Here is a 124,643-nt window from a genome sequence, read left to right as displayed (position 1 = left end):
GTTCTGTTAAGTCTATGGATATGTTCTTACCTAAAGCCAAACCTTCCCTTTGTGTTCCAAATCCCATCTCTTTTCTCCTTCCTGAGAATATTGATCCAGTAATTCTCCCCTCTTATATCATCAGTTTCCCTCTCTCTACTGGATCATTCCTATCAGCATATGAACATATTTTTCCCATCCTAAATGCTCATGACCCCATTTTCCCCTCAAATACTATCTCATTTCTCTCTTTTCCTTTACTGCCTGTCTCCTTGAAAGAGTCATCTCTTCTGGCTGTCTCCAATTTCTCTCCCCCGTTGTCTCTTGACCTCACTTCAGGAACATTGTATCCTCACCATAGCACCCAAATGGCTCCTCTCAAGGTTATCAGTGTCTTCCCTGTTGCAAAATCTAATGGATTATTCAGTGTTCATCTTACTTGATCTGTCAGCAGCATTTTTCACAATTGATTACTTAATCTTTTCTTTTTATTGTGGTAACATACGCACAACATTAAGTTTGCCATTTTAACAGTTTTCGAGTGTGTAATCCGGTGGCATCAGTCACACTCACAATCTTGTGCAACCACCACCACTGTTGGTTTCCAATGCTTTTCTATCACCCCAAATAGAAACTTTGTACCCATTATGCAATAACTCCATACTTTCTCCTTCTCCCAGTCCATGGTAACCACTAATCTAGTACTTTTTGTCTCTATGCATTTGTCTATTCTAGGTATGTCATCTAAATGGATCATACGATATTTGTCCTTTTGGGTCTGGTTTATTTCACTTAGCATAATGTTTTCAAAGTTCGTTCATGCTGTAGCATGTATTATAACTTCATTCCTTTTAATGGTGAAATAATACTGCATTGTATGAATCTACCACATTTTGTTTATCCGTTCATCTGTTGGTGGACACTTGGGTAGTTTCCATCTTTTGGCTGTTGTGTAATGCTGTCAGTCTTCTTTTGAAACACTTTTTTCACTTGACTTCCAAGAACTCAGACCCATCTAAATTTCCTCCTACATTTCTGATCATAGCAGCCAGAGCCATCTTTTCAGAAATTAGATTATGTCATCTCTCTGCTCAAGACACTCCAATGGCTTCCCGTCTCCTCTGAGTACAAACCAGGGTTTTTACCATGACCTAGGGGCCTTCCTTTGGTGTCTCTGACCTCTTCTCTTTCTTCTTTCCCGTTTGTTCTCTCTGCTTTAGTCTTATGGGCCTCCCCTTGAACTTTCAGGCTCCCTGCCTCAGTGCCTTTGACCTTGCTTTTCTCTCTGGTTGGAATGCTTTTCCCTAAGATATTTATTGGCTCCCTGCTTTATTTAATTCCTTCAGGTCTATACTCAAAAATTTCTCTCAGTAAGCCTACCCTATCCCTGTGCACCTTTCCCCCTACATACTCCCTTTGCCCTTTTCCTGCCTTACTTTTTTTCCCCTTAGTCCTTATTACAGATAATGTACTATATATTTTACTTATTTATGTATTGTCTCTCTCTCCCCACTAGACTACACTTCATGAGGGTAAGACTTTTTTTTTCTGTTTTGCTCATTGCTATATCCTCAGAACCTGGAACAGAGCCTAGCACATAGTAGGTATGCAATACATAGGTATTGAATAAATTGATAGATGAAAGGATAAATGGATAGATGGCTGGAAAAGAGGGATACAACTCCCTTTAATTTCTCTTGGTGTGTTCCTGCAAGTTCACAGATGTATCATAGAATTAAAAGCATTGAGAAACAATTTTGTTGACAGAGTTATGGGGAAGAGACGTCCTATGCTATTTTTTTTCTCTTAGCTTTGAGAGAGTTATGTGATATTTTATTCACCCAACAGACTAAGACCTGCCAAGTTTTTGATAATCAGGTCAGTAAATTATGAAACAGTTCTTCCTTTTAAGGTTTATTTAAATCATGTTATAGGGTCACTATGAGTTGGAATCGACTATATGGCAACAGATTTTGGTTTACTCTGCTTAATTAAGTACTTTGCTGACTTAAGAACTCTTGGTGAGTAGCTCAGTAGGGAAGGAATTCCTTTTTTCCTTTTTTTTTTTCTTTTTCTCTTTCTCCTTCACTCTTTCCCTTTCTTTATTCCCACAATTCTTCCATCATTCCTTCATTTTATATAAATAGAATTGGCTAGGTACTGTGAGAAATAATTCAAAGCAAGATAACAGTTCCAGGTCTTTACAAATTTAGGCTATACTCGAGATAAGAGAGGTACATGTGAATAATTAAAAATCCAAGGCAAATGACTAGTGCCAGTTGAATAGTGAAGATGGTAAATCTACTGCCAAGTGGTTAGAGGTATAAATTGAACTGGTTAGAGAAGATCTAGAAGAAGTGACATAGAGTGGGTTGCTGGAGAAACCTGTATAGACTTCTCATATCTTCTGAGATGGGTATTCTTTTTTTTTTTTTTTTAATAATTTTTATTGTGCTTTAAGTGAAAGTTTACAAATCAAGTCAGTCTTTCACATATAAATTTATATACACCTTACTACATACTCCCACTTACTCTCCCCCTAATGAGTAAGCCTGTTCCCTTCTTCCAGTCTCTCCTTTCGTGACCGTTTTGTCAGTTTCTAACCCCCTCTACCCTCCCATCTCCCCTCTAGACAGGAGATGCCAACATAGTCTCAAGTGTCCACCTGATACAAGTAGCTCAGTCCTCATCAGCATCTCTCTCCAACTCATTGTCCAGTCCAATCCATGTCTGATGAGTTGTCTTTGGGAATGGTTCCTGTCCTGGGCCAACAGAAGGTTTGGGGACCGTGGCCACTGGGATTCTTCTAGTCTTAGACCATTAAGTCTGGTCTTTCTATGAGAATTTGGGGCCTGCATCCCACTGTTCTACTGCTCCCTCAGGGGCTCTCTGTTATGCTCCCTGTCAGGGCAGGCATCGGTTGTAGCCGGGCACCATCTAGTTCATCTGGTCTCAGGATGATGTAAGTCTCTAGTTCACGTGGCCCTTTCTCTTGGGCTCGTAATTACCTTGTGACCTTGGTGTTCTTCATTCTCCTTTGATCCAGGTGGGTTGAGACTCGTTGATGCATCTTAGATGGCCGCTTGTTAGCATTTAAGACCCCAGACGCCACACTTCAAAATGGGTTGCAGAATGTTTTCTTAATAGAATTTATTTTGCCAATTGACTTAGATGTCCCCTGAAGCCAAGATGGGTATTCTTAATGTGGCTTCATTTTAATATATTTTGAATTCTGGGAACATTGGTCATATAACATTCAACAGTGATTACTACAACATACTTCAGAAATAAATACATGTGTTTAAAGCATCGTTCTTCCATTAGAAAGACTGTTAAGAAAGACTGTTAATACTTGCAGTTAAAGCTCACACTATGAGAAGGACACTGATAATTGCAGCTAGCAATGTATAGCCAGCAACATAATAAACAACTCATAAAATGTAGCTCAGATGTAACGGGTAAGAAATTTTTGGAAAGTTTGGGTAATTTCTAAAAGTGTTGGTTATCACATTTGCATAATATAAAATTTCTCTGGATTAAAACCAGGTTGAAATATCTTTTTATTTTTTTTAATGTAATAAAGTTTATTCAGTCATACTGTTGTTGTTGTTGTTAGGTGCCATCAAGTTGATTCTGATTCATACCAACCCAGTATAACAGAACGAAACACTGCCTGGTCCTGTGCAATCCTCACAATTGTTATGCTTGAGCCGATTGTTGCAGCCTCTGTGTTAATCCATCTTGTTGAGAGTCTTTGCCTTTTTCACTGACCCTCTACCAAGCATGATGTCCTTCTCCGGGGATTGGTCCCCCCTGATAACATGTCCAAAGTATGTAAGATGAAGCGTTGCCATCCTTGCTTCTAAGGAGCATTCTGGCTATCCCCCATGTGTCTATCAGTTTGTCGCACTGTGGGGGCTTGTTTGTTGCTGTGATGCTAGAACCTATGCCATCGGTATTCAAATACCAGCAGGGTCACCAGTGGTGGACAGGTTTCAGCTGAGCTTCCAGGGTAAGAAAGACTAGGAAGAAGGACCCAGCAATCTACTTCTGAAAAGAGTTAGCCAGGGAAAACTTTATGAATAGCAGCAGAACACTAATATAGTGCCGGAACATGAGCCCCTTAGGTTGGAAGACACTCAAAAGACAACTGGGGAATAGGTCCCTCCTCAAAGTAGAGTCGACCTTAATGAAGTGGATAGAGTCAATCTTTGGGGACCTTCATTTGCTGATGTAGCATGACTCAACATGAGAAGAAATAGCTGCAAACATCCATTAATGATTAGAACATGGAATGTATGAAGTATGAGTCTAAGAAAATTGGAAATCATCAAAAATGAAATGGAACACATATTGATATCCTAGGCGTTAGTGAACTGAAATGGACTGGTATTGGTCATTTTGAATCAGTCATCTGATCTGCTATGCCAGGAATGACAAGTAAGAGGAATGGCGTTGCATTCATCGTCAAAGAGAACATTTCAAGATCTATCCTGAAGCACAACACTGTCAGTGATCGGATAATATCCATATGCCTGCAATGAATACCAGTTAATATGACTATTATTCAAATTTACCCACCAACCACTAAGGCCAAAGATGAAGATTTTCACCAGCTTCTGCAGTCTGGAATTGATCCAACATGCAATCAAGATGCACTGATAGTAACTGGTGATTGGAATACAAAAGTTGGAAACAAAGAAGAAGGATCGGTAGGTGGAATATATGGCCTTGGTGATAGAAATGATGCCAGAAATTGCATGATTGAATTTTGCAAGACCGACGACTTCTTCATTGCAAATACCTTTTTTTCAGAAACATAAATGATGACTATACACATCACCCTTGCTAGATGGAATACACAGGAATCAAATTGACTACATTTGGTGGGAAGAAATGATGGAAAAGCTCAATATCATCAGTCAGAATAAGGCTAGGGGCCGACTACGGATCAGACCATCAATTACTTATATGGAAGTTTAAGTTGAAACTGAAGAAAATTAGAATAAGTAAATGAGAGCCAAAGCATGACCTTGGTTATATTCCACCTGAATTTAGAGACCATCTCAAGAATAGATTTGGTGCTTTGAACACTAATGAGCAAAGACCAGATGAGTTGTGGAATGACATCAAGGGCATCATACATGAAGAAAGCAAGAGGTCATGACAAAGACAGGAGAGAAAGCAAAGACCTAACTTTACGTTAGAAGAGGCTCTGAAACTTCCTCTTGAACATCAAGTAGCTAAAGCAAAAGGAAAAATGATGAAACAAAAGAGCTGAACAGAAGATTTCAGGGTGCCTTGAGAAGACAAAGTATTATGATGACGTGCAAAGAGCTGGAAATAGAAAACCAAAAGGGAAGAACATGCTCAGCGTTTCTCAAGCTGAAAGAATTGAAGAAAAAATTCAAGCCTCGAGTTGCAATAGTGAAGGATTCTGTGGGGAAGATATTAAATGATGCAGGAAGCATCAAAAGAAGATGGAAGGAATGTACAAGAGTCACCATACAAAAAAAATTGGTCAGGGTTCAACCATTTCAGGAGGTGACATATGATCGGGAACCGATGGTGCTGAAGGAAGAAGTCCAAGCTGCACTGAAGGCATTGGCAAAAAACAAGGCTCCGGGAACTGACGGAAGCCAGTTGAGATGTTTCAACAAAGGATGCAGCATGGGAAGTGCTCACTCATCTATGCCAAGAAATTTGAAGACAGCTACCTGGCCAACCGACTGAAGGAGATCCATATTTATGCCTATTCCCAAGAAAGGTGATCCAACTGAATGGGGAAATTATTGAACAATATCATTAATATAACATGCAAGCAAAATTTTGCTAAAGATTGCTCAAAATTGGCTGAAGCAATATATTACCAGGGAACTGCCAGAAATTCAAGTCAGATTTAGAAAAGGACATGGAACAAGGGATATCATTGCTGATGTCAGATGGATCCTGGCTAAAAGCAGAGAATACCAGAAAGATGGTTACCTGTGTTTTACTGACTATGTTAAGGCATTCAGCTGTGTGGATCATAACAAATTATGGATGACATTGCAAAGAATGGGAATTCCAGAACACTTAATTGTGCTCATGAGGAATCTGTACATGGATCAAGAGGCAGTCGTTCGAACAGAACAAGGGCATACTGCATGGTTGAAAATCAGGAAAGGTGTGCTTCCGGGTGGTATCCTTTCACCATACCTATTCAGTCTGTATGCTGAGCAAGTTATCGGAGAAGCTGGACTATATGAAGAAGAACGGGGTGTCAGGGTTGGAGGAAGAGTCATTAACAATCTGTGTTATGCAGGTGACATGACCTTGCTTGCTGAAAGTGAAGAGGACTTGAAGCACTTAGTGATGAAGATCAAAGACCACAGCCTTCGGTATGGATTACACCTCAACATAAAGAAAACAAAAATCCTCACAACTGGACCAGTAAGCAACATCGTGATAAATGGATGTCGGAAGAGACTCTTGAGGTTGTCAAGGATTTCATTTTACTTGGATCCATAGTCAATACCCATGGAAGCAGCAGTCAAGAAATCAAAGGATGCATTGCTTTGGGCAAATCGGCTGCAAGAGGTCTCTTTAAAGTGTTGAAAAGCAAAGACATCCCCTTGAGGACTAAGGTGTGCCGGACCCAAGCTATGTGTTTTCAATTGCCTCATATGCATTCGAAAGCTGGACAATGAATAAGGAAGACTGAAGAAGAGTTGACGCCTTTGAGTTGTGGTGTTGATGAAGAATATTGAATACACCATGGACTGCCAAAAGAAGGAACAAATATGTCTTGAAAGAAGTACATCCAGAATGCTCCTTAAAAGCAAGGATGGCGAGACTGTGCCTCATATATTTTGGACATGTTGTCAGGTGGGATCAGACCCTAGAGAAGGACATCATGCTTGGTACAGTAGAGGGTCAGCAAAAAAGAGGAAGACCCTCAATGAGATGGATTGACACAGTGGCTGCAACAATAGGTCCTAGCATAGGAACAATCGTGAGGATGGCGCAGGACCGGGCAGTGTTTTGTTCTGTTGTGCATAGCATAGCTATGAGTCAGAACCGACTCAGTGGCACCTAACAACAACAACAAGGTTCTGGCTGTACTTCTTCCGAGACAGATTTGTTTGTTCTTCTGGCAGTTCGATTCAATATTCTTCTCTAACACCATTATTCAAAAGTATCAATTCTTTGGTCTTCCTTGTTCGTTGTCCACCTTTCACATGCATATGAGGTGATTAGATTATTTTTTGTTGTTGAGAATGTGCACAGCAAAACATACACCAATTCAGCAGTTTCTACATGTATCATTCTGTGACATTAATTACATTCTTTAAGTTGTGCAACCATTCTCACTCTCTTTTTCTGAGGTGTTCCTCCCCTATTAGCATAAGTTCACTGCCCCATAAGGTTCCTATCTAATCTGTAAAGTTGCTGTTGTCAGTTTCATCCCGTATAGATAGTTTTAAAAGAGCTTAAAGCTCAAGGCAGACATTTTTTACTAGTTAAGCAAAACTATTGTTTTGCTAAAACATCTTTTGTTTGCAGTCATATCGTTATTTTGAGAAGCAATATTGTATAATGTTGAAGACTATGGGCTCTGCAGTTAGACTGCCTGAATTAAAATTCTGACTCCACCACTTGCTGGCTCTGTGATCATGGGCAAGTCGATCTCTTCAAGTCTTTAATTTCCTCATCTAAAATGGAGGGAATGATAATTTCTTACAGGATATTTGTAAGGAATAAGTGAAATAACGCACAACCAAATGTTTATCATAGTATCTAGCATTTAATAACATTGGCTATTACTACTGTTTTAGTAGTTCTACCTCCCAGGGTTTTTTAGAATAAATAAATGTAATTGGATTTCTCTGCCATCTGAAGTTGTATTTCTTGACTTCTTCCTATACCATGAAAGTTAGAACACTAGATGAGGTCCTGTGATTTACGATCTACTAACTACTTTTTCTAGCTTTTGCCTACATATCTGTGTTGGCGAATATCTATCAGCTATGTCACAAGTGAGTGTTACATTGAAGAGATAACTTCAAGTAGGTAACTGAAATTACTTAAGTCTCCTATAACAGGCATATAATTTTTTTTTTTCTTTTTCTTAGCAGGAAATTCTTTTGTACTACTGCTCAGTCACACTTGTTCATCAAGGTCTTTGAGTCCTCAAGGGAAGAATTTGCATAAAGATGGAAACTAAAGTACAATTGTTCTGTCAGGTATTCTTTCAAAACAGTTACTAAAAAATTCCTTCTTCTTGGTTTGTATTACATCTGTAATCAGTGAGCAAATTCGTAGAGTAATAAAGTTATAAGGAGATTGCCTAAAAACTGAGATGGTTTTGAACTTTTTTAGTGGACATGTACTGAACTTTTATTCTAGCAACCCACACTGTACCAAGAGATCTGTGGTATATGATGAGAGTATTTCTTGGGGCAGGGGGCTGGGTAATTTTTCAAGAGAACCAAGGATTTAAACTTACACTTGAGGTTGTAGTAATGCAGTTAATGATGTGGGAGTCTAACCAAAAGATAATGTAATAGATGTCAAGTTTTTCTAGCCTTCTTCTCTGTGATTGAGGGGATGTTCTTGTCCACTGGCTAGCGTTGAGTCCTAATCTTTTGAGTGTATTCTTTTAATGATATATAATTTTGTAAAAACATATTTGCTTAAAGTCTTGAATCTGGTGCCATCATATAAGACATGTACTTATTACTATAGTCAAAAAAGTGATTTCTGAACAACCTACTACGTACCAAGAGTGATATATCTACATACGTATATATTCCACTTTTTCATACATAGTACTTTGTTCATTTTGGCCTTATAAATTGATTTGAAGATAAATTCATTTAAAAATTACAATATGAAAATGCCATACTAGTTTGTTTTCTTTAGGCTATGTAGTTTATACTTCACAAATGGCTCACCTTTAACCCCAGGGTTTCAGAGATTTTTTTCTTCCTTTTTTCTTTTGTGTCAAAGTTTCTACTCACAAGCTATTTGACTGTTTCCATTCACCAGGCCTTTGATACAGGTTTTTATGCTTCTCTTGTTAGACCTTGTCTTTTTTTTCTGGTCTCTATTTTGGAGGTTTTTGTTTTTTTAGGACTCCTTTTATCATTCACAATAAATGTGTCAAGGCAGGAAATCAGATTGCTGTGTAGAAATAAGTTGTTAAAGGCTTGCTTCTGTAATAAGACAAATGCATGTAGATCCTAAAAGTCACTGAAATAATAACTCTTAATTTTCATCTCACAGGTAACATTTGATCAACTGATGCAGTGCAATTCTCTTAAGCAAACTGCCAAAGAGACATTTGATCAGAATGTTTCGAACTTTCATTCTCTTTTTCCAAATGGGTTCATTGCTACTAGGTTCTAGTTACTTTTTGTTATGATAAAAATTTTTGCTTTGCAGAGTACAAGTAAACTTGCAGCTTGATGCTTTAAGAGCTGGATTTGGTAACAGATGCATTCATGAGTGCTGTACATTTGCTAGTTGGTTAATACAGCGATGAAATGTTGGAGGTATTTAGTATATATACTTAATCTGGAATAATAATACACTCATGAATAAAATGCTTTTAACAAAATTTCCTTTGATAGCACTATTTTGGAGGAAATATTGATCTAAAATGAATTATTAGCCTGACCCAGAATGTCTTATTTAATGTATATGTGGAAACAGAGCATGGCTGATTGTGACTCTTGATTGTTTCCCAGGCAGAAGAAAATATTGACTTAGTGGATGCTGGCTCTGATTCTTTTGCAACTGACTTGCCATCAAGAAATATTTACAGCAAGAAGTACGTCAAGTTTTCTAAAACAACAGAGAAGAAAATCTCACCATTAATTTCACCTGAAATTAGGGGTTTGAGCCCAGAACACAAAAAAACGTAAGTTAAAAACTCTGAACTTTTTTTTTTGAATTATGTGTTCTCATAATATAGCAAGTATATAGAATCATGTGTATTTGTGACCATTCTCTCAAGAGCGTAGTTTTAACTCCTAAATAGGTATTCTTAACACTTTTTCTCACATTTCTCATAGCCATGTGGAAGCCTATAGTCATTTATAGGCTTCCAGTTACAGGCAAGCAAGTATCCATGTGTCTATAAGTTTGACTTAAAGAGAATTTAGGAAGGAAATAGAAGCATTCATCCTTCTGGGCTTGGGTACGTGCTGTCCATGAACTTGAACCACTTGAATCCTTTAGCAGTTTTTCTTTGTTTGCTACATTGCCTGGTTGACTTTTATTAGTTACAAAAGGAGCTCTAGCATTTCATATACTCCTAGGAGAAATGCCCAATCTGTATTTTTAATATTTAAAAAATGACTGGAAAAGAAAAAATATTCATCAGGAAGAGGAAAGCCTTTGGAAAAACGTTCAGGGCTTATGTCACTTTATCTTTCTCCTACTAAATCCTGGTCTTACCTGTTGGTAAAATTGGAAATTACCTGCACATTGTGATTGGAGGGACATCTAAACCAATATCTCTCCTCTACCTACCACAAGTCTGTTTTTCCCTCTTGTTTAGCCTAACATTTTCACCACTAAACCTTTATGTTAGATGACAGAAGGCAAGGTAATTATTTCTAGAGGACCACATCAAAACTTACCTAGGAAGGGATGGTAGGTGGTGGGAGTGTCTCTTTGTCTTCTTTCATTAGCATGGTTTGAAATAGGTCAATTAACACCTGAGGAGACACAGTGCCCCAGTGTTTTTACTTATTGTTTGTATCAAGCCATTCCTACTTCCATAAAATATTTGAGACAGCTCATAATTAAAAAACATACTTACACTTTGTTTTAAAAATAGGTGAAAGATAAACAATCATGTAATGGAGTGGAAGCTATAATTATATCAAAATAGGAAGATTGAATTTTAATGGGGCTGTATGGGGAAGGGATGGGGGATATATAGCAGCAACAGACTCTAATTTGTACCCATTGGTGAGTCATTAAATCAACTTAGCAGGTCATTATTAGTATTTTTTTTTTTTTTAAGAAATAGATTAGAATTGAAGACATTAGAGTCCTTTGCACTTCATAAGGGTATTGTTTTGTGAAATTGTTTCAGTTATCTATATGTATATATGTGTGTACTGCATCTCAAAAATGTATTTTGTACTGTGAATCATATTAAAAATACTTGAAAATGATTGTCTTTGTGACTGGAGGACTGCAGAGGAGACTGATCAGAGGGCAGCTTCAGAGGGACTAAAAGAAAGATAATGGTGATGTCAGGATAGGGATTCAGGGTATTAGATTTAAAGAGATAGAGTGTCAAAAGGACAAAGTACTTGGTAAGGAAGAGTAGTAGGGTACCTGATAAAATCTCCCTTATTTTACAGCTCTGCTTAGGGCTAAATTTACCCAAAGATTTAATCTAGTCATTGCACATGTATCCCCTAAGCAGCCCTTACATAGAAGGTTACTCTAAAAAGGAGCTATTTTTGCTAAAGGGCTTTTTTGTTTTTCGTACAAGGAAGTCTAAGTGTCTTGGTTCTAAAACACTAATTTATGACACAATTGTTATGAGTGCTGGGTCAGAATAAGCCTATGGTGGTTTGCATGTTTTCCTACAGTGATTTCTAAATTTATCTGAGTATTTAAATCCCTGGGGTATCTTTTAAAAATTCCAACCCCCAGGCATCAGCCTAAAACAAATCAAAATTTCTGGGGCTGGAACATGGACATCTATTTTTTTTTTGAAGTTCTGTATGTGATTCTACTGTGCACAGTAGTTGGGGATCTAGTCTCTCACAGAATCTTTCCTAGTCCATAGGGTCCCAGGGGCAAAAAAGTAATTTTAGGGTTGTCTTTAAAATTTGGGCCTATTCTGGATTACCTCAAGCAGTGGATACCATTTCCAAGAGTATGGGTCTTCTCTTTTCAAAATTAATTCAGGCTTTTTGATTCATCTCGTTGTATAGTCTGTGGGATTTTTGTGCTGTGAGACTTTCTGACAGTCCAATGATAAGAGAAGGGAAAGAAAGCAGAACAAGAGAAAACGAAACAATTAGAAAGGATAATGATAAAAAAGCAGTTCAGCTTTTAGTACTCAGATTATAGACTTGATATACTATATTTTTTTCTATTGTTGTAAAAATATAGATAATGTTTGCTAATTCAACATTTTTCATGCATCAACTCAGTGAGACCAATAACATCAATCATGTTATGCAACCATCACCGATACCCATCGCCAAATATTTCATAACTGTAAAACAGAAACTCAATGCTTCCTAAACAATGATTCCCTCTCCTCCCTTCTCCATAACTACTATTTAACTCTGTTCTCTATGCATCTATCTGCCTATTCTAGATATTTCATACTAGATCATATAATATTTATCCTTTTATAATTGACTTACTTCACTCAGCATAATGTTTTCAGAGTTAATCCATGTTGTGGATCCATGTATCTGGACTTCATTTCTCTTTAAAGCAGAGTAGTATTCCATTGTATGGGTATACCACATTTTGTGGTTCCATTCATTGACTAATGGACATTTGGGTTGTTTCCACCTTTGGCTATTGTGAATAGTGCTGTAATGAATATTGGTGTAACAGTGTTTGTTTGTATCACTGCTTTCAAGTCTCCTGGGTATATACCTAAGAGTGAAATTGCTGGGTTATATGGTAGTTGTATGGTAGTTTTATGTTTAACTTTTTGAGGAACGGTTTTCTCAGCTGTACCATTTTGCATCCCCACCAGCAATGGGTGAGGGTTTGGATTTCTTCACATACTTGACAACATTTGTTGTTGTTGTTTTTTTTTTTAATCTTATCTGTTCTAGTGGTGGTGAAGTGGTGTGTCATTGGGTTTTTGATTTGCAGGATCCCAGGTGGCACAGTGATTAAGTGCTCTCCTGTGGACCAGAAGGTCAACAGTTTGAACCCACTAGCTGCTCTGCAGGAGAAAGATGTGATAGTCTATTTCCATAAAGATTACAGCCTTGGAAACCTTACAGGACAGTTTGACTCTGTCCTGTAGGGTCACTATGAGCTGGAATTCGACTCAATGGCAATGGGTTTGGTTTTGTTTAGTAGTTAATGACATTGAACATCTTTTTATGTGTTTGTTGGCCATTCATATATCCTTTTAGGTGGAATGTCTCTTCATGTTCTTTACTCATTTTTTGACTGGGTTGTTCATTTTTTTTGTTAAGATGTCTGAATTCTTTATATATCCTGGATATTAAACCCTTATCTGATATATGGATCCCCCACATTTTCTTCCAGCCTATAGGTTGTCTCTTCATTTTATTTATAAAGTACTTTGATGTTCAGAAGTTTTTAAATTTTTATGAGATCCCATTTATCCATTTTGTCTTTTGTTGCTTATACTTTTGGTGTCATGTCTAAGAATCCATTGCAGAAGACTAGGCCCTGAAGCATTACCCTTTTTTTCTCTAAGAGTTTTAAGACATACATTTAGGCCTTTGATCCATTTTGAGTTAGTTTTTGTATATGGTATGAGATATCTTCATTTTTTTTCATGTGGAAATCCAGTTGTCCTAGCACCATTTATTAAAGAGGCTATTCTTCCCCCATTTGATGGTTTTAGCATCCTTGTTGAAGATGTTTGTGCCTAATTCTGGACTCTTAATTATATTCCATCAGCCAGTATATCTATAATTATACCAGTACCAGACTGTTTTTATTACTATGGTTTTATAATTATGTTTTGAGGTAAGGAAGTGTGAGTCCTCCTACTGTGTCCTTTTTCAAGATTGCTTTGGCTATTTGGGGCCAACTTTGCAATTGAGGATTGGCTTTTCCATTTCTGTGAAGAAGGCTGTTAGAATTTTAATGGACATTGCATTGAATTTATATATAGAATACTGTAAATAACTACCCCCCAAACTATTTGAGCTAAAAATTAAAATAATCAAAATTTCAGTATACAAAATCAGTACACAAAAAGCAATTGCATTTCTATGCACTAGTAATGAACAATTGAAAAAGACAAAACAATTACACTTATAACATCACCTAAAGGGATAAAGGACTTAGGAATAAATTTATTTAAGACATATACACTGAAAACTACAAAACATTGCTGAAAGAAATTTATGAAGACTTAAATAAGTGGAAAGGCATCCTATGTTCATGAATTGCAAGATTTAATATTGTTATGATGACAATACTATCCAAAGACATATACAGATTCAATGCAATCAGTATTAAAATCCCAATGATGTTATTTGCAGAAATGGAAAAGCCCATCCAAAATTCATATGGGATTGCAAGGGATGCCAGATAGCTAAAACAAGCTTGGAAAAGAACAAAGTCGAAGGAACACATTTCCCAATGTCAAAACTTACTACAAAGCTAAAGTAATCAAACAGTGGGTATTGGCATAGAATAGATACATAGTCTAAAGGAATAGAATTGAGAGCCCAGAAAAAAATCCTCACATATATACCAGTTTATTTTGGACAAGGAATAGTCTCTTCACCAAATGATGCTGGGGAAACTAAACATTGACATGCAGAAGAATGAAGTTGGACCCCTATCTCACACATATATACAAATTATTTCAAAATGGATCAACAATGTAAAAATAAGAGTTGAAACTATAAAATTTGTGGAAGAAACATAGGGGAAAAACTATATGACTTTGGATTTAGGAATTCTTTCCTAAGTATGGCACCAAAAATACAAGCAACAAAAGAAAAAAAATAATAAATTGGACTTCATCAAAATTAAAAAATTTCTACATCAAAGGACCTTATTGAGAGTGAAAGCACAACCCAGAATGAGAGAAAATATTTGCAAATTATATATCTGGTAAGGATTTACTCTCCAGAATAAAGAACTTTACAACTCAACAACAAAAAGACAAACAACCCAATTAAAAATTGGGCAAAGGATTTCAATAGATATTTCTTCGGTGAAAATATACAAATGACCAATAGCACATGAAAAGATGCTGAGCTTCAGTTGTTATTTGGGGAATGCAAATCAAAACCACAATGAGATACCACTTCATACCCACTCCAAACCAATTGCCATCCAGTTGACCCTGACTCATGGTGGTCCCGTGTGTGTCAGCATAGAGCTGTGCTCCACAGGGTTTTTAATGGCTGATTTTTTGAAAGTAGATTACTAGGCCTTCCTTCCAAGGCACCTTTGAGTGGACTCCAACCACCTTTCAGTTAGCTGCTGAGTGCATTAACCAGTTGCACCATCCAGGGACTCTTTACACCCACTAGGGTGGCTATAATAAAAAAAAGAAAAAGAAAAATAACAAGTGTTGTTAAGAATGTGGAGAAATTGGAACACTTGTACGTTGATGGTAGAAATGTAAAATGGTACAGCCACTGTGGAAAATAGTTTTATGGCTCTTCAGAATGTTGATCATAGAATTAGCACACGATGCAGCAGTTCCACTTCTTGGTATTTTTACAAAAGACTTGAAAACAGAGACTCAAATAGATACTTGTATGTGAATGTTCATAGCAGCATTATTAACAGTAGTCAAAAAGTAGAAAGAACCCAAGTGTCTATCAGTAGATTAATAAACAAAATGTAATGTATCCATACAAGGGATTATTATTTTTATTATTTTTAATGTATCCATACAAGGGATTATTATTCAGCTATGAAAAGGAATGAAGTTTTGGTACATGTTACAACAAGGATAAACCTTGAAAACGTTATGCTAAGTGAAATAAACCAGATGCAAAAGGATAAATATTGTATGATTCTACTTATATGAAATATCTGGAATAGGCAAACGCATAGAGACAGAAAAAAGATTAGAGCTACCAGGGGCTAAGGTGGGGAATGGGAAATTTTTGCTCAGTAGATAGTGGCGATGGTTGTACAATAACATGAATGCAGTTAATGTCGCTGAATTGTCCACTTAAAACAGTTACAAAGGCAAACTTTTTATTATATATATTTTACCACAATAAGATTAAAAACTATTAAAAAAATCATTGGGACAATTGGTGATATTTGAATTTGGTTTGTAGATTACAGATTAATATTGAGTAATTTTACTTTCCTAATTTTGATACACTGTAGTTGTATACTGTGGGTCACACAAAAGGAAAATTTAGGTGTACAGGGGCATAATAGATACAACTAGGTTTCAGAAAAATAATATAGAAAGAGATAAAATGATAAATGTGGCGTGATGTTGACATTTAGGGAATCTGGATGAAGGGCACATGGGAATGCTTTGTATAATTCTTGTAACTTTTTGTAGGTGTGAAATAAAATAAAAATGAAAAACAAAGGTGTCTTAACCAACCATAATGTGGGGACCTTATTGGATCCTGATGCAAAGTGTCAAAAAAAAAAAAATTCATGACATTTATGAGACATTTGGAAATTTGAAAATTAACTGGATATTTGATGATGTTAAGGAATTATTGTTAATTTTTTTGGTGTCATAATGGTACTGTATGTATGCTTTTTAAAAGAAAAAACATTTTGTAGAGATGCATACTAAAGTATTAGGTGAAATGATATGACACTGGGATTTGCTTTAAAATAATAAGGGATGGGAGCAAGGATACAGGTATGGATGAAACAGGATTGCGCATGAGTTGATAATTATTGAAGCTAGGTGATGGGTACATGGCAGAATCATCATATTCTCTGTATTTTTGCATATGTTTGAAAATTTCCACAATCAAAAGCTAAAAAGAAGAAAAAGCAAGGAAAAAAGCAATTCAGGAGTTATTCCAATTTTCTGTGCAATTTAGGTATGAAACATCAGTATTCCTATGTGAAGAAAAATACTCTGACAAAACCAGGAGAAAGAAAAGTTTACAACTGCATAGTAAAAGGACTGAGGTAAAGAATTGGAAATATTTCTTTAAAAATTTTTTATTTTATTTTTATTGTTGTAAACATATAGATATTTGGCAATTCCACATTTTCACTTGTATAATTCAGTGAGATCAATTACGTCAGTCTTCTTGTGCAAACACGGAAATATTTCATTCACCTTCAAGTGGTGTCCTTAGCCCTCAAACATTACATTTTAGTCCAGTTATTAAAATGTACAATCTTAAATATTTCATCTCTGTTTCATTCTCCTTTTCTTCTGGCACAGAACAGGGAATCCTTTTAGAAGAATATGAATTTTTTTCCTCTTATCTCCACTAAACCAATTATTTTATTATTGTGTTTTCTGTTAGGGTTTCTTCTGCTTTAACAATAACTCTAAGAAACTTTCAACTCATGAAGATATTTCAGAATTATCAAAGATTAAATTATGTTCTGTAGTTTTAGTGTTAATGTCTTTTCTGTTTTCTAATTGTTTAATATATTCTCTTTGACATTGGTGTTCTGTAATTTCCCTGTATTAGTTTCCTATGGTTACGATAACAAATTACCATAAACTCAATGGCTGAAACAACACAAATTAATTCTCTCACAGTTTTGGAGGCCAGAAGTCCGAAATCAAGGCGTTGGTAGAGCCACACACTCTCTGAAAGCTTTACGGGAGAATGCGTTCTTGTTTCTTCCAGCTTCTGTTGGCACCCAGCGTTCCTTGGTTTGTGGCAGCATAACTACAATTTCTGCCTTTGTATTCACACGGGTCTTCATATGAGTCTGTGTCTCACATCTCCCTCTAAGTTTTTCTTATGAAGACACCTGTCATTGGATTTAGGATCTGCCCTAACTCCAGGATGATGTCCTCTCAATGTATTTAACTTGATTACGTGGGTAAGGACTCTTTTTCCAAATAAGGTCACTTTCACAGGTTCCAGGGATTAAGACATGGGTATATCTTTTTTTTTTTTTTAATATCTTTTTGGGTGACCACCTATCTTAGGGCTGGGTTTTCTAGAAAGAATGATGTATATATGTATATATATATGTGTGTGTAAATATATATATATTTAGAGAAAGAGAGAATTATCTCAAAGGAAATAGCTCACACGGTTGTAGAGGTTGGCAAGTGCCAAGTCCCTTCGTCAGGTGTCATTCTGGAGGCTTCTCCTGATTCACATAGCTGCAGGGGCTGATGAACCCAAGATCAGCAGGTCAAATGGCAGGCCACTGGCTGACAGGCTGTGGAGGCTGATGAATCCCAATATTGGCAGGCAATATGGCAGGTTGCTGGCTCAAGTCCCAAGAACTGGAGGTCAGATGATGACAAGCTGTATGCATGATCCAGAGCAAAAGCCAGTGAGCTTTGCGAGAATGTCCATATATATTGGATGTAGGCCACACTCCTGAGGAAACTCTTCTTGCAACTCATTGGCTGATCACATCAGATCACATCATGGAGATGATTACATCAGATCACAAAGTGGAGGATGACTACATCCTTACATAACTGCCAAACTGCATCATAACTGCCAAACCACTGAGAATCATGGCCCAGCCAAGTTGACACACAACTTTAACCATCATACCACCATTCTTCCTGCTATTCTCACTATGATATAAATAAAAAAAAATTATTTATACATAGGTATATATTTGTTTTCCTCTGTCTTTGTATTTGTTGTGCTTCCTGAATTGAGAATGCATGCTTTCCATCAATTCTGAAAAATTTTTATGCAATATCTTTTAGAATGTTTCCTTTAATTTCTTTATTCTGTCCTTCTGAATCTTCTATTAGACATATATTTGACCTTATCATAGATGAACTCTATTGTTCTTTACATTGCTTTATATTTTTCTGTATTTTGTTCTGAGTGTTTCTCTCCATCTTTTCTCCAGTTCACTTATTCTTTTGTCAGCTGAATCTAATATTCTGTTAGTCTGTCCTTTGAGGTTTTAATTTCAGAAATTATATTTTTTACATCTAGTTTAAAAATTTTTTTTTATTGTACTTTAGATGAAGGTTTACAGAAGAAACTAGTTTCTCACTAAACAGTTAGTACACATATTGTTTTATGACGTTGGTTAACCACCCTATGACATGTCAACACTCTCCCTTCTCAACCTTAGGTTCCATATAACCAGCTTTCCTGTTCCCTCCTGCCTTCTACATCTAGAAGTTTTATTGGGTTCTTCTTTAAATGTGCCTATGTCATGTTCTGGAAGTCCTGGTGGCGTAGTGGTTAAGTGCTATGGCTGCTAACCAAAGGGTTGGCAGTTCGAATTCGCCAGGCGCTCCTTGGAAACTCTATGGGGCAGTTCTTCTCTGTCCTATAGGGTCGCTATGAGTCAGAATCGACTCGACGGCGCTGGTTTTTTTTTTAATGTCATGTTCTTAGCTCATGTTTCAAGATTTATATCTATAAGTCAAATAGATGAAGTTCTTGGTGGATCTAAATCTTCCATTAGTTGTTTTTCTGATTCTCACTTATAGTAACTTGTGTTCTTGGGTGTTTTGTTCCTTGCTTTTTTCCTATCTTGAGCTGAGACAGAGACAGTTGTTATTCTCCATACTCTTTCTGTTAGAAGATAAGTTTTTTTCCTTGCCTACTCTTGCTGGAAACAGTGCCTTTTGAAGATTTTGGCTTTATGTGGAATCTCAGTACCAATTCCCCACCTTGTGCGATCCTAGAGTCTTGTCTCCATACTCTGCATGTTCTTTAAAACTCAGGGCTCTAGGTTCCATGTAAAATTGAGGACACCTACAACTAGAGTTCTCGTTTTTTAAAGTGATATTTTTTTTATCTGCATAACTGTCTCTTTGAATGGCATTTATACATGTAATATTAAATGGGTTACTTAATCATAAGGATAATTTAAGAAAAATTGCTTGTATCATTTGAGTAACTGTACTGTTTCTCCACATTAATTTGCATAGATAGTCAAGGCCTGTGTATATACCCTAGAGGCTGGTGGTTGAGTTATCTCGTTCACACTATACCATAGGTTTTCTCTGCTTCGTAAGATTCGTGACTATAGTCAACTAAATATTAATTAGGAGATGATTAGTGGCATACTTAAGAAAAACATTGCTTTGCAGAAGAATATTGTATAATTTATTTAAAATTTTAGTGTATGTAAAATATAATTTCAAAAAGCAATTTTGCGTCAGAAGAATAGTTAGAGCCCAATATAACTAATTATTTTTTAAGAGGTTTCTAGATTACCAGTGTGATCTCAGGCACTGAATAAATACATTGTTGCATTTGCTCTAGATTATCTCTTCCTCTGTGAAGCTATCAAAGGAGAAGATAACTAAGAAAGAAAACTCTTTATGTAAGTTGCCGAATCAGTACAGAGGTCACGGGACTTCATCACCCATAAGAAAATCTTCAACTACTGGGTATTTAAATCATTGTATTTTGTTCCTTGAATGTTGGCTTCAGACTTAGGGTTTTTCTTTCTAGAATCATTTATCTCTTCCATATAAAGAATGCCAAATAGTTTGTGCAAACGAAGCGACTGTCCTCTTAATAAGGGTGGTGTAGAGATAAGAGCGCTGATTGGAGTCCTGCTTGACCTCACATACTAGCTGTAGGCTCATGTATAATTCACTGTATATCTCTAAGCTTTAGTTTCCACATCTGTACTACCAGAAGCTTTTACTAGATGGACTCCTAAGATTTCTTCCAACATTAACATTTTATAATTTCAGTTATTTACATGTAGGATATCAGATAATCATCTCTTTGAGACCTTTTTACTGAGAGGCAATAGAATCTGGAATTCTTTCGCTGTTTACAGATATTCTTGTTTGCTTTATTACAATAACTTTCTTTAAAAATTGAGTTGAAAGTAGGAAAAATTGTATAACAACCAAAGGATAGAGTGGGCCGTGGACACTACTTACTGACTAGGGTAAATTCTGGTCCATGGAGAAATACAGTCTAAAGGAAACAAGATGGGAACGTTGGAGTGTAATTTAATTTCAAAAAGCAAATTCATATCAGAAAAATGGTTAGGTTAGAGCTTGGTATAATGATTCTTTAAGAGGTTTCTAGATTTTTTTCAAGAAAGACCCTCTGGAGTAAGAGACTTGAAGAATATGAGACTATCGAGAGCTTGATTTGCTAATACTTTGAAATGGAATTTTGTATATTTTCTTTGCTGCTTTCTATTGTGGTTGTTTTTTGACAGGAAAAAGGAAACACTTTCTAACCTCTACCAGACACTATATGATGAAGTACCCTGCGGACGCTTATACTCACAAGAGCTAAATGGTAATAAGAAGTTCTAGAATTTCTTGAATAGATTTTCTGATTAAGACTCTTGTCAGTGGTCAGTGTCTCTTGCTGTACTCTTAATGGCTTATGGTATCAGCTAATACTACATGATATGGCAAATGCTGTAGGCTGTGAGGAAGCATAAGGTAATAGTTTAATCTGTAAATACCTTGTACTGTATTGGTAAAATAGGCAAAAAATATTTTAGATATACTTATTCCAGTCCAAATATATATATTTTTTGTGGGGGGGGGGGATGTCAGGATATTTACATACTATGAATAAATTAGTAAGTCACTGATTTCATTGAAGTTTAGTCTCTGGTACCTAAATATTAAAGCTGACACCACCTTTCACTCCTTTTTGACACCGACCTCTGTCATATCTTGGGCCTCTCCTTCAAATTAAGGCTGTTGGGCGGAAACTTTCTGATGATCTTTCCCTCTTCTCAATGGAAGAGGTTCCCTTTCACCAGACTAATCCTGCCACTTGTCATTTGGGTCATAGTTTCTTCTACTTCCTCAGGGACTATGTTTTATCAATTTTGTACTCTATGTTTCCCAGGGAAGCTTCTTAAAAGAGTTGTTTTCATTATTTACTTCCCATTTCACTGAAATTTGGCTTTCATCTCCATCACTCTGCTAAAGCTCCTATTATTGAAGTCACTATTACCTATTTTTAAGTCTTTCTTTGTATTTAACACTGTCATCTATTGCCTTTTTTTAGAGTAAAAATTGAACTCAATTCCACAAACATTTTGGGAATCTATTTTGAATTAGGTACTGAAAATAGAAGAATGAAAAATCTTGCCACCTAAAAGCTGACAGTTTAGTGAAGGATACTGACTGTTGACGTGCAAACAATCACAATACCAAGCACTTTGACTGAGATACATAGTAACTGCTACAGGAACACAGAGGGAGGATTTAATATTCCCAGGGAGAGCTGTAGAAGCCGTTGCCTATGTGAGCCCTGTATGACTTTTCTGACAGTTTCTGAGAGTTCCTTAGAAAATTGTGGTAGACTGAGAGTTTACTGGCTGCAGACATACCTAAATAAGTCATGAGGATCAGTTTTAAAATGCCAAATATAGAAAGCAAAGATTTAGTCCCATTTCTTCTTTTAGTTATTATTGTTTATTTTTTTTTCCACCCCGGGAGGTGGTAAAAGTATAATCATTCCTCTGAATTAATTAACTGTATGTTTTGTTATACATATTTAGCACTTCAGAAAGCCTGTAAACTTTTTAGTAAAATTCAAAATGGTAAGATTTATGTGAATGATCTGCCAATGATCCTGTGCACCTTGAAGATTTCAATAAATGATTCAGAAATGCGACAGGCACTGAAGACTATTTATATTGATGGTAAGTTCTTGTTTTCATTATTAGTCTAAGGGTCTGTGAGCATGGATATAAGTTGTATGTTTGTCAAATTACAAATATATAAATGCTAAGTTTTAAAAATCTATTATAAAAACGTATTTTGGGGGGCTACATTTACAATAAGGACATTAAAAATTGGGCCTCAGGTGCACAGAATTGGATCGATTGACTATTGAATTGGGTTATGACATACTCTCATCATTGGTCGATGCATGGCCTAATTTTATTTAGTTATCTAATGTTAGTTTAATAATGTAGAAAATATCTTGAATCCACCACCCAAAGTAAAAACTAGGATCTTGACAGTAACATATCTAACTGTAAAGTCCCCCAAACAGACTATTTTACTGCCTCCCCCAATCTGAGGTAAGCAGTATTCTGAATCTTGTGCTCATCATTATCTTTTTAAAAAGTTTTATTGTAGTAAAAAATATATAACAGAAAGTTTGCCATTTTAATGATTTTGAAGTATACAGTTCAGTGACACTAATTAAATTCACAGGGTTGTGCTACCGTCACCACTGTCTATTCCTGAAAGGTTTTCATCACTCCAAACAGCAACTTGGTACACCTTCAGCAGTAACACCTCATTCTCCCCTCTCCCTGGTCCCTGGGCACCACTAATAAACTTTCATCTCTATGCATTTGCCTATTCTAAATATTTCATATAACTGGGATGATACACTATTTGTCCTTTTGTATCTGACTTATCTTACTCAGCATAATGTTTTCAGGGTTCATGCTTACCTTTTTATATAGATTTTTGTGTAGATTTATATTTTTGTAAAGTATACAAAGACTACAGACTTCAGACTGGATTACACCTCAACATAAAGAAAACAAAAATCCTCATAACTGGACCAATAAACAGCATCATGATAAATAAAGAAAATATTGAAGTTTTTAAAATTTTCTTCTTACTTGGATCCACAATCAACACCCATGGAAGCAGCAGTCAGGAAATCAAATGATGCATTACATTGGGCAAATCTGCTGCAAAAGACTTCTTTAAAGTGTTAAAAAGCAGAGATGTCACTTTAAGAACTGAGGTGTGCCTGACCCAAGCCATGGTGTTTTCAGTCGCCTCACATGCGTGTGAAAACTGGACAATGAATAAGGAAGATGGAAGAATTGATGCCTTTGAATTGTGGTGTTGGCGAAGACTGTTGAATATACCATGGACTGCCAGAAGAAAGAACAAATCTATCTTAGAAGAAGTACAGCCAGAATGCTGCTTAGAAGCAAGGGTGGTGAGACTTCGTCTCATATACTTTGGGCATGTTTTCAGGATGGACCAGTCCCTGGAGAAGGACATCATGCTTGGTAAAGTAGAGGATCAGTGAAAAAGAAGAAGAGCCCCAAAGACATAGATTGACACAGAGGTTGCAACAATACACTCAAGCATAGCATCGATTGTGAGGATGGCGCAAGGCGGGGTAGCGTTTCATTCTGTTGTACATAGGGTCGCCATGAGTCAAAATCAACTTGACGGCTCCCAACAACACAAAGTATTTAAAAAATTTTAATTGTCTCTAGCTTTATTAAAAAGCTCGTCATGATGTATTTAATAATTTTGGGACTTTTTCACTTAATATTATATGGCTAAAACTTATTCATATTGTTGCATGCTGCTTTAGTTTCCTGATCCAAGCCATGGTATTTTCAGTTGCGTCATATGCGTGTGAAAGCTGGACAGTGAATAAGGAAGACCGAAGAAGAAGTGATGCCTTTGAATTGTGGCGTTGGTGAAGAATATTGAATATACCGTGGACTGCCAAACAAATGAACAAATCTGTCTTGGAAGAAGTACAACCAGTATGCTCCATAGAAGCAAGGATGGCGAGACTGCATCTTACATATTTTGGCCATGTTGTAAGGAGGGATCAGTCCCTGGAGAAGGACATCATGCCTGGTAAAGTACAGGGTCAGTGAAAAAGAGGAAGACCCTCAATGAGATGGATTGAAACAGTGGCTGCAACAGTGGGCTCAAGCATAACAGTGATTGTGGGCATGGTGCAGGACCGGGCAGTGTTGCATTCTGTTGTACATAGGGTTGCTATGAGTCGGAACTGACGTGAGGGCAGGTAACAAAAACAAGAGCTTTAGTTTACTTAATTGTTTGTATAATATGATCATGTGTGAATGTCACAGTTTACCCATCTACACCCTCACTGATGAGCACCTGGGTTTTCCAGGTTTTAGCTACAGTGAATGTTTACCATGTTTATCTTGATATACATGTACAGAGTTTCTCTTGGGTATGTACCCACCGTAGAACTAGAGGTATGTGAATTAATGTCATACTGTTTTCTAGAGAAGTTACATGACTTTACACAGTCACCAGGAAGACACCTAAATAAGGTATCCTGTGGATCAACTTTCCATTTGGTATTTTCAGTATTTTAGTTTTTGCTAATTACATGAATGTGAAATGATATTATGGAGTAGAGAAGATTTCGTAAGCAAAGCAAAAAAATGTTTGATGTATTAAAATTAAGAAATTTTGTTCATCAGAAGACACCTTAAAGTGAAAAGACAAGTTACAAACTTGGAGGAGATATTTCCATTTCACACAGCTGACAAAGGACTAGTTTCAAAAATGTCAAATGTAAAAATACAAATCAATAACAAACAATGGAATAGAAAAATGGGCAAGAGACTGAACAAATATTTCACAGAAAAGAAAACACATGTAGCCAATCATATAAAAATATGGTTGTTGTTGTTAGGTGCCCTCAAGTCGGTTCCGATTCATAGTGACCCTATGTACCACAGAACGAAACTCTGCCCAGTCCTTCGCCATGCTCAATCGTTGTTATGCTTGAGCCCATTGTTGCGGCCACTATGTCAATTCATCTCCTTGAGGGCCTTCCTCTTTTCTGCTGACCCTGTACTTTACTAAGCATCGTGTCCTTCTCCAGGGACTGATCCCTCCTGACAATGTGTCCAAAGTATGTAAGATGCAATCTTGCCATCCTTGCTTCTAAGGAGCATTCTGGTTGTACTTCTTCCAAGACAGATTTGTTCATTCTTTTGGCAGTCTAATATTCTTCACCAATACCAAAATTCAAAGGCGTCAATTCTTCTTCAGTGTTCCTTATTCATTGTCCAGCTTTCACATGCATATAATGTGATTGAAAATACCATGGCTTGGGTCAGGCTCACCTTAGTTTTCAAGGTGACATCTTTGCATTCAAAACTTTAAAGAGATCCTTTGCAGCAGATTTGCGCAATGAAACGTGTCTTTTGATTTCTTGACTGCTGCTTCCATGGGTGTTGATTGTGGATCCCAGTAAAATGAAATTGTTGACAACTTCAATATTTTCTCTATTTATCATAATGCTGCTTTTTGGTCCAGTTGTGAGGATTTTAGTTTTCTTTATGTTGAGGTGTAATCCATACTGAAGGCTGTGGTCTTTGATCTTCATCAGTAAGTGCTTCAAGTCCTCTTCACTTTCAGCAAGCAAGGTTGTGTCATTTGTATAACACAGGTTGTTAATGAGTAATCCTCCACTCTTGATGCCCTTTTTTCTTCATATAGTCCAGCTTCTCGGATTATTTGCTCAGCATACAGACTGAATAGGTATGGTGAAAGAATACAACCCTGACACACACCTTCCTGACTTTAAACCACTCAGTATCCCCTTATTCTGTCCAAACAACTGCCTCTTGATCTATGTACAGGTTCCTCATGAGCACAATTAAGTGTTCTGGAATTCCCATTCTTCACAATGTTATCCATAATTTGTTATGATTCACACAGTTGAATGCCTTTGCATAGTCAATAAAACACAGGTAAACATCGTTTTGGTATTCTCTGCTTTCAGCCAGGATCCATCTGACATCAACAGTGATATCCCTGGTTCCACGTCCTCTTCTGAAACCTGCCTGAATTTCTGGCAGTTCCCTGTTGATATTTTACTACAGCTGTTTATGAATGATCTTCAGAATTTTGCATGCATGTAATATTAATGATATTGTTCGATAATTTCTACATTCAGTTGGATCACCTTTCTCAGGAATAGGCATACATATGGATCTCTTCCAATCAGTTGGCCCGGAAGCTGTTTTCTGTATTTCTTGGCATAGACTGGTGAGCACTTCCAGTGTTGCATCCATTGGTTGAAAGATCTCCATTGATATTCCGTCAGTTCCTGGAGACTTGTTCTTCGCCAATGCCTTCAGAGCAGCTTGGACTTCTTCCTTCAGTATCATCTGTTCCAGATCATATGCTACCTCTTGAAATGGTTGAAGGCTGACCAATTCTTTTTGGTATAATGACTCTGTGTATTCCTTCCATCTTTTGATGCTTCCTGCCTCATTTGATATTTTCCCCATAGAATCCTTCACCATTGCAACTTGAGGCTTGAATTTTTTCTTCAGTTCGTTCAGTTTGAGAAATGCCGAGTGTGCTCTTCCCTTTTGGTTTTCTATCTCCAACTCTTTGCACATGTCATTATAATACTTTGTCTTCTTGAGCTGCCCTTTGAAATCTTCTGTTCAGCTCTTTTACTTCATCATTTCTTCCTTTTGCTTTAGCTGCTCAACATACAAGAGCAAGTTTCAGAGTCTTTTCTGACATCCATTTTTGTCTTTTCTTTCTTCCTGTGCTTTTAATGACCTCTTGCTTTCTTCATGTATGATGTCCTTCCACAACTCGTCTAATCTTTGGTCATTAGTGTTCAGCGTGTCAAATCTATTCTTGAGATGGTGTCTAAATTCAGGTGGGATATACTCAAGGTCATACTTTGGCCCTGGTGGACTTGTTCTAATTTTCTTCAATTTCAGCTTGAACTTACATATAAGCAATTGATAGCCTGTTCCACAGTCAGCTCCTGACCTTGTTCTGACTGATGATATTGAGCTTCTCCATCAGCTCTTTCCACAGATACAGTCCATTTGATTCTTGTCTATTCTATCTGGTGAGGTCCACGTGTATAGTTGCCGTTTATGTTGGTGAAAAGTATTTGCATTGAAGAAGACGTTAGTCTTGCAAAATTCTATCATTCCATCTCTGGCATCGTTTCCATCACCAAGGCTATATTTTCCAACTGCTGATCCTTCTCCTTTGTTTCCAACTTTTGCATTCCAATCACCAGTAATTATCAATGCGTCCTGATGGCACGTTGAATCAATTTCAGACTGTAGAAGTTGGTAAAAATCTTCAATTTCTTCATCTTTCGAGCATAAATTTGAATAATAGTCATATTAACTTGTCTTCCTTGTAGGCATATGGATATTATCCTACCACAGACAGCGTTGTATTTCAGGATAGATCTTGAAATGTTCTTTTTGACGATGAATGCAATGCCTTTCCTCTTCTCAATTTCTCATTGCTGGCATAGTAGACCATATGATTGTCTCCACGTGTCTGTTAGTTTGTTGTACCGTGGGGGCTTGCATGTTGCTGTAATGCTGGAAGCTATGCCACTGGTATTCAGATACCAGCAGGGTCACCCATGGCGGACAGGTTTCAGTTGAGCTTCCAGACTAAGACAGACTAGGAAGAAGGACCTGGCTTGTTAAGGAGAGCCAAGTTTAGAATAGAAATGACATATGTAAGTGGAAGGAATAGTCAGAAATTAAAATAAATTTAGTACACCTAAACGCAAAGTAGTACTCTGAGGTTGAAGACATCAAACTGCTAAAAACTAAGATGTGGATTTATAATCATAAAAAAAATCATAGAAGAGAAAATTCTAGAAGTCAAGATGGACCACAAACAGAATGTTGCTAAACAATCTGATAGTAACTGGCAAATTGCAGGAATATGCAGGCATTCATTCATCTACTCACCAGGTCACCCCAACATTTTTTGAGCATCTAGTATGTGATAGCTTTCTGATGATATAAAGATAAATAAATATGGACCTAACTTTTAAGAAGCTCAAAGCACAACCCTATTTTTTTTTACGTGTTTAGTTACCTATTATGTTAATTTGTTTTTGACATGCAACTTTTTGGAAATTTATATTAAATATTTTTTCTAAAGTAGAAATAAATTCATTTCTTAAAGGCACAGAAGAATCTAAAGGAGAGTCAAAATCACCTGTAATCTCTCTACCCAGAGCCAACTGTTGGTATTTTGGTATATGTCTTTCTAGGCTTTTTCTAAGAATATATGTTTGCGTGTGTGTAACTGTGGTGTATACACACATATGAATACATGATTTTTACAGACATGCATGCAGTTTTATTGCCTTTTTCTATTACCTTGTACTATAGACAACTTGGAAACCCTGGTGGCATAGTGGTTAAGTGCTATGGCTACTAACCAAAGGGTCGGCAGTTCAAATCCACCAGGCGCTCCTTGGAAACTCTATGGGGCAGTTCTACTCTGTCCTATAGTGTTGCTGTGAGTCAGAATGGACTCGACGGCACTGGGTATAGACAAATTTTCATGTAAATAAATATGTATCTATGCTGCCATTTTCAATTGCTGTGAGTTATTCTCTGAAACAGATTTGTTTTTAAAATAAATTTTCTGTTGATGGACATATAGGTTATTTCTAATATTTTTGCTTTTATGAACAATGCTGTTCTCTCATCAGACAAGTTAATATAGATAACTAAAATTGAAATTGATAGGTGAAAGAATATGAACTTTTTAAGGCTTTTAAAGAATAATATTGTTATTAGAAATTCAGATTTAGAACTTTAGAAATTCAGTTCTAATCATCTGAATTTGCTGTGGGAGTAACTGAGGGATAGAAAGGTGAAGAAAGCACCAATTTTAGATGACACATATTTACCCTTTTGTTCCTTAATTTTTGCAATGGAAATAATGTAACACTGCATCGAACATCTGGGCAATAAATGTAAGTACAAGGAAAAGTTAAATAACTTACGTAGTTGTGTCCTGCCATTTATTTGTATAGAGGTTTTTTCTTTTTATTTATTTAGTGTTTTTAGCTCACAGAAGGTTATATGTTAAAAAATAAAAATTGTCCTCCCCAGCCTTTTCCTATAATCCCTTGTGGTAAACACTGTTAATAATTTGGTTATCCTTCGTGACCTGTGTGTGTGTGTGTGTGTGTGTGTGTAATGATTTTTAACCAGTCTCGAATTTATTAATGGTGAAGCTGCCTCTAAAATTTTTGTTACTACAAATAGTGCTACAAAGAACCTCCTTGTACCTCAGTTCTTGGATATATGTTCAAGTATTTCTACAGAATAAATTTTGAGAAATAAAAATGCTGTTATAGGATATGGACATATCAAACTTTCTCTCCCTCCCCCACAACAACAAAAAAAACCCCCCAAAAAGCAAGCAAGCAAGCAAACAAAAAAACACCATTTTTTGCACTTATAGTCCCAAAGCAATGACTATGAGTGCCTTTTAAAAATAGAGGTTCTAAACTTGTATTGATTACAGATTATTGCCTTTAGTTAATCCATGGATGGTTTTTAGGTATTTTTTTCCTCAGTGTATTTTTTTCTTTGATTTCTTTCTTATAACTCTGAAAATTGCAGATGGGAAAGTGATATATGTTAAATTCTGTATTAAAGTATTGTTTACCCTCCCCCCCCCAAAAAAAAAAAGAGTATAGGAGGGAGTGGATTACTAAGTTTTTTATAGAGTCAGGCTAGGTGCACATCATTTTGTCAGTATTTTATGCCTAATTACATAGTTTGCTATTGACAGGAATTAAGACCACCATGCAATTATGACTACAGACATCTGTTATTGTCTAAATTATCCTAGCTTAAGTTGAAAATGTCAGAGAAAAAGTACATCAAAGCTTGTGAATTCTTTGGCTTTGCTTTAATCTCTGAATATAAAACCAAAAACCAAACCCAGTGCTGTCAAGTTGATTCTGACTCATAGTCGACCCTACGGGACAGAGTAGAACTGCCCATTAGAGTTTCCAAGGAGCACCTGGCAGATTTGAACTGCCGACCCTTTGGTTAGCAGCCGTAGCACTTAATCACTATGCCACCAGGGTTTCCTCTCTGAGTAATAGTGGATTGCAAAAGCTAAAGTGCTTTTTAAGGCGCTTCTTGCTAACATAGGCATAACAATGAAGTTCCTTCTTAACTATCTTGAGAAGACGTCACAAAGCGTGGATCTTTTCTGTAAAAAAAATCCCTGATTTTTAAAGGCAGAAGTTTTTCCAGACTTGGATTTTCTTGAACACGTGGCCAGTCTTGAAGCATTTTACAAGATTGTTTACCAAGCATGCAGGCCACACACATGATTAGAGAATCCTTGTTTATGTGCCCTGAAAATGAATGACCTAATTTGTGGCTTGGATTAGAGTAAGAAAATTGAGGTTGAGTTTCTAGAAAATGTTTTATCCACTCCAGATACCTTTTTTTTAAAAATGTTTTTAAAGGATGTATTAGAAAAAGTAGTAGGTCTGCTATTTCTCTTCATGCAACTAGATGAAACTATTAGTATCTACTAGTCAAGTCAGTTCCTGCTTTTTGATGATCATGCTGTTACTAGTAAAATGACACCATCAAATAATTTCTATTTTTAAGCTATGCCATTTCTCTTCAGCATAAAAGTGGATGAAATTACTGGTATCTCCCAGTGCAGCCTAACTTTTGCACACTGATGAATCAAAGAAGAGTTGTATTTTGTAAGCTCCATTTAGAAATTTCATAGGTCTGTGACATCTTCAGAATGGTGGCAAGTTTTTTTTTTTTTTTTAAGAGCAAAGCTTTCATTTGAAGAAAAATCTTGTTATTATGTGCAACCACAGTGTACCTCTGACAGCTGGTTTTCTACTTTGATGAAGAAATAATCTTCCTATTTCATGACTCATCACTTCATATTGACATTAATTAATTAATTTTGCAAAAATTTTGAAAGACATTTATGGCTGTTAAAATTGCCATCCTCATCAGAATCAGAACCTTGAATTACTGCCTTTTCAAGAGTTTTTGTCAAAAAAAATGGGAGCAAAATATTTAGTTTTCTAATGTCCTGGTTTTTAAAAACTTTTTGTATGTTTTTACAGTTTTATTGGCATAATTGACATATAATAAACTGCACCTATTTAAAGTGTACAATTTGATAAATTTTGATATATATTTAAACCTGTCATCATGGATTTTATTGTGTCCCCCCCAAAATATGTGTCAACCTGGTTAGGTCATGATTCCCAGTATTGAATAATTGTTCACCATTTTGTCATCTGATGTGATTTTCCTATGTGTTGTAAATCCTACTCTGTGATGTTAATGAGTCAGGATTAGTGGTGGTTATGTTAATGAGGCAGGATTCAATCTGCAAGATTAGGTTGGGTCTTCAGCAGACAGACATGGGGATCTCATACCACCAAGAAAGTAGAGCCAGGATTCTGTGTCCTTTGGACCTGGGGTCTCTGCGCTGAGAAGCTCCTAGAGCAGGGGAAGATTGATGACAAGGACCTTCCCCTAGAGCTGACAGAAAGAGAAAGCCTTCCCCTGGAGCTGAATTTGGAATTCTAGCCTCCTGGACAGTGAGAGAATAACTTTCTGTTTGTTAAAGCCATTCACTTGTGGTGTGTCTGTTATAGCAGCACAGATGACTGAAACAGAATTTGGTACCAGGAGTGGGTTGCTGCTCTAACAGATACCTAAAATGTGGAAGCAGTTTTGAAACTGTGAATAGATACAGGCTGGAAGAGTTTTAAAGTGCCTAATAGTAAAAGCCTATATTGCCTTGAAGAGGCTCTTGGTGCAATTATGGATGTCAAAGACAATTCTGATGAAGGGTCAGAAGGAAGTGAAGGGAGCTGTTACACTGGAGATGGTGCAGATTTCAAGAAGCAGCATCAAACAGCAGCATCAGAGAAATTGCAACAGCAGAACCAGGAGACCAGAACAGGAAAGCCCTGGAGCCGACCCACGGGGCAAGACAGCTGAGTGCCTATACACAGGAGGCTTTCTGGTGGAGTAGGGAGCTTCCGAGCACTTACTGGTGGAGCGAGGCTTGCCATCAGTGCGTCAGATCTATTCTTGAGATGATCTCTAAATTCAGGTGGGATATACTTAAGGTCATACTTTGGCTCTTGTGGACTTGTTCTAATTTTCTTCAGTTTCAACTTGAACTTGCATATGAACAATCGATGGTCTGTTCCTCAGTCAGCCCCTGGTCTTTTTCTGACTGATGATATTGAGCTTTTCCATCATCTCTTTCCACAGATATAGTTGATTTGATTCCCGTATATTCCATCTGTTGAGGTCCATGTGTATAGTCGCCGTTTATGTTGGTGAAAAGGTACTTGCAATGAAGAAGTCCTTGGTCTTGCAAAATTCTTTCATGCAATCTCCAGCATCATTTCTATCATCAAGGCCATATTTTCCAACTACTGATCCTTCTACTTTGTTTCCAACTTTTGCATTTCAATCACAAGTAATTATCAGTGCATCCTGATTGCATATTGGATCAATTTCAGACTGCAGAAGTTGGTAAAAATCTTGAATTTCTTAATGTTTGGCCTAGTGGTTGGTGCGTAAATTTGAATAATAGTCATATTAACTGGTCTTCCTTGTAGGTGTAAGGATATTATCCTATCACTGACAGCATCGTGCTTCAGGGTAGCTCTTGAAATGTTCTTTTTGGTAATGAATGCAGTGTCATTCCTCTTCAAGTTGTCATTCCTGGTATAGAAGACCATATGATTATCTGACTCAAAATGGCCAATGCCAGTCCATTTCAGCTCACTAATGCCTAGGATATTGATGTTTATGCATTTCATTTTTGACAACTTCAATTTTCTTAGATTCATACTTCATACATTTCAGGTTCTGATTATTGATGGATGTTTTCAACTGTTTCTTCTCATTTTGCATTGTTCCACGTCAGCAAATGAAGGTCCCAAAAGCTTGACTCTATCCACATCATTAAGGTTTACTCTACTTTGAGGAGACAGCTCTTCCCCAGTCATCTTCTGAGTGCCTTCCAACCTGAGGGGCTCATCTTCCAGCATTATCTCAGACAATGTTCTGCTGCTATCATATGGTTTTCACTGGCTAATTCTTTTCAGAAATAGACTGCCGGGTCCTTCTTCCTAGTCTGTCTTGGTCTGGAAGCTCAGCTGAAACCTGTCCACCATGGGTGACCCTGCTGGTATTTGAATACCAGTGGCATAGCTTCCAGCATCACAGCAACACGCAGGCCCCCACAGTACAACAAACTGACAGATGAATTGAACTGTAATGACCGAATACCGGACAAGCTGAGGAATGACATCAAGGACATCATACATGATTCTGTGAGAGAATAAATTTCTGTTTGTTAAAGCCAGTCACTCGTGGTATTCCTGCTATAACAGTACTAGATGACTAAGACAACTATGAAACCATTATCACAATCAAGATAGTGACCGTGTTCATCACTCCAAGTTTCTTCATGCCCTCTCTCCCTTTCCATACCTGCTCCATCTCTATCCCCAGGCAAACATCGGTCTGCTTTCTGTCACTTTAGATTAATTTGCATTTCTAGAATTTTACAGAAACGAAATCATGTGGTATGTACTAGTTTTTTGTCTGCTTTTTTTTTTTACAGCTTAATTATGGTGAGATTCATCAATTTTTTGTATTTATCAATAGGTCATCTCTTTTTATTGTTGAATATTATTTCGTTATATGATATACTACAATTTGTTTATCCATTCATTAATTGGTGGACATTTGGGTTGTTTCAGGTTTTTGACTATTATAAGTAAAGCTGGTGTAAACATTCATGTGGCTGTCTTTGTGTGGTCATATGCTTTCATTTCTCTTGGGTAAATACCTAGTAGTAGAATGGTTGGGTCATTCCCACCAACAATATATGAGAGTTTGGGTTGCTACACATCCTTGCAAACCCTTGATGTGGTCAGCCTTTTTAAACTGTAGTCATTCTAATAGATGTGTCATGGTTTCTCATCATGGTTTTAATTTACATTTTCTTTTTATATTTCATATTTAATGTTTATGTTGACTGCTCTTGTGTATAGACTATGGGATTGTAATGCCATCAGTTAATTCTATTTGTATTTTTAGTTTGGATTTTTATCTTACGTTCTTAGTGAGTTTCTGATGATAAGTATGCTGATGTAGTTTTTTTTTTTTTTTTTTTCCTTCTGTTTCTCAACTGTTCTTACAGGTAACGGACTGGTGGATTTTTCAAATTTCCTTAAGGCTTTGAATGATGTTTCTTATTTGGTCTCTCAGGATCCAGGTAAAAAGACTATTCTTCAAAAGTATACAAGAGAATAATTGTGATAGTAACTGATTTTTGGATGGAGTGGGTATATGAATTTGTGTTTCTTAACTCTGTTTTTCCCCAGTAGTTAGGTTGAGAAAAATTAGACAGGAGTTGTCTCATAAAAGGCTTTTAAAAACCTGAATCACTGCCATACCATCCTAGTTTTCTATCTTGAATTCCCACTTTTCTCTGCATACAACTGCTAGACTAATTTTCTTAAAACGCTATTTTTGTCATGTTGCTCTCCTGCCCAAGAATTTAGATGCTTTTCTTACTAACAGATGAACCTAATCCAAACTCTTACACTTGTCTTTCTCACCTCTTCATAGTTTTGCTCACTGCTCCTCTCTTCTTCATAGGATCTTTCCCAAGCAAGAACCCCATGCTCCAGTTAGTCATAAATCTTTATACATGCCAATTTCATTCTTATTTCCATGCCCTTGTTCATGTTTTTTTTTTTCTTCCTGTTGATGTCTCACATCTCTTTTGTTCTCTACCCTTAACGGTAGTTTCTTCACTGTGTCTGAAATCTGTATTTCTCTCTAAAAATTGCTGATGCTTGTGGGTCTCCTAGTAATTTTGAGTTAGCATTACATATAAATTGTAAAGAAAGTGCTTGGAAAAAATATTCATGTTAATGACGGAAATAGTGGTTCCAAACCTTTGAGAAGACCTCTAGTGTCCATGACCAGAGTTTAGAATTTCCTCGTTTCTCCATTAAGCAAGGTAAAGTACCTATGCTCAGCCCTTGGGATTATATACTTTTAGACTGTGTTTTCTTAGAATTAAGGATATATGAATATAATAGTCTTCATATCCCTCATTAAACAAGAGGCAAGAAAAGCCATTCAATATTTATTAATTTATGTTGTAAATATTATTAAATACCTACCATATGCAGCAATGAACAATACAGATATGATGCTTGGCTTGCTTTTTCTCTTTTGATTCCTTACTTCCTACTTGGTATTTTGTTTTACTCCTGTGATATCTGGTTTCTCCTGGTTCTTCTTTGCCTCCTTGGCATTCCTAACCAAAGATTTACATGATGATTGAATGAGATAACCCATACTATGTGCCTGGCACGTAGTCAGTGCTCAATAAACATCAGCTATTTTTGTTAGTGGAACCGTGGTGTTACAGTGGCTAAGAACTATCACTGCTAACCAAAAGATCAGCAGTTTGAATCCACCAGCTGCTCCTTGGAAACCCTATGGGGCAGTTCTGTTCTGTTCTATAGAGTTACTATGAGTCAGAACTGACTTGATGGCGTGTAATAACATTTTTATTAGTAAAATAATATTAGTGGTAATAATAACAAAAATCAGTTTTTCTACTAGAAATATAGCCAGAATTTGGGCAAATGCCTAACTGGAAGTAAATTTTTAGAATATGCTATGCCTATGTTAGTTTTTTCTCCCCTAGTATGTTATTGACACAAAATCAGCTCGTTCTCCAAGATAAGCTGTTGATTCTCATGTTAGAATTATTTCTTTGTTAAATGGTTTTGCAGCATTCCAGGATGCCTTGAAGATATTCTGTAGAATAAAACATGGTCAAGTTGCAGCTGATGAATTAGCTCCAGTTTTAAGTAGTATGAATATCTTTGTAGACCCTGAGACTGTTCAAGAGATGATAAACTATACCTTTGTTGACAGTGAGTAATTTGAATTGATATGTGTGTGTATGTATATCTTTTTTGGATATCAATTTTGTGATTGTTTGTTTCTTCTCCTTGTCCCTCTTGATTCCCACCTTTTGCCATCAGCACTGCTTACTGGTAAGAGAGAGTATAGAAAAATGAAACGAGAAATGTCTAAAATTGTTATTTTTTGGTAATTTTGGTTAAAGTGTAAGAAAAAATATATATTTCTTTTTTGCCTTATCTCTCTTTTCTAGAAGCTACTGCTTGTCTTAGTGGTGATGTAGAACACTGGCTGCACAAATTAGGAGACCTAAACTTTCTTGAATTCTCAATTTTATTATGTAGCTCTGATTAGAAAATTTTCTTATGCTATTGAGTTACTCTCTGCAAATTGTTGATTTCTTTATATGTTGTAAATATATTCAGTGTTTTGTGAGTAATAGATGCTTAAATGAGACCAAGGAATGTCCTATCATAATGGAGTGATTAATTGATTGATTGATTGATTCATTCATTTAATGAGTCAGATAGTCAATCACTTAATATCCACTGTGTTTGGAATTAGGTGACAAAAATGAATAAAACACACTCCTTTTTCTGAAGGATCTGACATTCTAAGGTGGGAAAGAGTTGAGTAAACTTAAAATTATGATGTGTGGTAAGTAACTATATTATAATAATACACTGCTAGTGCATATTAGAGTCACTAGGGAAGGATTATCAGAGGAGGTAATGTTGAACTAAATCTTCAAGGATCAAACTAAAATAACCTAATGCATTGCCATAGAGTCAATTCTCACTCATAGCAACCCTATAGGACAGGGTAGACCTGCCCCGTAAGATTTCCAAGGAGCAGCTGGTGGATTTGAACTACTGACCTTTTGGTTAGCAGCTGTAGCTCTGAACTACTGTGCCAGCAGGGCTCCCTTCAAGGACTAGTAGGGGGGATTAAGTTTTTGAAGGTGGTAGTGAAGAATGAGAAAGACATTGTAGACCGAGGGGACAGTTTGTGTAAATGTGACGGAAAAATAACCAGACATGGCATCTTTTCCAGTGGGCTCCCACTGTTTTTTGTCATTTGTTAGTGCTGGCTTCATAGTAATGGGCCTTTTCTTGTTGAAATGTAGCCTGGAGATAGAACCAGGCTACATGTCATTCTACTAGATGATGATTTATGGTAGACTCTGGGGTAGTAAACATGAGCAGAGGAATGTACTGGGGAATGAAGATAGATGTCTGTAAAACAGAGATTTTAAAGACTAATCTCAAACCATACTATTAAATAGTCCTTAGGGCACTCTACCAGGAGCAACAGAAATCTTACGTAAAACCACTGTAATATCTTGCTTTTTGCCTCATGGAATTCTGGTCTGAGCCTCCAGGTATCCTACTTTATTTGGAGAGGTAGACTGGAGAAATGATACTGATTTCATAGGATTGTTGTAGGAGTTAAACACAAGCATCTATCACAGTGCATGGCACATAGAACAGACTCAAGAAGTAGGAGGCAGAAACCTGAGCCATCCTTGAAAACTCTTTTTCTCTTCTCCTCATGCAATCATTATGAAGTCCTATTATTTTAATGTTGAACATACCATGGACTGCCTGAAGAATGAACAAATCCGTCTTGGAAGAAGTACAGCCAGAATGCTCCTTAGAAGCAAGAATGGCGAGACTTCATCTCATGTGCTTTGGGCATGTTATCAGGAGGGACTAGTCCCTGGAGAAGAACATCATGCTTGGTGAAGTAGAGGGTCAATGAAAAAAAGGAAGATCCTCAACAAGATAGATTGACACGGTGGCTGCAACCGTGGGCTCAAGCATAGCAAAGATTGTGAGGATGGCGCAGGCCTGGGCAGTGTTTGGTTCTGTTGTGCATAGGATCACTATGAATTGGGACCAACTTGACGGCACCTAACAACAACAACAACATTAGTTTAAACTCCTAGGTATCTCTTAAACCTTTGTATTTCTTTCTGTAGCTTCCATTACTACCTTAGTCCAAGTTATTCTAAGTATTTCTTTAGGACTACCGCAGTCATCCTAACTGATCTGCCCAAATCCGTTCTTAAACCTCTTTATGCTGCAGCCAGAATGATCTTTTCATATCATAAATCTGATTTTGTTACCCTCCTTGCATAAAACCTAATAGCTCTTGGGATAGAGAACTACTTTATGTGGCTTATTCACATCTTCAGCTTCATATCAGACCACATTTTCTTTTGCTCTCTGTTCCTTCTTAGAGTTTCAGCTATATACCATGTTTGCTTCTGTCTCACGGTCATTTCATATGTTCTTTTCTCTTCCTGGAACATTCCTTTCCTCCTAGTTAACTCCTCCTTATACTTTAGATCTAAACTCAGCTGTCTATTCTTCAGGGATGCTTTCCTGACCTCTCTAAGTTAACTTTCCCTGTTATATATTCTTGTAGCTCTAATCACACTTGCAATTTCTATTTTTGATTAAGATCTGTATCTTAAATAAGACTAAACACCAGGAGAGCAGATAGCTTGTCTTTTTTTTTTTTTTTATTGTGCTTTAGGTACAAGTTTACAGATAAAGATGATCTCTTAGTTAAAAATTTGTACACGTATTGTTTTGTGACATTGGTTACAATCCCCACAATGTGAGAGCACACTCCCCTTGTACATCTCTAGTTCCCTGTGTCCATTCAACCAGTTCCTGTCCCTTCCTGCCTTCTCATCCTGTTTTTGGACAGGAGCTGCCCATTTGGTCTTAAATATCTGATTGAACTAAGAAGCACGTTCCTCATGTGCGTTATTATTATTTAGCTGCTATCCCTATAATGTGACTGCGTATTCTTCCTTTCCATCCCGGATTTCCCGTGTCCATTCGACCAGCTTCTATCCCTTTCTGCCTCCTCATCTCGCCTCTGGATGGGAGCTGCCTGTTTAGTCTCATATATCTACTTGAACTAAGAAGCACATTCTTCACAAGTATTTTATGTCTTATAGTACTTTGAACATGTTGTCAGGAGAGATCAGTCCCTGGAGAAGGATATCATGCTTGGCAGAGTACAGGGTCAGCGGAAAAGAGGAAGACCCTCAATGAGGTGGATTGACACAGTGGCTGCAACAGTGAGCTTAAGCATAACAACAGTTTTAAGGATGGCGCAGGACCGGGCAGTGTTTCGTTCTGTTGTGCATAGGGTCGCTATGAGTCGGAACCAAGTCCTATCAGCAACACAGCAATAATCCAGTCTATTCTTTGTCTGAAGAGTTGGCTTTGGGAATGGTTTTAGTTCTGGGTTAACAGAGGGTCTGGGGACCATGTTTTCTGGTGTTTCTCCAGTCTCAGTCAGACCATTAAGTCTGGTCTTTTTTACTAGAATTTGACATGTATTATTTTTTGTTTTATAGTCCTCTCTAATCTTTGCCTGAAGAGTGGGTTTCAGTTCTGGGGAAACAGAGCATTTGGGGGCCATAGTTTCGGGGATTCCTCCTGTTTCTTTCAGACCATTGCATCTGATCTTTTTATGTGAATTTAAATCCTATTCTACATTTTTCTCCTGCTCTGTCTGGGACTGCCTGTTGTATTGTTCCCTGTCAGGGCGGTGATGGGTGGTAGTTGGGTACCGTCTAGTTCTTCTGGTCTCAGGCTGGTGGAGTTTCTGGTTCGTTTGGTCCTTTAGCCATTTGGGCTAGTATTTTCCTTGTGTCTTTGGTTTTCTTCATTCTCCTTTGCTTAGAGTGGGATGGGACCGATAGATGTATCTTAGATGGCTGCTTGCAAGCTTTTAAGACCCCAGATGCTATTCACCAAAGTGGAATGTAGAACATTTTCTTTATAAACTATGCTATGCCAATTGACCTAGATGTACCCCAAAACTATGGTCCCCAGCCCCCAGCCCCAGCTGCTTTGTCCCTCAAAGTGTTTGGATGTGTCTAGGAAACTTCTTAGCTTTTGCTTTGGTCCAGTTGTGCTGACTTCCCTTGTATTGTGTGTTGCCCTTCCCTTTACTGAAGTTGACCCTTGTCTACTATCTAGTTAGTGATTTCCCATCCTCCTCCCTCCCCACCCTCATAACCATCAAAGAATGCTTTTTTCTGTGTTTAGACCGTTTCTTGAGTTCTTATAATAGTGATCTCATATAATATTTGTCCTTTTGTGACTGACTAATTTCTATCAGCGTAATGCCCTCCAGATTCAGCCATTTTGTGAGATGTTTTGAGGATTCATCATTGTTCTTTATTGTTGCATAGCATTCCAGTGTGTGTATGTACCATAATTTGTTTATTCATTCATTTGTTGATGGGAATTCAGGTTGTTTCCATGTTTTTGCTGTTGTGAATAGTGCTGCAGTGAACATGGGTGTGCCTATGTCTGTTTGTGTGGTAGCCCTTATTTCTCTCAAGTATATTCCTAGAAGTGGGATTGCTGGATTGTGTGGTATTCCTATTTCTAGCTTTTTAAGCAAGTGCCAAAACATTTTCCAAAGTGGTTGTAGCATTTTACATTCCCACCAGCAGCGCTTAAGAGTTCCGATCTTCCTACAACCTCTCCAACATTTGTTATTTTGTGATTTTTTGGATTAGTGCCAGCCTTGTTGGGGTGAGATGGTATCTCACTGTAGTTTTGATTTGCATTTTTTTAGTGACTAATAATCGTGAGCATTTCCTCATACGCCTGTTAGCCTCCTGAATCTCTTCTTTGGTGAAGTGTCTGTTTCTATCCTTTGCCCATTTTTCAATTAGATTATTTGTCTTTTTGTTGTTAAGGTGTTTCAGTATTTTGTAGATTTTAGAGATTATGGGATATGTTGTAGCCAGAAATTTTTTCCCAGTCTGTAGCTTCTCTTCTTCTGGTGAAGTCTTTTGATGAGTGTAAGTGTTTGATTTTTAGGAGCTCCGAGTTACCTAATTTCTCTTCTGGTGTTTGTACGTTGTTTGTTATGGTTTGTATACTATTTATGCCATGTATTAGAGCTCCTAGCATTGACACTGTTTTTTCTTCCATGATCTTTATCGTTTCAGATTTTATACTTAGGACTTTGGTCCAGTTTGAGTTAGTTTTTGTGTATGGTGTGAGGTATGGGTCCTGTTTCATTTTTTTTTTTTTAACAGATGAAACAGACTTTGGGCCTTTGTCAAATATCAGCTGCTCATAGGTGGATGGATTTACGTCTGGGTTCTCAATTATGTTCCCTTGGTCTATGTGTCTGTTGTTGTACCATTACCAGGCTTGTTCTGACTACCATGGCAGTTCAATAGGTTCTAAAATCAGGTAGCGTGAGGCCTCTCACTTTGTTCTTCCTCTTCAGTAATACTTTACTTATCTGTCGCCTCTTCCCTTTCCATATGAAGTTGGTGATTTTTTTCCCCATTTCATTAGAAAATGCCATTGTATTTATGTTGTATCTGTAGATCGCTTCAGGTAGAACTGGCATTTTCACAATGTCGAGTCTTCCTATCCATCAGCATGGTATGTTTTTCCACTTCTGTAGGTCTTTTTTGGTTTCTTGCAGTAGTGTTTTGTAGTTTTCCTTGTATAGGTCTTTTATGTCTCTGGTTAGATTTATTCCTAAGTATCTTATCTTCTTGGGGACTATTGTAAATGGTACTGATTTGGTGATTTCTTTTTCAAAGTTCTCTTTTGTTGGTGTAGAGGAATCCAACAATTTTTGTATGCTTATCTTGTGTCCTGATACTTTGCTGCAATTTTTTATTAGTTCCAGTAGTTTTCTTGTGGATTCTTTGAGGTTTTCTGTGTATAAGATCATATCATCTATGAATGGGGATACTTTTACTTCTTCCTTACCAATTTGAGTGCTCTTTATTTCCTTTGGTTGCCTTATTGCTGTGGGTAGAACTGCCAGAACAATGTAGAATAAGAGTGGTGATAAAGGGCATTGTTTTTTTTATTTCTTTTGGTTGCCTTATTGCTGTGGGTAGGACTGCCAGAACAATGTAGAATAAGAGTGGTGATAAAGGGCATCTTTGTCTGGTTCCCATTCTCAAAGGGAATGTTGTTAGTGTCTCTCCATTTAGGATGATGTTGGCCATTGGCTTTGTATAAATATCCTTTATTATGTGGAGGAATTTCCCTTCTATTCCTCTTTTGCTGAGAGTTTTTACCAGGAACGGTGTTGGACTTTGTCAAATGCCTTTTCTGCATCAATTGATAAGATCATGTGGTCCTTTTGTTTTATTTATGTGGTGGATTACGTTGATTGATCTTCTAATGTTGAACCATCCCTGCATACCTGGTATGAATCCCCCTTGGTCATGATGAATTATTTTTTTGATATGTTGTTGAATTCTATTGGCTAGAATTTTGTTAAGAATTTTTGCGTCTATGTTCATGAGGAATATTGGTCTGTAGTTTTCTTTTTTTGTGGTATCTTTGCCTGGCTTTGGTATCAGGGTTATGCTGGCTTCATGGAATGAGTTCGGGAGCATTCCTTCTTTTTCTATGCTCTGAAATACGTTTAGTAGTACTGGTATTAACTCTTCTCTGCAAGTTTGGTAGAATTCTCCAGTGAAGTCATCTGGGAAAGGACTTTTTTTTAATTACCTCTTGAATCTCTTCTTTTATTATGGGTTTATTTAGTTTTTCTACCTCAGTTTTTGTTAGTTAAGATAGGTAGTGTGTTTCTAGAAATTTGTCCATTTCCTCTACATTTTCAAATTTGTTGGAGGGCAATTCTTTAGTATTCTGTTATGATCCTTTTTATTTAAGTTGGGTCTGTTGTGATACCGTCCATCCCATTTCTTATTCGGGTTATTTGCTTCCTCTCTGTTTTTCTTTTGTCAGCTTGGCCAGTGGTTTGTCAACTTTGTTGATCTTTTCAAAGAACCAGCTTTTGGTCTCGTTGACTCTTTCAATTGTTTTTGTATTCTCTATTTCATTTATTTCTGCTCTCATCTTTATTATCTCCTTTTTTTATTTTTTGGTGCCTGAGGGCTTCTTTTGCTGCTCTTTTGCTGTTTGAGTTGTAGGGTTAATGTTTTGGTTGTGGCCCTTTCTTCTTTTTGGATGTGGGCATTTATTGCTATAAATTGACCCTTAAGCAGTGCTTTTGCTGTGTCCCAAAGGTTATGGTAAAATGTGTTTTCATTCTCATTTGATTCTATTAATTTCTTTATTCCATCCTTGATTTCTTCTACAACACAGTAGTTTTGAAGCTAGGTGTTGTTCAGTTTTCATATATTTGATTTTTTTTTCCTTGTTGTTTGTGTTACCGATTTCTACTTTTTTGGCATTATGATCAGAAAAGATGCTTTGTATTATTTCAGTGTTTTGGATTCTGTTAAGGCTTGCTTTGTGGTCTATTCTGAAGAATGTTCCATGTGCGTTGGAAAAGAATGTGTACTTTGCTGCTGTTGGATGGAGTGTTCTGTGTATGTTTATGAGGTTAAGTTGATTGATTGTGGCATTTAGATCTCCCATATCTTTATTGAGTTTCTTTCTAAATGTTCTGTTCTTCACCAAAAGTGGTATGTTGAAGTCTTCTACTATTATCGTGGAGCTGTCTATTTCTCTTTTCAGTGCTGTTAGAGTTTGTTTCATGTACTTTGGAGCCTTGTCATTGGGCACATATATATTTATTATGGTTATGTCCTCCTGGTGTATTGACCCTTTAATCATTATATAGTGTCCTTCCTTATCCTTTGTGGTGCATTTTGCTTTAAAGTCTTCTTTATCGGAGATTAATATTGCTGCTCCTGCTCTTATTTGGTTGTTTTTTGCTTTATATATTTTTTTCCCATCCTTTGAGTTTTAGTTTATGTCTTCATGTCTAATGTGTGTATCTTGTAGACAGCATATAAATGGATTGTATTTTTTTAATCCATTCTGCCACTCTTTGTCTCTTTATGAGCACATTTAGGCCATTTATATTCAGTACAATTATTGATAGGTATGCGTTTACTCCTGTCATTTTGACGTAATTTTTTTTTGTGTGTGATGTTGACAGTTTCTTTATTCTGCTTAATTTTTTTGTGCTGAGTTCTTTTTCTTTATATATTTTCTTTTCATCTTTTTCATTATTGTTGATTTTGTGTTTGCTGAGTCTTTATGTTTTTCTTCTTTTTTATTTTGATGGATAGGTTTGTTAGCTTCCTTTGTGGTTTCCTTGAAATTTACCTCCATTTTTCTAAGTTTAAGCCACTCTTTTATTTCTTGATATTGCCTTAACTTCTTGTCTGTATGTATGTTTTATGACTAAACTGTTTATTCCCTCTTTTTTGTTTTGACATTGTCATTGTTTACATATTGACATCTCTGGTTCCCTATTTTCAGTGTTTTAGCTTTGATTTATTTTTGTGAATTCCCTATCTGGGTTGATAACTGGTTGATCTGTACTAGTTTGGATTGTTGTCTGATGTTTTTAGTTCTCTAATTGGAGGACTCCATTTAATATTTCTTGTAATTTTTGTTTGTTTTTGCAAATTCTCTTAACTTCTGTTTATCTGAAAATGACCTAATTTCACCATCATATTTGAGAGACAGTTAGGCTGGACATATAATTCTTGGCTGGCCATTTTTTTCTTCAATGCTTTATATATGTCATCCCATTGCTTACTTGCCTGCATGGTTCTGCCGAGTAGTCAGAGCTTAGTCTTATTGATTCTCCTTTGTAGGCGACTTTTTGCTTATCACTAGCTGCTCTCAAGATTCTATCTTTATCTTTGGTTTTGGCAACTTTCATTATGATATGTCTTGTTGACTTTCTTTTGGGGTCTACCCTGTATGAGGTTCACTGAGCTTCTTGGGTAGATATCTTCTTGTTTATCATATTGGAGAAGTTTTCTGCCAGCAAATCTTCAATAATTCTCTCTGTGTTTTCTGTTATCCTCCCCTGTTCTGGTACTCTGATCATGTGTAGGTTTTTCCTCTTGATAGTGTCCCACATAAATTCTTAGGCTTTCAGAATTTTTTTTCTGATTTTTCCTCAAAAAAATTGGTGTCAAGGGATTTATCTTCAATCTCACTAATTCTGACTTCCATTGTCTCAATTCTGTTCCTATGACCTTCTATTGAGTTGTCTAATTCTGAAATTTTATTGTTAGTCTTTTAGATTTCTAGTTGCTATCTCTGTATGGCTTCTAGCAGCCTGTTAATTTTGTTTTGTTCTTGTATTGTTTTCCTGAATTGCTCTATTAATTTGCCTATGTGTTTTTTGGCTTGGTCAGAGTTTTGCCTGATCTCCTTCCTGATCTCTTGTAGAGCTCTGTGTGTTAGTCCTTTAAGTTCTTTCTCAGGTAGTTCCTTTGCCTTATCTTCCTCTGGAAGGTTTCCTTATTCTGTATCTTGGTTGCTCGGTGGAGCCATCGACCTGCTTATTTGTGTGACTTATTTATATGACTGTTATCTTTGAGACATCAAAAAATTATTAGACTTATTTATTTATTTACTGTATGTTTGTTTACTGTGTCCTGACTTTTTGTTTTGTTTTGATATGCCCAAGTAGGCTGGGTGTGTGAGGTATTTTGATTGTTGGCATTTTTGAAGTTCTTATGTCCTGTTTCCAGGTGGTCAGAGCAGCTACTAAGTGTATGAGCCCAGAAGTCTGTTGACTTTTCTTGTGGGGGTGTGGCACAGGTGTCCAAGTCATTGGTCACTGAGGGTGTGATGCAGGCTCTACCTATAGTCCCTAGGTGGGCAGGGCTGCATAGGGGTGTTCAGAGCAGGGACAGATATCTGGCTGCAGTGGGGGGCTATGTATGGAGCAAGGTTGATGGCTATCCCCACATGTGTGGGTGGAAGACGTGTACCTATCCCCTAGAGCATGTAGTGGAAGTGTATTTCAACTGGTTCTTGGGCACTCAGTGCTGTTTGCTGGAGGGACTGGGAGACACTACTAATTCTCAGACCCCTGTCATGGGTGACTAGATGAAGTGGGTGGTACCACCAGCCCTCAGGCCCTGGGGTGGGTGGGTGAGCCCCCTGCTTAGGGGGCAGGGCGATGTCAAATGTCATGTATCTGCAACTCTCCCTTCCCCGCTGCACTTGAAAATGGGCTTCAGGTGCTGTTTTATGCTAATGAGAGCATGTGGTGTTGAATTGGCCCACAAAGGTCTGGGCAGGGGTGAAGGGCACTGCAAGTCTGTGGACCCCTTCTACCAGTGGGTGGGCGAAGGGGCAGAGCCTTCTGACCAGCCCTGAGTTCCTGGCTTAGGGGGCATGGAATTTTTTAATACTGTGGGGCTGGAGTTGGAGCAGAGTAGGGGTAGGGGGTGGGTAAGGGGAAGGAAGTGCTTCTCTGCTGTGAAACTGTGGGAGGGGCAGAGGTTATTTGCTTCTGTGCAGTAGATTAGAATCTTGCACTTAACTTTTGCAGGTCTGGTGTCACTCCTATTTGGTTCTTGAGGTGTGTGCACATTTGCTGCTGCTTGGCTGCCCCTGATGTGGTGAGGCTCGTCTTTGAACTATACTGCTTGCCTCAGCCCATGTGTGTTGTACATACTCAGCTAGTAGGGCACTGGCGACCTTGTGAGCTGTACTTCTCTACTGCTTTTAAATTGTCTCCCTTCCATCTGCTGCTCAGTCTGATTCTTCAGCTTTGTCTAGGCTTCCTAGATTGTCATATATAACTGATTCACTTGTTATTTTGGGTCTTTGTTGTGAGAGGGATGAAAGGAAGCATCTGAAGTCTGTTTTTGCTCAATATTGTATCCTGTGCCTATTAACTGCTCTGTAAATATTTGTTGACTGAATTAATAATTTCACCCCTTACCCCTCAACAAGATGGATTGACACAGTGGCTGCAACAATGGGCTGAAGCATTACAATTATGAGGATGGTGCAGGACTGGGCAGTGTTTTGTTCTGTTGTACATAGGGTTGCTATGAGTTGGAAATGACTCTATGGCACCTAACAACAACAACAACCCCATCCCCACTACCTCTAGTCAGGGAAAACAGGATGATATGGCACATATTAACTGCTCAATAAATATTTGTTGAATGAATTAATAATTCCCACTCCCTACCCTACCCCACCTCTTCTAGTCAGGGAAAACAGGATGTTCTTCATTTTGTCATATCAATAAGCTTGCTGCAATTTGAGGCAAAATTCCTCATAAAGAAGGCCCTTGTCTGTTGACTAGGAAAATCGTCTTGATAGATACATTTAATTATCAGAGTCAAAGTCTACTGGGAAAAACCTAGACTAAACAAAAAATGAAGTGCAATACATAAGAAAATAACAGGAATTTGGATTACAGTTGAGCTCACTGGCAGCTGGAGGAGGAGGATTGAGGAAACCAAAGAGTGGGTGGAGGGCTAGCAATTAGTAGAGAATAGTCATGGTTTTTTCAGTTGTCTCATATGCATGTGAAAACTGGAAAATGAAAAAGGGAGGCAGAAGGAGAATTGCTGCATTTGAATTGTGGTGAAGAATATTGAATATACGATAGACTGCCAGAAGAATGAATAAATCAGTCTTAGAAGAAATATAGCCAGAATGCTCCTTAGAACTGAGGATGGTGAGACTTTGTCTTGCTTATGTTAGTTGTGTCATTAGGAAGGAACAATTCCTAGAAAAGGACATCATGTTTGGTAAAGCAGAGGACCAACAAAAATGAGGGAAATCCTCAATGAGATGGATCGACACAATAGCCACCACAGTGGGCTCAAACATACCAGTGACTATGTGGATGGCATGGGACCTGGAGCCATACATAAGGTCACCATGAGTTGGGGCAGACTCGAGGGCAGCTAACAACAACAACAATAGCCATAGAACTTTGGGACAATAGTGTATAGTTGCTTGTTATGCTGTTAAGAATGCTTACTCCCATTAACTGCAAATTATCAGTAGTAGTTGGCATCTTAGTTATCTAGTTTGCTGTAGCAGAAGTATCACAAGTGGATAGCTTTAACAAAGAGAAATTTATTTCTTCACAGTAAAGTAGCCTAGACGTCCAAATTCAGGGTGTCAGCTCCAGGGGAACACTTTCTCTCTCTGTCAGCCCTGGAGGTAGGTCCTTCTCATCAATCTTCCATTGGATTCGGAGCTTCTCCACACAGGAACCACAGGTTCAAAGGATGTGCTCTGCTTCTGGCACTGCTTTCTTGGTGGTATGAGGTCCTCCTGTCTCTCTGCTCACTTTTTCTCTTTTATATCCCAAAAGAAACCGGCTCAAGACAATCCAATCCCATAGATTGAGTCCTGCCTCATCAACACAACTGTTGCCCATCTCCCCTCATTAACATCATCTAGGCAGGATTTACAACACATAGAAAAATCACATCAGATGACAAAATGGTGGACAATCACACAGTACTGGGAATCATGGCCCAGCCAAATTGATACACATATTTTTTTGGGACACAATTCAATCCATGACAGTTGGTTATATCAATAGCCTTGTTATAGAATGTGTAGAAGCAAGGAATAAGTTTTGATCATGAGTAGCCAATGTGTGGAAATGACTGGCTACCACGTTCTCATTAGTTGATTTTGAACATCTGTCCATAGGAGGAGAAAACCCTGGTGGCCTAGTGGTTAAGAGCTATATGGCTGCTAACCAAAAGGTCGGCAGTTTGAATCCACCAGGTGCTCCTTGGAAACTCTATGGGGCAGTTCTACTCTGTACTATAGGGTTGTTAGGAGTTGGAATCTACTCGAATGCAATGGGTTTGGTTTTTTTGATTTTTGTCCATAGGAGGGAATCTTCCAAGTGAAGAACACGTAAAACACTATCTCCTTCCCAATTGTATTCCCAGAATCTATTTATGATCCTACAGAATACTTTTCTGCAGTCAAATTCAAGAGCTTGAAGACTGAAGTCTTGAGTGACCTTTGCACTTAAGCTATGATCTAAGAACTTGAGATATGGAATCAGTGTACTGTGAGTGCTAGGAATTCACTGGAGAAAACTATAGTATATGTTAGAAACATAATTAAGACCAGAATGTGGATAAATAGCAAGGAAATAGGAAACCAGAATATAGGCAGCAGTTCCTAAACAGAACATAACCTGGCACCAATTTGGTCTAGCACTTTTTTGACTGGGTCAAATACATGCTTGTTTTGCAGTGATTTGAAGGCTGGACACCTGACATAGGTTACCAATTTTTAAAGAATTAGAGTGAATAAAACATATACTGTATGTAATTTAATCCTTCTTTGACTCAGAAGACACTTTAAAAATCTGCATCTTTCTCAGAGTCCTCACTTATGCATAGTGTTGAACAGTTGATTTCTTATGAATAAATTGATGAATAAACCCAGTATTACTGTAGGTAGGTAAGTGAACTTCCAGTCTTTTTAACCTTGGATGGCAAACAAAGCCAAACATTTGGATACGAGAGCTATTAGAAAAAGCTTTTTCTGCCTCTGCACAATTGGAATGACATTGTTCAGGGTCACTGCATCTGAACCCATCCTCGTTTATGCATGGTCTGAAACAGAATGGTTTCACACAGGGACATGGGCAGGAATGGTAGGAAGTTATAATTGTTAGAGTGCCAGACACATAGGTGCTAAGTAAATGATTATCTGCTATTCACAATGTAGATATTATGCTATTTTTATGGCCTTCAGTAGTTTATTTTGTTCATTCAGGATTTTATATGGTATGAAATAGATACTTTGCAAGGCATTGGGGAAGCAGAAAGGAAAGACACATCCTCTTTTCTTGAGGAGCTCATAATTACATGAGGAAGATGAGTACATAATTTAAATATTGTGTGAGAAGTACACTACCTATAGTAGACTCTCAATAAGTGTTTTTTAATTGAATAAGACATTATCCTGACTATCTAGCTTAGGGTTTTAAAATAGGACTAGTTTCTTTTGATGGGAAACCTTTCAATCAAGGAGAAAAAAAAAATATGGCCTTAGTCTTATGTTTCGGTGTATGCAGAGTTATTAATTCACAATTCCAGATATCAGTCCAGACCCATGATAGCTGGCTTTCTGTTCCTACTTCCATATGTTTCTGTGTTATCTTTATATTAGCATAAGATGGCAGCTATATATGTTTTCAAAAGTAAAGACAGTATTCAAACTTATTCTTTCTATTACAGGGAACAACATGGTGGATATGGGAAGTATTATATTTATGTTGAATGAACTACAACAACAGTATGAGGATGTTTGTAAGTGAGCTCTTGTTGCTATATCAAGTTTTATTTATAAATAAATTGTCTTTAAATTAAACCCAAATTTATAGACTTTATCTTCTGGGTTTTGAAAGCCTTCTCTGAACTCTTTACCCTAATTTTTAAATCTAAAAGATAACAATTTAATGTAATATCTAAATATGCGTAATTAGTATTGATTATATACAATGAAGGAGCCCTGGTGGTGCAGAGGTCTTAGCCTCTGGCGTGACCCTCCTCCCAGCATCTCTAGAGGCCAATATTTAAAATGTTTTAGCTGATTCCTTGATATTTATCTTCGTAACTCTAAACATGTTTATATTTCTATTTTTTTATAATTTATTTATTTTTTTTGTTTTTGAGAATATACTCAGCAGAACAGACCAACTCAACAGTTTCTACATGTACAGTTCAGTAACATTGATTACATTCTTTGAGTTGTGCAGCTATTCTCACCCTCCTTTTCCGAGTTGCTCCTTCTCCGTTAACATAAACTCACTGCCCCCTAAAAAATTGTTTGGTTTTAAGAAGACTATAGGGGATATTTTTGGTTTACAATTTAAAGATTATCTCAGGGCAGTAGTTTCGGGGGTTCATCTAGCCTCCGTGAGTCCAGGAAATCTGGATTCTATGAGAATTTGAAATTCTGTCCTGTATTTTATATTGCTATTTCTTGATTTTTAAATTTTGGGTAGACACTTCCTACTATCAAAAATAAGGATTTAGCTCTGTTTGAGTTTCCATGTTCCTACGATGCCCACATACTTTTCATATACCTACCCTATACTACCAATATAGTTATATGGTAATTTGATTAATTTTTATTCAGTGTTTTTATTAATATGTCTATATAAACCCTATTCACAACTGAGCCATATAGTATCTATGGTTACTTTCTTTTTCTGTGCAACCCTCTCCCCACTTTGAGTTAATAATTGTCTTATATTATTTATTTGCTTGTTTTTAAAAAGTATTTTTATTACTAATCCAGGCCCAAATTCTGCCCACCACAAACCCTGTCTAGATATCCTCTCCACAAGTTTGGATACACCAGGTATTCTATCAGTTTTGTCTTCTTGAAGAATTCTCCCTTAGATACTTCTTATAATCTCCAATATGGATTTGTTGCTCTCCGCACCTTATGAGCAGTTATCACCTGTGATCTTGGTTCATAAGCATTCTGGAGACTTTTTTTTATTTCCATCCTGTATCAGAGCTCCAGTTTCCTTTGCCCTGTGTCTTTCTCTCTCTCTCTCTTTAAAATTTCCTTATTTTAGTGTGAAGCACATTATCTAGAAGCTTATTGAGAAAAAGTTTTTGGGAAACAACTTTTGAAACCTTGAACATCTTGAAATTGTCTTTATTCTGATTCATAGTTTGGTTGGGTATAAAATTTTAGATCGGAAATAATTTTCTCTTAGAATTTTGAATTTTTCTAGCTTTCAGTGTTGCTGTTGAAGTCCAAAGCTATCCTGGTTTTTCACCCTGATTTTTCTCTTTGGAAACTTAGAGGATATTTTAGTTGTATCTAGTGGTCCAAAATTTCATAATGATGTACCTTGATATATATATTTTTTGCAACTGTTGGGCTGAGTTCAGTGTCCATTAGTTCTTTGAAATTTAAAAGCAATTATCGATGATTTTTTTCCCTCTATTTTCTCTCTTCTCTCTCTTTTTTATTGTGGTAAATATATAGGTAACAAAACATTTGCAGTTTCAACAATCTTCATTTATACAGTTCATTGACATTAAATGTGTTGTTCAGCATGTTGTTCGACCATTACCATTCTTGAATTTTTCCTTTGCCTTTAACACAAGCTCAGTGTTTCTCTAACTCTTATTATTTGGATATTTGATGCCCTGGACTGGTTCTCCATCTTTTTTAAAAAAGTCATTTTTTCTACTGTTTTCTACCATTTTCCTTTTTGTTTTGCTTTCTGGGAGATTTTCTTTCTTTCTTTCTTTCTTTTTTTTTACAGTGTTTCATTCTGTTACACAGAAAGTTTCCATGAGTCAGAGCTGACTCAAGGACAGCTAACACTAAATAGTTAGAATGCAGTTTGCTTTGCTTAGGCCACACTTGTAGTGGGTTAAGGAAAAACCTGTTGTGGTTGAGTTGATTCAGACTCATAGCAACTCTATAGGACAGAGCAGAAGTGCCCCATAGAGTTTCCAAGGAGCACCTGGTGGATTCAAATTGTTGACCTTTTGGTTAGCAGCGATAGCACTTAACCACTACGCCACCAGGGTTTCCCGTAGTGGGTTAAAGGCATCTATTTTCTATGTAGAGAGGTAAAAGATTAGAATAAAGCTACTGCAGTTTCCATTTCTCTGAAATATAGTTGATGCTAGTCCTTCTTCTCCCAGACAACTCCATAATTAATTCTCTCTGTGAGTTTTTTTATTGTGTTTTAGATGAAGGTTTACAGAGCAAATTAGTGTCTCATTAAACAATTAATACACATATTGTTTTGTGACATTGGTTGCCAGCCCCAGGACATGTCAACACTCTTCCCTTTTTGAGCTTGGGTTCCTCATTACCAGCTTTCCTGACCCCTCCTGCCTTCTCCTCCTTGCCCCTGGGCTGGTGTACACATTTAGTCTCATTTGTTTTTATGGGCCTGTCTAATCTTTGGCTGAAGGATGAACCTCAGGAGTGACTTCAGTACTGAGTTAAAAGGATGTTGGGGGCCCATACTCGCGATTTCTCAAGTCTGTCAGGCCAGTAAGTTCGGTCTTCTTTTGTTTGAGTTAGAATTTTGTTCTACATTTTTCTCCGTTTCTGTTCAGGACCCTCTCTCCCTGTCAGAGCAGTCAGTGGTGGTAGCCAGGCACCATCTAGTTGTGCTGGACTCAGTCTGGTGGAGGCTGTGGTGATAGTGGTCCATTAGTCTTTTGGACTAATCTTTCCCTTGTGTCTTTCTTTTTCTTCATTCTGGGAAATTTTCTTAACTTTATCTTCTATTTAAGCCTTCTTTTGTGTAACTTTTTTAATTTTCGAAAGCTCTTTTTTATTCTCTGAATGTTGTTTTATTTTAAAATCCTCTCATGGACACTCCTTTTCTTGTTTTTTTTTGTATGTAATTAATATTTTCTGAAACACAGAGGATATTGATAATGCTTTTAGAAATTCCCTTTTCATTTGTACTCTGTTTCTTCCAAGTTGCTTTTCTCTATTCTTCATTTTATAGTCATTTCTCAGATGTCTGGTGATCTTTGGTTGTCTGACCGTATTTGAGGATGGTGAACTAAGAATTTGTGTGGAAACTCTGAGACTTAGGTTGGAACTAATTGACTATGAGCTCATCACAGTAGGACAGTGGTTCTTAATCAGAGGCAATCCCTCTGCTCTCCTATCCCTCCAGGGACGTTTAGCAATGTCTGGAGACATTTTTCTTTTTTTAATTGTGCTTTAAGTGAAAGTTTACAGAGCAAATTAGTTTCTGATTAAATAATTAATACACAAATCATTTTGTGACATTAGCGGTCAACCCTGTGATGTGTCAACATTCTCCCCTCCTCCACCACTAGTTCCCTGTTTCTGTTTGTCCAGTTTTCTTGTTCCTTCCTGCCCTCTCGTATTTGCTTTTGGGCTAGTGTGTGCATTTAGTTTTGTACACATAATTGAACTGCAAAGCACGTTCCTCATGTGTGTTATTGTTTGTCCTACAGATGTGTCTAGTCTTTGGTTGAAAGGTGAACCTCGGGAGAGACTTCAGTACTGAGTCAAAAGGGTGTCTGGGGCCTCGGGGTTTCTTTAGTCTCTGTCAGACCACCAAGTCTGGCCTTTTTTGGGTGTGAATTTGAATTTTGTTATACATTTTTCTCCCTCTGTGTCCAGGATCCTCTGTTGTGATCCTTCTCAGAGCAGTAAGTAGGTGGTGGTAGCTGGGCACCATCTAGTTGTTCAAGGCTCAGTGTGATGGAGGTTGTGGTAGTTGTGGCCCATTAGTCCTTTGTGTCTTTGGTTTTCTTCATTCTCCTTTGGCCCAGCTGGGATGCAACTAGTAGATGTATCTTAGATGGCCCCTCACGGGCTTTTAAGATACCAGACACTACTCACCACAGTCAGATGTAGAACATTTTCTTTATAAACTATGTTATGCCAATTGAGCTAGATATCCCCCAAGACCGTGGTCCCCAGCCCTCAGTCCAGTAGCTTGGTCTTTCAAGGAGTTTGGATGTCTGTGAAACTTCTGTGACTTTGCCTTGGTCAAGTTGTGCTGACTTCCCCAGTATTGTGTATCGTCTTACCCTTCACCAAAGTTACCACTTACCTAATATCTAGTTAGTGTTTTCCCTCCTTACCCTTTCCCTCCCTTTTTCTTTCTCTGTGTAACCCTTTTCATGAGTTTTTATAATAGTGGTCTCATTCAGTATTTGTTTTTTTGTGATTGACTTATTTCACTCAGCATAATGCCCTCCAGATTCATCTATGTTGTGAGGTGTTTTGCAGATTCATCACTGTTCTTTGTTGTTGCATGGTATTCCATTGTGTGTATGCACCATGGTTTGTTTATCCGTTCATCTGTTGATGGTCACTTAGGTTGTTTCTGTCTTTTTGCTTTTGTGAATAATACTGCAGTGAACATGGGTGTGATAGGGTATATTGCTAGGAATGGGATTGCTGGATCGTATGATATTTCTATTTCTAGCTTTTTAAGGGAAAGCCATATCATTTTCCAAAATGGTTGATCATTTTGCATTCCCACCAGCAGTCATAAGAGTTCCAATCTCCCCATTTTTTTTTTTTAATGGAGACATTTTTTGTTAGCACAACCTGGGTGGTGTTATGGACATCAAGTGGGTAGAGGCCAGGAATGCTGCTAAACATCCTGCAATGCACAGGACTACCCCCTTCAACAAGTAATTACCTGGTCCACAATGTCGATAATGCTGAGGTTGAGAAGCCCTGCTGTTTGTTCCTTCTTTAAATGATTACTGTCCTGTGCTGCCTATTGTCCAGTGGAAACTGTGACTTTTCATATATTTTGTCCAATTTTTAGTTGGAGGATAACTCTGGTCCCTATTACAGTGCCTTGGCCCAAATCAAAAGGGTTTGAAGTGAAAGTATTTAAATATATTAAATCAGCAAGATATATTTAACCTCATTAATAGCTCAATCTTTTGTTCATCAGTTCTGTTAGATTTTCAACTTAATAACTTTATTTTATGTGTTTAAGCAACTGATAATTTCTTGAATAACTTTTATGAGGACTTTTTTTTGGGAAAAATATTGTAAGTTGTATAGGTAAACGAAATGATTGAATATGTGTCCCTTACCTAGCAATTATGGAAGAGTCGGACCTGGATGAAACTACTTCAATTAGAAGGTTATCAAAACTATCTCAGCGTTCTGTACAATTTAAGAAGGCAGGCAGTTTACCTTCCAGACTGTCTGAGATTTCAATAACTCAAAAGTTAAACAGAAAAATCCTCCAACATCATAGTAAAATTATGGAGAATAATGATAACCTTGGATTTAAAAGTCCAAAAAATACTTGGCAAATAAAAAAAATTCTGGAAGAAGTTGATAACAGTGATGTAGGATCCCAGGAACCATATTCAAAGGATGGGACAAACCTCAAAAAACATTCAGACAAGGCTGAAATTCATGACTTCAAGTATAAACCACAAAGCACGAAGAGTATTTCAAACTTCAAAAAGTCTCTGGATAAAAGTGATATTTCTGGAAAAAGTGATGTTTCTAGTATTCCAAAATTAAAGAAGCCAGTTGTAAGAAGGCGTTCCAGCCTCCTCAAACAGATTTCATCTAAGGAAAAAACTGCAGTTGATACTCTGGGTCAGTATCATATATGTAAGCCGGAATCTAGGTCATTAAATTGTTGAATTATCACAGAAATGAGCAGAATGAATCACTTATTAGGTAGTTTTAAGCATTTAAATTGTCAATAGTTTGCATAACCGCCACCTATTTTTTTTTTTTTTTTTTATGGTACATAGGCCAATGGATACAATCTTGTGGTTTTGTTGGTAGTTTCTTTCCAGATGCCCCAACTTTCCAAAGTTTGGGGAATTCTAACTTTGAGAAGTTTGTTCAGTGATTAACTGGAGTTGTGGAAATCCATAGAAAGTAGAGGGTCTCTTTTCCTTTGGCAGTCTGTTTATTTTGTAGTTTGTTTAGCCAAGGTTGTAGGAAGTCTATATGAAATTTGTGCTTAGAGTTCCATAATTTAAATATATGATATTCATAGTACTTAAGGTATTATCTCTTACAGATATGGGAATATCAAGACAAAATAATTAATGCTACACATCCCAGGCCCCCAAGGCTTTATGGTCTTCCTGAAAGATGAACACTGATCTCCCAACAAATATATGTATTGCATCTGCCCCCTTTCTGTACTACTTCATATGCAGAGGTGCTGTGTATGGAACCTAATTAAACACTCCTTCCTGTAATCCTTTGCTGAAGTTACTTACCACTCTCATACTTAGTGTTCTGGAGACAGAGATGTGTGAAATACTTCATCTGGTATAACTTCCCCAAAGAATTTGATGGTAATTGGGCAACTATGAAATGTGACTGCTTCCAGAACTAAAAAAAAATTTTTTTCATTAAAAAAAATTTTTAACTTTTCATTTTAAAATAATTGTACATTTATAAAAATTTTAAAATTGTTAAAAACTCCCATATATCCTTCATCTAGTTTCCCCAAATGTTAAGATCTTATATAGCCACAACATAATTATCAAAACTAGAAAATTAATATCGATTCAATATTATCTACTCATCTACAGACTTTATTCAAATTTTGTCTAGTGTTCCAAAGATGTTCTTTTGGTTCAGGATCCAATCCAGGATCACACATTGCATTTAGTTTCCATGTGTCCTTAGCCTCCTCCAATCTGGATGATTCCTTAGTTTTACATTTGACACATCTGAAAAGGGTTGGCAAGATATTTTGTGTAACATCCTGCATTTTGTGTTTTCCTGATATTTCTTAATCAATAAGTTCAGGTTATGCATTTTTGGCCATAGAAGGGATCCATAGAAGGGATAGTGTGGCTTCTCAGTGCATCAAATCAGGAGGCTCATGATGTGCATGGGTACCTGCTTCCAGGGTTTTATGTTTTTGAAGGTTGTGAACTTAAAGCATGGCAAGGGAAAGGGAAAGGGAAGAAATCTCTAACATTTTTGCTTGGAATCCCGGAATTTAAATAAAACACATTGGTGTTTTGATCTTTTGGACTCATTCATTATGTTCTAATCACAAGAAAGCAGCGCTGGCGGGGCCACTGGAACAGGCTGTTCAAATAAGTAGGCTATAAATGTTTTTAGATTTTCAATACAGTTTTGGGCTTGAGTTATAGGAGAATAGTTAACTATAGAACACAACAGAAATGTGAAGAGAAGAGCAGTGCTTCCATAAGGTAATATTAAATAGATAAAACTTGCTCTTTGATTATTAAAGATTTTAGGTACCAGTTATTATTGTTAGACATACAAAGTCTGTTGCTTACTAATCCTGCACATTTTGCAGGTTTAGAAAATGTCTGTGAAGCTGTCCGTAAACTCAAAGAAAATTACATTGCTGCAGAAGAACTTCAGTCCATTTTACCTTCAGTGGGAATTACTTTATCTGATAAAGAGTTTCAGAAGATTGTGACAGACACTACCAGAAATGGTATGATACATAATACAAAATTTTGGGGGGAAATTTAGGTATTTTTATGGGATAATATTAAACATTGGTGCAAGTTCCATGAACTTGGAATGGGACAGAATGGGTCATTTTAGAGGAACTTCAGAAAAAACAGATATAAAAGTACAAAGTAGTAAAAGTAGAAAGTCTGACCTGATGGATTAGTTTGGAGGAGGTAGGGCTTTCATATTTCAGAATTGTTTCGGTAAGACTCTTTGTCACTAGACCTAGCTGTGCCTTCTAGGCTGGGAAAGACCCTAGGGAAGGCTGATCCAGTTGTACAGAGATTCAGAAAGTAAGACCACAGTATTCAAGGAGAATAAAAATCTCTAAGCAAATAGCTCAGGGATCCAAAAATAAATAATTGGAGATACCAAATGTAATGGAATTTAAGGATAGTGATACCTAAACAATCCAGGCAGGCACTTAGCATCTAGATGTTTAATAGCATATCACAATCACTGTACTAAATTCAAGGGAGAGTGTAAGTTTAGTTTTTGTATTGGAGAAGTTGTTTTATCAGTAAGTAAGAATTGTCCACAGCTGAAGTTCAGTTGAGAATAGGGAAGAGGCAAAATTTTGATAAAGACTGACTTAGGATAACGTTACAAGTAAATTCCCATAAACTGAGCACAATTTCTTAGCTAAGGTAAATAGGAAAGAAGACTTTTTGATTAAAAGAAATATCTGTTGTTGTTGTTAGGTGCTTTTGAGTTGGTCCTGACTCATAACAACCCTATGTACAACAAAACGAAACATTGCCCAGTTCTGCACCTTCCTCACAATTGTTGGTATGTTTGAGCCCACTGTTGCAGCCTCTGTGTCAATCCATCTCATTGCAGGGCTTCCTCTTTTTCACTGACCCTCTACTTTACCAAGCATGATGACTGGGCTGTCCTGATAACCTGTCCAAAGTATGTGAGACAAAGTCTCACCATCCATGCTTCCAAGGAGCACTCTGCCGGTACTTCTTCCAAAACAGACTTGTTTGTTCTTCTGCACTTCATGATATGTTCTTCGCCAACACCATAATTCAAAGGGGTCAATTCTTCTTCAGTCTTCCTTATTCATTGTCCAGCTTTTGCATGCATGTGAGGTGATTAAAAATACCATGGCTTGGGTCAGGCACCCTTCATCCTCAAAATGATGTCTTTGCTTTTCAACACTTTAAAGATGTTTTGTGCAGCAGATTTGCCCAGTGCAATGCATCCTTTGATTTCTTGACTACTGCTTCCACGGATGTTGATTGTGGATCCAAGGAAAATGAAATCCTTGACAACTTCAATATTTTCTCCGTTTATCTTGATGTTGCTTATTGGTCCAGTTGTGAGAATTTTTAGTTTTCTTTATGTTCAGCTGTAATCCATACTGAGGGCTGTATTTTTTGATCTTCATTGGTAAGCGCTTCAAGTCCTCTTCACTTTCAGCAAGCAAGGTTGTTTCATCTGCATATTGCAGGTTGTTAATGAGTCTTCCACCAATCCTGATGCCCTGTTCTTCTTCATATAGTCCAGCTTCTCAAATTATTTGCTCAGCACCCAGATTGAATCCGTATGCTGAAAGGATACAACCCTGACGCACACCTTCCCTGATTTTAAACCACGCAGTAATCCCTTGTTCTGTTTGAACAACTGCCTGCTGGTCTACGTACAGATTCTGTATGAGCACAATTAAGTGTTCTGGAATTGCCATTCTTCACAGTGTTATCCATTATTTTGTTATGATCCATACAGTTGAATGCCTTTGCATAGTCTGTAAAACACCGGTGAACATTTTTCTGCTTTCAGCCAAGAACCATATGACATCAGCAATATCCCTCGTTCCATGTCCTGTTCTGAATCTGGCTTGAATTTCTGACAGTTCCCTGTCAATGTACTGTTGTAACTGTTTTTGTATTAGATTCAGCAAACTTTTACTTGCATGTGATATTAATGATATTGTTTGATAATTTCCGCATTCTGTTGTATGACCTTTGTTTGGAATGGGCACAGATATGAATCTTTTCCAGTCCATTGGCCAGGTAGCTGTCTTCCAAATTTCTTGGCATATTTGGAAGATATGAGCACCTCCAAAGCTGCATCTGTTTGTTGAAATATCTCAATTGGTATTCTGTTAGTTCCTGGAGCCTTGTTTTTCGCCATTCCCTTCAGTGCAACTTGGACTTCTTCCTTCAGTACCACAGGTTCTTGATCATATGCTACTGACTAAAATGGTTGAACATCAACCAATTCTTTTTGGTACAGTGACATTGTGTATTTCTTACATTTTCTTTTGATACTTCCTGTGTCATTCAATATTTTGCCCATAGAGTCCTTCAGTATTGCAACTCGAGGCTTCAATTTATGGTTCAGGTTTTTCAGCTTGAGAAATGCCAAGTGTTCTTCTCTTTTGGTTTCCTAACTCTAGGTCTTTGCGCATGTTGTTATAGTACTTTACTTTGTCTTCTCAAGCTGCCCTTTGAAATATTCTGTTCAGTTCTTTTTACTGCATCATTTCTTCCATTTGCTTTAGCTACTCAATGTTCAAGAGCAAGTATGAGAGTCTCTTCTGACATCCATTTGGTCTTTTCTTTCTTTCCTGTCCTTTTAATGACCCTTTGCTTTCTTCAAGTATGGTGTCCTTGATGTCATCCCGCAACTTGTCTGATCTTCGGTCATTAGTGTTCAATGCATAAAATCTATTCTTGAGATTTTATTCTCCAGATTCAGGTGGGATATACTCAAGGTTGTAATTTGGTTCTTGTGGACTTGTTTTAATTTTCTTCAGCTTCAGCTTAAACAGTGGTCACAAATATGAATCTCTTCCAGTGAGCAATTCATGGTCTGTTCCACAGTCGGCCCCTGGCCTTGTTCTGTCTGATGATATCGAGTTCTTCCATTGTCTCATTCCACAGATGTAGTTGATTTGATGCCTGTGTTTTCCGTCTGATGAGGTCCAAGTGTATAGTTGCCGTTTATGTTGTTGAAAATGGTATTTGTAATGAATAAGTCATTGGTTTTGCAAAATTTTGTCATGCACTCTCTGGCATCATTTCTATCACCAAGGGCGTATTTTCCAAGTTTCCATCCTTCTTCTTTGTTTCCAACTTTTGCATTCCAGTCACCAGTAATTATAAATGCATCTTGATTGCATGTTTGATCTATTTCAGACTGTAGAAGTTGGTAAAAATCTTCAATTTTCTCATCTTTGAAATATCTGAGGAGTATAAGTACAGAGCGCTTTCCGCTTATCAGGATTGGTACAATCACCATAGAGGGTTTATATCTGAAAATAGGTAGTTAAGTGGATCAGCTGTGAACTAAGGCTATAAAAAAACAAAAACAAAAGCAAAAACTATTGCTGTTGAGGTGATTCCGACTCATAGCAGCTCTATAGGACAGAGTAGAACTGCCCCAAAGGGTTTCCAGGAAGTGGCTGGTGTATTCGAACTGCCAACATTTTGGGTAGCAGCTGCACTCTTAACCACTTTGCTACCAGGGTTCCAAACTAGGGAACAGGTGGAAATATTTGGATCTGTCAAGATTGGTTAGTATTGTCAATGTATCCTAATTGATAGCATATTGACTGAATTTTTGTAATGGTGTGACATAAATAGACTCCTTAACTTTGCCATGGTCACCCTTCCTTTTTCTGATTTATCGAGAATTTAATACCTAGCTCAATCCTTTGCACATAATTGGTATTGAAAAGGCAGGGACCATGTCTTACTTATTTTTGTATTTTGGTGCCTAGCATAGTTCTTGGGACTAATATTCCCTCAATAATTGGTGAAATAAAATAGACTGACCTAATTTAGAAAGATTCATCTTAGATGTAGGATGTAAACAAGAAATAGGATGATGATGAAATGAAGGATCAAATGATTTTAATAGTTGTATTAAAATGGGAATTTACCTTTTATGTAAAAATACAACAGAACGTATGACTTAAACTATTTTACAGAAAATGAAATGGTGAAGTTAGATGACTTTATGAGTGCTCTTGCAAAGGAGCGAAGTCTTCCCGAATGTGCTGGTAGGTAGCAAATTTATTTTTAAAATGATTTTGTGGAAAGAGTACTTAAATTGAGAAGAATTAAGTTCAATAGAACTGGGTTTGCTTTTGGATAGATTCTTAATAGCCATGTAATCCTTAGGCATTTAGCAATTTTTTCTTAACTTGCTACATCAAATAGCTAACTTGCCTGTCTCACAGATTGTCATACGGTTTTTACAAGCGGAAAGTGCTACTCAAATGTATAGTAATATTAGTCATAAGAGCAAATAAATAATTATTCCCAGTGATAAGTAATGGATGGGTGATTTGATTTTTTATAAGGAACTTGTTTGAATAAAACGGGTTTTGGTTCACCTTTGGTTTAGAACATTTTAAAAAACAATTTTATTGAGGTATAATTTATATACATAATGTTAAAACTGGAAACAATTCAAATGTCCATTGACTGGTGGGCTGTCAACAAAATGGAGTATGTTGGTGTTGTTAGGGGCCATCGAGTTGGTTCCGACTCACAGTGATCCTGTGTACAACAGAACGAAACACTGCCCGGTCCTGTGCCTTCCTCACAGTCGTTGTTATGCTTGAGCCCATTGTTGCAGCCACTGTGTCAGTCCACCTTGTTGAGGGTCTTCCTCTCTTTTGCTGACCTTCTCCTTTACCAAGTGTGATATTCTTCTCCAGGGACTGATCCCTCCTGATAACATGTCCAAAATATGTGAGACGTAATCTCGCCATTCTTGCTTCTAAGGAGCATTCTGGTTGTACTTCTTCCAAGACAGATTTGTTCATATATCCATATAATAATACTAATTAAGTCATATGAAGGAATGAATTACTAATAATACATACTACAACATGAGTTAACCTAAAAGCGTTATGTAAAGTGAAGGAAGCTAGGCACAAGAGACTTACTTACATATTATATGATTCCATTTATAGTCAGTGTCCAGAAAAGGCAAATTTATAGAGACAGAAAGCAGATCAATGGTTGGCTAGGGATGGGACACGGGATTAACTGCAAATGGGCTTGAGGGAATTTGGAGAGTGACAGACATGTTATAAAATTGGATTGTGGTGATGGTTATATAACTCTAATTTTACTGAAAATCAGTGAATGGATTAATTTTATTCACATAAGTTATACTTTAATAAAACTCTTTTTGCTACTGAGAATTGGACTACTAGGAAATTTTTAATTGTTGGAGAATTAAATGGAGAAATTTTGTATTTTTCCTGTGTATATACAATGATATTCTTATCAGTGCAATTAAATTGGTGCTTCCTTAGGTGCAGAGACTATAAAAAAGTCATATGCTATATTTTGATTCTAATTTTGAAACATATTTATTTTCAGTTTTATTGAAGATTCTGGTTATACTTTTAGTATATCACATTTCTAAAGTGATTTGTATTTTGCTAATTTAGTGTTATAACTAAAATTCATCTTATTTATTGCTGATATTTTTCTTTGAATTTCTATTTTTAATACTTATTAGCACATTGCTTTATTTTCAGTATTGCCTGATGTCATTAAAGCCATTGATAAAATTAAAGATGAAAATGTCGATTGTGAGGATTTAAAAACTTGTCTTCAAAATTTTGGAGTTTATCTTTCTAAGTCGGAATTTGAGATGATCAAAGATTTGACTCAAGTTGATGGTAAGTGGGACATTTTCAGGCAAACTAGATTGACACATCTGAAAAGAGGGTCAGTTTGTAATTTTTTCCCTCAGAATAATGGCTTTATTGTTTTTATTAGAAAAAAATCCATAAAAATTAAACCAACACTGAAAAGTTAAAAAAAATACTCTGTAAGTACGGAGGAACTTCATTCCAAATCACAATATCTAGAAACAACCAGCATTAATAGTCTTTTCAGACATTTTTCCCTAGGCAAATAAAAAGAAAGCAGGGTTTGTGATCCTGCTATTTGGCAGGTAGAAGTCAGGACAGAAAGCGTTAAATAGGACAAAGAAGGACTCCCTATTGTGTCAAAGCCCCCAAGTCACAATGAAGGTGTACTGGTTTTGAATGTCTGTGCCCCATCTAACTTAGCAGCAACTTTCCTAAAATAGAAACTATAGCAGTTGTGTGAGGTGGCATAGACAGACACACTAATAGGAGATTTTAAACACAATACTCAGTCCAAACAGGTCTAGTGAACAAAAAAGAAAAGAAAGGGAAGATACATAGAAGATCTAAGTAACATAATCAAAAAGGTAGATCTTAAGGGTAGCATCCGGGTCGCTATGAGTCGGAATCAACTTGACGACAGTGGGTAAGGGTAGAATAATTCAATATCATTAAGATGTCATTTCTCTCCTTGGTAATATATAAATATAATGTGACCCCAATAACAATACCAAAAATATTTATTCTATATACAGAAAATTTGGTTCTAAAGTTCCTATGGAAAACTCATCAAAGAAGACTAGCCAGGAAAACTCTGAAAAAGATCAATAAGTATGGAAGAGTTCTGCTGTTAGTTGCTGTAGAGTCAATTCTGCCTGGTAGTGACCCTGTGTGTGCAGAGTAGAACTACTCCATAGGGTTTTCAAGGCTGTGACCTTTCTGAAACAGACTGCCAGGCTCCTGAGGAGCTCCCAAGGAACTTCTGGGTGGATTCAAACTGCCAACCCTTAGGTTAGTAGGCAAGTGCTTAACTGTTGGCATCACCTAGGGAACAATTCTACCAGATAGTAAATCATACTGTAAAGTCTATATAGATGGGTCAGTGGGACAAAGTAGACGGTCCAGAAATATACCCAGCTACTTGAAGAAGTTAGTATATGATAAAGGTGGCATCTTAAATGACTGGGGAAAAAATGGACTTTTAATAAATGATCTAAAAAAAAAAAACAACAAAAAAAAACCCAGGTGCCTGTAAGTAGAGAAGAAGTTGAATAAACTCTAGTGCATTCACATGATGGAGTAATATGCCTCTGCAAAAAGGAGTGAAGAATCTCTCTGGGCTCTGCTATACACAGTGATATCTAGGACACTTTGTTAAGTGAAAATTGAAAGCAGAGGAAGCTGTGTAGAGCAGGCTAGCTTTTACCTAACAGTTGGAGAGGCAGTATATGAATATATATAGGCATTTTCTTATATTAAAAAAGAAACCATAAAATTAACTCTTCTTTCCTGTGCAAAATACAAATTGCTAGTAGTCATATAAGAAGATTCCAGTAATCAGGCATGTGCAAAATTTAGGTGACAATGAGATACCTTTTTATACCAAGTAAATTGGCAAAAATGAAGTCTGTTCATCCAGGTGTTGCTAAATATAAAAGTGATAAAAACCACTTTGGAAAACAGTATGTAGTATCTTGTGAAGTTTTTATACTCCTTGGCTCAGAAATTCCACTCTTAGCTATAAATCTCATAACATCTCTTGCACAGAGATACCAGGAGACATGCTCAACAAGATTCTCTTATCAAAAGTCAGAGAATCATTTATTACTTTAGAAAGTTACATCTTCCTGTTGGCGAATATTAAATTTCATTAACTCCAACATTCTCTTAGAAATTTTCAATGTCATTTATTTATGTCTCCAAAAATTTGGCTATGAACACAAAGAAGTGTGGTGCTCCTTGAAGTAAACTGGTCAAAGGAATATTTAATCTCTGTTGGGAATAGGCTGTGCTTTATCTCTTACAATTGCTTTAGAATTTTTTTCTCAAACAAAGGACTAGGATTATCAAAAACTCGTATCCATATAAAACCTTTGTGTGGCCTTAAAAAATCCTTAGATTTTTAAATTTTTTTATCCATTCTAACATTTGGATTTTATGAGGAATTGTATGTTACCAAGGAAAGATATTTTCTAAGTATAAAATGACTATTAAAATGTTTATTGGTTTCAGTAGAATACTGGAATAAAGATATCAATGTGAATCTAGGTAGCCTGATGGTGGAAGAAAGCAGGAGTCAGGAGAGCTTGCTTCTAATCCCTGATCTTGTATTTCTTCTGTGACATTGGAAAAAGTCACATTATCGTATCAGTTATTTTAAATAGCATTTTGTTTTTCTATTTTATGTTTATCCGTACTGCTTCCATTTCTGACTGGGATTTCTGAGAAATCAAAATCACTCTGCTACAGAATTCTCATTTGAGGAGGCTCTAGTGGCAGCTGACGGTGTTTGTTGTTGTTGTTTTCCCCCACTTTTTTTTTTTAATTGTACTTTAGATGAAGGTTTACAGAACAAACTAGTTTCTCCTCAAACAGTTAGTACACACATTGTTCTATGACATTGGTTAACAACCCCACGACATGGCAACACTCTCCCTTCTGAACCCTGGATTCCGTATTACCAGCTTTCCTGTTGTTTCTTAAGTAGCATTTTAATAAGTTATTTTTAATCTGTAAAAGAGCATACTAATATTTCACCTGTGTATCTAACTGAGTTGTTGTAAGGCCAAGACAAGAAAATGCATGTTAAAAGTTGAAAATGTTGTACATGTGAAAGGGACCATAATGATTTTGATTAATTTTCTTGTTTGTCAGTGTTTTTTTTAATGTAAGTTGAATTGCTTTTTTCCCTTTATATCCATATATTTGTATTGATTAGTATTAGTTGGTAGCTATAATTATGCTAGATATATATTCCTGAATATATAACTTATTTTTATGTAAATCAGTATTTGTCATAATGATTTAGTACTTAATGATACTGAAGAAAATGTGTTTCTTTCTCCCTTAGAAATGAGAAAAGTAAATTTTAAAGAATTCGTTGATAATATGATGAACAACACGAAACGCTTCTCTGAAAAATTACGTAAGAACATGATATCTTGTGTTTTATGTGGATCAAGCTGTTTGACAGATTTTAGAAGAATAAAGATACTAAAACAGCTAGTTATCCTATAGGTCATCAGGCAAATACGTGCCTGGGTTACTGCTGCTACATTTGGCCTTAATCATCTCACTGTCTACCCCTAATTCTACAACAGCTTCCACATACAGCCGAATTGAAAGCTGTTGTCGTCTTACTTTTCATCCTCACACTTTAATATAGAGAGCTAGAACCATGTATGTGAGATTCATCATTTGGAGGATTTAAATGTCTTCCCACTTTGAGAAAGTGGTGCCATCCAGTGGCTGTATATGAACACCAACATGCAGAATTTCCGGTTTCAAGCTGTTTGTATTTCTTTTCATCTTCCAATTTATTTAGTAACATTTAATGAGCCATTACTGTGTATCAGGCTTTATATTAAGTTGTGAGCGTGCTAAGATGAAAAAGGCAGTCTTTGCCATTAAGAAACTCACTGTAAAGAAATGTAAGGTCGTATTTATATATTTTAAATGGAACAAAAACTTTATACTCTTTTGAGTGAAGTTAGTATTTTAAAAATTGGGGTTAAAATAATAATTGTGTTATTTTGTACTTACATATTGGACAGTAGTGGGTTTTAAGTAACAATTGTTTTTTCCTTATAATATAAATTGACTTATTTTGTCTCCTATACAAGGATATACAATACACTGATTGAGTGAAGAGATTGTATTGTCAAAGTCACTTCATTTTTCCTAGGAATTTCAATTTCAGGGAGAACAAACATTTTATTAGCACAAATATATTTAATTGTATCATATATTATCTTATTCATATCTGTAGTTATATTTCCTTACTCATTCTTAATATTTTATGTTCATGTCTGCTTCTTTTCCTTTTTTCTTTATCAGACAGCTTAGGGACATGTCTTATTTGTTGGTCTGCATACCTCATTGGGACCTTCCATCCATTTGCCTGTCTACTTTCTCCTTATGCATCAGTCTCCTCCTGTTTTTACATTTCCTCCTTAAAAAGAAAAAATTTTTTTTTTCCTTATCCAGTTTAAATTCTCCGGTCCATCCCTCCCCAATACTGTAAACTCCCTTCTCCATGTCCTTTTGTTGCACCTATTTGACAACACTCCTGATTCTGAATGAACCCAATTACCTGCCTTTTCCTTGTATCTAACAGCATTTCTGGAGAAAAATCACACATCTAAGCAGATTAAAGAAGCACCACTATAAAAATCTCGGTTATCAATGTCTGCTGACCATCATACTATCTAGGAATTATGTGATTTTCTTTTTATTCAGTTAGCTCATCCTCCCACTCTCTGAAACAAGTATTTAAAAATCTTCTCCATTCTCCTCAAACTTCCAATGCTACCCCACACTTTACCTCTCATGCATTTAGAAGATAACTTTGCCTTTATAGAGAAAATGAAAGCCATCTGATAGGAACTACCACAGCTTTTTTTTCTTAATACTAAATTTCTAAATATATTTAACTCTGTTTTACTTCCTCCTCCTTCTTTTTTGAGATAAGGAAAGAGGTGCCCCTTTTCCTACTATATGCCAATTCTTCCCTTCTATGCCTTGGATTCCCCCGTATGTCTGTCAATTTGTCGTACTATGGTGGCTTGTATGTGGCTGTGATGCTGGAAGCTATGCCACCAGTATTCATATACCAGCAGGGTCACCCATAGTGGACAGGTTTCAGCTGAGTTTCCAGACTAAAACAGACTCGGAAGAAGGACCCAGTGGTCTACTTCTAAAAAGAATTAGCCAGAGAGTACCTTATGAATAGCAGTGGAACATTGTCTGATATAGTGCCGGAAGATGAGCCTCTCAGTTTGAAAGGCATTCAAAATATGACTGAGGAAGAGCTGCCTCTTCAAAGTAGAGTAGACCTTAATGACGTGAATGGAGTCAAGCTTTTGGGACCTTCATTTGCTGATGTGGCACAACACAAAATAAGAAACAGCTGCAAACATCCGTTAATAATCGGGACCTGGAATGTACGAAGTATGAATCTAGGAAAATTGGAAATAGTCAGAAATGAAATGAAATACATAAACATCAATATCCTAGGTATTAGTGAGCTGAAATGGACTGGTATTGATCATTTTAAATAAGACAATCATATGGTCTACTATGCCGGAAATGACAACTTGAAGAGGAATGGCGTTGCATTTATTACCAAAAAGAACATTTCAAGATCTATCCTGAAGCACAACCCTGTCAGTGATAGGATAATATCCATACGCCTACAAGGAAGACCAGTTGGTATGACTATTATTCGAATTTGTGCACCAACCATTAAGGCCAAAGATGAAGAAATTGAAGATTTTTACCAACTTCTGCAGTCTGAAGGAAACCCTGGTGGCGTAGTGGTTAAGTGCTACGGCTGCTAACCAAAAGGTCGGCAGTTCGAATCCACCAGGTGCTCCTTGGAAACTCTATGGGGCAGTTCTACTCTGTCCTATAGGGTCGCTATGAGTTGGAATAGACTCAGCCGCACTGGGTTTGGTTTGGTTTGGTTTTGCAGTCTGAAATTGATTGAACGTGCAATCAGGATGCACTGATGATTAGAAAGCCAAAGTTGGCAACAAAGAAGAAGGATCGGTAGTTGGGAAGTGTGGCCTTGATGATAGAAATAGTGCCGGAGATCACATGTTTAAATTTTGCAAGGCCAATGACTTTTTCATTGCAAGTACCTTTTTTCACCAATATAAACGGCAACTATACACATGGACCTCACCAGATAGAACACACAGGAATCAGGTCAACTACATCTGTGGAAAAAGACAATATAAAAGCTTAATATTATCAGTTATAGGAAGGCCAGGGGCCACCTCTGGATCAGACCATCAATTACTCATATGCAAGTTCAAGTTGAAAGTGAAGAAAATTAGAGCAAGTCAACAAGAACCAACGTATGACCTTCAGTATATCCCACCCGAATTTAGATACCATCTCAAGAATTGATTTGACGCGTTGAACACTAATGACCGAAAACCAGATAAGTTGTGGAATGACATCAAAGACAACATACACGAAGAAAGCAAGAGACCATTGAAAAGACAGAAGAGAAAGAAAAGACCTAACTGGATGTCAGGAGAGACCCTGAAACATACTCTTGTATGTTGAGTAGCTAAAGCAAAAGGAAAAAATGATGAAGTGAAAGAGCTGGACATAAGATTTCAAAGGGCGGTTTGAGAAGACAAAGTAAAAGACCTGGAGACAGAAAACCAAAAGGGGAGAACACACTCAGCATTTCTGAAGCTGAAAGAACTGAAGAAAAATTTCAAGCCTTGAGTTGCAATAGTGAAGGATTCTGTGGGGAAAATATTAAACTATGCAGGAATCATCAAAAGAAGATAGAAGGAATTCCCAGTCACTACACCAAAAATAATATCACATGCAAGCAAAATTTTGCAAAGATCATTCAAAAGGGACTGCAGCAGTATATCAACAGGGAACTGCCAGAAATTCAAGCCAGATTTAGAAGAGGACGTGGAACCAGGGATATCATTGCTGATGTCAGATGGGTCTTGGCTGAAAGCAGGGAATACCAGAAAGATGTTTACCTGTGTTTTATTGACTATGCTAAGGCATTTGACTGTGTGAATCATAACAAATTATGGATAACATAGCAGAGAATGAGAATTCTGGAACACTTAATTGTGCTTATGAGCAATCTACACGGATCAAGAGGTAGTCATTCAAACAGAACAAGGGGGTACTGCATGGTCAGGGTTGTATCCTTTCACCATACCTATTCAGTCTGTATGCTGAGCAAATAATCTGAGAAGCTGGACTATATGAAGAAGAATGGAGCATCAGGACTGGAGCAAGACTCATTAACAACCTGCATTATGCAGATGACACAACCTTGCTTGCTGAAAGTGAAGAGAACTTGAAGCACTTACTGATGAAGATCAAAGACCACAGCCTTCAGTATGGATTGCACCTCAACTTGAAGAAAACAAAAACTTCACAACTGGCCCAATAAGCAATATCGTGATAAATGGAGAAAAGATTGAGGTTGTCAAGGATTTCATTTTACTTGGATCCATAGTCAATACCCATGAAAGCAGCAGTCAAGAAATCAAAAGACACATTGCATTGGGCAAATCTCCTGCAAAAGATCTCTTTGAAGAGTTGAAAAGTAAAGACGTCGCCTTGAGAACTAAGGTGCGCCTGACCCAAGCCATGGTGTGAGTCGCCTCATATGCGTGAGAAAGCAAGACAATGAATAAGGAAGACTGAAGAAGAATCAATGCTTTTGAATTGTGGTGTTGGCGAAGAATATTGAATATACCATGGACTGCCAAAAGAACAAACAAATCTATCTTGGAAGAAGTACAACCAGAATGCTCCTTAGAAGCAAGTATGGTGAGACTGTGTCTCACATGCTTTGGACATGTTGTCAGGAGGGATCAGACCCTGGAGAAGGACTTTGTAAAGCAGAGGGTCAGTGAAAAATAGGAAGACCTCAGCGAGATGGATTGATGCAGTGGCTGCAACAATGGGCTCAAGCATAGCAACAATTGTGAGAATGGTGCAGGACCAGTGTTTCATTCTATTGTCCATAGGGTCACTATGAGTCGGAACCAACTCGATGGCACCTAATGACAACAACATGCTCTGGATTACGTTTATTCCCTTTTTCTTTTCTTTTATACTTTTCTGTATCTTCAACTTCCTGCTCTCTTAATGAGATCCTTTCTATTAGCATTTAAATATACATAATTCTCTTTTATATTAAGAATAGACAGACAAATAATAAACAAATATCGTCTTCAATAACCTCATCTGTTACTCTCTTTCTCCTTTCTTTCCCAGACAAACATCTCGAAAGTATTGTCTACATGAGTTATCTCCGTTTCATCACATCCCACTTCAGTCTGACTTCTGCCTTCATCCTCCACTGATTGCCCCATGTTACTGAGGGGAGTGTTTTATCCCTGATGTTTTTTGATCTCTCAGAACTTTTAGACATAGTTTACTGTTGTTTCTTTTGAGCCCAACACATTGAGCTTGGCTTAGCGCCTTCATTGTGCTTAGGGGTATTTATTCAGTACTAGATTACGTAGCTTTACCCTTTCATGTCAGAACACAGAAAAAAATTCTGATGTAGTTATTAGCCTCTTTTACTCACTTTTCACCAAAACATTCACCTATTTTTATTCTGCCTTTACTTTTTTTCAGTACAAACAAATACTGGCTGAAAAGCATTTCCCCAGACTACTTCTATAAAACAGCATTTAATTAGTAAAATTGTTGAAGCTGCTTTCCAGTATTTTTTTTTTTTCTGAGCAAGTAGTTGTTTTAAGAGTGAATGCACTCAAAATATTTTTGTATAGCATATACAAGTTGGACTTGTTTATAGTAGTGTGAAAATGACATGGTGGATTTCTACTATTTGTACTATTTGCTGCTATGCATTGATCATGGAATGGCACAGGATTGGGCAGTGTTTTGTTCCATTTTGTGCATGGGGTCCACTATGCGTTGGGACCAACTCGACAGCAGCTAACAACAACATCAACGTGGTTAAGCAGACAGTTGAAATTTTTTCTCTGGTTGGATTTGGCCATACAGCTGAAAGTATAATCTGTCTGTCTGTCTTTATCTGTATTCATCCAGCAGATATTTATTAAGCATTACCGCAGACAAAGACTTTTTCTAGACATAAAATACGAGGATAAATAAAGAATAATTCTGGCTTTCAGAGTCTAGAATTTAGAAGGTGAGATCAGAAATATACTAAAAATTGAAGGCATAAAGAGACATTTAAATAAAACGCTACATAGTTGAGAAAATGGAACCTTGGTTGGGAGATTAAAGGAAACTTGTATAGGCAGCTGCATTTCAGAAATCAGTGAAAGGTGGGAAGAGTATAGATTTTGGACATGTGAAGATGGGGTGAAGGTTCCAAGTTGATGAGATCTATAAGCAAAAAAACATAGTGGATAAGTTCAGGCTGGCAAATGTAGGGTGCATATAAACTGGAAAGATAGAAGGTAGGATGAGATCATGGGTATTTAAATGTCTTCCTTAAGAATTTTGTATATTGTTTGGTAGATATGAAGCCCTTAAAATTGATGAGTAGGAGAGTGAGGTGATTTCAGTTGCATCAGTATATGGGATACATGTGGTGGAGGAAGAACCTAGGATTTCTTTACTAACTGCTTGCTACTTTGGACAAGCCACTTAATCTGTCTGGATATAAGTAAAACTTAAAAAAAAAAACTTTTTTTTTATTTGTATTAGATAATATCTAAGATTCTCTTTGGGTCTAGAATTTTATTTAACTGTTCACCCATCCAAGAAATAATTATTGAACACCTACTATGTGCTAGACACTGAGCTAAGCCCTGGGGATACAGTGGTGAGGGTTTTAACCCTCATGGTAGCAGATGGCTTCACTTGCAAATTCTACCAAATATTTAAAGAGGAGTTCACAGAAATACTTCTCAGATACTTCTGGAAAATAGAAGAGGAGAGAATACTTCTTAATTCATTCTATGAGACCAGCATTACCCTGATATCAAAGCCAGACAAACATTACAGGAAATGAAAACAATAGACCAGTGACTAATAGTCCTATGACTACGAATGCAAAAATTGTCAACAAAATAATAGGAATCCTAATCAAATAACATTCTAAAAGAATCATACACCATGATCGACTGGGATTTACTCCAGGAATGCAAAGGTGGGTCGGCATTACCAAGCCAATCAATTAATCAACCACATTAATAGAATGAAGAAAAAGAGCTGCACAATCCACTCAATCGATGCAGAAAAGGCATTTGACAAAATCCAACACCTTTTCATGATAAAAGCACTTAGCAAACTAGGAATAGAGGGGAAATTCCTCAACATGATAAAGGGCATTTATGAAAAATCCACAGCTAACATCATACTCAGTGGTGAAAGACTGAAAGCCTTCTACTTGAGATTAGGAACAAGACAAAAATGTCCACTTTCACCAGTTCTACTCAACATTGCACTGGAAGTTCTACCAGATCAATTAGGCAAGAAAAAGAAATAAAAGGCATCCAAATAAGAAGGAAGAAATATTTCTATTTCCAGATATAGAAAATTCCAAAGAATCTACAGGAAAGCTACTAGAGCTAATAATTGAATTCAGCAAAGTTGTGCAAGATGTACACAAAGAAATCAGTTGTATCTTATACACCAGCATTGAACAATCTGTAAATCAAATTAAGAAAACCATTCCTTTCACAACAGCATCCAAAAGAATAAAATACCTCTGAATAGGTTTAACCAAGGAGGTGAAAGACTTGTACATTGAGAACTGTAAAATATTGCTGAAAGAAATCAAAGGAGATCTAATAAATGGAAAGACATCCCATGTTCATACATTAGAAGACTTAATATTAAGATGTCAAAGTGATACACTGATTCAACATAATCCTTATCAAAATTCCAACAGCTGTTTTTGCATAGATGGAAAAGCTGATCCTCAAAATCATATGGAGTTACAAAAAAACCAAACCAAACTTGTTGCCGTTGAGTTGATTGTAACTCATAGCAACCCTATAGGACAGAGCAGAACTGCCCCATAGGGTTTCCAAGGAGTGGCTGGTGGATTTGAACTACAGACCTTTTGGTTAGCAGTCAAATGCTTAATCACTGCACCACCACGGCTCCATTCACATGGAGTTACGAGGGACTCCAAATAGCCAAAACAATATTAAAAAAGAAAATAGGGGAATTCACATTTCCTGATTTAAGAATGTATTACAAAGCTACAGTAATCAAAACAGTTTGATATTGGTATAAGGATAGACATAAAGACCAATGGACTAGAATTGAGAGTCCAGAAATAAACCCATACATTTGTAGGCAATTGATTTTCCATAAGGCTTCCAAATCAATTCAGTGGGGGAGAGAATAGTCTCTTTAAAAAATGGTGCTGGAACAACTGGGTCTCCACATGCGAAAGAATCAGTTTGGCCTGATACCTTATACCATATACAATAATTAATTTAAAAAGGATCAATGGCCCAAATATAAGAGATAAAGCAATAAAACTATATCCCTCCAAAGTATGTATTGAGGTCCTCAGTCCCATTCTCTAGTTTATTGTATTCTGCTAGAATTAAAATACGCATTGAAGTCTTGGCCCCTGCACCTGTAGGTGTGACCTGTCTGAAAATAGGAGTTTTCTTTTGTTACGTTAATGTGGTCATACCAGAGTAGAGTGGGTCCTAAACCTAATCACTTCTCTGTTATAAAAAGAGCAGCATAGACACAGAGACATAGAAAGGGGGAAGACAGATACCAAAAATGCCAAAGAATGTTGGTAGAAATATACCAGAAACTAAGAAAGAGGCTTTCAGAAACCTTGATTTGTAGTCATTAACTTGGGCTTTCCCTCATGTTACAATGGAAGTTTTTTTTTTAAAATAATTTTTATTGTGCTTTAAGTGAAAGTTTACAAATCAAGCGTCTCTCACATATAAACTTATATACACCTTACTACATACTCTCATTTACTCTCCCCCTAATGAGTCAGCCCTCTCCCTCCTTCCAGTCTCTCCTTTTGTGACCATTTTGCCAGTTTCTAACCCCCTCTACCCTCCCATCTCCCCTCCAGACAGGCAATGCAAACACAGTCTCAAGTGTCCACCTGATACAAGTAGCTCACTCCTCATCAGCATCTCTCTCCAACCCATTGTCCAGTCCATTCTAAGTCTGATGAGTTGTGTTCGGGAATGGTTCCTATCCTGGGCCAATAGAAGGTTTGGGGACCATGACCGCCGGGATTCTTCTACTCTCAGTCAGACCATTAAGTCTGGTCTTTTTATGAGAATTTGGGGCCTGCATCCCACTGTTCTGCTCCCTCAGGGGTTCTCTGTTGTGCTGTCTGTCAGGGCAGTCATCGGTTGTGGCCAGGCACCATCTAGTCCTTCTGGATGACGTAAGTCTCTAGTTCATGTCCCCCTTTCTGTCTCTTGGGCTCATAATTATCTTGTGTCCTTGGTGTTCTTCATTCTCCTTTGATCCAGGTGGGTTGAGATCAATTGATGCATCTTAGATGGCCGCTTGTTAGCATTTAAGACCCCAGATGCCACACTTCAAAGTGGGATGCAGAATGTTTTCTTAATAGAATTTATTTTGCCAGTTGACTTAGATGTCCTCTGAAGCCATAGCCCCCAAACCCCCGCCCTTGATCCGCTGACCTTTGAAACATTCAGTTTATTCAGGAAACTTCTTTGCTTTTGGTCCAGTCCAGTTGAGCTGACCTTCCCTGTACTGAGTATTGTCCTTCCCTTCACCTAAAGTAGTTCTTATCTACTATCTAATCAGTAAATAACCCTCTCCCACCCTCCTTCCCTCCCCTCCTCGTAACCACAAAAGAATGTGTTCTTCTCAGTTTAAACTATTTCTCAAGATCTCATAATAGTGGTCTTATACAATATTTGTCCTTTTGCCTCTGACTTGCACTCAGCATAATGCCTTCCAGGTTCCTCCATGTTATGAAATGTTTCACACATTCGTCACTGTTCTTTATCGATGCGTAGTATTCCATTGTGTGAATATACCACAATTTATTTAACCATTCATCTGTTGATGGACACCTTGTTTGGTTCCAGCTTTTTGCTATTGTAAACAGTGCTGCAGTCAACATGGGTGTGCATATATCTGTTTGTGTGAAGGCCCTTATTTCTCTAGGATATATTCCAAGGAGTGGGATTTCTGGGTTGTATGGTAGTTCTATTTCTAACTTTTTAAGGAAACGCCAGATGGATTTCCAAAGTGGTTGTACCATTTTACATTCCCACCAGCAGTGTATAAGAGTTCCAATCTCTCCACCGCCTCTCCAACATTTATTATTTTGGGTTTTTTGGATTAACGCCAGCCTTGCTGGAGTGAGATGGAATCTCATTGTAGTTTTAATTTGCATTTCTCTAATGGCTAATGATCGAGAGCATTTCCTCAAGTATCTGTTAGCTGCCTGAATATCTTCTTTAGTGAAGTGCGTGTTCATTTCCTTTGCCCATTTTTTAATTGGGTTGTTTGTCTTTTTGTGGTTGAGTTTTAACAGACTCATATAGATTTTAGAGATCAGGCGCTGGTCGGAGATGTCATAGCTGAAATTTTTTTTCCAGTCTGTAGGTGGTCTTTTTACTCTTTTGGTGAAGTCTTTAGATGAGCATAGGTGTTTGATTTTTAGGAGCTCCCAGTTATCTGGTTTCTCTTCGTCATTTTTAGTAATGTTTTGTATTCTGTTTATGCCTTGTATTAGGGCTCCTAATGTTGTCCCTATTTTTTCTTCCATGATCTTTACTGTTTTAGTCTTTATGTTTAGGTCTTTGATCCGCTTGGAGTTAGTTTTTGTGAGTGGTGTGAGGTATGGGTCCTGTTTCATTCTTTTGCAAATGGATATCCAGTTATGCCAGCACCATTTGTTAAAAAGACTATCTTTTCCCCGATTAACTGACACTGGGCCTTTATCAAATATCAGCTGCTCATACGTGGATGGATTTATATCTGGGTTCTCAATTCTGTTCCACTGGTCTATGTGCCTATTGTTGTACCAGTACCAGGCTGTTTTGACTACTGTGTCTGTATAATATGTTCTAAAATCAGGTAGAGTGAGGCCTCCCACTTTGTTCTTCTTTTTCAGTAATGCTTTACTTATTCGGGGCTTCTTTCCCTTCCATATGAAGTTGGTGATTTGTTTCTCCATCGCATGAAAAAATGTCATTGGAATTTGGATCGGAAGTGCACTGTGTATATAGATGGCTTTTGGTAGAAGAGATATTTTTACTATGTTAAGTCTTCCTATCCGTGAGCAAGGTATGTTTTTCCACTTATGTAGGTCCCTTTTAGTTTCTTGCACTAGTACTTTGTAGTTTTCTTTGTACAGGTCTTTTACATCTTTGGTAAGATTTATTCCTAAGTATTTTATCTTCCTGGGGGCTACTGTGAATGGTATTGATTTGGTGATTTCCTCTTTGATGTTGTTTTTGTTGATGTAGAGGAATCCAAGTGATTTTTGTATGTTTATCTTGTAACCTGAGACGCTGCCAAAGTCTTCTATTAGTTTCAGTAGTTTTCTGGAGGGTTCCTTAGGGTTTTCTGTGTATAAGATCATGTCATCTGCAAATAGAGATAATTTTACTTCTTTCTTGCCAATCCGGTTGCCCTTTATTTCTTTGTCTAGCCTAATTGCTCTGGCTAGGACCTCTAACACAATGTTGAATAAAAGCAGTGATAGAGGGCATCCTTGTCTGGTTCCTGTTCTCAAGGGAAATGCTTTCAGGCTCTCTCCATTTAGAATGGTGTTGGCTCTTGGCTTTGTATAGATGCCCTTTATTATGTTGAGGAATTTTCCTTCAATTAGTATTTTGCTGAGAGTTTTTATCATGAATGGGTGTTGGACTTTGTCAAATGCCTTTTCTGCATCTATTGATAAGATCATGTGGTTTTTGTCTTTTGTTTATATGGTGGATTACATTAATGGTTTTTCTAATATTGAACCAACCCTGCATACCTGGTATAAATCCCACTTGGTCGTGGTGGATTATTTTTTTTGATATGTTGTTGAATTTTATCGGCTAGAATTTTGTTGAGGATTTTTGCGTCTATGTTCTTGAGGGATATAGGTCTGTAATTTTCTTTTTTTGTGATGTCTTTAGCTGGTTTTGGTATCAGGGATATGGTGGCTTCATAGAATGAGTTAGGTAGTATTCCATCCTTTTCTATGCTTTGAAATACCTTTAGTAGTAGTGGTGCTAACTCTTCTCTGAAAGTTTGGTAGACCTCTGCAGTGAAGCCATCCGGGCCAGGGCTTTTTTTTTTTGGGAGTTTTTTGATTACCTTTCCAATCTCTTTTTTTGTTATGGGTCTATTTAGTTGTTCTACTTCTGATTGTGTTAGTTTAGGTAAAAAAAGGTAGTGTTTTTCTAGGAATTCATCCATTTCTTCAAGGTTTGCAAATTTGTTAGAGTACAGTTTTTCATAATAATCTGATATGATTCTTTTAATTTTAGTTGGGTCAGTCTTATATGGGGTTTGGTGAACATCTTAGATAGATATCCTTTAGTCTTTCATGATGCCAGGGAAGTTTTCTGCCAACAGATCTTCAGCTATTCTCTTTGTATTTTCTGTTATCCCTCCCTGCTCTGGAACTTCAATCATGTGCAAGTTATTCTTCTTGATAGAGTCCCACATGATTCTTAGGGTTTCTTCATTTTTTTAAATTCTTTTATCTGATTTTTCTTCAACTCTATTGGTGTCAATTGCCTTATCCTCCATCTCCCCCACTGTCCATTCCAATTGCTCGATTCTGCTCTCTGACTTCCTATTGAGTTGTCTAATTCTGTAATTTTACTGTTAATCTTTTGGATTTCTGAATACTGTCTGTCTATGGATTCTTGCAGCTTATTAATTTTTCTACTATGTTCTTGAATAATCTTTTTGATTTCTTTAACTGCTTTATCAGTGTCTTCCTTGGCTTTTTCTGTAGATTGCCTTATTTCATTTCTGAGGTCATCCCTGATGTCTTGAAACATTCTGTAAATTAGTTTTTTATATTCTGCATCTGGCAATTCCAGGATTGTATCTTCATTTGGGAAAGATTTTGATTCTTTAGTTTGGGTAGTTGTAGAAGGAATCATGGTCTGCTTCTTCATGTGGTTTCATATCAACTGCTGTCTCCGAGCCTTCTATAAGATATTGTAGTGATTTATTTTATATTTGCTCACTGAGTCTTATCTTGTTTTGTTTTCTTTCAGTAGACCCAGATGGGCTACTAGATTGCACTGTCTTGATTGTTGTAGCCTTTGAATCACTTATGTCCTATTATCAGCTGGTTTGGGCTGTTACCAGATATATAAGCCTAACAGTCCATTCACTATTCTTGAATAGAATCAGCTTAGGTGTTCTGATTTTCGGTGTGACCAAGTGTGTGGTATAAACTGTCACCTATTAACTTAGAGCAGTAGTGGTGATAGTCGTGTGCACCAGATCCTAGTAGCAGCAGGGGGTCACACTCCAGGGATTGTGGGGCAGGATGCTGACAGCCTTCCCGCACGTGCCAGTGAGGTAGGTGTGTCTCTATTCCTAGAGCAATTTGGTGGGTGATCTCTGCAGCTGTACCTTAGGCACCCAATGCATGTACCTCTAAAGATTGGTAGGTCAGTATCGTCAGACTCCTTTGGCAGTTGGCTAGGTGGTTTGGGTGGAGCTTCAGCCCTGGGTTCCCCATTGTGGATCAGTGAGGGCTCTGTTCAATAGGTAGAGATATCAGACCTGAAAAACTTGTCTTTCCAGTGATCTGTTAAAACAATTACAGTCAGATCTCTATCAGAATTTCCTTTGCATTATAATAGGCACCTTGTTCCCTGTAGGGATGAAAGCCCAAGAGTGTGGATCTCATATGCTTGGCTGGAGCTGATTCTGTATTTTTATTTCAATTTAGGGAAGTCAGGGAAGAATTCTTCGTCCCTGGGTTTTTAGTAGCTTCTTCTCTCAGGCCAGGAGAATGGGTTAGGAAAAAAAAAAAAAAACAACAACCCCACAGAGCACTTCACTCTCTGGCCCAGGAAATTCCAATGTTAATGAAGCTGCTTGGGGCAGGGAGGGAAGGGATCAGATAGATAGGAGAGAGTAGCACCCAGCAATATAGACAAAGTTACTTATCTTGTTTGGTGACGACTGTTTTATCTGAGATTCCTGAGGGGCGTGTAGCCTGTGTGCGCTGGCTGGGTCGAGATTGCCCCTGAGGGTCAGGCCCGTGTTCTGTGCTTGTGCTGTCTCAGGAGCCTTGGTCAGCTCCTCCGCTCCCAGTCGAAAGCCCAGCGCCAAGGTTTCCCGGCTGGGGTGCTGCACTCCACGCTCCAAAACCAGTCGCTGCCTCCTGGTGACTTCTCCTCCTGTCAGCCACATCGTTGCACTGCCTACATGCGCTGGCTGGGCTTCCCCCGAGGTCACTTCAGGGGGCTAGGGCTGCGTCCTGTGTTTGTGCCATCTCAGGAAGCCCTGCTCAGCTCCCCTGTGCCCAGTCCAAAGCCTGGCACCAAGGTTTTCTGACTGGGACGCTGGCTCCAGGCTCCACAAACAGTCGCTGCTCCTCCATGGTTGCTCATTCTCTCGTTAGCCGCATCAGTGTGCAGCCTTCTTGCGCTGGCTGAGTCTCTACCAAGGTTGCCCCAGGGGGCTAGGGGTTAGGGCTGTGTCCCATGCCTGTCCCGCCTTAGCAAGCCACAATCAGCCCTGCCAGTCGGCACCAGGGAACCACGAGGGCTCAAGGCTGTGGAGCAGAACGCTAGTTCCAGAGGCAGTCCCTGCTTCAGGGCGTAGCTTTTTGCTGCCCTGTCACTCAGGTCAACTCTTTAGATCTGTGTTTGGTGGTTAGAGTTCGTAGATTATCATGTATGTGATTGAGTCACTTGTTTTTCCGAGTCTTTGTTGCAAGAGGGATCCGTGGTAGCTTCTACCTAGTCAGCCATCTTGGCCCCGCCCCCCTGGATGATTTTTTCCTGCCTCTTTTTAAAACCAGTTCTTTTTTTTTTTTATTAACTTTTATTGAGCTTCAAGTGAACGTTTACAAATCAAGTCAGAGTGTCACATATAAGTTTATATACACCTTACTCCGTACTCCCACTTGCTCTCCCCCAATGAGTTAGCCCTTCCAGTCTCTCCTTTCGTGACAATTTTGCCAGCTTCCAACTCTCTCTATCCTCCCATCCCCCCTCCAGACAGGAGATGCCAACACAGTCTCAAGTGACCACTTGATATAATTAGCTCACTCTTCATCAGCGTCTCTCACCTACCCACTGTCCAGTCCCTTTCATGTCTGATGAGTTGTCTTCAGGGATGGTTCCTGTCCTGTGCCAACAGAAGGTTTGGGGACCATGACCGCCAGGATTCCTCTAGTCTCAGTCAGGCCATTAAGTATATCTTTTTATGAGAATTTGGGGTCTGCATCCCACTGATCTCCTGCTCCCTCAGGGGTTCTCTGTTGTGCTCCCTGTCAGGGCAGTCGTCGATTGTGGCCGGGCACTAACTAGTTCTTCTGGTCTCAGGATGATGTAGGTCTCTGGTTCATGTGGCCCTTTCTGTCTCTTCGGCTCTTAGTTGTCGTGTGGCCTTGGTGTTCTTCATTCTCCTTTGCTCCAGGTGGGTTGAGACCAATTGATGCATCTTAGATGGCCACTTGTTAGCATTTAAGACCCCAGATGCCACATTTCAAAGTGGGATGCAGAATGTTTTCATAATAGAATTATTTTGCCAATTGACTTAGAAGTCCCCTTAAACCATGGTCCCCAAACCCCCACCCTTGCTCCGCTGACCTTTGAAGCATTCATTTTATCCCAGAAACTTCTTTGCTTTTGGTCCAGTCCAGTTGAGCTGACCTTCCATGTATTGAGTATTGTCCTTCCCTTCACCTAAAGCAGTTCTTATCTACTAGTTAATCAGTAAAAAACCCTCTCCCACCCTCCCTGCCTCCCCCCCTCATAACCACAGAAGTATGTGTTCTTCTCAGTTTATACTATTTCTCAAGATCTTATAATAGTGGTCTTATACAATATTTGTCCTTTTGCCTCTGACTAATTTTGCACAGCATAATGCCTTCCAGTTTCCTCCATGTTATGAAATGTTTCACAGATTCCTCACTGTTCTTTATCGATGTGTAGTATTCCATTGTGCGAATGTACCATAATTTATTTATCCATTCATCCGTTGATGGGCACTTTGGTTGCTTCCATCTTTTTGCTATTGTAAACAGAGCTGCAATAAACATGGGTGTGCATATATCTGTTCGCATAAAGGCTCTTATTTCTCTAGGATATATTCTGAGGTGTGGGATTGCTGGGTCGTATGATAGTTCTATTTGTAGCTTTTTAAGGAAGCGCCAAATTGAGTTCCAAAGTGGTTGTACCATTTTACATTCCCACCAGCAGTGTATAAGAGTTCCAATCTCTCCGCAGCCTCTCCAACATTTATTATTTATTATTTTGTGTTTTTTGGATTAATGCCAGCCTTGTTGGAGTGAGATGGAATCTCATTGTACTTTGGATTTGCATTTCTCTAATGGCTAATGATCGAGAGCATTTCCTCATGTATCTGTTAGCCGCCTGAATGTCTTCTTTAGTGAAAAAAAGTGCCTGTTTATATCTTTTGTCCATTTTTTAATTGGGTTTGTCTTTTTGTGGTTGAATTTTAGCAGAATCATGTAGATTTTAGAGATCAGGTGCTGGGCAGAGATGTCATAGCTGAAAATTTTTTCCCGGTATGTAGGTGGTCTTTTTACTCTTTTGGTGAAGTCTTTAGATGACCATAGGTGTTTGATTTTTAGGAGCTCCCAGTTATCTGGTTTCTCTTTGGCATTTTTAGTAATATTTTGTATTCTGTTTATGCCTTGTATTAGGGCTCCTAATGTTGTCCCTATTTTTTCTTCCACGATGTTTATCGTTTTAGACTTTATGTTTAGGTGTTTGATCCATTTGGAGTTAATTTTTGTGCATGGTGTGAGGTATGGCTTCTGTTTCATTTTTTTGCAGATGGATATCCAGTTATGCCAGCACCATTTGTTAAAAAGACCATCTTTTCCCCAGTTAACTGACACTGGGCCTTTATCAAATATCAGCTGCTCATATGTGGACGGATTTATATCAGGATTCTCAATTCTGTTCCATTGGTCTATGTGTCTGTTGTTGTACCAGTATCAGGCTGTTTTGACTACTATGGCTGTATAATAGGTTCTAAAATCAGGTAGAGTGAGGCCTCCCACTTTCTTCTTCTTTTTCAGTAATGCTTTACTTACTCGGGGCTTCTTTCCCTTCCATATAAAGTTGGTGACTTGTTTCTTCATCACATTAAAAATCGTCTTTGGAATTTGGATTGGAAGTGCATTGTATATATAGATGGCTTTTGGTAGAATAGACATTTTTACAATGTTACGTCTTCCTATTCATGAGCAAGGTATGCTTTTCCACTTATGTAGGTGTCTTTTGGTTCCTTGCAGTGGTACCTTGTAGTTTTCTTTGTATAGGTCTTTTACATCTTTGGTAAGATTTATTCCTAAGTATTTTATCTTCTTGGGGGCTACTGTGAATGGTATTGATTTGGTGACTTCCTCTTCGATGTTCTTTTTGTTGATACAGAAGAATCCAATTGATTTTTATATGTTTATCTTGTACCTTGGTGCTCTGCTGAACTGTTCTATTAGTTTCAGTAGTTTTCTTAAGGATTCCTTAGGGTTTTCTGTGTATGAGATAATGTCGTCTACAAATAGAGGTAATTTTACTTCTTCCTTGCCAATCTGGATGCCCTGTATTTCTTTTTCTAGCCTAATTGCTCTGGCTAGGACCTCCAGCATGATGTTGAATAGGAGCGGTGATAAAGGGCATCCTTGTCTGGTTCCCGTTCTCAAGGGAAATGCTTTCAGGCTCTGTCCATTTAGGATGATGTTGACTGTTGACTTTGGATAGATGCCCTTTATTATGTTGAGGAATTTTCCTTCAATTCCTATTTTGCTGAGAGTTATTTTTTTTATTTTTTTTTATCATGAATGGGTGTTTGACTTTGTCAAATGCCTTTTCTGCATCAATTGATAAGATCATGTGGTTTTTGTCTTTTGTTTATACGGTGGATTACATTAATTGTTTTGCTAATATTGAACCATCCTGGCATACCTGGTATAAATCCCACTTGGTCGTAGTGGATTATTTTTTTGATATGTTGTTGAATTCTATTGGCAAGAATATTGTTGAGGATTTTTGTGTCTATGTTCATTAGGGATATAGGTCTGTAATTTTCTTTTTTTATGCTGTCTTTAGCTGGTTTTGGTATCAGGGATATGGTGGCTTCATAGAATGAGTTAGGGAGTATTCCATCCTTTCCTATGCTTTGAAATACCTTTAGTAGTAGTGGTGTTAACTCTTCTCTGAAAGTTTGGTAGAACTCTGCAGTGAAGCCATCCGGGCCAGGGCTTTTTTTTCTTGGGAGTTTTTTGATTACCTTTTCAATCTCTTTTTTTGTTATGGGTCTATTTATTTGTTCTGTTTCTGTTAGTTTTGGTAGGTAGTGTGTTTCTAGGAATTCACCCATTTCTTCTAGGTTTTCAAATTTGTTAGAGTACAATTTTTGGTAATAATATGATATGATTCTTTTAATTTCAGTTGGGTCTGTTGTGATATGGCCAATCTCATTTTTTATTTGTGTTATTTGTTCCCTTTCCTGTATTTCTTTAGTCAGTCTGGCCAATGGTTTATCAATTTTGTTAATTTTTTCAAAGAACCATCCTTTGGCTTTGTTAATTATTTCAATTATTTTTCTGTTCTCTAATTCGTTTCATTCTGCTCTAATTTTTGTTATTTGTTTTCTTCTAGTGCCTGATGGATTCTTTTGTTGCTCTCTTCCTATTTGTTCAAGTTGGAGGGACAGTTCTCTGATTTGGCTCAAAAATTATTCTTTAAAATGATTACTGAGAGGTGAAATATTTCAGAATCTTCAAAGATACATTAAACTTGGTGTTTAATATTTTTTCTTTTTATTGTCATAAAATATATGCAGTACAACATTTGCTAAGTGAACATTTTTTACGTGTACTATTCAGTGATACCGATTACATTAACCATGCTGTGGACTGTCACCAGTGCCCACTGCCAAATTTTCCATTACCATAAACTGATACCCAAAGCTTCCTAAACAATGACTCCCTCTTACCCCTTCCCTCCTGCCCCAGTAACCAATAATAAACTGATCTCTGTGCATTTGCCTATTCCATATATTTCATAAAAGTGGAATCATACAATATCTGTCGCTTTGTGATTGACCTACTTAACGTAGTATCATGTTTTCAAGGTTCATCCATGTTGTAGCATGTATCAGGACTTCATTTCTCTTTATGGCAGAGTAATATTCCTAATGAGTTGGAATTGACTAGACGGGAACGGGTTTTTTTTTTGTTGTTGTTTTATGTATATACGTATATGTATATAAAAGATTTATATATATATATATACACACACACACACCACATTTTGCTTGTCTACTCATTTGTTCCCCTACGTGTCTGTCAGTTTGTCATACTGTGGGGGCTTGTGTGTTGCTGTGATGCTGGAAGCTATGCCACCGGTATTCAGATGCCAGCAGGGTCACCCATGGAGGACAGGTTTCAGCTGAGCTTCCAGACTAGGAAGAAGGACCTGGCAGTCTCCTTCTGAAAACAATTAGCCAGTGAAAACCTTATGAATAGCAGTGGAACATTGTCTGATATAGTGCTGGAAGATGAGCCCCCCAAGTTGGAAGGCACTCAAAAGATGACTGGGGAAGAGCTGCCTCCTCAAACTAGAGTTGACCTTAATGACGTGGGTGGAGTAAAGCTTTCAGGACCTTCATTTGCTGATGTGGCATGACTCAAAATGAGAAGAAACAGCTGCAAACATCCATTAATAATCAGAACCTGGAATGTATTAAGTATGAATCTAGGAAAATTGGAAATTATAAAAAATGAAATGGAAGACATAAACATCGATATCCTAGGCATTAGTGAGCTGAAATGGACTGGTATTGGCCATTTTGAATCGGACAACCATATAGTCTACTCTGCTGGGAATGACAACTCGAAAAGGAATGGTGTTGCATTCATCGTGAAAAAGAACGTTTCAAGATGTATCCTGAAGTACAATGCTGTCAGTGATAGGATAATATCCATACGCCTACAAGGAAGACCAGTCAATACGACTATTATTCAAATTATGCACCAACCACTAGGGCCAAAGATGAAGAAACAAGATTTTTATCAGCTGCTACAGTCTGAAGTTGATCGAACATGCAATCAAGATGCATTGATAATTACTGGCGATTGGAATGCAAAAGTTGGAAACAAAGAAGGATCAGTAGTTGGAAAATATGGCCTTGGTGATAGAAACAATGCTGGAGATCAAATGATAGAATTTTGCAAGACCAACGACTTCTTCATTGCAAATACCTTCTTGCACCAACATAAACAGTGACTATACACATGGACCTGGCCAGATGGAACACACAGAAATCAAATTGACTACATCTGTGGAAAGAGACGATCGAAAAGCTCAATATCATCAATCAGAACAAGGACAGGGGCTGACTGTGGAACAGACCATCAATTGCTCATATGCAAGTTCAAGCTGAAACTGAAGAAAACCAGAGCAAGTCCACGAGATCCAAAATATGACCTTGAAAAACCAGATGAGTTGTGGAATGACACCAAGGACATCATCCAGGAAGAAAGCAAGAGGTCCCTTAAAAGACAGGAAAGAAAGAAAAGACCAAGCTGGATGTCAGAGGAGACTCTGAAACTTGCTCTTGAGCGTTGAGCAGCTAAAGCAAAAGGAGGAATTGATGAATAAAAGAACTGAACAGAAGATTTCAAAGGGCCTCTCGAGAAGACAAAATAAAGTATTATAATGACGTGTGCAAAGAGCTGGAGATGGAAAACCAAAAGGGAAGAACACGCTCAGCGTTTCTGAAGCTGAAAGACCTGGAGAAAAAATTCAAGCCTCAAGTTGCAATAGTGAAGGATTCCATGGGGAAAATATTAAATGATACAGGAAGCATCAAAAGAAGATGGAAGGAATACCCAGAATCATTATACCAAAAAGAATTAGCCGATATTCAACCATTTCAAGAGGTGGCATATGATCAGGAACCGATGGTACTGAAGGAAGAAGTTCAAGCTGCTCTGAAGGCATTGGTGAAAAACAAGGCTCCAGGAATTGCTGGAATATCAATTGAGATGTTTCAACAAACAGATGCAGCGCTGGAGGTGCTCACTCGTCTATGCCAAGAAATATGGAAGAAAGCTTCCTGGCCAACTGACTGGAAGAGATCCATATTTATGCTTATTCCCAAGAAAGGTGATCCAACCGAATGTGGAAATTATAGAACAATATCATTAATATCACCCACAAGCAAAATTCTGCTGAACATCATTCAAAAACGGCTGCAGTAGTGTATTAACAGGGAACTGCCAGAAACTCAGGCCAGTTTCAGAAGAGGACGTGGAACCAGGGATATCATTGCGGATGTCAGATGGCTTCTGGCTGAAAGCAGAGGATACCAGAAGGATGTTTACCTGTGTTTTATTGATTATGCAAAGGCATTCGACTGTGTGGATAATAACAAATTATGGATAACATTGTGAAGAATGGGAATTCCAGAACACTTAATTGTGCTCATGAGGAACCTGTACATAGATCAAGAGGCAATTGTTCGTACAGAACAAGGGGATACTGATTGGTTTAAACTCAGGAAAGATGTGTGTCAGGGTTGTATTCTTTCACCATGCCTGTTTAATCTGTATGCTGAACAAATAATCCGAGAAGTTGGACTATATGAAGAAGAAAGGGCATCAAGACTGGAGGAAGACTCATTAACAACTTGTGTTATGCAGATGACACAACCTCCCTTGCTGAAAGGGAAGAAGACTTGAAGCACTTACTAATGAAGATCAAAGACCACAGCCTTCAGTATGGATTACACCTCCACATAAAGAAAACAAAAATCCTCAAAACTGGACCAATGAGAACATCATGATAAACGGAGAAAGAATTGAAGTTGTCAAGGATTTCATTTTACTTGGATGTACAATCAACAGCCATGGAAGCAGCAGTCAAGAAATCAAAAGATGCATTGCATTGGGCAAATCTGTTGCAAAAGACCTCTTCAAAGTGTTGAAGAGCAAAGATATCACCCTGAAGACTAAGGTGCGCCTGACCCAAGCCATGGTATTTTCAGTTGCGTCATATGCATGTGAAAGCTGGACAATGAATAAGGAAGACCGAAGAAGAGTTGACGCCTTTGAATTGTGGTGTTGGCGAAGAATATTGAATATACCACGGACTGCCAAAAGAACGAACAAATCTGTCTTGGAAGAAGTGCGGGCGGAATGCTCCTTAGAGGCAAGGATGGTGAGACTGTGTCTTACATACTTTGGACATGTTGTCAGGAGGGATGAGTCCCTGGAGAAGGACATCATGCTTGGCAGAGTACAGGGTCAGCGGAAAAGAGGAAGACCCTCAACGAGGTGGATTGACACAGTGGATGCAACAACGAGCTCAAGCATAACAACGATAGTAAGGATGGCACAGGACCGGGCAGTGTTTCGTTCTGTTGTGCATAGGGTCGCTATGAGTCAGAACTGACTTGATGGCACCTAACAACAAAAACTCATTTGTTGATGGGCATCTAGGTTGTTTGTACCTTTTGGCTATTGTAAATACAGCTGCACTGAACCTTAGTCTACATATGTCTGTTTGTGTTACTGATTTCAAGTCTCTTGCGTATATACCTAGGAGAGAAATTACTGGGCGGTATAGGGTCGCTATGAGTCAGAATCAACTCTACGGCAATGTGTGTGTGTGTGTGTGTGTGTGTGGGTGTTTTGATGATAATACTGTAGTCTGGTGGCACAGTGGGTAAGAGCTTTGCTGCTAACCAAAAGGTTGGCAGTTCGAATCCACCAGCTGCTCCATGGAAACCCTATGGGGCATTTCTACTCTGTCCTGTAGGGTTGCTAATAGTCGTAACTGACTCAACAGCAATGGGTTTGGGATTTATTTTTTTAAGGTAATTCTGTGTTTAACTTTTTGAGGAATTGCCAAATTGTGTTTGACAGCAGCTGTACCATTTTGCATACGCACAGGCAGTGGGGGAGGGTTCTAATTTCTCCACATCCTTGCCAACATTTCTTTTTCTTTCTTTCTTCTTCTTTTTAAAATTTTATTCATTTTGTTGCTGTTTTTGAGAATATACACGACAAAACATACACCAAGTCAACAGTTTCTATATGTACAGTTTAGTGATATTGATTACATTCTTTGAGTTGTGCAACCATTTCCAACCTCGCTTTCTCAGTTTTCCTCCCCCATTAATGTAAATTCACTGCCTGCCCCCTGACTTCTTTTTATAAATCTTAGCTAGCCTAGTGGGGGTGAAGTGGTATTTCATTGTGGCTAGTGTTGAATATTTTGTTGTCCATTGATTTTTGAGAATTAGCAATCCATTCATGTTATATTTGTTATTCCTGTTAACGAGAAGAACCTAATTCCTGACTATTTCAGGTAACAGTTTACTGTATTAACTTCTTGCATAAGGATGTTGTAAAACTTGTGTTTTATCTACCCTTTAGCATTGCCTGATGTTATCGAAAACCTCAACAATCTCAGCAAAGAGAATATGAATGTTTCTGACCTGTGGAACATTCTGTCCGGTTTGAATAATAATTTAAAAAAAGGTGAATTCCTAGCTGCACTGAAACTAGCACCAGTTGATGGTGGGTATTCCCAATATTAAAATTAAAAAGGTATACAAAAATTTAGCTTTATTTGCTGTCAACCTTTGTCCCTTTATCTTATGTTTGGTGAGATGGAGTGTTGTAGGTGAAATATAAAGAAAGTTTAGATTGTCCTGTAAAAAAAATTAATATCTATTTTTTATTACTCTAAATGGATCAAATATATATTGAATACCTTTAAGTTGTGTAGCACATTACTGGAAAATAGCACACCCCAGTGAACACAGACAGGATGATTTGAAAATGTGAAGAGAGCTATCCAAGCTTTCTTGGGATATCCGTACTGTTTGGTTGAAATAGACGTCTACTTAATTTTCCAGGAAAACACATTTTCTGATGGCTACCATCTCTCAGCAAGAAAAAAACAAAACATAACTTGTCAATGGACATTTAGGTTGTTTCCACCTTTTGGCTATTGTGAATAGTGCTGCAATGAACATTGAAGCATTGAATATCTGTTTATGGTGATGAAAAATTTAGCAACAGATATTTGTGATGGTTATATAACATGATTAATGTAATTAGTGTCACTGAATTTATACATGTAAAAAATGTTTGGTTGTCAAACGTTAAGTTATATAAATTTTACCACAATAAAAAAGAACTAAAGTGGAAATTTTGTTTGTTATATGTATAAAAAGGAAAAAAAAATGCTAAAAAAAGTTTTCCTTGCAGAAAGTGACAAAGTACAATTTAAAGAATTTGCAGAAGTGGCAAAGAATATACATGATGCCTCAAGATTAGATGGTACGTACTGAATTATTTGTGATTGATGAATTTACTTTTTTTGAGTGCAAGCCTTTTTTTGTTTTGTTTCATTTTTTTTTCACATTTCTGGTTAACAGCTGCTAATTTCTGATGAACATGTTGACATTGATCTGTTTGTAGACAGTCAGAACTTAGTTTTGATTAAAAATTGGCAGCCTCTATAAGGAAAGAAATAAGGTTTTTTAAGGGGTCTATTTAAATTTATTTTTATTCCTTTATTATGTTAGCACTAAGAGGACTCCGTCTGTATATAGGCTTCTATATTATAGGATTTCTCATAAATCTTCTGCTGGTTCCTTTAGTAGACATCCCTCATATTCTTTTCTTTAGTTTTATTAAATGAGTTTTGGTAACACAGTTACTTGACTTCCATTTAATTTGAAAGTTATAAACACAGGACTAAAATTAATGAAGCTAGCACTTGTGAGGCTTGAGTACTTTTTTCTTTAGAGACCATTTAAAACTTAGTATCACTGGTAATTCATTTGAATAATCATTTAAATGATCAATTTTGTCAGCTAACACTCTCAGTAAAAGATACAAATAAATGTTTAGGGAAACAAATACAGGGTCATTTCTGTATACAAAGAAGTAGACACATAGTTTTTGAATTTTTAGTACCCAGTCTGCCCTGGCATATGAAATTCATGTAATAGTTTTCCTTCTAGGTTAAGAAAGATGTTTATTAATTCCCTGTTAAAATATAAATATGTTACCTGGGTCAAATAACATAACTATCATCCACATATTAGTTAGTTTAGCTACACTATAGAAAATAATATACAGAAGTAGAAAAGAGTATGGGTTTTGGAGTAAGAAACGGGTTTATGATTCTTTCACTTTCCAGATGGGTGATTTCTCTAAGCCATTCTGGTTTCTTCATGTTTCAAACGAGGAGCCTAATGGCATCATGTTTCCCATAGGGTTGTTTTCAGGATCAAATGCAGTAACACATATAAAGCATATGATCTACTACTAGGCACATATTACGGAGCCTTGGTAGCACAGTGGTTAAGAGCTGTGGTGAGCTGTGGCTGCTAACCAAAAGGTTGGCAGTTCAAATCCACCAGCTGCTCCTTGGAAACTCTATGGGGCAGTTCTCTTCTGTTTTATAGGGTCGCTATGTGTCACAATCAACTTGATGGCAACAAGTTTGGTTTTGGTTTTTTTAAGGCATATATTAAGTGTTTGTTAAATGGTAGTTATCATTTTTATAATTAATTTTGAAATCAGAGAGCGGGACTCAGAAAAACTATTCAGGACATGTAACTTTTCATAAACAGTAAGGAAAAAATTTTGAAATCAAGCCTTTGAGAAAAGTGAGCAGAAATGGGTGAGGTACCTGAATCCAGGGCATGTTTGTAGGGCTCAGGGGTCGTGTTGGAATCTGCCAGCCAGTGCAGTATAAGGTCAATAACTATTGGTGAGAGTTAGAAAGGGCCACTTGGGCAGGAAAGAATTAACATAGCAGGTCTGAGGCTTCTGCCTTTAGAAGAGCCTGTGAAAGGCTGGCTGGCATCTGGAACTTGGCTTTCTCCATTACTAACTGATAGGTCTAGTTCACTGTGTCTAGCTATTTGTTTGAAAACTTGGAGGAGCCGAGAGAATAGGCATAGTGTGCATAAAGTTCTATGCTTTCCTTGACTGTATATGCATATAATTATGAGGGATTGTGGTCAGAGTCTGATCTTGTAGTTTAGATTTTAGAGGTGGGGCAGGCAAGTCTAGGTAATAAGGAGGATTATTGGTGTGAATGACTTTGGAAAGGAAGTGAAGGTTCTTTGGAGTTAAAAGATCAAGGTGCTGCGAGGCTAGGCTTGGATGGAAATGGGATATGGGATGGAGGAGAGGATTATTATCAAGTACCAGTATCCTCAATGAATGTAAAGGAGTGATCAGAAAGTAGTAGATGATGGGATCAGGGAGGTGGCATAGTTGAATGATGGGCATGGGCCTCAAAAGGGAGGGATGAGGTTTGATTAAAGGCATAACTAAAATGGGCTGATAGTAGTTGCAGAAAGCTAGGGGAATGTGTTCTGCTTCCTGGTCCTATATATGTGGAGCGTGGGAAGATGAGCAGTTCCACTCAAGAATGTTGTGCAAGGAAAACAGTATTTTCAAACGAAGACAAGTTTTAGTTAAGACAGAGCAGCTGATACAGGTTTTCAGGTGCTGGAAAAGCTGAGCTTGCCATCTACAGAGATCTCCTAATGTGTTAGGGAGATAGGAAGTGAGGCAGATTCTATGGTACTAAGCAGCTGTGATAACTATTTGCAGCTAGTTCCTGTTGGCTTAAGTAATAGTAATAATGCTATTAATAGTATAATATTTACTGAACCCTTACTATGTGGCTAACACTGTTTTAAGTGCTTTTTTCATACTTACATATTTAATCCTCACATCAACCTCATGAGTTAAATATTATTCAACTTTAGAGATAAGACTAATGAAGTTTATAGCGGGGGTTAAGTAGTAATAATTTGCTTATGGTCACATAGCTAATAAGAGGTAGAGCTAGGAACTGAATTCAGATCTATCTGACTTAACCATTGCCTCCTTTGAGAGGGCTGGATGTGGGGGCAAAATTCCAGATGCTAGAGTATAGTTGGGTCCTGGTAGAATTGAAAAGGAAAGATATGAATGAGACCTTATGAATCTTGTGTCTTATGTTTCTCACGATTCTGAAATTTATTTTCTGGGTTAATTTTTTGCTTCCATTAGAGCTCTGAGGCAAAATAAGTACTTAGCATAATTGCAAGAAAAAAACTCAGTTATCGATGTCATTTTTACCAATTTACCAAGTGTATACTAGCACCAGAGAAAACATGATAGACCAAGAATTCCATGCATATTGTGTTGCTGGCCATAGAGTTCCCTGATGGATAGATTCCTTGCCGAGATTTCTTATACTTCAATTCAGGATGTGATAATAAACCATGGACTGGCATTGATAAAAATCTTTAGTGATGGCTAATGATTTTTTTTTTAATTTTTTAAAATCTGAGATTAATTCTATTACCAAATAACATTTCTGTCTATTTCTAGAATTAAAGGAGGCTGACTTTGCCCTCAATTTGCTTGAAGGTGACATGGTAGCTGGGAAGAACTTGGAAGACTTCCTAAGAAATATTGGGATTAAGTCACCTAAAGAAGAGGTAGAGAAAATTCTTCAATCAGATTTTGTTTCTGGTAAGCATTTTAAATATTAATATCAGTTTTTGTAAGGAGTTCTGGTATAGCACAGTGGCACAGTTAAGCACTCAGCTGCTAACTGAAAGTTTGGCAGTTCATACCCACCAGCTACTCCTCGAGAGAAAGATGTGGCAATCTGCTTCTGTAATTATAGCCTTGGAAACCCTACGGGGCAGTTCTGCTCTGTTCTACAGGATCAAAATCGACTCGATGGCAAACAACAACAATCTTTGAAAAAGCCTTTTCTTTTAAAATTTGCTCTTTTGCTGTTATGAGAATACTTTTAATAAGCAGTTCTAAGTTTTGACGGAAGTAGGCATGTTGGAATGCATCAGAGAAAATCTTTTGTCCTCAGAGGTACTTGATTTTAATGACTGAAAAATTGTTGCAAATTCGGGTTCTGTGAGTATAGCTTTGCCTAGGTTTGACACCTTTGAGCTTCACTGGGTCTTGTAAGTTATTGGTGCTTGAGTTCTCTTACAGGTAGAATCAGAACTAGTGTATTTACAAACTTTTAGTGTTGTTGCAGGGAATACTGGATGGAAATGAATCAAAAATACCTTGTAAATACAGTGTTCAAGAAATATGTAAAAGTTATATGCTGATTTTGATACTAGTCTTAATGTTATCTTGTCCAGAAATTGTTGTTTGTCACCTCTCTCTCTTCCAGAAAATAACATGGTGAATATTAAAGACTGCATGAGGGCTTTAAGGGACACCCAGAAATTTTCCAATTTTATGGGTAAGAACTCTATGGTAAAACAGGTACAAAAAAAAAAAAAATTTTTTTTTTTTGTAGAAGGCCAAAAATTTCAGGACTCCTTAAAAGGCCATCTAGTCAAATACTGTATTTGGTGCATAAATCTTCTTTGTAGTGTCTGTGCCAAATGTTTGTTTTGTCTATACTCAAACACTTGCAGTTATGGAAAACGTATTGAATTTTTGATTTAGTTTATTTTACACTAAAATAAATTTATTTTTTAATTAAATTAAAATTTTATTTTAAACTTTGTGATTGAAAAGATTGGAAAAACTGGAAGGTTGTGATCTTTTCCAATACTTAAATTAATAAATCTTTATAATATTTTAATGGCAAATTTTTTTAAGTAAAAAAATTAGTTGAAACAGAAATGTGAGAAATATAGTTTAGCAAGCCTCTTGTAATGTTACCTTCTGGAAATATTCCTGTTAACATTTGGTAAATATACATTTAAACTTTTTTTTGTGTTTATGAATATTTGTGTATTTTGAAATTACTTTATAAATTGGATTATTTTGTCCATATTATTCCACAATTTATTATTTTTTTAATTAGCTAATTAAAAAAAATTAACAGTATATATTGTTCCATGTTGTATGATATAAGCCCACCTCATTCTTTGTAAAAACTGCAAAATATTCATCATCAGGATGTACTGTAATTTTATAGATAATTGTTTTGATGAATCTTTGGGTTATTTCCAGTTTTTTACTATTACAAACATTTTGATGAACATCTTTGTACGTGTACTTTTGTACATATGTGTACAAAGTATTTCTGTAGGAGAAATTCCTAAGAAGTGGACTTGCTGGGCCAAAGTGTATGCAAATTTAAAATCTTAATAGCTATTGCCTAATTACTCTCTAGAGGGTTGTAAAAATTTATGTTTCATCAACAAGTGAATTTTTTAAATTCTCTTAGTAAAAAAAAAATTATTGTTTTTTAATAAGCGCTCCTTTAATTACTAAACCCAGAGCCAAACCCAATGCCCTCAAGTCAATTCCAACTCATAGCGACCCACAGTAAAGAGTAGAACTGCCTCCTGGGTTTCCCAGGGTATAAATCTTGTTATTTATTTGTTTTTTAATTGTGCTTTAGATGAAGGTTTACAGAACAAACTAGTTTGTCATTAAACAATTAGTACGCATATTATTTTGTGATATTGGTTGCCAACCCCGTGACATGTCAACGTTCTCCCCTTCTTGACCTTGGGTTTCCTATTACCAGGTTTCCTGTCCCCTCCTGACTTCTCGTCCTTTCCCCTGGGCTGGTGTGCCCATTTAGTCTCATTTTGTTTTGTGGGCCTGTCTAATCTTTGGCTGAAGGATGTCCTCAGGAGTGACTTCATTACTGAACTAAAAGGGTGCCCGGGGGCCATACTCTCGGGGTTTCTCCAGTCTCTGTCAGACCAGTAAGTCTGGTCTTTTTTTTTTTTTTTGTGTGAGTTAGAATTTGTTCTACATTTTTCTCACGCTCTTTCTGGACCCTCTGTTGTGATCACTGTCCGAGCAGTTGGTGGTTGTAGCTGGGCATTTTCTAGTTGTGCTGTACTCAGTCTGGTGGAAGCTGTGGTACTTGTGGTTTATTAGCCCTTTGGACTAATCTTTCCCTTGTGTCTGATTTCCTTCATTCTCCCTCGCTCCAGGTGGGGCGAGACCAGTGGAGTGTCTTAGATGGCCGCTCACAAGCTTTTAAGATTTCAGACACTCTTCACCAAAGTAAAATGTAGAACGTTTTCTTTATAAACTATGTGTGCCAGTTGAGCTAGATGTTCCCTCAGATGATGGCCCCCACAGCCTTCAGCCCAGTAATTTGGTCCCTCAAGGAATTTGGATGTGTTTATGGACCTTCCATGACCTTGCCTTGGTCAGGTTGTGCTGGCTTCCCCAATATTTTGTATTGTCTCACCAAGGCTGTAAACCTTAACGGAAGTAGACTACCACATCTTTCTTCTTTTGGTTAGCAGCTGAGTGCTTTAACAACTGCACCACCAGGGCTCCTCTCTTTAATTGCTAGTTAGTTAAAACACTTTTTTTATGTGCTTGTGAATGTACTTTGGTCATTTTAAAATTAGGTTGTTGTTCTTGTATCAGTTTGTAAATGACTTTATATTTTAGGAGTGTTAGTGCTTTGTCTTAGCTATTGCAGTTTTTTTCTCATTTATTATTCGTTTTGACTTTGTTTTTGGTGGATTGCTTTTCCCATTTTCTGTGTCTTACTTCGTCAGTTTTGGTAATTCATATTGTCCTAAGGCATTCTTTATTTTGTTTTTTAAGAATATTAGTACACTTATGTGCTTATAATTCTTTTAATTTTTTTGCATCTGTGGTTATTTTCTCATTTTTAAATTTGTATACATGTATTTTTTTCCTTTTTGTTTGTTCACTAGCTAATGTTTTATTTTTTTAAAGCACTATCTCTTAGATTTATATTTTAGTGTTTCTGTTTATAGTTTAAAATATTAATTTGTGCTTTTATCTTCATTAAGCTCTTTATATTTTCTTATGTCCATTTTGTAGTTTTTATAACTTTTTGTTTAAATTATTAATATAGTTTTATTTTTTCTTGCTGGATTATGAGCGTGTTTAAGATTATCAGTTTTCCTTTTAGTAAAATTTTGGTTTATCCAACAGTCTTTGGTTTGTTGGGCTATTATTGTTGTTATTTTCTCATTTTTCCACTTAGTTTTTGATTTTCTCTTTGATCTAAGAGTTCTTTAATAGAAACTTTAAATTTCAAAGTAATTTGAATTTTATTGATGCCCTATATTTATTGTTTCTTTCTAGTTTCATTGTGATCAAGAGAATGAGGTCTGTAGTAGAGTGCAATAGTTTCCTAGTTAATTACAGATGGAGTTTCTTCAATTTTTATGCATTTACTTAAAAATCATATTTGTGGTTTTCAGAGATGAGCTAATGGTAATGTACACTCATTCTGCTGTTTGTCTTGGAATTTCTTATGACTTTTTGAAGCACCCCATTGCATAATTTTGGATAGCTGTAGCACTAGGAAATTGTTCCACAAACTTAGTGGAAATTCTGCCTATAATTCTATTCCTGGAATTGTATTTAGCATTTTGACTCTTTCTTCATTCCCAAAATGTAAAGAGAATTCTTGTGTTCTCTGCCTTCCTGCTAAATCCTATTTTCTCTAGACTCAAATTTCCTTTCAACTCCTTGTCACATGACTTGTTTTTGAAACTTCTTACCAATGACTAAGGAATATATCATAGAACATAATAATATATTAAATTGTATTTACTTTTACATAAATCAGTGAATTTAATAATTTATTATTCCATTTCTTTTAATGAATCCTGGGAGATGCTATTTTAGAAATACACTTTAGAATGTGAAGTCTTCTTTTAAAATCAAGGGAGGTTGGTCAGGGGCTTCCTAGTCCAAATGTTTGATTTTACTGTATTAAACATGATCTTACTGTAGTACACATGGGAAGAGACTACAATAATTCTCTAAACTGGGTGAAGTTAGCTGATAGGAGCAAAGGGTCTAGGGAAGGAAAGTAAGAAGGGAGGGATTGGAGTTGGGGAGGACTTATCAAGAATGAAGTAGTGAACTCTGACAGAATATCTAGAGATACTTTTGTTTGCAGAGGAATAAAAAAACAGATATTTTAGCAAAAAAAAAAAATTTATTGTGCTTTAGGTGAAAGCTTACAGCTCAAGTTAATTTCTCATACAAAAATTTATACACGTATTGTTTTTTGACAGTAGTTGCAGTCCCCACAATGTGACAGCATACTCCCTCTTTCCACTCCAGGTTACCTGTGACCATTCAACCAGTTCCTGTCCCTTCCTGCCTTCTCATCCTGCCTCTGCACAGGAGTTGACCATTTGGTCTCGTGTATCTGATTGAACTAAGAAGCACACTCCTCACGTGTATTATTTTTTGTTTTATAGTCCTGTCTAATTTTGGTCTGAAGAGTGGGCTTCAGAAATGGTTTCAGTTCTGGGTTAATAGAGTGTCCGGGGGCCATAGTTACAGGAGTTCCTCCAGTCTCTGTCAGACCATTAAGTCTCATCTTTTTATGTGAATTTGAGTTCAGCTGCACACTTTTCTCCTTCTCAGTCTGGGGCTCTTTGTTGTGTTCCCTGTCAGGGCAGTGATTGGTGGTAGCTGGGCACCATCTAGTTCTTCTGGTTTCAGGCTGATAGAGTTTCTGGTTTATGTGGTCCTTTAGTCTCTTGGGCTAATCTTTTCCTTGTGTCTTTGGTTTTCTTCATTCTCCTTTGCTCCAAGTAGGATGGGACCAATTGATGCATCTTAGATGGCCGTTTGCAAGCTTTTAAGACCCCAGACACCACTCACCAAAGTGGGATGCAGAACATTTTCTTAATAAACTTTGTTATGCTAATTGACCTAGATGTCCCCTGGTACCATGGTCCCTAGGACCCAGCCACAGCTGCTCTGTCCCTCAGAGTATTTGGATGTGTCCAGCAAAGCTTTTGCTTTGGTCCAGTTGTGCTGACTTCCTTTGTATTGTGTGTTGTCCTTCTCTTCACCAAAGTTGATCCTTGTCTACTATCTAGTTAGTCAGTTACCCTCCTCCTCCCTCCCCACCCTCGTAACCATCAAGGAATGCTTTATTCTGTGTTTAAATCTTTTCTTGAGTTCTTTTAATAGTGGTCTCATACAATATTCGTCCTTTTGTGACGAGCTAATTTCACTCAGTATAATGCCCTCCAGACTCATTCATGTTGTGAGATGCTTTGCAGATTCATCGTTGTTCTTTATCATTGCATAGTATTGCATTGTGTGTATGTACCATAATTTGTTTATCCCTTTGTCTGTTAACGGGCACCTAGGTTGTTTCCATCTTTTTGCTATTGTGAACAATGCTTTAGTGAACATGGGTGTGCATATGTCTCTTCGTGTGATGGCTCTTATTTCTCTAGGATGTATTCCTAGAAGTGGTATTACTGGATTGTATGGTACTTCTGTTTCTAGATTTTTAAGGAAGTGTCAAATCGTTTTCCAAAGTGGTTGTACCATTTTACATTCCCATCAGCAGTGTATAAGCATTCTAATCTCTCCACAACCTCTCCAACATTTATTATTTTGGGTTTTTTGGATTAGTGCCAGCCTTGTTGGGGTGAGATGGTATCTATCTCATTGTAGTTTTGATTTGCATTTCTCTAATTTAATGGCTAATGATTATGAGCATTTCCTCATGTGTCTGTTAGCCTCCTGAATGTCTTCTTTGGTGAAGTGTTTGTTCATATCCTTTGCCCATTTTTAATTGGATTATTTGTCTTTTTGTTGTTGAGGTATTGCAGTATCTTGCAGATTTTAGAGATTAGTCCTTTATCGGATACATCATAGTCAAATTTTTTTTTTACCAGTCTATAGGTTTTCTTTTTACTCTTTTGGTGAAGTCTTTTGACGTGCATAATGTTTGATTTTTAGGCGCTCCCAGTTATCTAGTTTCTCGTCTAGTGTTTGTACATTGTTATGGTTTGAATACTATTTATGCCATTAGGGCTCCTAATATTGTTCCTACTTTTTCTTCCATAACAAAATTATTTTAAGAGTAAAAAAAAAAGTTATAGAAAACTATAAGAGTGAAGAATGGACTGCTCTACTTAGGGGAAATTGACTAAAGAGCCAAGAGCATATAATGAGAATTTAGGGTAGGTCTCTTAACTTCCCTATGCCTCTCTAAGGAGGCCTGTGAAAAATGGGAAATAGTATCTGTTTATTTTTCTGAAATTTAGGAGGTGATGAATTAGAAATACTTTGTAATTTGAAGTTACTCTGATAATACTTTAGAGTGGTGGAGACACACTATTCTGTTTAATTTCTTTTTTCTCTATAGTGAAACTATTTTTTTTCAATGAGATCAGTATGATATAATGAACATTTTGAAATGTGCACTAAATATTTAATGATTATAGTATTTTAGAACTAGAATGGTCCTTAAGTAAAATGATGTAAGTTAACTAAAAATACAGTTTTAATTACAAAATATATTAAAATATATATTAAAAATATATTAAAATTATATTAAAATTAAAATTATATTAAAAATATATTAAAAGCTGTTAAATAGTATCATGAACATGTTATCTTGTGTGTAAGAATCGCTGTATACAGAAGTTAAAAACTCATAGAATAAATTAATTTTTCAAGTCTTCTAAATACTACTGAGTTATGGAAATGATTTCTCTTATAAATAAAAATTTGGAATTTGCAAAAGAAAGCTTTTACTTTTTCTTCTGAAATAATCCTGTTTGCTTGCAAAGATGTCATAATAATTCTTGGTAGAATTTTAAGTGAAATCTTAAAATTAATAAAATTATACACATGGTATGTTTAAAAATCCCTCAAAACAAAAATAGAAAATTCAAAAAGAAGAATGGAAAGAAATATATAAAAAATATTAATAGCAGATTTGGTGGACTGGTGCAATTGGAATAATTTAAAAACTGTTCTGTGTAGCAAATTTTCTTTGAGGAATGTGTATTATTATATACAGAATTTTATTTGATGAGTATTATTATAAAATAGAATTCCATTTATCATGAGTGATTGCAATTTTAGAACTTGTAACGGTCCATTTTAATTTGTCTAAATAGAACTTTCTGTGATGACAGAAATGTTCTATAACTGCACTGCCCAATATGGTAGCCTTTAGTTACAAGTGGCTATTGAGAACTTGAATATGGTTAGGGCAACTGAGAAACTGAATATTAAATTTAAATTTAAGTGGCCAAGTGTGACTAGTGACTGTTGGATAGTGCTGATCTAGAAAAGGCCGTGAAGTTTACTGTTATGCTCAAAAGATATACATCCATGTAGTGAATTATATGTTGTATGTATATTTTCTCTGTGTTTGTAGCATTGAATGAGGCCATCAGTACATTGGACTGCATGGAAGAAAGTTATCAGTCTGGTAAGGACAAACATTCAGATGCACTTGAAAATACTGATAGACCTATTTTCACTGATAAAGCCCTTCAAGAGATACTGTATGATTCCTATGTTGAGGGTGAGTTGATTGAGCAGACAACTTGTTGTGGATAGCAGATTTTTATCCCGGGGTTTCAAAGTATTTTACAAGTGCTAATTAACTCCTAAGTAGTTAGTTCCTAAATAAAACTATAAACTTGCCAGTACAATATTTACAATATCCCAGATTTGGAATATTCCTTATATTCAAAGAGATTTAATTATTACAATATCAAATGCCTGGGTGTTCTCATGGCATGGACTGTAAAATTGGTCTCAAAGTATGTATATGTGTTGCTACAAGATTTTGGAATAATGTTTATTCCTAAAGCAATTTCATTTCAAAGTTAGGCCTGTTCATGTATTTTAGAGAGGTCTTAATAGTTTCCTAGCTTTCTCTGAGAAGAATGAAAATTCCAGAACACTTAATTATACTCATGCAAAACCTGTGCATAGACCAAGAGGCAGTTGTTTGAAAAGAACAAGGGAATACTGCATGATTTAAAATCAGGAAAGGTGGGAGTCAGGGTTGTATCCTTTGACCATACTTATTTAATTTGTATGCCGAGCAAATAGTCCAAGAAACTGGACTATATGAAGAAGAATGCAGCATCAGGATTAGAGGAAGACTTATTGACAACCTGCAATATGCAGATGACACCGTCTTGCTTGGTAAAAGAGAACAGGGTACACCCATGCTAATGGGCTGATTTTATTTCTATTATATTTCTCTCATGCTCTGTGCCAATTGGCATTTCTGTAGAAGTGTGTGGGATGGGTGGGTATAAATGCAACTTGTCCATAGGAAAAGCTTTAGGATTAGATAGGCAGGCAAGCAGAGATAGGGAAGAACAATTTAGACTAACAGCTAAACATTTTTTTTTAATAGATTGGTTGGGGATTTCCCCTCTTGGTGAAGAAGCAAGCATCTGTGACTTTAGAAATTCTGCCACATTTAAGGAACAGATGGAAATAAGGAGTCCATGAAGCAGTCTGAGAATTAGGGGAAACACAAGCAGGGAATGATATTCTGGGAAGCAGAGGACGATTTCGAGATGGGAATGGTCATTAATGATAAATGTTACTGAGAGATGAAGTATTTAGTGTATCTGTTGGTTTCCTTTCCAGCTGGATAAGATTCACTGTCATGTAACCTCTCTCTATCTCTCTGTAACTTTGCAGATTTTAGGAAAGAGGTTGTGTCTTCAAATCTGAAATTCCCAGATGAAAATGGTGAGTAAGAAGTTTCTATATAAGAGAAAACTAATTTTTAGGGTCATTATCAAGTGCGAATACATTGCTGATCTATTCTGCTCACTCTAGCCAGAGTGAGTTTTTATTCCAAAATAGTAATCTGATCATATTACCTCCCACAATTTGTAACTCTTTAAACATTTCCCTTTGCTGTTAGGATAAAGATAAAAATGCAGCATGCCCTACCTCTCTAGTATTATTTTGCACTGTCATTCTTGCTTTCTGAATTTCAACTTCATTGGCCTTTCAGTTCCTCAGATACTCTACATACCATAAAACTTTTACATATTATATTCCCTGGAATATTATCCCTGACCCTCTTTGCCTAGTTAATATCTACTCATCTTTCAGATGAGTGTCAGGTTCCTCGGGGAAGTCTATCATTCTCTCTTGCTCGTGATGGGGTGGGACCAGTAGAGTATCTTAGATGGCTGCTCACAAGCCTTTAAGACCTCAGACACTAGTCACCACAGCAAATGTAGAACATTTTTTAATAAACATAACATGCCAGTTGAGCTAGATTTCACCTGAGGAGGATCTTCCTCTTTTTCACGGACCCTCTACTTTACCAAGCATGATGTCCTTTTCCAGGGACTGGTCCCTCTTGATAACATGCCCTAAATACTTGAAACAAAGTCTTGCCATCCTGCCTTTCAAGGAACACTCTGGCTGTATTTCTTCCAAAACAGACTTCTTCGTTCTTTTGGCAATCCATATTATATTCAATATTCTTTGCCAACACCATAATTCAAAGGCATTGATTCTTCTTCAGTCTTCCTTATTTATTGTCTAGCTTTTACATGCATTTGAGGTGATTGAAAATATCATGGTTTGGGTCAGGGACACCTTAGTCCTTGAAGTGACGTCTTTGGTTTTCAACACTTTAAAGAGGTTTTTTTTGCAGATTTGCCCAGTGAAATATGTCGTTTGATATCTTGACTGCTGTTTTCATGGGACTTGATTGTGGATCCAAGTAAAATAAAATCCTTGACAGCTTCAGTATTTTCTCTGTTTATTGTGATGTTGCCTATTGGTCCATTTGTGAGGATTTTTGTTTTCTCTATGTTGAGATGTAATCCATACTGAAGGCTGTGGTCTTTGATCTTCATCAGTAAGTGTTTCAAGCCGTCTTCGCTTTCAGCAAGCAAGGTTGTATCCTCTGGGTATTGCAGGTTGTTAATGAGTCTTCCACCAATCCTGATGCCACATTCCTCTTCATATAATCCAGCTTCTTGGATTATTTGCTCAGCATACAGATTGAATAAATATGGTGAAAGAATGTAGTGCTGATACACACCTTTCCTGATTTTAAAACACACAGCATCACCGTGTTCTGTTTGAGCAACTGCCTCTTGGTCTATGCACAGGTTCCACATGAGCACAATTAAGTGTCCTGGAATCCCCATTCTTCAGAATATTATCCATAATTTGTTATGATCCACACAGTCGAATGCCTTTGCATAGTCAATAAAACACAGGTAAACACCTTTCTGGTATTCTCTGCTTTTAGGCAAGATCCATCTGACATCAGCAACGAGACCCCTGATTTCATGTCCTCTTCTGAATCTGGCTTGACTTTCTGGCAGTTCCCTGTTGATGTACTACTGCAATCAATTTTGAAATAGCTTCATTAAAATTTTACTTGCATGTGCTATTAATGATATTTTTCAGTATTTCCACATTCTGTTGAATTACCTTTCTTTGGAATGGGCACATATATGGATCTCTTCCAGTCAGTTGGCCAGGTAGCTGTTTTCCAAATTTCTTGGCATAGACAAGTGAGCACCTCCAGGAATGCATCTGTTGAAACACCTCAACTGGTATTTCATCAATTCCTGGAGTCTTGTCTTTTACCAGTGCCTTCAGTGCAGCTTGAACTTCTTCTGTCAGTACCGTTGGTTCTAGGTCATATGCTACCTTCTGGTATGGTTGGACGTTGACCAATTCTTTTGGTACAGTGACTGTGTATTCCTTCTATCTTCCTTTGATGCTTCCCGTGTTGTTCAATATTTTGCCTGCAGAATCCTTCAGAATTGTAACTTGAGGCTTAATTTTTTTCTTCAGTTCTTTCAGCTTGAGAAATGCCGAGTGTGTTCTTCCCTTTTGGTTTTCTAACTCTAGATCTTTTTATACTATACTTTGTTATAATACTTTGTCTTCTCGAGTTACCCTTTGAAATCTTCTGTTCAGCTCTTTTGACTCATTGTTGAGTGGCTTTAGCTACTGAACAAGTTTCAGAGTCTCTTCTGACATCCATTTTGGTATTTTCTTTCTTCCCTGTCTTTTTAATGACCTCTTGCTTCCATCATGTGTGATGTCCTCGATGTCGTTCCACAACTCGTCTGGTCTTTGGTCATCAGTGTTCAGTGTGTCAAATGTATTCTTGAGATGGTCTCCAAATTCAGGTGGAATATAATCAAGATCATATTTTAGTTCTTGTGGACTTGTTTTAATTTTCTTTACCTTCAGTTTAAACTTGCATATGAACAACTGATGGTCTGTTCCACAGTTGGCCCCTGGCCTTGTTCTAACTGATGATATTGAGCTTTTCCATTGTCTCTTTTCCCAGATGTAGTTGATTTGATCCCTGTGTTTTCCATCTGGTAAGGTCCACGTGTACAGTCATCATTTATGTTGTTGAAAAAAGGTATTTGCAATGTAAAAAATCAATGGTCTTGCAAAATTCTATCATGCAATCTCTGGCATCTTTTCTATCACCAAGTCTTTATTTTCCGACTACTGTTCCTTCTTCTTTGTTTCCAACTTTCACATTCCAGTCACTGTAATTATCAGTGTATCTTGATTGCATGTTTGATCTATTTCAGACTGCACATGTTGGTAAAAATCTTCATTTCTTCATCTTTGGGTTTAGTGGGTGGTGTGTAAATTTGAGTAATAGTTGTATCAAGTGGTCTTCCTTGTAGGTGTATAGATGTTATCCTATCACTGATAGCGTTGTACTTCAGGATAGATATTGAAATGTTCTTTTTGAAAATGAATGGGATGCCATTCCTCTTCAATTTGTAAAATTCCTGGCATAGTAGACCATATGATTGTCTGATTCGAAATGGTCAATATTGGTCTATTTCAGCTCACTAATGCCTAGAATATGGATCTTTATGCTTTCCATTTCATTTTTGATGACTTCCAATTTTCCTAGATTCATATTTTGTGCATTCCACTTTCCGATTATTGATGGATGTTTGCAGCTGTTTATTCTCATTTTGAGTCATACCACATCAGAAAATGAAGGTCTCCAAAGCTTTACTCCATTCCTGTCATTAAAGATAGACTCTACTTCAAGGAGGCAGCTCTTCCCCAGTCATATTTTGAGTGCCTTCCAACCTGAGAGGCTCATCTTTTGGCACTATATAACAGAGTGTTCCACTGTTATTCATAAGGTTTTCACTGGCCAGTTTTTTTCAGAAGTAGACTGCCCTGTCCTTCTTCCTAGTCTGTCTTAGTCTGGAAGCTTCAATGAAACCTGCACCATGAGTGACCCTGCTGGTATTTGAAATAACGGTGCCATGGCTTCCAGCATCACAGCAACCTGTAAGCCACCACAGTATGATAAACTGACAGACACGTGGTGGATATAGCCATACTACTTATAATAATTTAAATTGGCCCTATTTTTTTTTTTTTTTGGTTCCAATGTTTTCACAAGGAGTTACATGAGTTGTATATATTCCCTGTATACAACCAACTCATCTTTTTTTCTCCAAACTGTGTTCAAATGTCACCTCCCACTCCATAAGACTTCCCAGAGCTCATCACTCATTAAATCTAGGTTAAGTGCATATTTTTCTCATAGCACCAACTATATAATACAGTGTATTATAAATTTGTTTACAAAGATGACAGACGCAGTTCCTGACCTCAGTGAATTTACATGAAACTCTTTGACGAAAAGGACTGAATTTTTTGCCCTTAGTCTCAGTAACTGTAAAATAAATATTAGTAGAATCAGTGTAAATCTAGGATGGTATTATGATGTTCTTCCCAAGTGACATTCATGAAATTTTAGCTCTGCTGGTGTAACATAACAATTTTCAAAATATGGAAACATAATAGAACAACTCGATTTTGGGGTTGAGGGAGAAATGGAATGGGAAATGATATACATAAAAAATTTAACAATCTGATGATAATTATTTTTCATATTTTAAATTTGTCTGAGATTAACAGAACTGTCCTGCTTGGTTGTATGGGTTGTGCCTTGCACAAAGGTGCCTGGCTGAGAGAGGCTGAAACACGGCCCCATACTCCGCTATGCCCCCTAAGTCTTTGAACCACAGTGATGGATTGCAGCCGCTCAGAGGAAGGTGCACCTTGTTGTAATTGTTGGAAAGAGAGGGAGGTTCTTTTTCCAATTCACACAAAAGTACAATGTAGACTAGCAGAGGCCCTGGGGATCAAGAGCTTCAGTCTCCAATTTTAGCCTTTAATTGTTTGCCTTTTCAGTTCATAGAAATCTTTAAACCTTCTACATGTAAAGCATGTAGGTATTAAATATTTAAGAGGCTTACAACTCAGTATTTAATGGGTGAACTGATTCAGATCAAATCTTATATATCTTATATATCAAATCTTATATCATCATATTCTCTTTACCATGAAATTTTCTTTTTTTTTTAAAAATACTGTTTGAAATAAGTGGGTATTCAGTTATAAATAGAAAATATTTTTCTTTTTTACAGAGGTTTTTGTTCAGATAAATATTTAATTTGTGGGTTTAACTATAGTAGACTTTGAACAAATTATTTTGCATATTTTTTGCACAATAATATCTTGTATATATTTCTCCTTGCAGAGATTAAAAAAACAGCATACATTCTATCACATGTTGATAATGGCAGAATTAGTATACCTAACTTGGAGCATGCCCTCAAAAATTTAAATATGAATTTAACTGAGGAGGATTTCAGTGAAGCTCTTAAACATTGTGACATCAGCGGTGAGCATTTTTGGCTTTAGTAGGTTTAAAGGGTCTTTGATTAATATAAAGATCAACATATATAATTTGTAGAGGTTAGAAGACACTAGTAAATATTTTACAACTCATAAAGACTTAAAGGAAACAAGAATATAAATAAATTGTGATTAGATGGGAAAAAGTTATAATACCTTACTTACTAATATCATAGTGATGGTACATCAGAGTACCCCAGTTACCCATGACAGAGCAAGAATGCTGAATATAGGCCTTATTTAAAGTTTTACGGTACTTGTATTCTTATTGTTAATTTTTCTTTTGTAAGTATTTTAATTCTGATATTTAATTATTTCCCTTTCCAGCATGCACAATTAATATCATCGTAAATGCAGGTATTTTATACTCACCTAATTTGTGTAACTGATTTACATTTGAAGAAAATTATATTTTTCAATTGTGATGTCCCTTATTTTGGAGCATGGGAAAAGCAGGAGATGAAAATCCTTTGTTGGTCAACTGACCAGGTGTTTTATGCTGTGTATCTTCTATTGCTCACACTGAAGGAGTAGAGGTGTTTCCAAGAAGTAGAGGTAATGAGTGGTTCACATGCTTCTGGTGGAACACACACATACAGACAGACAGACACATACACACAGACATGCCAGCACATAGAACTCTGAAGGATACAAGATCAGTTATTTCAGGATTGAGAAATGGAATCCAATCCATGTCGTATCAGGAGGACGGCCCAAGTCTAATTAACTTATTGATGTGCATCTTCCAGATCAGAAAAAGCCTTTGCAAAGTACCTTTTGTATAGAGATGAAGAGAGCATACCTCTCTCCCTTGCATCTTTTCTACCTGCACAATTATTTAGTCTTTTAAATTCTTTTAAATTAAACCTACCAAACCCTCTGCTCCTTCTTATATTAACAGTCTTAGCATCCTGAGAGTGGAGAGGAAAATGATACAGGTGATCCACTCTCACTGGTGGGTAGCAGCTCTTGTTGTGATGGCATGTCTCTTATAACTTATGCCAAAAGACTATCCTTCTTATTGGTGAACATTGAATTACACTACAGATGTACCTGTTAACTTTAACTTTGTGAAATGCCAGGCTGAAGTGGGGCTAAGAAGACTAGGGGCTGGGGAAAGAAGATAATGAAACCTGAAACATTTAAAATTAAGAAACAAAATGTAAAATGTAATGATTATATTTTGCTGGAACCTAAAATTCCACAAACAGAATTGTATACTACTGGGCCCTGCCACCACTATTGCCATCTGTCTTAGTTATCTGGTGCTGCTATAACAGAACTACCACAAGTGGTTGCCTTCAACAAACAGAAGTTTATTCTCTCACAGTCCAGTAGGGTAGAAGTCCACATTCAGGGCTTCAGCTCCAGGGGAAGGCTTTCTGTCTCTGTTGGCTCTTGAAGAAGGTCCTTGTCATCAATCTTCCCCTGGTCTAGGAGCTTCTCAGTTCAGGGACACCAGGTCCAAAGGACACACTCTGCCCCGGCACTACTTTTTTAGTGGTACGAGTTCTCCTGTCTCTCTGCTTGTTTCTCTCTTTTATATCTCAAAAGAGACTGACTTAAAACACAACCTAATCTTGTAGATTGAGTCCTGCCTTATAACTGCCACTAATTCCACCTCATTAACATCGTAGAGGTAGGATTTACAACATATAGGAAAAACACATCAGGTGACAAAATGGTGAACAGTCACACAGTACTGGGACTCACAGACTAGCCAAGTTGACAAACATTTTTTTTGGGGGGAGAGGGGAGCACAGTTCAATCCGTAACACCACCCTAACTCCCCACCTCTGACCAGTGTAAAAATAATAAAAGAGCAAAGCCAGACACAGGAAGACTTCACTGGTTTGGGGTTAGACTCCAGAGCTCTAGAAATAACACCATAACTTTGGTAAGCTTGGTTGGATCACACGGCAGCTCCTTACCTAGAGCCAACAGATGTAAGTGGCCCTCTTTCCTCAGTTCTCTGCCCTGGTTTCCATTCAGAGCTGGGCTCTATTCAAGCTGGAGACTGTTCCAAGTCAATATAACAGTACTTATACAGTACAAGAAAGAGAGGACTAAAAAGGACATGGGAGAGGATATCCAAAGAGGCTCCAAAGAGAATAAACCAATAGGATTAGAGGTTTAACTTCTTTGTTCAGCACAGCAAAGCTTTATTCTTCTGTCCACTCTCCTTTCCCCAACCCCCATGTAACCTCTAATCTACTGTAGCCTAATATACATACTTGGCTTGACTCTGACCCATTCTTGGAGTGTTCAAGAGAGGGGAAGCTCAAATCAGAGACCAAAGTATTAAAGATTTTCTCTTTATATTTGGTGTTCTATATTTTCAACATAATGTAATAAAGTGTATGCAATTTTTCTTTTTAAAAACTTGTTTGGAGTTTGTTGTGCTTTTATCTGAGGGTTTATGCTGTATCAACCAAGATTAGGTTCCAAAGCCTGTTCAGAAACCCAAAAGTAACAGTGGTTTAACCCAGGGGTTGGTAAGCTGCCTTGTGGGCTAAATTTGGCCCAGTGCCAATTTTATAAAACGTTCAGTTGGAACATAGCTATGCTCATTTGTTTATGTATTATCTCTCAGTGCTTTTGTGCTGTAATGGCAGAGTTGGATGGTTTTGACAGAGATTGTATAGCCTGTAAAGTTTAAAATATTTCTATTTGGCCTTTTACAGAAAAAGTTTGCCAAACACTGGCTGAAACAATGTAAGTTCATTCTTTCTCTTTTAAATTTGGAGTTAGGCAGTTTAGATGACTCTATAAAATTGTTAGAGGACCAGGCTCCTTCTAGCTTACTACTATGTCATCCATCTAGGGTGGACAAAGATGGTGGCTAGAGTTTCACCCACAATCCAGGTAGTAAAATGGAGGAAAGGACAAAGAGGGGTCAAAGGCTATTTGTTTCTTTAAATTTTTTTCTTATAGTAAAATATATATAAAATAAAGTTTGCCACTATAACAATTTTTAAGTTTGCAGTTCTGTGGCATTTAGTATACTCACAATGTAGTGCAACTGTCACCATTATATATTTCCAAAGCTTTTTTATTTTTATCCCCACAAACAGAAACTCTGTATACATTAAGTGATAACTGTCCATTTCTTTTTCTCCCAAGCCCTCTGAAACCTCTAATCTACTTTCTGTCTCTGTGAATCTGCCTATTCGAGATATTTTATATAAGTGGAATTATAAAATATATGTACTTTTGTGTCTCGCTTATTTTGCTTAGCATGATTTTTTCAGCACTCATCCATGTAGCATGAATCAGAACTTTATTTCTCTTTACGGCTGGATAATATTCCATTGTATGCATATACCACATTTTGTTTATCCATTTATGTCTTGGTGGACATTTGGGCATTTTCCACCTTTTAGCTATTGTGAGTAATGCTGCAGTGAACGCTGGTATACAGGTATCTGTTTGAAAACTGCTTTCAATTCTTTTGAGTATATACCTAGGATTAGAATTGCTGGGTCATATGGTAACTCTATGTTTATTTTTGAGGAACCACCAAATTGTTTTCCACAGTGGATGCACCACTTTACATTCCCACCAGCAATGTTTGAGGGTTTTAGTTTCTCCACATTCTCAGCAGCACTTGTTTTCTTTTCTTTATTGTAGCCATCCTAGTAAGTGTGAAGTGTTATTTCATTGTGGTTTTGATTTGTGTTTATCTAATGACTAATGATGTTGAACAACTTTTCATGTGCTTTTTTGGCCATTTGTGTGTCTTCTTTGGTGAAATGCTTATTCATTTATGCCCATTTTTTAAATTGGGTTGTCTTTTTGTTGTTGAGTTGTAGGACTTCTTTACCTATTCTGGATATAAAACCCTTATCCAAGATATGTTTCCCAAGTATTTTCTCCCATCCTGTAGGCTGTCTTTTCACTGTCTTGATAATGTCCTTTGTTGCACAAAAGTTCTTTTTGATGAAGTCCAATTTATCCGTTTTTTCTTTTGTTGTTACTGTGTGATTGATTTTCTACTGCTGAATCACTCTTGCATTCCTAGGTTAAGTCCCACTAGGTCATGATGTATAATCCATTTAATATGCTTCTGCATTTGGTTTACTATTATATTTTGATGATTTTTTAATCTTTATTAATAAGGGATATTGGTCTATAATTTTCTTGTTATCTCTTTGTATGGCCTCAGATCAGAGTAATACTAGCCTCATAGAAAGATTTCAGAATGTTATCTCCTCTTCTACTTTTTAGAAGAGTTAGAGAGCATTGGTATCATTTCTTCTTTAAGTGTTTGGTAAAATTAACCTGTGAAGCCATCTGCTCCTAGCCTTTTTTTTGTTGGGAGGCTTTTTTTTTTTAATTGTGCTTTCGATGAAACTTTACAGAGCAAATTAGTTTCTCATTAAACAGTTAATACACAAATTGTTTTGTGACATTGGTTGCTCACCCGTGATGTGTCAACACTTTCCTCTTCTTGACCTCTGGTTCCCCATATCCACTCGTCCAGTTTTCCTGTCCCTTCTTGCCTTCTCATCTTTGCTTTGGAGCTGGTGTGCCCATTTAGTCTTGTATACGTGGTTGAACTAAGTGTGTTATTGTTTTTTTTATGGGCTTGTCAAATCTTTGGCTGAAGGGTGAACCTCAGGAGTGACTTCAGTACTGAGTTAAAAGTCTGTCCGGGGCCATACTCTTGGGGTTTCTCCAGTCTCTGTCAGACCAGTAAGTCTGGTCTTTTTTTTTTTTTTTTTAAGTTAGAATTTTGTTCCTCATTTTTCTCCAGCTCTGTCTGGGATCCGCTATTGTGATCCCTGTCAGAGCAGTCGGTGGTAATAGCTGGGCACTATCTAGTTGTGCTGGACTCAGTCTGGTGGAGGCTGTGGTAGTTGTGGTCCGTTAGTCCTTTGGACTAATCTTTCCTTTGTGTCTTTGGTTCTCTTCATTCTCCCTTGCTCCAGATGGGGTAGGACCAGTAGATGTATCTTAGATCGCTGCTTACAGGCTTTTAAGACCCCAGCTGCTACTCACCAAAGTAGAATGTGGATCATTTTCTTTATAAACTGTGTTATGCCAGTTGAACTAGATGTCCCCCAAAACCGTGGCCCCCAGCCCTCAGCCCAGTAACTTGGTCCCTTAGGGAGTTTGGATGTATTTGTGAAGCTTCTGTGACTGCCTTGGTCAAGCTGTGCTGAATTCCTCAGTATTGTGTACTGTCTCACCCTTCACCAAAGTTACCACTTATCTAATGTCTAGTTAGTGTTTTTCCTTCCCCACTGCCCCCTCATAACCATCAAAAATTGTTTCTGTGTGTAAGCCTTTTCATGAGTTTTTATAATAGTGGTCCCATAAAGTATTTGTATTTTTATGCTTGACTTATTTCACTTAGCATAGTGCCCTCCAGATTCATCCATGTTGTGAGATGTTTTGCAGATTCATCATTGCTCTTTATTGTTGCATAGTATTCCACTGTGTTGTTTGTTTATCCATTCATCTGCTGATGGGCACTTAGGTTGTTTCCATCTCTTTGCTATTGTGAATAATGCTGCTATGAACATGGATGTGCATATGTCTATTAGTGTGATGGCTCTTATTTCTCTAGGATATATTCCTAGGAGTGGGATTGCTGGATCATATGATATTTCTATTTCTAGCTTTTAAGGGAGTGCCGTATCGTTTTCCAAAATAGTTGTACCATTTTGCATTCCCACCAGCAGTACATAAGAATTCCAGTCTCCCTGCAGCCTCTTCAACATTTATTATTTTCTGTTTTTATGATTAGTGCCAGTAGTGTTGGAGTTAGATGGTATCTCATTGTAGTTTTGATTTGTATTTCTCTAATGGTTAATGATCGTGAGCACTTCCTTATATGTCTGTTAGCTACCTGAATGTCTTCTTTGGTTAAGTGTCTGTTCTTATCTTTTGCCCATTTTTTACTTAGATCATTTGACTTTTTGTTGTTGGGGTATTGGATTTTCCTATAGGTTTTAGAGATTAGACCTTTGTTGTATATGTCATAGCCAATTTTTTCCCCCAAATCTATAGGTTCTCTTTTTCTACTTTTGTTGAAGTCTTTTGATGAGTGGCAATTTTTTTCTTTCAAGGTTTTATATATGCCATCCCATTACCTTCTTGCCTGCATGATTTCTGCCAAGTACTCAGAAAAAAAAAAAAAATTTTTTTTTTTTTTCTGAGCTTAGTCTTATTGTTTTCCCTTTGTATGTGACTGTTTGTTTTTCTCCAAGCTGCTCTCAGAATTCTTTGTTTGTGTTTAATTTTGGCAAGTGTGATTATGATATGTCTTGGTGACTTTCTTTTGGGGTTTATCCTATATGGGATTCATTGAGCTTCTTGGATGGTCAGCTTTTCATCTTTCATGATATTAGGTAAGTTTTCTGTCAGCAAATCTTCAATGACCCTCTCTGTGTTTTCCATTTCCTCCCAGTTCTGGAACTCCAATCCAATTTTTTTTTTTCTCTTGATTGTATCCCACATAGTTCTTAGGTTTTCTTCATTTTTTCCTCAAAAAAAAAAAAAAAAAAGGCATCTATGGTTTTGTCTTCAATTTCACTGATTCTGTCTTCCATTCAAATTTGCTCCTAAAACCTTTTATTGCGTTGTCCATTTCTGAATTTTTTTTTTTCTAGTTGTAGTCCATTAGTTCTTGGGACACATCTTTCCCTTGTGTCCTTAATATTCTTCATTCTCCCTTGCTCCTGACAGGGTGAGACCAGTGGAGTATCTTAGATGGCTGCTCACAAGCTTTTAAGACCCCAGATGCTACTCACCAAAGTAGAATGTAGAACATTTTCTTTTTAAACTATGTTATATCAGTTGAGCTAGATGTTCCCCAAGACCATGGTCCTCAGAGCCCTCAGCCCAGTACCTCAGTCCCTCAGGGACCTTTCTGAAATTTTGTTGCTTATCTTTTGGATTTCTAAATTGCTGTTTTTTGTATGATTTCTAATTGTTTATTTATGTTGAAATTTTGTTTTTAATCTTTTTAAATTTATTGGGACTTATTTTGTGACCTAACATATGGTCTATCCTTGAGAAACGTGTATTTTGCTGTCCTTGGGTGGAGTGTTCTGTTACTGTTTTATATTAGTCTGCTAGGTCTAGTTATTTACTTCTGGAACTCCTATAAATTTATGTTAGACTTTTTCTGTCCTCCATGCTTCTTTGTAATATTTTCTTTACCTTTCTACCTTTCTGATACATTCTGGATAATTTTTTCAGCTCTATCTTCCAATTTACTAATTCTCTTCTCAGGTGGATTTCATATGCTATTTAATGCATCCATTTAGTTTTAAATTTCAGTGGCCATATTTTTCACTTACAGAAGTTGTATCTAAATTTTTTAAAAATCTATTTGTATTTTATCTTAGTATCTTGTTCTTTATATATGTTTTCTAGACTTTCTCTTTCATTATTGTTTATATACTTATTTTTGGTTTTTATCAGGTTGTGGTTTTGTTATTCCAAGTTCTCAGAGTGGTAATCTTGTTATTTCTTATGGCTGCTGACCTGTTAAATCTGCTACCTCTTGGTTTTGATGTATCGTTTTTTATGACCTTTTATTTTGGGCTTATTTTAACCAAAGCTTGTTTTTTCTATGGGATTCTCATGGGTTTTAGGTTTGAGAGGGTCTTGCCAGCACAGTTTGGTGATTGATTTTGCCAAGGACCCCAGATTATCATTAACCTGGATTCATTTTTATGTATTCGACCAACATCATGGGAGTGGTGTAAATTTAGATTCTAAAACCTCATGAAATGTAGACAGGGCTTTTGATTTCTCATAACCCCAGTGCCATTGAGTCGATTCCGACTCATAGCGCCTGGCGGATTCGAACTGCCGACCTCTTGGTTAGCAGCCGTAGCACTTAACCACTTCGCCACCAGGGTTTCCTGATTTCTCATAGGAGATTTTTTTTCCCCCACTGCCCATCAGATTTAGGAAGAGTTAGGTTTCCTAATTGTTTTCCTGGGTAAGTGGATGTAGTATTTTAAACTCCCTTTCACCGAGACTGAAACCCTTTAAAAATCCCAGTTTTATTTGGTATCTGAATTCTAACTTACTCTGCACGAACCCAAGTCCTCTTTTTTGACTCTGCATTAGCATTTAAATCAAGCACCTAACCATTTCTAGATCCGATATCTACCCGCAAGACAGCCGCAGTGTTAGTATTCACTACTTAACTGCTCTGGATGTCAACTCCCACTTAATTTTTTTTGTTATTTTTCACGTTTCACTCACAGTCATAGAATGTAATATTTCATACAGTGTCTCTAGGGGCTTTGTAGTGGGATGGTTTCTGTGCTACCAAGTCTACCATTTTATTATAACTGGAAGTCTCATTAACATAGTTATATTCCTAGATTTTCTGCTGTTGTTATGTTTTTGTACCTTATTTCGTGTATGTGTGTGTGTGTGTGTGCGCATGTGTGTATCCCAATAGGTAACATTGTCACCTCTGGAGTTAGACTGCGTCCATTCAAAACTTGCTTCTGGCACTTCCTGGATTTGTCACCGGGACATGCTATTTAATTTCTATTTGCGTTCGTCATTTAAAAGTGGGTATATTAAGGTACTCGTCTCACAGAAGTATTGTGATGATTATATGAATTAATATGTGTAAGGCACCATAGAGGACCCCTGGTGGCACAACGTTAAGTGCTTGGCAGCTAACTGATATGTCAGTGATTCAAACTCACCAGCAACTCTGCAGGAGTAAAGACCTGGTGATCTCCTGTAAAGATTTACAGCCTAAGAAACCCAATGGGGCAGTTCTACTCTGTTATATATGATCTCTGTGAGTGTGAATCAACTCAACAGCACACAACAACAACAGCAAATCACCATAAGAAGATGCCTACTAATAGTAAGAATTAAAAAAGTTAGCTATTAATATTAACTGTCCGGTGAGTAGTTCCTACAAGTATTAAAAGTTCTATTGTAATAGTTTCAATTGTTTGAAACAGAAAAACGAACTAGAATGGAGTTTTAGCTAATTACTTTAAACCACAGCTTTTATTTCATGTGCCAGTTCAGGATCAAGTTTTTAATGTAAGCATGTTTGATTTTGAACTTCCAGAAAATACGGAGGTGGATTTAAAAGAATTCTTAATGGGACTGAAAGAAATTCCATGTTTCAGAAAGTCCATAGGTAAGTGATTAGTTGTAGTTCATAGAAAAATGACTAGAAAATGATGATCATGAAATAATATTTTAAAAAGCCATCACTATATGGATTTCAAGTTTTCATTTGTAGTCTCTCTAGCTTCAAGGATTTCAAACAGCTTATGAAATATAAATAATACCCAAAAAACCCAGTGCCGTCGAGTCAATTCCGACTCATAGTGACCCTATAGGACAGAGTAGAACTGCCTCATAGAGTTTCCAATAATACGTAAATAATACAAGATCATAAAAAATAAGTGAGGAAAATGGAACAAAGATGTAATGAGGGGAAGAGAAATAATGTAGGGTTGAAAAAGATCATATTAAGTACCCTTGCTGTTAACTGCAGGGTCCTTTCTCCAAGGATAATTAGGTTTTCCTTCAGGGGCTTCTGGATCTATGAACTAAATCAGGTCTGGAAAGTGGGTGAGGAGCCACCACTTTTTTTTATGACATGTGAAGTCAGGCATCTGGAGTTTTCAGGTATACCCAACTGAACTCCCTATAGGAGCCCTGGTAGCACAGTTTTTAAGAGCTCAGCTGCTAACCAAAAGGTCGGCAGTTCAAAGCCACCAGACCACTCCTTAGAAACCCTATGGGGCAGTTCTGCTGTGTCTGATAGGGTCGCTGTGAGTCGGACTCGACTTGATGGCAACAGGTTTGGTTTTTGGAAGTCCCTGTAGTTCGTATCATTCTTATTACCACACTATCCCTGTTTCCCATCCACATCATTTTGCTCCTGCTTTAATGACTGCCCCCTGTCCCCTAGCTTCTTCCCATTCTCCTTGAGATTAGGGAGACTGTTTCAACATCAACATCTTTTCCTACCACCCAAGTTGTCAGAGAACGTCCACCAAAGAATGCTTCACAGACACAGACCTCTCAATGATGCATTTTTTAATACTTGGTGAAACATGTCTTTTTTCCTGACATTTTCCACATTTTCATATTTCTGAAATGAGGATGTGTCTTACAATTGATAGTTTTTTAAAATCAGATACACATTTTTTATTGAGATGAATGCACGTATCATAAATTCGCCCTTGGAAAGTATAAAATCCAGTGGTTTTAGTGTAGTCACAAAGCTGTGCAACTATCATTACTGTCTAATTCCAGAACATTTTCATTACCCTAAAAAGAAACCCTGTAACCATTAGCGGTCATTCCTCCTTCTCCTTTCCCCCAGACACTGACAACTACTCGTCTACTTTTTTCTGTGTGGATTTGCCTATTTTGAACATTTCATATAAATGGAATCATACCGTGTCACCTTTTGTGCCTGGCTTCTTTCACTTAGCATAATGTTTTCAAGGTTTAGCAATGGTGTATCATTTATCAATACTTCATTGCATACCCCCCCAACCCCTTTTTTGAAGGCATGCTCAACTTTATTCAAGGCTTTTAAAGAGCTTTGTAATATTCAGGCTACTACATTCCTTTTTAATAAAATCATCATAGTAAACTAAGGAAAATTATATAGTTAACCAGATATACATACTGTGTAAGCTAGCAAAAGGTATAATATTAAAAAAAAAAACTATATTTTTTGTTGTCATAAAATATACAACAAAATTTGCCATTTAACCATTTTTAAGTGTACAATTAAACCAAAAAAACCAAACCCAGTGCCATCGAGTCGATTCCGATTCATAGTGACCCTGTAGGACATAGTAGAATTGCCCCCTAGAGTTGCCAAGGAGGGCCTAGCAGATTCGAGCTGCCGACCCTTTGGTTGGCAGCCGTAACACTTAACCACTAATGCCACCAGGGTTTCCAGTGTACAATTAAGTGTCATTAATTGCTTTTACAGTGTTGTGCAACCATCACTATTTGTTTCCAAAACCTTTTCATCACCCCAAACAAACTCTGTACCCATTAAGCATTAACTTCCCATCTTCCTTCCTAGCTCATGGTAACCAGCAATACTTTGTCTCTCTGCATTTGCCTATCCTAGATATTTCGTATAAGTGGAATCATACAATACTAGTACTTATGTTTCTGACTTATTTCACTTAGCATGTTTTCAAGGGTCATCCATGTCATAGCATGTATTAGCATTTCAATACTTTTTATGACTGAATAATATTTCACTATATGGATAATACCACATTTTGCTTATCCATTCATGAGTTGAATGGACATTTGGGTTGTTTCCATCTTTGGCTATTATTTTAATTTCACTAACCTCATTTCTTCATCTGAAAAATGAGAATAATCATGCCTTTTTTGTGATTATTGTAAGGTGCACATGACTAAAGCAAAAGTGCTTAGAATAATATCTTACACTTAGTAAGTGCTCAGTAGCTGTTAGCTGTTGTAATACATAATGGCTTTTAGACTATACTAATAGTTTCATCAGTCAGGAGAAGGCCAGGGGCTAACTGCAAAACAGACCATCAGTTGCTAATATGCAACTTCAAGTTGAAGCTAAAGAAAATTAAAACATGTCCATGAGAGCCAAAGTGCAACCTTGGGTATATCCCACCTGAATTTAGAGATCATCTCAAGAATAGATTTTATGCACTGAACACTAATGACCGAAGATCAGACGAGTCGTGGAATGACATCCCGGACGTCATACATGAAGAAAGCAAAAGGTCATTAAAGAGACAGGAAAGAAAGAAAACACCAAAATGGATGTCAGAAGAGAATCTGAAACTTGCTCTTGAACGTAGAGTAGCTAAAGGAAGAAATGACGAAATAAAAGAGCTAGCCGGAAGATTTCAAAGGGTGACTGAAGAAGACAAAGTAAAGTATTATAATGAAATGTGCAAACACCTGGAGTTAGAAAACCAAAAGGGAAGAACACATTCAGCATTTCTCAAGCTGAAAGAACTGAAGAAAAAAGTTGCAGAATCTTGAAGATTTCTGGCCAAAACACTGAATGACACAGTAAGCATCAGAAGAAGATGGAAGGAATACACAGAGTCACTGTACCAAAAGTAATTGGTCGGCATTCAGCCATTTCAGGGGGTAGCATATGATAGAGAACCAATGGTACTGAAGGAAGAAGTCCCAGCTGCACTGAAGGCACTGGCAAAAAACAAGGCTCCAGGAATTGACCAAATACCAATGAGACGTTTCAACAAACAGATGCAATGCTGGAAGTGCTCACTCATCTACGCCAAGAAATTTGGGAGACAGTTACCTGGCCAACTAACTGGAAGAGATCCATACCTGTACCCATTCCAAAAACAGGTGATCCAACAGAATGTGGAAATTATCAAACAATATCATTAATGTCACACCCAAGTAAAATTTTGCTGAAGATCATTCAAAAGCAGTTGCAGCAGTACATCAACAGGAAACTGCCAGAAACTCAAGCTGGGTTTAGAAGAGGATGTGGAACAAGGGATATCATTGCTGATGCCAGATGAATCTTGGTTGAAGGCAGAGAATACCAGAAAGATGTTTACCTGTGTTTTATTGACTATGCAAAGGCATTAGACTGTGTGGATCATAACAAATTATGGATAACGATGCAAAGAATGGGAATTCCACAACACTCAGTTGTGCTCAAGCGGAACCTGTACATAGACCATGTCTTAGTCATCTAGTGCTGCTATAACAGAAATTCCACAAGTGGGTGGCTTTAACAAAGAGAAATTATTCTCTCACAGTCTAGGCTACAAGTCCAAATTCAGGGCATCAGCTTCGGGGGTAGGCTTTCTCTCTCTTTTGGCTCTGGAGGAAGGTCCTTGTGATGCATCAGTCTTCCCTTTGTCTGGGAGCATCTCAGCACAGGAACCTCAGGTCCAAAGGACACTCTGCTCCGGGCACTGCTTTCTTGGTGGTATGAAATCCATCGTGGCTCTCTACTCGCTTCTCTCTTTTATATCGCAAAGAGACTGGCTTACGACACTATCTAATCTTGTATATCTCACCAGTGTAACTGCCACTAATCCATCTCATTTCATCATAGTGATAGGATTTACAACACATAGGGAAATCTCATAAAATGGTGGACAAACACACAATACTGGGACTCATGGCCCAGCCAAGTTGACAGATATTTTGGGGGCACACAATTCAATCCATGACAGACCAAGAGGCAGTAGTTCAAGCAGAACAAGGTTTAAAATCAGGCAAGGTGTGTGTCAAGTTTGTATCCATTCACCATACTTATTCCATCTGTATGCGGAGCGAATAATCCAAGAAGCTGGATTATATGAAAAAGGATGTGGTGTCAGGATTGATGGAAGACTCTTTAACAACATGTGATATGCAGATGATACAACCTTGCTTGCTGAAAGCAAAAAGGACTTGAAGCACTTACTGATGAAGATTAAAGACTACAGCCTTCAGTATGAATTACACCTTAGTATAAAGAAAACAAAAATCCTCACAAGTGGACCAAAAAACAACATCATGATAAACAAAGAAACTATTGAAGTTGTCAAGGATTTCATTTTACTTGGATCCACAATCAACACCCATGGAAATAGCAGTCAAGATACCAAATGATGTATTGCTTAGGCAAATCTGTTGCAGAAGACTTCTTAAAAATGTTAAAAAGCAGAGATGTCACTTTGAGGACCAAGGTGTGCCTGACCCATGTCATGGTATTTTCAATAACCTCTTACACATGTAAAAGCTGGACAATGAATAAGGAAGACCAAAGAAGAATCGATGCCTTTAAATTATGGTGTTGATGAAGAATACTGAATATACCATGGACTGTCTAAAGAAGGAACAAATCTATCTTGAAAGAAGTACAGCCAGAATACTCCTTAGAACTGAAAATGGTGAAACTTCGTCTCACGTGCTTGTTATCAGGAGGGACCAGTCCTTGGAGAAAGACGTCGTGCTTGGTAAAGTGGAGGGTCAGCAAAAAGAGGAAGACCCTCAATGAGATGGATTGACACAGCGGCTGCAACAATGAGCTCAAACATAGCAATATTTTAATGGTGGTGCAGGACTGGGCAGTGTTTCATTCTGTTGTACATAGGCTCACTATAAGTCAAAACCAACTCAACAGCACTGAACTACAGCAACAATAGCTTCATGTAAAATTCTGTTATTTTATGCAACACAAGCCTACTCAGTGATAGCAAATAATATACTCTAGTTGTGCTATTGAAACAGTTGTTTTTGCTCTTTTTACAGCTACACAGCTACTCTTAGCTACTTCCCAAATTCTTCAAAATGGTCTAATTGATGTCTCTGACCTCAAGACATCATTGATGAACGATGAGCTTTATGGAGCTAATGCCATACTTGATGAAGTGTTAAGACATGAACCTGAATATGGTAAGTAGTTCCAATGCATCTCTCTTATAAATGCCATCCTGCCTTGGTGGGGTGGGAGGTGTGTAGATAGGATACACAGGGATAGAAGGTACCCTGTGGGAGCAGCTGTGGGATGACTGGTGTGCACCATGGCTGCCTTCCTGGAATGCCAACCCTGAGCTTTATGGGGCCAAACAGAGGGGAAAGTCAGGGCCCAGTCTTTGGCCTGGCTCATTGTTGTGGGGGCTAGCTTACTTTCCTGGCGGTAGGAGTACATAAGTGTATGTTTTTTCAACTGCAACCATAAGGTCCAAAGAGGAGTAAAAAGTACCACCCTCGCAGTTCATTTTAAGGCTGGCTTCTTGAGACCTCATTTCTTGTCCATCTTCACCTTTCTAATACAATTACCAGTGGACGTTTTCATTCCCTTTAGAGGAATCCCCGTCTGCTACCTCTTTGTACCTCTTCAAAAGGCCTTGCTTTATGACTTTGAATAGGGCAATAATATCAACTCACATTAGTCGATATATCAGTATATTTCCCAGAGTCTGGCTTATTCAGTATTGAATAGTACCAGGTGTAGGATATTAACCATCCAGTATGTGTTGAGCTACATTAAGCCAAGTATAATTTCTTTTCATGGTGTTTAAGATATATAGGCCTGTACATCTCTCTAGTGATCTTGGTTATTTCAACCCTTTATCTTATTAAATAATAGTAGTCCAAATCTATGTTTTATAAATAAATATTTTTCTAGCAGTGTTATTCATATAAGGGCCTTTGGAATTTTTGAGAGGACAATTCTTTGTTGTGTGGAATTGTCTCATACATTGCTGAGTGTTTACTGTCTCTAGTCCATTCCCAATAAATAGGATTGGTGCTTCGTAGTCATTGTCTTAGGCTGGGTTCTCTAGAGAAGCAAAACCAGTAAAGCATATAAATATATATAGGGACAGACTTATATCAAGGAAACAGCTGACACGATTGTAAGGGTTGGAACGTCCCAAGTCCTTGGATCAGAATAGTGGCCTTTTCCGATTCACGGAGGAGCCACGAAGTTGGTGAACCCAAGATGAGCAAGTCGGAGAGCAGGTCTCCCGCTCACAGGCTGTGAAGGCCCAGGAATCCCCAGGGTCGGCAGGCAAAACCGCAAGGTTTCTCCTGATTCACGTAGCTGTTGGGGCTGGTGAAGCCAGGATTGGCAGGTTGGGGAACAGGACTCTTGCTCGCAGGCTGTGATGATCGACGAATCCCAAGATGGACAGGTAAGCTGCTAGCTCAAGTCCCAAGAACCAGAGGTCAGACAAGAGACAGCTGCTGGATCCAGAACAAGCCAACAACATTTGCAAGGCGAGCAGGAAGGAAGTAGGTGGTAAAAGGGGTAGAGATGAAGGCTGAGGGGCGGTGAGCTGCCACAGGCGCTACCCCCACCGGTATTACTCAGTAGATTCCATCATGGAGATGATCGATCACATATCAGATTTCAACAGGGAAGTGATTACAACATTATACAACTGCCAAAACACAGAATCATTGCCCAGCCAAGGTGACACATAATCTTAACCATCACAGTCATTATAATTAGAAAGACCTCCTATACGGTTTCAAATGACCTCTGTGGGTGGGGGCAGTGATACTTCTGGTTTGGCACTACTTCATGGAAATAGCCTGCAGAGATGAAACCCTGTTTATTTCATAGATTTCTTCTCCCATTATCATAAGACTGAATATAAAAACCTATACTCCATAAGAATCTCCATTTAAGAAGAGGATTACCACTTTACATATGTGTAATCTTTTTTTTTTTTAATCTAAAGCCACATTTGAATGATTTTTTTTTGTTGTTGTTGTTGTTATAATGAAAGTTGCCTGCCTCCAACTTTGAATTCAGATTTCTGCCTTTCGGACTGCAACTGCAGGGGCTGGTGGACCCAAGATCGGTAGTTTGGGGAACAGGACTCTTGCTCGCAGGCCTTTTGGAATGCAGAAATCTCAACTAAAAAAAATTTTTTTTATGTTTTTAAAAATGACAGTTGTACCGGGTTTTAGGCTGAAAGGATAAAAAAGTTCTTATTTATATTTTAGCCATAATATTCCATCACACAAAGATAAATAGATCCTGTTTTCAAGGGGCTGCTGATTTAATAGGAGAGCACAGTAATGATGTGATCACTACAGTATGGTATTGTGATTGTACAGAGTAGCTAGTAAGTCACAC

At 37.3% G+C, this 124,643-nt stretch overlaps 1 protein-coding gene across 1 annotated transcript; it reads left to right on the top strand.

The window, feature by feature from the left end:
• Window positions 1-7,969: 7,969 nt before the first annotated feature.
• EFCAB13 (EF-hand calcium binding domain 13) lies at window positions 7,970-118,560 on the top strand. Its single transcript, XM_064270967.1, has 21 exons — window positions 7,970-8,204; window positions 9,711-9,883; window positions 16,716-16,806; window positions 20,067-20,194; window positions 20,989-21,071; window positions 22,297-22,440; window positions 36,156-36,299; window positions 50,285-50,356; window positions 55,647-56,162; window positions 57,871-58,008; window positions 61,969-62,040; window positions 63,538-63,681; window positions 66,725-66,799; window positions 89,966-90,109; window positions 90,806-90,877; window positions 93,944-94,087; window positions 94,761-94,832; window positions 103,001-103,051; window positions 107,886-108,029; window positions 117,111-117,182; window positions 117,992-118,560. Exons 1-21 carry the CDS (start codon window positions 8,175-8,177, stop codon window positions 118,105-118,107), a joined length of 2,625 nt encoding a protein of 874 aa, XP_064127037.1. The 5' UTR covers window positions 7,970-8,174; the 3' UTR covers window positions 118,108-118,560.
• The last annotated feature ends 6,083 nt before the right edge of the window (window positions 118,561-124,643 follow it).

This window comes from Loxodonta africana, chromosome 18, assembly GCF_030014295.1.
Source record: "Loxodonta africana isolate mLoxAfr1 chromosome 18, mLoxAfr1.hap2, whole genome shotgun sequence".
Taxonomy (NCBI): domain Eukaryota; kingdom Metazoa; phylum Chordata; class Mammalia; order Proboscidea; family Elephantidae; genus Loxodonta; species Loxodonta africana.
This window is presented reverse-complemented; position numbering and strand designations above follow the sequence as displayed.

Bases quoted from the DNA above. Each gene is read 5' to 3' on its own strand.
- EFCAB13 (XM_064270967.1), top strand. From the start codon at position 8,175: ATGGAAACTAAAGTACAATTGTTCTGTCAG. The intron at 58,009-61,968 runs GTATGATACATA...ACTATTTTACAG, and splicing joins GACAGACACTACCAGAAATG to AAAATGAAATGGTGAAGTTA. The intron at 108,030-117,110 runs GTGAGCATTTTT...TTGAACTTCCAG, and splicing joins TAAACATTGTGACATCAGCG to AAAATACGGAGGTGGATTTA.